Below are 144,179 nucleotides of genomic sequence, written 5' to 3' on the forward strand. Positions count from 1 at the left end.
TTATCAAAACTAGAATATTCGATCAAGTTAAACAATATTTGAATCGTTTATTAGACATCTCGTCAAATAGTTATTGTATAAATACTGTGTAAGTAATGTTTGTTTACAATTTTATCCTACTAAACATGTGAATTTAAGAGTGCTTCTAACGATTTTAAGATTGTCATCACATAATTTGTTTGTTGAAACAGGCCGATACCACTGTGTTAATAGGTCAAAAAGAAAATGCACTCTCTGCACTTTAAATTCAATAGAGGACAAATTTCATTTCATTATACAGTGTTATTGTTATATAGCTATCAGGAGACAGTACATTAAGCATAATATTATAGGTGTCCATCGTCATTTAAGCTTGTAGAGTTGTTGAGTTATGAAAATGTTAAAAAACATATGTCACCTTTGTAAATTTCTTTTCCATGCATTTAAATGTGGAACAGACTTGTCAGTATCAAATACTTAATATAGGTCATGATTCTTCTCGGATGATTCATTTATCAGTCATGTATTATATATTAATTTATCAGTTATTGTATTTGCATATATATTGTCCATGTCGTTATGCTGATGAGCGTTATTTGCTTTAAGTATTAATAGAATTGAATTAAAAGTTCTATTGTCATAAAAATCACGTTTCTTCACCAAGTGATTTACCTGTATACAAAAATTACAAATGTTCGAAAAACGCGAACGCATCATTACTTCACACACAAATGTACTGATTGTTTCACAATCAAAACTTACTTAAGTTACACGAAAAATAATCTCAGTAGCTCTCTGCTGGTTTTGTGCTGACAAACTATACTTTGCCATGTATCTAATAATAAAACAGGAAGTAAATACATTGGTATTTCCTTTTCAAAGGAAAATCAAGTGTTCAAATATTACTTCCCCTGCCATCTTTTCAATGGTTTATTCTGGCTATTCCTACATTATGAACTTTATAGGTAAAATAGTAAAATTTATGTTGGCGTTCCCAGAATTTTTATGTAAACAATATGGGATTATGTAGGATTATGTTGTAACAACACTAAACTAATGAATCAAGGTACATCCAGGTAAGCCTTTTGGAAAATAAAGAAAAAGAACAGTTTATATTACAATCTTTTATTTAATAATTTCATAGCACATTTTGTGTAAATAATATTCAAAAGCACAAAATGAATTTATAGGCAGAATGTTATTCACAAGCAATTGAAATTATTTAGGTGAAAACATTAATATACAAGTAAATAATATCAATTGAAATATAAATATATTAAAATTGTAGTAATTATTCTTTGAAACAAAGCACTAAATTTTAAGTTTCACTACATATTCATTGAAAAAAGGCACCGAAAAATACACTAAATTGACATTTAAACAGAGCAATAACACAGTAATACATTGCACTTAATTGAACACACAAGAGAATACAAAGTCCTAATCAATGTACAGGAGATGACAGCAGCATCTCCATACTTGACTGGCGCATGTTCATCATTATGCCACCTTGTTTTCAGTGTTTTAAGTCTGTCATCTATTTCCCTGTATTTTCTCTTTCTTGGAACACGTTTCCCACTGGCTCCGTATTGGATAAGTGTGAGAGCATGGAAGGCTTCTTCTTGTCTCAACAACTTGATCATGCTGAAGATGTTTAGGTGAGGTGCCTTGACTAACTTCTTCAGTTTACTATGTCAACCTTCTAAATTATTTGTTGTTCTAGGACCTTCTCTTGCGTAATGATTCCCTAGGCTTTGGTTTGTTTCTACCCAGTAGCTTGTTACATAGTCTGTGAAGTTAAGAATGGGTGTATCAGTATCTGCAGCAACGATGTCCTCCAGTGCGTTAAACCAAACATCTTCGATTGTATTGGGTGGTAAAAGTGGCAAAACTGCAGCTCTCCGAACAAGTTGGTGAATATCACTTTTTTTCACCGTATGCAGTCTGCAAACCATGATTCTGTGCATTTCTCCAGATACACTGAGTGAAGTGAAAAAAGCACACTTCAATTTTAATTCTTGGGAAGATTGAAGTGGCTGCGTTTCTGATGGCTATTTCGTAATCGAGGAACATCGTAGCTGGTTTTAGTAGTATGTTGAATTGGTAACATGAATCTTGAAGAATAGTGACTAGCCTTGTGTATATCTGCTGATCTTTACAGGTAGGAGACTGTAAACCAGTGGAAACATGAGAAGGTTAGTATGTGTTCAACTAGTTGGTGTGTGTCATCACTCCAATCCCGGTCACGGAGTTTTACCAAGTCTTCTTCATAGATAGTTGGAATTGCAGTAAGTTCATCTTAACAACGGGATTTCATACCTTCTAGTGCATTGTCTACTCTGAGTTGCATTCTGTCTGAGTGGTGATTGTGGTTAGCATCCACTTTGGTTGGTATGTTGTAGTGTGTGTTGATAGCGAAATGTTTTAACTACCTTTTCTTTTATGTATTTTTTTTTCCATACTTTTAAATGCTATTACTACTTTTTCTTTGAATAATTTTATTTTCAAGAAATTCAATATTAGAGACACTTAATTATAACACTCGATACATGTTTTCAAACAAAAAAATAAACCAGTTTTTTACATAAATTTCATATAAATAATTATTTTTATTTAATTTTCACAGGTAAATCAACCTGTGACCTAATTAGACACTAATGACTAAAACATATTTTGCAATAAAAACATCGATTGTTCGTCCAATAATCTCCCATGTAGGAACAGCCAGAATAATAAAATACAAAATGTAGGAATAGCCAGAAGACACCCTTTGAAATTCGTTTCGTTTAAGCAAGGACGCTAACACATTCTTATAAACATTCAAAAATAAAAATGAATTGAAATAAGAACAAAATTTCATTATAATAATGTTATCATTCCCCTCTTCAAATAGAAAACAACGTGTACAGAAGACTATAGGAACTGTATGTAAAATTTGTATAAGTTTCATCATAACCTTTTGGCTAATATGACCGTATTTGCACCATAAATGTAACTCCGTGTACAAACAAACTTGTGCACCTGGAAACGTTTTAAGGCATGGCAGGAACTAGATAATAAAGTTTTAAATGCCTTTCATGTTTTAGGAAATGGTAAACTATTCTTTATTTTGAGATTCCTTTGTTTTTGTTCCCGCAGAAGGTACCAAAATAAGTTTAGAAACATGTTGAGATGTTCCCCTATGTAAATAGTTTTAGCGAATTGAATCGATTAATCTTCATCACAACCTTTTAGCAAATATGGCCGCATTTACAACACAAATTTCACTCCGAGTATAGAACAACCTGTGCAACTGGACAAGTTTCAGAGCATGGCTGGACCTAAAAACATAAAATTCAAATGCATTTAAAGTTTCAAAATATTGAAAACTTAACTGAATTTTGCTATTCATTTTTTTTTTCAATCAGAAGGTGCCCAAATAAACTAAGTTTTAAAAGAGGTTTGAGAAGCTCCCTTTATATAATAAATGTTGTCAGTTGTATTTATTTACATGAACAATAGACATCTGAAAATTAAAAGGGGATTTAAACTGTGTAACTAAGTGGACCGTATCAAATAAAACTCAGGTGTTAGTTTATTTTGCTATCCTCTCCAGACTGGAAAAAATGCACATCAAAATACAGTTAAAGTTTAATTTTCTGAAATATAATTTACATATAACTTTTATATATCTAGGACCAGCCATTCCATAAAACTTTCCTGGATCAGTTTGTCTGTACTCAGAGTAGATTTTGTGGTGTAAACACGGCCATATATTTCAATTCCTTTAGATGAACCTTAACTGGACAAAAGATATCTGTACAACAATAGATGACTTAAACTGTGTACATGAGAGGACGATATCAAATAAAACTAAGGTGTTTGTTTATTTTATCAGCTTCTGCAGGCTTAAAAAATTTCGAAGAAATCGATTGATATGCAGCAAAGAATAATACTTTAGAAATTAACTTAATAAGCAAACTCAAACGAACCTTATCCTGATGTAAACATTGGATGTGAATAGATCGAGAAGACCTCAAATACATGTAACGAAATTTAAGGATGTCTTTTCGTTAAGTTGTACAAACAATAGCGCAAATCTTTCAACGGATAATCTGCTTTGTAAAATATATTTATCTTTAATTTTTGAGCTTACACAGACACACTTTTAAACTGTCATATTCACAAAAAGACTACATTCATATTTCTATTTATTTGACAAGAGCAGACCTGTGTACCCGAATACTTAGAAATGAAAAATATTTATATTTTTGAAAATTGTATCATTCTAAAGACTATGTGGTACACTACGAATATTGGCGACTGAAAGATGTTTAGATTTTTTGATTTACAGGATTTTTTTCATTTTGTTTTCATCAATATGCAGCAAAAACTAACATTCTTTAAATTTCAGATTCAAAAGCTTATAATGCAACTATCCCGATAAACACTGAACATATATTTATAATAACACAGTTTAACAAACACTTTCTTTAAAATATACTACTGTTGTTAAGAAATAACTTTTAATCAGTCACCGGCATTGCTTTACTATTGATTCTCTCGTCTTTTTTATAAGAAGAGTGACTTTTGTTTTGTGCTCGGATCATCGGTTTTGCTATTGTAACTTTACTTAGGAATAAAGAAAAAAAACTGAGAAAAACTTAATAAGAAATCTTATCAGATTGTTAATAAATAAGTAAACATATATATAAAAATTGCGGTTTTTATCCAACGCAATCATAGGATTGGACGTTGCTTTCAATTAAGACTTGTTTATATTTTCCCGTTTGGGCTTGTATTATATTTTCCTTCGGGTTTGTATGATCCGTTCATCCTAGTTCGACTCTTTAAAATTCAAGAGTCTATCCTAAATTGAGGTAAATTATATGGCCTTCCAAATACCGTTTCGATCCCTGACATCACTGAAGAGACATTAGTTGTCGAAATCCGGATATGGTGTATTTAATTTTTGCACCACATGTTTGTGGTAAACCATCTTTTCCACAAGTTTATTGTTTTCTGTTTGGTATTAAATTAATATTAAGATCCATTTTATACTGGTGATCAATTTATTTGGCAATCGCCAATGGCAGTCAGCAGGGTTTAAGAACATCCGTTGTTCGACCTGTTAGTCAAATGCGATTTGTTAAAATATACTTTTTCACTATTTTGGTCTTTTGGAAAATATTGTTTGTGCTGTATTTAGACCACTCTACCAAGAAATTTGTTTTACATGCACACGTATAAAAATTGCGGTTTTTATCCAACGCAATCATAGGTTTGGACGTTGTTTTCAAGTTAGACTTGTTTATATTTTTCCGTTTTGGCTTGTATTATACTTTCCTTCGGGTTTATATGGTCCGTTCATCCTATTTCTATAAGTGGTCAAATGACAATTTCGGTTATGTTGATCCTGACTTATTTGTAGATATTATTTTGCTGGTCACTTTTACAATTAACACTTTTCTTTATCTACTAGTTTCAGCAAAAATTTATCAACAATCATTATTCAAGGACAATAACTCGTATACGGGGATAATAGATGAATTTGGTCATGTTGGCTCGTTTGTAGATCTTTTTGTTCTGGTCATTTTTACTATTTAAAATTTCTTTCTAGATATTCATAACTAAAAACTGTGAATTTTGCTAAAAATTAACATTTATGTTGCAATTACTCCAAAATGAGGTTGTATTGACGATAAATATATCCAGACCTGCAGATTATTGTTAACTTATCAGTTTTGATCCAACTGCTCTATAGCTAGTTAGGAAATATGCCAAAAACTGCAGTTTTATCCCAATGTTGTTTTTTTAGAAGCGACTGACATACATCGATCGCATCCCCAGATAAAATTTTCAAACCAGTATTTGTAATGCAGTAATATTTTCATTGGCATTTCTCATTACAAACGAGGTTATTCGACCCTACACCATCATGTATGGTTCATTGACTTTGAATGTTTTGCACAGATAACATTCTAAAGTCTCGTCATTTTAATTTGCATAAGTCTATCAAAATTATATAAAGCCGAGAAATATGTGTCAACAGTCTATGTTTACTGTTAATTATGTGACAACATGTACCGATCTATTAAGCGACTGTCATACGAGTGAGAGGTTTAGCTAGCTATAAAACCAGTTTTAATCAACTATTTTCGACATAAGTTAATGCCTGTACCAAGTCGAAATATGACAGTTGTTTTGCATTCGTTTGATGTATTTGAGCTTTTGATATTGCCATTTTATAAGGGACTTTCCGATTTGATTTTTCCTTGCAGAACAGTATTTTTGTTATTTTACTTTTTACACTTTTCATTATTCGCAAAAACAAACTTAAAGTAAAACTCGTCATTAAGGGGTTATTACTCGCTTAGGATACAACTTATGATGTCAGTCATACTGGCAAATTTGTAGACCTTGAATTCCTAATAATTTTCGCCATCAAGTTTCTACCGCAATAGCGAAGGGCTAATATTTGTCTTCTGATAATTTTTGAGAAAAAATAGGAAGAAGGAAGATTTTGAAATTTTGAAAGTTCTGCCATGAACCTAACCTAATCAAACCTTTAGCATGTATCTGAGCATAGTAAATGGATCACGAATGACAAGGCTTGTCAAAATGTTCTCCATAAAAATTTAATTGTGCCAATGCCAAAACAACTTCACACCAAATAAGGCCATGGGAGAATAAAAGTGTTCTCTCCCCTTAAGACCAACAAATTCTCAACTGCATCATAAAACTATGCAAAAATTTTAGTCAATGGACTGAAAATGCAGAGCCATATACATTTCATCTTCAAGGAAAATAGGAAATAGGCATATCTTGACATTTTGAAAGATTTGCTTATTCAGATTTTCTATATTCTTATCATGGTGTTTTAAAGATATAAGACAATAAATGAATTTACCCTTAAGGTTATTTTCAGCCATAGTGGCCATGTTGGTTGACTGACAGGAATAAAAAAAACATGAACTTTATTTTAGATACATTAAAGGATGATTCAGCCCGTTTTCGATTAAAATTAGTCTTGCAGTTTCAGGCAGTAGACGATTTTTTTGAAATTTTTCATGATGGACAATAGACGACAGATTCTAAGTCATGGCAATAGATCACCAAACAATAGAAAACCAATGTTTGAATAGAGAAATGTTCCTAATACAGCAATTTTGCTGGACAATGGAATTGAAAATATTCTTGAAATATTGGTCATAGATTTTCCAGACTCTTTCAACAACTAGGTATAATCATATAAACAGAGAGAGAGAGAGAGAGAAATCTTAAGGCTTTACATGGTCATTTATGCAGACTACATTGGAAGATGATCTTAAGTCGGCAATTCCTAACTTTGACAAATTGTTGACAGCACCACTTTTCAACACTGTAGCAATGAAGACAGTGATAGAGGAATGTGGTATAGTTGACAATAAGACTACTAGCCACAAAAGACGAAATGAAATCAGTTATAGGTCATGGTACAGATTTCAAGAATGAACAAAACTCACACTGTTATGTTAATTAGGCAATTAAAGGTCCCAGGATGACAAAACGAGAAACAATTTAAAGGAGAAACCAACAGTTTGATTTACAAGAAAACAATAATTAAAAATCATTATGATTTCTGCATTTTTTCGTTAAAAAAAATCATAAATTATTCTATATTTACAAAATGAAATTGTAAAATGACAACATATTTATATTGTAATGAGATTCAGTTTATTCAATTCACTGTTAGAGTATATATATAGTTTTTACAGTGTCCAGCACTGACTATTTGAGCGTTTGACAAATAAATCGGACATTTGTCAGAACTTTATCATGTTTATGAGTGTTCATATTCTACCACCACATGGTAGGTGAATATTTTCATATCTTCTCCAATAAAAAAAAGCTGCTATGTTCAACATTCTCCATTTCTGTTGTTCAGAATGCCAGCACAATAGATGTCCTTTTTCTTTATCAATACATCTCATTATCAGTATCATTTAAGTCATTACTGACTGAGCTTGTGCTAATCTGAGGAAGGCATTGACCAAAACCTTTCGATCACCAGCCTTAAAAATATCAAACAAGTCTGAGTAGTGCAGCTTTCCTTTGTCCTCTTCCATCAATCTGTCTCCTATATGATTTAAATAATATGAACTGACTTCAAGACATGTCAGCATAATCTGTAATAAAAGAATAAAAAATTCGTAAGGGTTCCACGGAACCCAGTGTCTCGCCTACTTTTGCTGTTAATCGCAGGCTCAACAAAAATGAGGAAAAAAAATAATAAAAATATTCCTCTCTATACTATCTTTTGATTGTAAGTAGCTTCTGTCCAAGTTTGGTAAAAATCCAGGATAGTTTATCAATCTAATAAATGTTTTAAAAACTTAAAGTGCAGACTGTATGTAATGTTAACTGGAAGAAAAACTAAGTCCATTTACAAGTAAAATACGGAAAAAATGGAATTTATTTTTTACTTTTTTACAAAATTTACTTCTGGATACTATCTTTTGATCATAAACAAGGTTCTTTCCAAGTTTGGTAGAAATCCAGGATAGTTTAAGAAAGTTATTAAAATTTCAAAAACTTTAACCACAGAGTGAATGTAATGTTTCATGGCAGAAAAACTAAGTCCATTTATAAGTAAAATACAGAAAAAATGGAATTTTTTTTTTTACAAAATTTACTTCTGGATACTATCTTATGATCATAAACAAGCTTCTTTCCAAGTTTGGTAGAAATCAAGGATAGTTTAAGAAAGTTATTAAAATTTCAAAAACTTTAACCACAGAGTGAATGTAATGTTTCTTGGCAGAAAAACTAAGTCCATTTATAAGTAAAATACGGAAAAAATGGAATTTTTATTTAAAAAAAATTTACTTTTGAATATTATCTTATGATCATTAACAAGCTTCTGTCCAAGTTTGGTAGAAATCCAGGATAGTTTAAGAAAGTTATTAAAATTTCAAAAACTTTAACCACAGAGTGAATGTTATGTTTCTTGGCAGAAAAACTAAGTCCATTTATAAGTAAAATACGGAAAAATTGGAATTTTTTTTTTACAAAATTTACTTTTGAATATTATCTTATGATCATAAACAAGCTTCTGTCCAAGTTTGGTAGAAATCCAGGATAGTTTAAGAAAGTTATTAAAATTTCAAAAACTTTAACCACAGAGTGAATATTTGTGGACGCCGCCGACGACAACGACGACGACGACGACGAAGACGCCGACGGAATGTAGGATCGCTATGTCTCGCTTTTTCGACAAAAGTCGAAGGCTCGACAAAAACATCTTATAAGATACTTATCAATTTTAGTCAGAGAGAACAAGTATACAAAAACAACAGTGCACATACTGAAATGTCTCACCTGATTTACTGACCATTGTTTTTTTGGTGAAAGTCTTAAGGATAAAGGTTTTACTACAAGCATCACATAAAAGTAACATTCTTAAACATCAATGGCAATGAGATCAAGGTCAAATAAATACTGTCAGACAACAATTATTCGATATACCAAGAATAGGTAACCTATTGCTTATGGTAATTGAAAAACAAACCAAAACACAAAAACTTATCATTGACCAATGCACCATGACATTGAGTTCAAAGTCAGATTATACCTGCCAGACAAACATGTACATCTTACAATAATTTCATACACCAAATTTATTTGACCTACTGCTTATAGTATTTGAAAAACAGACCAAAAAATAAAAATACCATTGACCAATGAACCATGAAAATGAGGTCAAGATCGCATGCTACCTGCCAGACAGACATCAACACCTTAGAATCATTCCATACACCAAATACAGTTGACCAACTGCTTAAAATGTTTGAAAAACAGATCAAAACACAAAAACTTATCAATGATCAATGATAAAAATGAGGTCAAGGTGAAAGGATACCTGCCAGACAGACATGTACACTTTAAAATCATCCATACATCAAATATAGTTGACCTATTGTTTATAGTACTTGAAAATAGACCTAAACACAAAAACTTAACATTGAACAATGAATCATGAAAATGAGGTCAATAACTGTCCTAGATTTGGATACATCAAAAGGGACGATTTTTTGTTCCAAATGGTTAATTTTCTTTCTTTGGACGGTGATGTTCCTTTGCCACCATCTTACGGTGTTTATATATCACAACTCGTACGCTATGCCCGTGACTGTTGTGACATTTTGGATTTCAATGAACGTAATCTATGTATTACTGGTAAATTATTAAGTCAGGGATTTCATTACCACAGATTACTTTAAACCTTTACTAAATTTTTCCATAGATATGAAGATTTGGTTTGGAAGTTTGGTTGTACATGTAGAAAACTTATTTCAAACGGGATAGCACATCCTAATTTTTACAGAGATGTTGTTTACCAAGCCCGAAATTTAGAAACACTCAGAATAAACTTATCAATCCTTTAAATACACTTATTCTAAAAGGTTACCAATTCAACACTGTCATTAGATCTTTGAATATTGTTTTTATTGGTACTAATATTAATTTTGTTATCAGTAAATCAAAATCAAACTAATTATTGTTTTTTATGCATATGCACATTCAAGGCTCTCAAATCCTGTATCTTGGCATTACACAAGGTCATGTTTTCCCTAACTGTTAATGACATCTTTATTCTAAATACATTGGATGTTTGATACTGATCGATATTTTTGTCTTAGATGCATGATTTTTTTAATAGTTGTTATTGGCTATGAACTAGCTGTCAATAACTGCAAGTACTCTCAGATCTGTATTTAGTGTCTTTTTTTGTTGTAAGGGATGTATAAGTACCCTGCCACGTCCGGTCTTGTATTTCTACTTTGTATCGATCTGATGAGTAAAGCCCTTTTCAACTGATTTTTATAGTTTGTTCTTATACTGTACTGTTACGCCACTGTCCCAGGTTAGGAGAGGGTTGGTGCCTTCAAACTAGTTTAACCCTGCCACATTCTGTATGTGCCCTTCCCAAGTCAGGAGCCTGTAATTCAGTGGTTGTCGTTTGTTGCTGTTTATCATATTTGTTTTTTGTTCATTATTTTGTACATAAATAGTTTTCTCATTTGTATTGTTTTACATTTGTCATTAAAGCTGCCCATGGGTTTTGCTCATTGTTGAAGGCTGTACGGTGATCTATAGTTGATAATTTCTATGTCATTTGGTCTTTTGTGGAAAATTGGCAATCATACCACATCTTCTTATTTTATATCAAGGTCAGATGACACCTGCCAGATTGACAAATACCCCTAAACATCATTACATACACCACAAATAGATGACCTACTGCTTATAATGTCTGAGAAACTGACCTTATCATGTAAGTTTTACCTTGATCACTTATCCATGAAATGAGTTCGAGGTCAGGTGAACTCTGTCTGACAGACATGTAGACATTCCAAGGAACCCATATACCAAATATAGTTATCCTATTACTCATAATAAATAAGAAATTCACATGACAAAAAAAACATAATTTCTTTTTCAAGCAGTCACTGAACCATGAGAATGAGGTCAATGACAATGAATATATGAGAAGGACTTTGTAACATAAGGTGTGTATATATACAAGGTATGAAGCATCTAGGTCTTCTACTACAGAAAAGCGCTTCGGACGCATAAAATTATTAAACGTGTTTTCAATTTTTTACATCACTGGGTCGATACCTCTGCTGGTTGACTATCAGTCCCCGAGGGTATCATCAGCTCAGTAGTCAGTACTTCGGTACTGACATGATTTATAACAAACCTTTCTTAAATTGTCTGTTTATAAATTTTGAAATTATAAAGAAACTAAGGTTTCAACTCCCTCAGGCAAAGTTGACATTAGATGGATTTGGCTATTTGTTTTAGGTATTTTTGTCATATAGCTCTTCAACTGTTTCGGTACTTATACATCCCTTGGATTTCAAATGTTTGGCTTTGAGCGTTCCTGATGAAGGTAAATCCAGAAAAGCGCTTCGGACGCATAAAATTATTAAACGTGTTGTTTTCAATTTTTTTCTGAAGTACAAAGCTTTATACAAATAGTTTACCCCGCCCTCCAGCTGAATAGTGATCCCTTTGCTTGCAGTTGCAGGCGAGACAAAAATAGAATGAATTATGAAATTCTGTTTTTTAATTGTACTTTTAAATTTAAAAGTATAAGCAATTCTTGGTTAGGGTTCGTGGTGTCTGTTGTACTTACTGTCTAATACTTAATGGGGCTTCCCAATAATCTCTTTAAATAATTTATAACTTTTGTAAACAGATTTTATGTTTGTTTCATTAGTTTTGAAATGCTTTTAGACATTACTGTCATAAGGCATTTTGTTACATGTATTTCATAGTTTTTTTTAACTTAAAACTTTATTTTGTTTGATGAGTGTAGCAATAGTTTACTCAGCACAAAACTCTAATTCTTTGTACAATAATGGTTGAACTTTTGTCATATTTTTGATAATATTTTTTCTTGCATTGCATCTTTATAATCTAGTCTTTGAAATCTTTATAGTAGTCGTTTTTTCCTACACAAAATTACCTTTAAAAGGAATAACAATTTACACGCCTTAGGCCAAAAAAGAAAAGTTCTTATGTTGTGCTGTTACACTACTGTCCCAGATTATGGGGAGGGTTGAGCGCTCACAAACATGTTTAACCCCGCTACATTCTTTAAGTGCCTGTCCCAAGTCAGGAGCCTGTAGTTCAGTGCTTGTCGTTGGTTCATGTCCCTCATATTTGTTTTTGTTAATTGTTTTGTTATGAATTAGGCCGTTAGTTTTCTCAATTGAATTCATTCACATTTTTCATGTCGGGCTTTTTATAGCCGACTATACGGTAAGGGTTTTTCTCATTGTTGAAGGCTGTACGGTTGCCTATAAATGCTTAGATCCACTTTATTTGAACTTTGGTGGATAGTTGTCTCATTGGCAATCATACCTCATCTCCTTATTGTTATATATTTGTGTGCTTGCAGTAACCAGACTGATCTTGCAACAACCTGAAACTTTTATTTTCTAAAATAATTGACGAGACATTACTTTGTGACTTCTGTTAGAACCTGATGACACTAGAAATATAAAGAACATATACTGCAAGGGTCCATGATTGGTCAAATAAAGAATTTCTATTTCTATTTCTATTCTCATAAAATATGGCGTCATTCTTAATTGAAAAGAGTGAATGTAAAATCAAAAGCACACCTTTTTTTTAGTAAATAAATACAGTATTTTGATACCCCGAGTAACAAAGATGCATTGGGTATAATGTTTCTAACCCATCTGTCCGTCTGTCAGTCTGTCAGTCCTGTTCTTGTCATTACAACTCCTCTGAAACCACCTACAGAATTTCATAAGTTTTTGTAGATAATAAGGACATACTTTGTAGATGTGCATATCAACAGGAAATTATGATTCAATTCTTTTTCTAGGAATTTTGCCCCATGACCTTTGAATTTTTGCAAAAATACTACTACAACAGTTTGTCATTGCAACTCCTCTAAAACAAAACAACAGAATGTCATGAAACATTACATAGACATAATATCCACAAAAAATGTTCATCAGTTGCTTTTTATAAGAAATATGAGTCTTTGAAAGAAGGAATCTGGTGAGATTTGTTTGCCCAGTGATAATGTGGGGGCATGGGGTATGTGAGCGTGCTTACAAAGGTATGTAATTAATAAATGTATTTTTCTTACTTAATTACATTTCCATTTTTAAAGTGCATGAAGCATCACACTTTGTGAGTACTATGACTGTCTTCATGCATGAAATGCCAAATATTTTTTCCATGGATATTCTCACAAACACAATTTTTGTTTTGGCCTTTATAAGTGGTTTACTCCTTTTTTTTTCCTTCTTTTTTTTTTGGGGGGGGGGGGGGGGTGGGGCAATGGTCAAATGATCAAATGATCTAGTACTATTTAATATGATGTCATTACAAATCAATTAAATATAGTACCAACATGAACAATTTGACTGAAATAGATTAATTTTCATAAAATGTTGACAAAATATTTATTTTGGCCTGTTGACAAAAATATAAAAAATTCACACAATTTACCCTCAAGATCACCCCAAGTTTTTGGTCTTTAGTTTTCTATGTTGTGTTTTGAGTACTGTCTTTTGTTATTTTTCTTTTTCTTTTTTTGCTATAGCGTTGTCGGTTAATTTTCAACTAATAAGTTTAAATGTCCCTTTGGTATCTTTCGCCCTTTTCACAGGAATAATTTCTTACATAGCAGTTTGACAAGCACTAACTTTGATCATTGAGAATCTTGATTCTCTTTACTTATAGTATGTGATTAAAACGTTTAGCTGATTTTTTAAGAGTTAACTCCCTTATGTGTTCTGTGCCCCCTTAACTTCAAGTAATTATAAGAGTACTGCATCAATACATGCATACATGTTTATACCTTTGATCCAATAAACATAATTCCAAAACTGCATGGCTTAAAAGCAGATCTTTTAACTTCCAGCAACAGCTGACCAGCATGCTGAGCTGCTCCTTTTATATCCCAAGGAAGAAACTTACAGCCAACCGACTCTCTTTGTTCTGGGTTTAGTCTTGTGTTTTGTCTTGTGTGCACATCATCCCTTGAATAATCACATTCTTCCAACTATACAAAATATATGTAGCATCATATTAAGTTTAGATTTTATTTTTTTATATTTTGCACTATCTCTATCAAAAAAGAGCTTGTGTTAATTTCAATGACTTTCTTTTGAGAGGTGACAGAATTTGTCACAGAAATTGCCAAGTTAAATATTTTTCAACATGTTCAAACAACGATCATCACTAGAAAAAGTTTGACAGTGCCCATATGCATGAGTTATCAATCTTGATCAGGTAATGTACAGTACACACAGAGAGGATGTAATCTCATACTCCCAACACTGATTCTGGTGTAACACAGTGTCATACTGTGAAACACAGATTTCTCTCCCAAAAAACACCAAGTAATTACTCCCACCTGGGAGGGTTTTATGACCTGTTGATTGCAGGTAAGAGTAATAAAAATCAACAAAGCACGACTGCATGGTCTGACAGTGACATAATTACAGGTCAACTATTCTCTCACTTCTTCCTATTTCAATCATTTCCTATTTAGTTTTATTTCTGAAAGCACTAAAAAAAGGTTAACAAAATGATTTTTAAAATTTTTATACAAATATGTATTTTTAGATTGGAAAATTATTTACATTCTTTCATAATCTCATAATCAAGAATGGCAACTTGATATTTACAATAAGTTGTATTTATAGTCAGTTTAAACATATAGATATTAGTATATACATGGTTTAAAAAATAATAGTAATGATACAAAAAAAATAATGAATAAAATAAAATAATGTAGATAAATTACATATATATATTATATTTATATAATCTTCCTTTATTTCTTATCATTTAAATTTAGAAAAAACGATTGAATAAATTCAATTAAAATATATGTCTTTATTTTCTATTAATAATACTCCACTTACAGGTGATGTTTTGTTTGTTTTTGTATGTTTCTTAGGTATGAAAAACCAACACTGTCAGAACAAATGCTGAATATAATTTTAATAAATAAAGTTGTACAGGATTCTTTAATAAAATCAGATTATAATATGTCTCTGATTAAATTTAACGATTCTCACACTTTTCATCATTTTTGTGACTGTCATTTAATGACAGGAAACACAAGAAATGTTTATTGTAGTCATCAACTACTGGCACACTTCAAAGGTAATCATAGCAATAAAAATCATGTTGTTGGGAGAAACCACACCAAGGTAATAAACAATTAAGGAGTTTTAGGGAGGAATTACTCCAAGTTTCTCCCAATTTCCTCCCAAGATTTGGAGAGAGTTGCTGGAGTTTCTTGGTGTGACACCAAGTTTTTACACAGTGTAGGGAGTATGAGATTACATACTCTCTGTGTGTACTGTATACCAAACGATCTGAAAGTTGTTGGTTGCTATAGATCTGTCATATTTGTTTTTCATTTATTGTTTTGTCATAAAGCATGCCCTTGGTTTTTCCGTTTGAATTGATTCACATTTTGTCCTGTCTGGGCCTTTTATAGCTGACTATACAGTATAGGTTTTTCTTATTGTTGGACCCATACGGTGATCTATAGAATATTGTTGCTTAAATCTCCTTCATTATACCATATCTTTTTTATATATAAATGATCCGGTTCATATCATTTGGTTTATGGTTAACAGTTGTCTCATTGGCAATCAAACAACACTTCCTTATTTTTATACCTAGACAAATATCTGTAAATTGAGTATAGGCTTTGACCCCAAAAGAAACTGACTCATTACTGTAGATTTCTAAAAAAAAATGGGATTGACAAATTCTTGGGGAGAGGGGGGGCTTTTTTTTTTTATCTTTTTGATTAATGGGTGAGCAGTTGAGACATCCTGAATGATCCCTCATTTTTCATATATAATTTTGAATATATAAAAAAAATACCTCATCATAGATTTTTTTTTTACAAAAAAATACCTCTATATAGCTATCATGATTTATGATGATTATGCTATTTCATGGTGAGGTAAATAGATTTGACAAAATGTGATGCACTTACAAAAGTTATTTTAATTGATTCAACCAAAAAAAACAATAATTGGTATTTGATTAGTTTCAGATACTTATGGTGTAATCAAATGGTGTAATCAACAACCTTGACATACATTTCATCTTTAATTCCTTAAAAGACCTTATCATATATTATTTTTGCAAATAATCCCACTCAAGCCAGTGCTAGGTGCCGTCTTAAAGGAGACATGACACGATTTTCAATTTGTGTTTCAAAATGTTTATTTATACTTAACTTTCATCAAAAAATAAATGGATAGCAATATAAGTGTCAACTATTTGGTAAAATATGTATTTTAATGAGAATTTGATGCAACGATTTATCGACCTGTCAAATATGCATATTTCCATCCCAGAAGTCACTCAGAACGAGGCTACTACGTCAGTGGTTACATTCATTCATATTGACATATGGGTACAGCACAAATTTAATTTCGATTATTATCCAACAAAACGCATGACAGTGATAAACAATGATTATGTGTGACGCCGATGGATTCAACAATATAATTAAAAAGATTATTGACATGAAATTTTCTGTTTTTTCGAATGACACGCAGACTTAGAAGGTGTAAAGATGGGACTTTTTAACAAGCCCAAACTACACTTCTTTCCGCCCACTTTCATAAGGAATCCAGAGTTGGGGTCTCGGGTGCCATGCCATGAGTTCATCATAGGTCACATGGGGGATTGATAAGACATATAGTTATTACGCAATATATCTTCATAAGCTCTTTGTGTACATCCTGGATGTTGGTTTTGCCGAGGGCACAGGTGAGATTGGAATATATTATTGTTGTGTACAGTAAAACAGGTACAACTACCTGATCATATATGTTTAATGAATATCGGTAGTACGACCATACAATACCCTATGCACCACCAATTAAATACCCTAACCCGTGTTGATAACTAATAGACAACCTGTATATAGATCTTATTTTTATTGCTTTTAAGAATATGCAGATATAAAAAGGTTTATAACAGATGCATTTTTTAATTGACTTCTTGTGATGGAAAAATAATATTCTTGTATGCTTGCAAGTCTATAACTTCATAAGAAATTGGTAGACAAAAAGCATAAAAAGCAAACAAGGAAATGATACGAGAATGTGAATCATAAGTCTTTTACATTCTTTTTCTGACACATTCCCTAATTCCATTCTCAGTTTTATTATATTGAACATCGAATATAATTATTGACAACTATTTAGTTGGTAAAGATTCAGATGATGAAAAACATTTCTTTTTAAAATGGAAACTTTATAATAAATGAAGAAAGTGTCGTTTATCGTACGGCCTCCAATAATGAGAAAACCCCATACCATATATTCGGCTACAAAAGTTCTCAACGTGAAAATGTGAAACAATTTTAACGAGAAAACTAACTTATTTATAACAAAATAATTTCTGCAGAAAAAAATTGACAGACATGAATAAACGACAACCACTGATCTATATGCTCCTGATTTAAGACAGGCACATTCAAAATCAGTGGTATATGTTTGTGAGCGCCTACAATACCATCTCCCCCTCCCAACGTGTAACAGTGGTCTTACAGCAGTACATAAGAACTATAAAAACCAGTCTAACGCAAAAGTTCGGTATGAAGTAGAGAAACCCCTAACGTTAAAACAATAGAGGCAACGCACAAATACTGTTAGCCAGATCAAAGCCAAGTACAGCTATAATACATAACTCATGTTCTCGAAGACTGAAGTATGTTACATGTAAACATTTTCCTGCCCAGTCCGATTGAAAATCTAACATTTATTCAAATGACCCCTTTTAGAAGAAATATTTTGAAAAAGAACATTATGTGTTGCGAATATTTTCCTGGACTCAAGCGTTCGCTGGTAGCAATAAACAAATTGATTTTGCTAAATGATATTTGGAAGAGAGGGGTGGAAATAAGTGAATTTGAATTTTCTTTGTGTAATTCCTTAAATTTGATGTTAGATTTATAAGGGTCTGGATGGAATAGCATACTTTAGAAGTGTATAACTATATTAATTATTTCAACATAAGATAGTTTTTTCTTAGAAATGTATGATTTTAAAAGGTAAATAACATAACACATGACTAAATCACATTACAGGTGCCTTCTTACCCTTCACCTGGTCAAGTATGCTATAGGTGTCAACATTTAATCACTGAAACAGCAGCCTCCAATAAATGTTTTGTATTGTGTAATTTTATACATAAGGTGAGACGTAAATAAATATTGAAATGAATTGTTTACATAAAAGGGGAAAAGTAATAAAATTGTTAATTGAATATCCTAATGCAGAAATAGTGTGATAAAGGATTTTTCACTATACAAATCCTTTGTGTGATGTATGGTTTCCAACCAAAAAAATTATAAACATAACTTTTGGTGATAATTTATACCTATTAAAAGTCTCTATGTAATAAAAAAATATAAATAAATAAAAACAGACACTTTGCGAACGCCTTATTTGATTTTACTATCGTTTTTTCTGCTTCTGGCGCACACATAATTATAACATTACCGTAACAGAGAGAGAAAAAAGAACACTTTGATCATCAATAATTAGAAATTTATATTTTCAATCATGATTAAAAAGTAGTTTTATTTAAATGAAAAAAATGCAGAAAGCGGTCTATTAAATTTATTCATCAGACAAACCAAATATGTATGGTAACAATCCGATCGGTATTGTCTGAAAAATCGTCGTTTTTGGACTCTTCGCATGAAGAATTAATATCCTTTTCTTTGTTATTTTTCACACACAATGTCTTTATAGTTTATCAGTAATCAGGAAAAGTGCTGTCAATACCGTCCATAGTGTATCCACATCGTCCAGTTAGAGACATTTTCCCAGCTTGTAACCACTGACGTAAGCACGATCACGTGATCGTTATCTAATTAAAAATCATTCTTAATGACAAGCACTGGATTCTCTGACCAGAAAAATGCCGATTTGTCAGGTTTTGACCAGCAAAATTGTACAAAACATGTTTTAAGACTAATATTTATTAATTTAATAAAAAAAAAAAAAAAAAAAAAAATTGTGTCATGTCTCCTTTAAACTTGCAGTGAGGTGAGAGTTTTTTGCTACTTGTTAAAGGACTCACTGTGACTTTGAGATGAAGAACGGCAATAAAAGCGCTGTTTCTTTGCTTTTTGTGTGTTTTTTGCTGTGCGTATACTGATTTTGTGTTATGGATGGATACCCATATCCTTTGTTATTCTATTATCATATATTATGCAGTTGAAAATAGTGATTTATTCCAGCAGCTCATCCCTACCAAACACTACATATATAGTAAGTGCACCCCCCCAACCACCCCCACCCCGGGACATATTATAGACATTTACAGATGGAAAGGTGATCATGACCCAGTGAAGAAAATTAAATGTGACCCCAATATTTATAGTCTGAAATTCCAGTATTTACAGGAACATCAAGGTATAAAATATTAAATATAAAACCAACCTTTGCAGTAGAAACAGTGGCATAGCCCTGTAAAGAACCAAATGGAATTTTTACTGCTTGGAATTCCAAATCTGGAAAAGCAGCGACAGGACATCCCTCTATAATTAGTTCTTTTTTAATACCATCACTGAAATTTATTTTAGAAATTACAACAGAAATATATACATGATATATAATTTGTTAATCGTTGTTAATGCTTATGACTATTTTAACTTATAATTCTTCCTATACAATTTTAAATCCTGAAAAGGATGTTTTCTGCTCAGTTTCAAAATAGCAAGCTTTTTAAAAGATGGTTAAAAATTGATAGTATATAAATAACGGAACTAAAAATGCAGAAAAAATGAAAAGTCAGTGTCCTTGTTTTTGAGATACAAGTCAATGAAAAGTTGACAGCAAATGATTCTCTGTAGGTTTTTCATAAATTTAACATTGGTACCTTTTTCTTTCAAAAACAATGAAAAAATAACTAGGATTTTATAAGATTTTCAAAATGGTTTTTTTTTTATATGAAATAAAATTATGAAAAGAAAATTTGGGGCTAGCCCCTTAGCGAGTAAATTTTTCATTGCACTATTTCTAAATGGATAAAACCACGGCTGTCATTTTTTATATACCGAAAAAATATCGTGAAAGTTCTGGTAAGGGATCATGAGGGAAACCTTATCAAGAAGACACACGTGACGTCAATAGATAATCTAATTCATTGAATTTTAAGGACAAATTTTGAAAAAAAGTAAAACTGTCTGTCAATATGGTTCAACATCATGATCAGTATTAGTATCTTAGTAAAATTAAGGCAGATTACTCTTCAACGTTCAAATGACATAAAAAATGCAAACAAACGTAATTTTTTTCCTTATATCATGTTAACTAAATTACTATTCTCTATAACAATGTTGTTCTTAATTAATGTTTCAAGTGGCTCTCAAAATTATTTTAAAGTAACTTGATAAGAAAGTGTGTCAAAATTGAAATATTTGAATAAATTTGATATTTATGATTGTGCAAGATGGGTATCACTTTTTTGGAGATTGTGAAAAGGATCGTGAAAAGGATCGCTCATTTGTCATTGCACACATTTTTGAAAGTGTTCAAATCAATGTGTAATTACATCTCCATTTGTTTTATAATTGGTACATTGTACTGCAGGAGACCGAACTTCCATGACTTTTTCTGGTTCTCTTTTTGTGATGGAATAATGTGTTAGGCTATGATGGTTCAATGCCCTTTGGTCAGGGTTTTTTTTTTTTTAATAAGACCATTTTGACTAGTCCGTGGTGTCCTTAAGTAAATAATGTATGTCTGTTGGTCTGTCAACATGTTTATGTTGTTATCATACATGTTATAATAAAAAAAAAGGTAGAATTTAAATGGAAAATAATAATTGATTCAGCATGTTCAGGGAATTTCAAATTTCAAGCATGTGGAAATTGGGGGTATATCTGGTAAATACAACATTTTATGGATTGATTCCCAGAGTTCAATTTTCAATTAGAAAAAGTTTTGAAAAAAACATCTGACAGTCTGAAAAAGTGTTCTAGGAGTTGCATGAGTTGAGTGAAATAAAATTTATTGTATTCTGCCATTTGAAATTGATTATTTGTTGTCCCAGTTGTGGTAAAAGCTGAGCTTTTATAAAAAAAAAGATCACAAAATTTGTGAAACATCGTTTTGTGTTAGAATTTATATGCCATTCTGAACTATTTCTCGATGTCATAAAATAATTGTTGCCAGCTATTTTTGAAATGAAAGTCAAAGTGTATGAACAATTACATAGAAGAATATATAAAAAGAACATATCCTGAAATAATTCCTGGTTTGAATTTGCTGTGTTTAAAAGTTTCAATTCCACACAATGTCTAAATAGAGGCAGTGGAAACAATGAATAATAGGAATAAAAGAAAGTCCTGTCTTTGTTGTATTAGACACAAACATCTAAACTATTTGCATTCGAGCTGCAAAAAGTGTTAACAGTTGTGGGATCACTACATCCAGACATATGATTTTGAGTTAGAGTTGGAAGTGTAAGTTGTTATTTAATACTAGTGCTGCTTATGATTTGTATGATTGCCAATAAGACAATTATCCACCAGAGACCAAATAATGCATATATAGGTTACAGAAAGGCCTTCACCAATGAGCACACAGTTTTTTCACAATCAAAATAGCACATTGCCTGATCTTTCACGATCAATTTAGATTATAAAAATCAACAAAATACTTCTTTTAAAAAATAATCTTTGCCTTTTCAAACAAAAAAGTCTATCATGATTTATTGGAAAGTGACCATTGTAGATCCAAAACTTGTTTTTTCTTAAATGATTTGTATTAGGTTGTGTGTCGCCTTTTGAGTTTTCTTCAAAAGTACTGCAATTTTTGTTGACCTTAGTGCACAGTACTATTAAGTAAGTTGAACCATTTTGACAGACATACAAGTATTTCTTTTTCTGATTTTTTTTGCCTGTTGGTAATACAATGGATATTTTAAAAGATTTTGCAGTTGAATTGTATTCAATTGCTTTCACCATCCTATACCAGATATTTCACAATCCAATCACAATGCTTGACCACAGTTACTTATTCTTTCATAATCAATTTTCTCGATTTACCAAATGATAGCCAAGAAAGCCTGAGGAATCTGACAAAAAGTAAAAAAAAAAAGATCAGCGAACATCCTTAAGCTGTTTTTATACGACCGCAAAAAAATTTTGTGGTCGTATATTGGTATGACGTTGGCGTCGTCGTCGTCGTCCGAAGACACATTGGTTTTCGCACTCTAACTTTAGTTTAAGTGAATTGATCTCTATGAAATTTTACCATAAGGTTCAATACCACAAACGGAAGGTGGGGATTGATTTTGGGGGTTATGGTTCCAACAGTTAAGGAATTAGGGGCCAAAAAGGGGCCAAAAATAAGCATTTTGTAACTTCCAGACATAACTTGTGTGTTAGTGTATGGATCTCTCTGACATTGTACCACAAGGTTCCATATCACAAAGGGAATGCTGGGATTGATTTTGGGGGTAATTGCCTCCAAATTTTAGGAATTAGGGGCCAAAAAGGGGAAAAAAAACAAGCATTTTTTTAGTTTCATGACAATAACTTGTGTGTAAGTGTATGGCTCTCTGACATTGTACCATAAGGTTCCATATCACAAAGGGAATGCTGGGATTGATTTTGGGGGTAATTGCCTCCAAATTTTAGGAATTAATGGCCAAAAAGGGGCAAAAAACAAGCATTTTTCTAGTTTCCTGACAATAACTTGTGTGTAAGTGTGTGGATCTTTATGAAATTGTACTACAAGGTTCCATATCACAAAGGGAAAGCTAGAATTGATTTTGGGGGTAATTGCCCACAACGTTTAGGAATAAGGGGCCAAAAATAAGCATTTTTCTAGTTTCCAGACAATAACTTGTGTTCAAGTGTATGGATCTCTCTGAAATTGTACTGCAAGGTACCAAACCACAAAGGGAAGGCTGGGATTGATTTTTGGGGTAATTCCCTAGAAATTTGAGGAATTAGGGGCCATAAAGGGGCAAAAAAACAAGCATTTTTCTAGTTTCAGGACAATAACTTGTGTGTAAGTGTATGGATCTTTATGAAATTGTACTGCAAGGTTCCATATCACAAAGGGAAAGCTGGGTTTGAGTTTTGGGGTAATTGCCCTAAATGTTTAGGAATTTGGGGCCAAAAAACAAGCATTTTCTTGTTTCCAGACAATAACTTGTGTTCAAGTGTATGGATCTCTCTGAAATTGTACAGTTCATACATGTGAACCTCCCGACGGAAGTACAATAATCCCGTTTTCAGGGGTCTCCTCCCGACCTCCCGTTGAAGACAAAAAAATCCCGTGTATGAAATATTTCATGAATGAAAAATTTCAGCCCAACATATCCGGTGTAACTGACATTACTGAAGTTATATTTTACCTGTAAATCAATTAACATGCATAATTATATGGCTTCACTTGTCACCTTTGGTGTCAAACATACTGGTAATAAACGATTTTTACCTCAGCAGGCTAATTGCCGTTGTGTAATAAAACTTTGTTTATTTAAAATGAATGTTGGGTTACTTCCCTTGATTTATCCTGTTTTAAGTTACTTTCCTTTAAATAATGTAAATTTTTAAAAGAATATAAATAAAATATAAATTGAACAAATAATCATAAAAGGATGGTAATTAAATGATTTTAAATGTTTTAGGACAAATAAAAAAATAATAATTTGAAAATTATTTGAGGTTTCTATACTTCCTTTCAAGGCTTAAATTAAAATTTATATAATAACTATGACCCATGATAAAGTTAGAATGTGTTACTTATCATGCAATATAAATCAACTTGCATGAAGATAAAAGATCTACTTGCAGATAGATATGCAAATATTCTGATTGCAATGAATAATGGTAAAAAGATATGACCTAAAAAATTTAAAAAACATACTGAAAAAGAAAAATGTTAGATTGAACAAGTTGAAAGTTTAAGAAGATAGAGAAAATTTATAAGTACAAAGATACTATAAACATAATACATTCGGATGGAAAGTTGAAGAAAACACACTTTAACAGACAATTTCTACAGCACACGGTTACATTTACGACAGAATTTATGTCGATTAAAAACATCCTGATCTGAGTCCTAATCTCCAAAACTCCTGATCTTAGTTTCACAGTCCATCACATGTATGTGTACTGCAAGGTACCATACCACAAAGGGAAGGCTGGGATTGAGTTTGGGGGTGATGAATCATAAGGGGGTTCAAAAAATTTTGGGGGGGGGGGATTTTTTTCCCTTTTTTTCTTTAAAATTTTCCAATTTAAATTGGTTATTTCTGATTTATATATAAGCAAATAGTAATGATATGGTTTGAATAGATAAATTAAAATTTTTTAAGTTCTTAGACCACATTTATTCTGTGTCAGAAACCTATGCTGTGTCAAATATTTAATTACAATCCAAATTCAGTGCTGTATCAAGCTTGAATGTTGTGTCCATACTTGCCCCAACTGTTCAGGGTTCGACCTCTGCGGTCGTATTAAGCTGCGCCCCAGCGGAGCATTTTATTTTTTTTATTATTTCTGAAAATATTAAAGGGAGATAAATTTCATGTGAATATCTGTTACGGTAAAAGTTCCAATGCTGATCATGCTGGTGTTTGTTGCAATATATTCTACTATTTAAGTTGCTACATGTTTATATCTCATAGCAATTTACCGTATAATTATCTTAACCAAAATGCACTCCTAAACTTCTCAATTCACTGATAAAACTTAAATTATGTACATTGTATTCATGTCATTAATAAAACAAGAATGTGTCCATAGTATACGGATGCCCCACTCGCACTACAATTTTCTATGTTCAGTGGACCGTGAAATAGGGGTCAAAACTTTAATTTGGCATTAAGATTAGAAAGATCATATCATAGGGAACATGTGTACTAAGTATCAAGTTGATTGGACTTCAACATCATCAAAAACTACCTTGACCAAAAACTTAAACCTGAAGCGGGACAGACGAACGAACGGACGGACAGACAAGAAAACATAATGCCCCTAGGTGGGGCATAATAAGCATGATCATGATCATGATTAGTAGATTAACAAATTTTAATAACTCAAATCCTCAGTACATTAAACCGTTTGAAGTTTTAAATTAAGCTATTTATGTATATTATATATATAAACATTACATACCATCCTAAGAAACTGCAAGCTTTGCAAAATTCTCTCAACACTGGAACAAACAATGATTCATATGATGTTTCTTCTACACTTAGGAAATAGATAAGTTTCTTTACTGCTTCCACAAAACCTTGTCCATGAGTATGAACATTCATTTTTAACTGACTGAAAATATATTTAATTTTATTTCATTAATAAATTACTTGTTTTTGGGATAAAAGTAATGTATGTGATCAGATACAATGTAACAGGGCTATACATAAAATTGAGAATGGAAATGGGGAATATGTCAAAGAGACAACAACCCAACCAAAGAGCAGAAAACAGCCCAAGGCCACAATGGGTCTTCAACACAGCTAGAAAACCCACACCCGGAGGCGGGCTTCAGCTGGCCCCTAAATAAAAATGTGTACTAGTTCAGTGAAAATGGAAGTCATACTAAACTCCAAAACATATAAATGAACTAAAATTAAAAAAAACATACAAGACTAACAAAGGCCAGAGGCTCCTGACTTGGGACAGGCGCAAAAATGCGGCGGGGTTAAACATGTTAATATGCGGAATTGGCCCATATTGGATTTTGATATTTACTACATGTTTTGCAACATACATTTTGTACTCTTGTTACTTTTACTTCATCATGTTCATTTCATCAGGACAAGATTAAAACAAAATTAATTGTTTCCTTTTGGCGATACTACACTTATTGCTTTTGGGAGAGAGTAATCAACATAAGAAAATTCCTATTTCATTGTAAATTCTCATCTTTTTCTTTTTTTTCTATTTTTCATTGGTGATGACAATTTTATTGGATGAAGTTGAGAGCAATTTAAAGCAATTCCTATGTTCTTAATCATTTTTGTTTAAGTCTTTTCTAGTGTTTTAACATGTTTAAAGATTTTGTTTGATACCATTAAGACAAGTTAACACAAGTAAGTCCAATGAAAATGAAGACAAAGAATTTATCAGACATCTAAAGCATCACCATGATCACCATGATCATTGATAATTGTCTTAAAAGAGAGTCTCACTCTTTTTTTTCCATCTGTTAAATATAATGAATTGTCCCAGAGGGTAAAAAAAGACCTGACAGAGTTATTGGAAACCAACAATCTTCCTTGCATGGCCTTAAACCGGCTTTTTGGTTTTGTTTTCATAATAGAAATTGAATTCCAAGCCTACATGTACATGACCTATGGAAAGTGTTATGCCAAACTTTTGGTAGCCCTTTATATTTTACAAGAATATATCTAAACAGAGTTCTTTTAAAAAGGGCACTGGCTATGACTATCTGCAAAAAGTAACAATAAGAATTAATTATCGTTACTTCTGAAACTAATTCCACAAATGTATTTCTGGACAGGGACCTGCCTTCATACAGAAATTCCAGGTTTCAATAATATTCAATGTTACCTGCAGTTATTGTTACCTGCAAACTATATTCAAGCAGGCACTGATTTAATAATATATGATATGCCAAATTATGATATAAAAAACATTAACATAGTTAAACTTCCAGATGTATTGATTAATATGACGTTCACTTTTGCCATTATAAAGGGGTTGATAAAAACAACTCACAATAAATGACTTTTAAATTCCTACACTGACAGTAGGCACTCTTCCGTAAATTCCTACATGTATATCACAATGCCTTGTGCTATTACATGTACATCACAGTAAGAACCAATTGTTTTGATGACTTCGTTTACACAGATTGACCTCGGGTCAAGCGGTTTAACTCATTCATTAAAAACAACTTGAGGTTCAATCTGATTGGTATTTTCAGAATGGAACTGTTTAGTGTGTGTTAATAACTTGAATCCCCATTCTCTATTCTATATATATATATATGGATCTATACTAGTTTATGACGGGTGTCTTGAGTGGTACCAACTGAAATGTGTTGGCCTCAAAATGCCACTAAAGGCTAAATACTGCATGTACTGACTGTACAGAAAGCTAAAAAAATCTAAATATGTATAAACAATGTGCTTTCACATATATGTATATATTGGACAATGACATGAAGACAATACAAAGTATCCTGATGCGTCACACAAAAAAGACATAATTTGCAAATGTAAAATTTTGCAGGTTTCAAGAACTGCAGGTAATGATAACTAGAGGCTCTCAAGAGCCTGTGTCGCTCACCTGATTCTACATTGGTTTTGGAAATCATGTTAAAATAGATTAAAATCATAACAGATACCCTAATAATGAGTGAGGCCAAATTTGGTTTAATATTAGCCCTGTAATTTAATAAAAAATCCTGGTGGCCATCTTGAACAGTAAATCAGCAACAAAGTAGCAACACTTCATCAGCACCTCAAAAGGAACATTTATGCCATGTTTGGTTTCATTCCATTCAGTGCACCTCTAGAAGAAGCATTTGTATGTATTTCCAATAGGGTCTTATGTTAAAGGAAGTCCCCCCGCTGGCGGCCATTGTGGATGAAGGATCAGCTTCAAAGTAACAACACTTAGTCAGCACCTCATAAGGAACATTCATGCCATGTTTGCTTTCAATCCACTCAGTGTTTCTCTAAAAGAAGACATTTGTATGTATTGTCCATAGGGTCCTTTGTTAAACACTGTCCCCAGCTGGTGGCCATCTTGGATGATGGATCGGCTTCAAAGTAACAACACTTGGTCAGCACTTCATATGGAACATTCATGCCATGTTTGGTTTCATTCCATTCAGTGGTTCTCTAAAAGAAGACATTTGTATGTATTTCCCATAGGGTCCTATGTTTAACTAAGTCCCCCGCTGGCGGCCATCTTGGATGATTGATCGGCTTCAAAGTAACAACACTTGCCTTGGTCAGCACCTCATAAGGAACATTCATGCCATGTTTGGTTTCATTCCATTCAGTGGTTCTCTAAAAGAAGTTCAAAATGTAAAAAGTTAACGACGACGATGACGGACGACAACCACAACGGACAACGGACGCCAAGTGATGAGAAAAGCTCACTTGGCCCTTTGGGCCAGATGAGCTAAAAAATTATATTATTGTTACGTTTTTGTACCTGCAATTTCCCTGTCTGGAAACACATTTCAGCAATAAGTCTCGGAATTAACTGATAATTTCTTATTGGAACTTGTTGCAGGTAACTGGCACTGCATTATAGTTAATTTCAGCACCAAGTCAAATTGGGACCTGGTTAATTCAATCAGTTATGTGATTTTTCCTACGGGAGTCAAAATCTCCCGATAGAAAATTTCCAGTTTTGAGGCCCAAACTCCAGTCAAAAATTTTCAAATCTCCAGTTGTGACTTATCAACTCTGTCACATGTATGTTAAATTCGGCACCAGAGGTAGTTATTTTGGCACTCATGGTTAATTAACATGATGTTTTGTAAGTAAAATGCTGTTTTTTTCCAAATTTTTATTTAAAGATTTTCACTCTATTATGGTGCCAGCAAGTCAGTTTGGCATTTCAATACTTCTTATTTTCTCATGAACAAACCGCAGCAGGACTCAGTTAGCAAATATATATATATATATACAAAAAATTTGCAAAGCAAATTTACAGATCTAACATTGTTGGGCTGATGTTTAGACGAGTTGTATATACAGAATGTACACAGCCATGTATCACCATCATTGCTGGTGATCCGATGGATAAATCTGTTCATGCTGTTGTAGAGTTGTCACTGGTACATGTACTTATAAATATAATTATTTCTGTGACTGTATCTTGCATTAATTTGTAGGATCCTTTACAATAGATATTTCAGCTGATCTGTAACAATTCCATCTTCATGCCTTATATATCATGTACTGTATTACGACCCTAGATTAAAACTGACGAGGAAAGGTAACACCCGGCCACCAAAAGCTTTAATAATGTGAAGCTTAGGTGGTTTAGTGGTCTAGCGCGTCGGATACAGTGCAGGCGATTTTGTGTCACGATATCTCAGTAACATGAGTTCGAATCCCGGCGAGGGAAGAACAAAAAATTTGATATGCAAATTTACAGATCTAACATTGTTGGGCTGATGTTTAGACGAGTTATATACATGATATATATATATATATACACACACTTTAAGTCATATATTTTTGTATTTCTGCTATCTATTTGTATTAAATAATTTACGTTGGCACCAAGACTTTTATGTTTACCATTGTTTACTAGCAATATTCTTTAATTGGTATCTCTAAGTTCTTTCATTTTTAAATGAAAACCAATCAAAACATTATTAACAAAATATTTAGAAACAATTAATAGGTGCCGGAATGAGTGTAAATAGGTGCCGATTAGACCAGGTGCTGATTTGACTTTTTCTATAGGAGCCGATTTGACTAATGTACCCACTGGCACAGTGGACCAGATAATACAATGACTAAAAAAATATAAGGGAAAACAGTTATAGTTGAGCCAATGTACCTGGATTCAAAACTAATTGGATGGTCAATCACTAGTTGCAGAATGACAAAACACTTACGAATAGTTCCCTGCTGGGGCAAGTTCTTGAAGATGGCTTTTAATGTCAACTAGCTCCCGTCCAATAGAATCAAGATCTGCAAGTGACATTGCTTTTAACTGTTCAAAAGGGAAGTCAATGTTTATTTTTTCTGATATGTAATCAGCGACTTGTTTTAATTCTACATTGAGAGGAGGAATAGTTGCACAAATGTTCAGCAATTCTTCAGGATTTTTTGGCGCATCATCCCAACTTGTGCGAAGCCTGTCCAATATATGCGGTTCCCATGTTCTTGTGTCATGAGGAATTGTTGTCAACTCCAGGAATTTACTATTTGACCTGCTCGAATTAATTTCCCAGTCAGAGTCTTCATCAGATTCACTGTGACGCCGTTTTATTGTGTGTTTTTGACAGGATTGTGAAGTTTCCGATGCCATAAGGAGAGTATTAGTATAGGGGAGAGCAACTTGTAATTTGTAGACAATTTTGTGTCTATTAAGACACACCTCCTAGTGTAATGAGCACAACCGTTTACGTCAGCTATACCTTAAATTGCTTCAATCAATTCCATAAAATAAAATATCACATAAATTCTTTAATCTAAAGAACTATCATTAATGTTTCGACAGAACTACTAGGTCAGTGTGGGTGTTCAGCGCTAAACCTATTATCAATCCATGCCACGGTCTAGAATGTTGGGAAAATCTTTGAAATATTAAACAACAAAGTTAAACTATCAGGTCAGTGTGGTTGTTCAGCGCTAAACATGTTGATAGAAATAAGTGTACAGATCTACTTTTAGCTTTAATATCCAGTATCTGTAACTTGAATGTAACATATATATATATGGCTATACATAATTAAATCGCTTAGATAATATAAGCTTAAATGCATGGTTTTATAACTTATATCACCTGGTAGTGCTTATAGATAGATGTAATAGCATCGGCAGGCAGAATGTTATTTCTTACCTTTTATTACATGCTTTATTGAATGTAAAGATTTTTATTCTAATCATGGAAGTAATATTTAAATATTACTTCCATGTTCTAATTAAGTCATGCCCTGTAAATAGTATTTAAACTTTATCAAAAACTTTTTAAATAAGACCCAGATTTTAATGTACTTAGAAATTATTTTACAGGGATTTAAATGTATATAATGTTTTTTACTAGCATATTCATTTTAGGTTTAACCATCTCCTACATAGTAAGGTTGGTGTACTCCAACTATTGGAGGAAGATATAGAGGAAAGAAAAAGTCTCATAAAATTTTCCATAAGCTGCTTCTGCATGAATAAAAAATAAGTATTATTAATACCTTGATGGCTTATATATCAAATCTTTTAATCGAAAAGAGATAATAATTTTTATCCGGTTTTTTTTTTGTGGTTTTTTTTGTTTGTTTTGTTTTGTTTTTTTTTAATTATTTTTTTGGTTTTTTTTTTGGGGGGGGGGGGGGGGGGGGGGGGAGGGTGTTGTTGTAAAGTGTTCCTTAACTTTAAGGTTTGAAATGTAATTACCTTCTGCCAAGATCAAAGAAATACGATAAAGCTGTTGTGAAATCGTGCAATAATTGGTGACAAAAAAGCGCGGACAGCTTTCATGCAGACAGGTTACAAGTCTTCCGTTGATTTTTTTCCCTTACAACTTACTTTTAATCCGATCGATAGGTAGATAGGAAGAACATAAATAAAGGGCATCAAATTCGAGATAACCCAGTATATAGATAAAGTAACTTAATTACAACTCAGGGGACAAACAAAAATTTTGTCTGTCAAAAAAATATTAAAGGACGAGTGCAACTTTCTATTCTTGCAATGCAGAACAATTGATACTTTTCAGGAACTTTTTGACAGGATGCCGAGAATATGGAAAGCCATGTCTCTCAGTCGTACAATTTCAGAAAATTCAAAAATTGGAAAAGTCGATACCATGTAACAACATTGTTGGCAGCATTTAAATAATTTCATAATTATATCAGACTTGGGTTTCTGGGTTGTATGGTCTGTTGTTTGTCTGTTATGGTTGGACTTAACCAACAGCACACCTTACGGACTTAGGGGGATGAGTAAGGGCCTGAAAACAGTTATAACAAACACAGTGAAGTAGGTTTTAGAACTTGTATCTTCAAAAGCGCATGAGAAAGTCATATATAATTTATAACAATATTATAGTATATAATGCAAATAATAGAAACATCTAATTCATATGATTTTACAATATAATTGATCAATTAATATCTTTGGTATACAAACTTTACGTTAATGCATGAGCATATGCATTTTAACTGACGAACACGGATGCTTATAATATTTCTTATAAATAAAAGCTTATTTAGCATTCAAATATATAAGCAAGATGCGGACTAAATCTTAAATGTATGAGCATAATGCAAGACCTAATATTTGAACCTAACGGAGCATAAAGCATGTGCTGAACAGCATAAAGTATTGAATGCATAATATCTTAAACAATGGACATGAATAAACATGTTGAATTCTTTTATCTTTCGAATTATAATCATGGTAGATCATATATTGCGCTAGTAAAAACTTAAACTATATAAAAACCTATTAACCCAAAAATAATCAATTCCGACGATGAGCATTGGTTGAGAAATATTCGAAATCGAGACAAACTTAGCATTACGAAACTAATCGTGAATATTCAAATAATATAAATATTTAACAATATAATATGAAATGGGGAAACTAGCTTTAAAAATATATATGCTTGCTTTGTATTAAAAATTCATGACTCGTAATAATATAGGGCTAAACAACAAGAATAGTTTACGATAAATAATTTCTTATTAAATTAGCCTACACATGTGGAAATTACGCATAAAGCGTTAATTAAAATAATTGACATCTTACCCTTGCAGAACTGACCTTAATTCTTATTAAGTATAAACAAGCGATAAGTTAAAATTATCATTTCCAACATGCGAGCGTAAAACTAAATTCTATAATGCGTTTAAAAATACCCTTGAGTAAAGAAAGTTTGTGAAGAATAAACCAACCTTTTTTTGAACATATATACATCTATTTACACTGATCGAGAAACAACAATTTGGTCTTAACTTCTTTACTTGCAGAACTCATAGATATTTAACTTCAACTTTACTAAATGAAATGGAAACGAATCTTTACGAAGTTTCATGATTCAATTGAATAAAATAATGAAAGAAACATATTAACTTTGAATAATTTAAATACTTGACTCACCTGACTCAGTTATAACAAACACAGTGAAGTAGGTTTTAGAACTTGTATCTTCAAAAGCGCATGAGAAAGTGCCACTTTTTAGACCGAAATTCACTTGTTCGATTTTGCGTTACTGTTTCAGGTTCGACCAATCAGATTCGTTAAACACCCGAGCCACTTAGTTACCCTGATAATTTGGGGTAAAAAGGGGCGTGGAAAGATCTTTGCTGGACAGGACATAGAACCCTAATTGACTAGGTTACCTAGACATATGTTGTTTACACAACAACTTGTTTGTGTTTAAAGGACAAAAGACTTAGTAAAAAGACATGTCTAATTGTGTCCACTTAGCTTGTCGCTAAACATCTTAAATTGATAAAAATAATGCCTAACAAAGAGAAAATCTGAAGTGACAAATGCTAAAGTAAATATCTGTCAAATTTGAACTTTTTATCTTAAATATATCGAGAATATAAAAAATGATTTCCTTCAACAATAATGAACGAATATAAAACAAAAATACTTTTAATCAATACTGCAGCTTCGAAATGGACTTTAAATAAATAAAATATCTTAAACTTATTCCTTTTTGCTGAAAACTAAATTTTCTCAAAAATATAAAATGAGGTCTAAAATGACTCTATGACAACTATTTACGATTCTACAAACACTATTAAAAATTTAAAGCGTGCACTGTATGGTATATGTCTTTTAATTAATGAACAGGAAATTAAATTTTAAAATTCATTGAATAGTGTCTTCGACTGTTCAATCATATATTAAGAACAGATAATTTACAGTGGCGGATCCAGAACTTTTCATAAGCAGTCAGGGGCATTACTTAAACAGGTAACTTTTAAAATTACCTATACAAGTAATGTTGAAAACGAGGCTATTTAAAAAATTACTTATATAAGTAATTTTTCTAAATATTATTTTTATATGTGTCCAATTATACAGATTTTGCTAGTTTTAACAAATTTTAACAGTCATCTGGTTATTTTTCCCATGAAATATAAAATCTAATCCTTCTGAAACACTAATTGCCTTTCTGACGCTCTTATCTTTCATATCGACGCTTCTGGGTCAAAAATTGGTCTCTTGGGACTATTAAAATATCTTTTTCCTTGAAAATCTTTAAGGTAGACAGATATAAATAGATAGAAACTTGTAAATTAATCAAGACTTGAAGTTATTAATAATTTGTAACCCAAAACAATTACATATGTTCCTTAAATAAGTATTATTACTAATTCTTTCAAAGATGTATAAAATAACTTATTCAAGTAACATTTTTGTCATTTTTTTTTAAAGTAACCCTTTATATCTATACTCCTCTCAAATCAAATAAATTCTTAATTTTATGATATTAAATGATGTAAAAATTCATGAAAACTTCATTTAGTCCATGCTTCTATTGAAATTTAAAATAACCCCATTGAGTAATTTTATATTTTTTAAAAACAAAAATTACTTATATAAATAACTAAAAATAGTTACTTGTTTAAGTAACGCCCCTGACTGACAAAGGGGGGGTTGGGGGTTGGGGGTTGGGGGTTGGGGGGGGGGGGGCTGACTGACCTAAGGGGTGGGGCGCTCCAGTCATGCTTCAGTGATTCCCTATATAATCAACCAAATTTTTCCCACGAAAGGGGGGGCCCGGGCCCCCCAGGGCCCCCTGGATCCGCCTATGATTTAGCGGTTATATATGAATAAAAACATTTTAAGTACGTTTGAATCTTATGCAACTTTTGAGTTTATAGACATATCTGAAAACTGGCTGCTAGCGAAGTGGCTGCTAGCTTGAGCTTGGTTATAAATTAGTGACACACGTCAGTTTTGATTAATCATAGTGACAAAAGACTCTTTTTATCAAGGATAATTCATTTTTCTATTAAAACTGTTTAAACTTAACTGTCTTATGTGTATTTGTGTCACCAGACCTAATAATAAGAAGATGTGGTATTAGTGCCAATGAGACAACTATCCATCCAAGTCACAATGTAAAAAGTAAACAATTATAGGTCAAAGTACGGCCTTCAATACGGAGCCTTGGCTCACACCGAACAGCAAGTTATAAAGGGCCCCAAAAAGACAAGTGTAAAACAATTCAAACAGGAAAACCAACGGTCTAATCGATTTAAAAACGAGAAACAAGAAACACTTATGAACCACACCAACAAACGACAACCACTGAACAACAGGCTCCTGACTTTTTGGTTGTATAATTTAGTTATACCCCACAAAGGATTTGTATAGAAAGATGTCTATTTTAATGTAAAAATAATTTATTGAACATCATTTATCAAATTCCTTTACATGCCAGATTCATATAATATTCTGCGAACCTGCTTAAAGCCTATAACAGTACTCCTTGGTGGTGAGTGCATATTAATTATTCTCTTTCCTGCCATTGCCTTAATTAATCCAGTTTTTCATATATGTGTGATTAATGTCCATGGTATGATCGAAAATGAGACAACTATCCACCCAATACCCAATAAAGATTTTAGCAACCAGTAGTCTACATGTATGTCATCGTACACAATTATCCAAACCCATACAGCATAGCAAGTCAATAAAATTTCTCACATGAAACCAACAGCCCATACATAAAACATGTGCGAAAATCATTTTTTAGACCAACTTAAGTTAAGACATATAAGAATAAGGAGATGTGGTATGATTGCCAATGAGACAACTGTCCACCAAAGTTCAAATGAAGTGGATGTAAGCAATTATACAGTCTATCTTTATTTCATATCATGATAGACAAAAGTCAAAGTGTTTTACAGGTACATAAAATTAAGAATGGAAATGGGGAATGTGTCAAAGAGACAACAACCCGACCATAGAACAGACAACAGCAGAAGGTCACCAACAGGTCTTCAATGCAGCGAGAAATTCCCGCACCCGGAGGCGTCCTTCAGCTGGCCCCTAAACAAATATATATACTAGTTCAGTGATAATGAACGCCATACTAAACTCCAAATTGTACACAAGAAACTAAAATTAAAAATAATACAAGACTAACAAAGGCTAGAGGCTCCTGACTTGGGACAGGCGCAAAAATGCGGCGGGGTTAAACATGTTTATGAGATCTCAACCCTCCCCCTATACCTCTAGCCAATGTAGAAAAGTAAACGCATAACAATACGAACATTAAAATTCAGTTCAAGAGAAGTCCGAGTCTGATGTCAGGAGATGTAACCAAAGAAAATAAACAAAATGACAATAATACATAAATAACAACAGACTACTAGCAGTTAACTGACATGCCAGCTCCAGACTTCAATTAAACTGATTGAAAGATTATGTCTTCATCATATGAATATCAGGCACAATCCTTCCCGTTAGGGGTTTAGTATCATACTATCATAACATATATGAGAAGAACATAACCCGTGTCATGCCAACAACTGGTTTTTAAATAAATGTGTTTAGTGCCGATGCAAAGACCCTATAAGTGAATCAATATTAACGCCAAAATATGCAATCTTTAATGACCTGACAACAGTATCGTAACTATATCCCTTCTTAATAAGTCTATTTAAAGGTTTTGTTAGCTTCAGAGGTGAATACTGACATTTTTGTGCTTTATAAAGAATATTTCCATAAAAAATTGGATGAGAAATACCTGAACGTATAAGAAGTCTGCATGTTGAGCTATATTTACGAATGATGTCCTTATACCGATGATAAAATTTAGTAAATGTTTTGACTAGTTTGTGATATCGAAAACCCTGGTGTAATAATTTTTCAGTAATACATAAATTTCTCTCGTTAAAATCTAAAACATTGTTACATACACGAGCGAATCGTACAAGTTGAGATATATAAACACCGTAAGATGGTGACAAGGGAACGTCACCATCTAAAAATGGATAATCAACGATAGGAAATGAAAAATCATCTCTTTTATCATATATTTTAGTATTAAGCTTTCCATTAATGATATAGATATCAAGATCGAGGAAAGGGCAGTGGTCATTGTTAGTATTAGCTTTATTTAAAGTAAGTTCAACAGGATAAATTTCTTTAGTATACATACTGAAGTCGTCATTATTGAGAGCCAAAATATCATCCAAATATCTAAAAGTATTATTAAATTTGTGTATCAGATGTTGTTTCGATGGGTCTTTGCTGATTTTTGTCATAAATTGTAACTCATAGCAATACAAAAAAGGTCCGCAATAAGTGGTGCACAGTTAGTCCCCATTGGAATTCCGATAACCTGACGATATACGGAATCACCAAAGCGAACAAAAATGTTATCTAGTAAAAATTCAAGGGAAGATATAGTAACAAAGCATGTCCAATTGACATAGTTTTTTTGTTTATTGCTACTAAAAAATGACCTAAAAGAGTTTGAACATATATATTCACATTCTGACTTTTTAAATGCCCATTTATTAGGTGTGTGAATTTTTTCTTAATGAGAATGTGAGGCAATGTGGTATATAGGGTAGAAAAATCAAAACTTTGAACAGATTCAAAATCACCAATATATGCATGTAATATATCAAGTACTTCCAACGAGTTCTTGACACTCCAAAAGTAATTAATTCCACTATTTTCGAAGGCCTTATTTGAACAATTTATTATCAGGTTTTTGATTGTACCAAGTGTGCTGGTAAGAAGAATAGACAATTTAGTAGTGGAACAATGGCTTGAAGACGAAATGAATCTATATTTGTAAGGTGTTTTGTGTAGCTTCGGAAGCCAATACATAGTTGGGACTTTCATTGTATTTGGTTCTGCTTGTAAAGCGGTAGCTAAAAGTTCATGTTTGTTACAGATGTCGTTTTCTGAAAATGGAGTCAGTTGGAATGTTGGTGAATTGGTGATTTCTTTTTTCAGAACCTCAATGTAAAATTTACGTCAAACAATAATAATATTATAGCAGCTTTATCGGCCGGGACAAAAACAAATTCCTTGGCTAGTTCTTTTAGTTTATGTTTGATACGAGAAATAGGTTTATTGTGGTTATTGTTAAGAGTAAAATGTTCTTTAAAATGTTGAATACGTATATCAACTATGTTCATTACTGAATTAAAAAAAGAGTCCAAAGATTTTTTGTCAGCCTTTTCCCGTTTTATCCATTTCAAACAGTAAGTATGGAGTGAGTCGTGGATGATAAAACGACACTCATTCCAATTAATAATTGACGGGGGACGATATTTAGGTCCTTTACTGAGGAATGATTTTAACTCTCGGTCTTGAACGATGTTAAGATCTCTATGTATGCTATAAAGTCAATACAAGCCAAAAATGTTCAAAAATTATATACTGTTACATAATAAACATTTTAGTTATCATGTTTACCAAGACATTATTCCTATATAGCTATAGACCTAGCATACATTGTGTATGACAGTTACACAAAGAAGAGTCTAGCTATAGACCTAGCATACATTGTGCATGAAAGTTACACAAAGAAGAGTCTAGCTATAGACCTAGCATACATTGTGCATGAAAGTTACACAAAGAAGAGTCTAGCTATAGACCTAGCATACAGTGTGTATGAAAGTTACACAAAGAAGAGTCTAGCTATAGACCTAGCATACATTGTGTATGTAAGTTACACAGAGAAAAGTCTAGCTATAGACCTAGCATACATTGTGCATGAAAGTTACACAAAGAAGAGTCTAGCTATAGACCTAGCATACAGTGTGTATGAAAGTTACACAAAGAAGAGTCTAGCTATAGACCTAGCATACAGTGTGTATGAAAGTTACACAAAGAAGAGTCTAGCTATAGACCTAGCATACAGTGTGTATGAAAGTTACACAAAGAAGAGTCTAGCTATAGACCTAGCATACAGTGTGTATGAAAGTTACACAAAGAAGAGTCTAGCTATAGACCTAGCATACATTGTGTATGAAAGTTACACAAAGAAGAGTCTAGCTATAGACCTAGCATACAGTGTGTATGAAAGTTACACAAAGAAGAGTCTAGCTATAGACCTAGCATACATTGTGTATGACAGTTACACAAAGAAGAGTCTAGCTATAGACCTAGCATACATTGTGCATGAAAGTTACACAAAGAAGAGTCTAGCTATAGACCTAGCATACAGTGTGTATGAAAGTTACACAAAGAAGAGTCTAGCTATAGACCTAGCATACATTGTGCATGAAAGTTACACAAAGAAGAGTCTTGCTATAGACCTAGCATACAGTGTGTATGAAAGTTACACAAAGAAGAGTCTAGCTATAGACCTAGCATACATTGTGCATGAAAGTTACACAAAGAAGAGTCTAGCTATAGACCTAGCATACAGTGTGTATGAAAGTTACACAAAGAAGAGTCTAGCTATAGACCTAGCATACATTGTGTATGTAAGTTACACAGAGAAAAGTCTAGCTATAGAACTAGCATACATTGTGCATGAAAGTTACACAAAGAAGAGTCTAGCTATAGACCTAGCATACAGTGTGTATGAAAGTTACACAAAGAAGAGTCTAGCTATAGACCTAGCATACATTGTGCATGAAAGTTACACAAAGAAGAGTCTAGCTATAGACCTAGCATACAGTGTGTATGAAAGTTACACAAAGAAGAGTCTAGCTATAGACCTAGCATACAGTGTGTATGAAAGTTACACAAAGAAGAGTCTAGCTATAGACCTAGCATACAGTGTGTATGAAAGTTACACAAAGAAGAGTCTAGCTATAGACCTAGCATACAGTGTGTATGAAAGTTACACAAAGAAGAGTCTAGCTATAGACCTAGCATACAGTGTGTATGAAAGTTACACAAAGAAGAGTCTAGCTATAGACCTAGCATACAGTGTGTATGAAAGTTACACAAAGAAGAGTCTAGCTATAGACCTAGCATACATTGTGTATGAAAGTTACACAAAGAAGAGTCTAGCTATAGACCTAGCATACAGTGTGTATGAAAGTTACACAAAGAAGAGTCTAGCTATAGACCTAGCATACATTGTGTATGAAAGTTACACAAAGAAGAGTCTAGCTATAGACCTAGCATACATTGTGTATGAAAGTTACACAAAGAAGAGTCTAGCTATAGACCTAGCATACAGTGTGTATGAAAGTTACACAAAGAAGAGTCTAGCTATAGACCTAGCATACAGTGTGTATGAAAGTTACACAAAGAAAAGTCAAACTAATTAGAAACTTTTCCCTTAATACGTGACGTAAACCAGATGAAGCTTTGCTTCTTACCTTATTTCTTTCAAAACATGTGAAAGCGTACCAACGTACAGTCAGAAAAAGATGAACGAAGTCTTCCATTTAAGTACCAAGCCACAAGGAATTTTTTTGTCCCTTAGGATTTGTTATAACCTCCCATAGAATTTTTGTTCTCCCCTGAAATGTTTGCCCTCCCTTGAGATTTATTTGTTATCGCTTAGGATTTTATTTTTTCCTTAGGATTTTTTTCCCCTTAGGATTTTTTTTTTATCCTGCAGGATATTTTTCTGTAATGGATTTCTCCTAAGGGATTTTTTTTAGTCCTAAGGGAGAAAATATATCCTGTAGGATATTTGTAGTCTCCTAAGGGATTATAAATTCCATCGGGATTATGCCTTTATCCTATAGGATTTAAAAAAAAACTATGGGAGAAAATAAAATCCTACAGGTTTTTTGAACAGAATACCGATCAAGCCGGTGCTAGGGGCCATCTTAAAATGGCAGATAGGTGAGAGGATTCCCCCCCCCCCCCCCCCCCCCCCCCCGTGTTGAAGGCCTTACTGTGTCTATTAGATGAAGAACAGAAATAAAGCGCTGGTTTTTTTTTTGCTTTTTGTGTGTTATTTTTGTTATTTTGCTGTGCATGTACTGATGTTGTGTCATGAATGAATAACCCATATCCTTTGTTTTCCTATTAAAGAGGTGAAATGTCTTTATAAACGATTTAATCAAGTTCAAAGAAGAAATTAAATCACATGCGATAAATTCTACAGTTCAACTGAATGTTGGATAGTAGGGGCATACCTTTTTGTTTAAATGCATGTAGACGATTAACGGGCTATATATCTGACATGTAGTCAAATTCCTATGAAAAAAAACCACAAAGTACAGCTAAAGGCAATAAGCTCTTGAATAAAAAAAACAAAATTCAAAAATAAAAACTATACTGTATATCAAAGATTGTTCACAGTTACTAACTCACAGTACTTAACCTGCTGATCAGAAATCATTCCATCCTTCAGTAAATACAAGCTGCTGTACGTCATAAAATATTTTATTCTGCAATGTCATCAACAGTACCGGATGCTTAACGTCCAGCGGCAAATTAATATGCATATTCAGGACGAGAACATGTTAATGTAATGTGAATATCAACCCTGCTATGTACTAGATCAACACGCTGAGCCGGATTTTTAACATGCTAGTTCACAAGGAAACAGTCCGCAGGAAGACATGTCACTTTAAATTTACCCGGACACATTATTCTGACTCCGAGCTGACCAGCCTTTGCTCTTACTCCTTAATGCCACGTGCTTAGCGGAGAAGCAGCAAATACCATTTTAAAAATCTTTGGTTTGACCCGGCCGGGGTTCGAAGCAACGACATTCCGCACTCGAGGCGAACACGCTACCACGAGACCACCGAGGCGGTAACAGCAGGTAAACGATGATCTTCGTTAATGCCCAAAACAAACTTTACAGACAAAACAAAGGATACATTTTAATATTGCTTCAAACTATAGATTAGCCCTTTGATATTTATAGCAAACAGTACGACAAGCAAAGATTGAACAAGAACAGTATATTTATAACCGTTATCAATAGGTATAGTCAGCCAAAGAGACAGATTTTCTAAATTGTTAGCTTTATAAACAATATGATCGTCAAAAGCTGCATGGATGTGAAATACCACTTTTTGTCATTCAAATATATCACAATCAAGGAAAGGAAAAGTAACAATTGGACAGGCAAAGTCGCCCCATTATCATAGATTTTGATATGAATAGGACCAAGTGAAATTCTAATATCATGGTCCAAAATGGACATCGGTCGCAATGAATGATTGAAACCATTTTATTAAATTTTATATAATAGTGTTGCTGAAATTGCTGATGTTTTGGTCGGTCTGTTCTGTTGATGGACAATAATAGATAACTAAATTCAAAATTTTGTCTAACTAAAAGTATATTTCTTTGTTTAAGACGATATACAATTCACAATACACATTGCACAATGAAATCAATCTTTATTCCCCCGTTTACATAGTTTTTTTTTTACACAGACATCGTGCTCACAAGCAATTTGATATACTTTATAGTATAATATACACTTGGTATTAATACTGTTTGGCAACTGTTTTTTGTTGTTGTTATGGTATATATGATTGCTTTGTTTAGATTAAGTTAAATCAATATGCAGTACACCTTATTATTTTCAATTTAGAATATAGCAAAGTGCTCTCGACCAATGAAATTGTAGGATTTGGTGTTTCTTAATTGTGAAGAATGAATGAATCATGTTCTTAGTAAGGGCTTATCCTATTGTTAAGGCCTATTTACAGTTTAAAACAAAAAGTTTCTATAAACGAGTTACAAATGCCCCGAAGCACACGTACCAGCTTGAAAGAATCTGTGATTAAAACTGACTAAAAGTTGAATATTGAAACTAACAAAAAAAAAATCAAAATAAGATGAAGTTTACTGGTGCAGTAACATTGGTATCGTTAACGGTATAACATAAGTTTACTGGTGCAGTAACATTGGTACCGTTAACAGTATAACATAAGTTTACTGGTGCAGTAATATTGGTACCGTTAACAGTATAACATAAGTTTACTGGTGCAGTAATATTGGTACCGTTAACGGTATAACATAAGTTTACTGGTGCAGTAACATTGGTACCGTTAACGGTATAACATAAGTTTACTGGTGCAGTAATATTGGTACCGTTAACGGTATAACATAAGTTTACTGGTGCAGTAACATTGGTACCGTTAACGGTATAACATAAGTTTACTGGTGCAGTAACATTGGTACCGTTAACGGTATAACATAAGTTTACTGGTGCAGTAACATTGGTACCGTTAACGGTATAACATAAGTTTACTGTTGCAGTAACATTGGTACCGTTAACGGTATAACATAAGTTTACTGGTGCAGTAACATTGGTACCGTTAACGGTATAACATAAGTTTACTGGTGCAGTAACATTGGTATCGTTAACAGTATAACATAAGTTTACTGGTGCAGTAACATTGGTACCGTTAACGGTATAACATAAGTTTACTGGTGCAGTAACATTGGTACCGTTAACGGTATAACATAAGTTTACTGGTGCAGTAATATTGGTACCGTTAACGGTATAACATAAGTTTACTGGTGCAGTAACATTGGTACCGTTAACAGTAACATTGGTATCGTTAACGGTATAACATATTAAGTTTACTTATTGCATTAACATTGGTACCGTTAACGGTATTATGAGAATATTAATAACTTCAAATTAAAAAAAAAAAAAAACAATATCAAAGCAATTACATTATTGGTGATTCATTTTGGAGCTTGTGGAAAAACCATAGCTTCACGTCCGATAGTATTTTGGTTTTGCATGGTTATAAATGTCCTTCTCGCTCAGTTTTGAAAAAAAAACATTCCTTGAAATTTGCAAAAATCTTTCAAAATTGCAGTTTTGAGGAATCAGACTTATATCACCGGTTTGTACTTAAATGAGCAATAAGACGGGTGCCACATGTGGAACAGGACCTGCTTACCTTCCGGAGCACCTGAGATTATCCCCATGTTTTGCTGGGGTCTTCATTGTTCTATATATATATTTATTTTTTTGTTTTGTGTACTGTTGTTTGTCTTTTCGTCGTTTTGGGGGTTTTTTTTGCCATGGCATTGGACTTTTTATAACATATTTTTGTAAAAATTTGCATTGAATCAAACCAAATCAACTTATATCTAGAAGATAACGTATAGTTTTACTTTTAGTGATTTTTAAAAAAAATTCCTTCTTATAATTCATTATTCCAACTTAAAGTTGATATATCAAGATTGCAGTTCCGAGACGTTGCATGTATATTATACGGAAAAAAACCACCACGAAAATGGTATTTAAATCCTTATAAATACACAGCAAGAGTCGTTTGAAACTGTGGATTTTAAAAAGGGTCCTCGTGTGAAATAATTTCAAAGACAATTGGCCATACTTCTTTAGAAATTCAAGAGCTCTGCTCATCGGTGGCGAATATATATAGTGAGAAGAAGGCTTCGTTCAAAACATATTTTTTCGTAAAATCTTTAAAAATATACTAGTATCTTGTAGAATCAGTAAAATAAAACTGGGCCCTTTTTCCAAAATATGTCTACCAACTTCTGATTGACTATGATATATGCGGAAAATGCGCCTCGTTTAACTTGAAGACTTAGTGCGCTTTCCTTCCGTTCGTGCACTATGTTGCAAATACTATGTCTTCGAACGAAACTACCATTTCGCATAATGAATGTAAACTCCAATCTCATTAAAATAAGATTTTTCACTTTGTCCCTTTGGACGTCGCGACATACAAATCTAACTGAGCGTCGCGACATACAAATCTAACGGAGCGTCGAGACATACAAATCTAACGGAGCGTCGAGACATACAAATCTAACGGAGCGTCGCGACATACAAATCTAACTGAGCGTCGCGACATACAAATCTAACTGAGCGTCGCGACATACAAATCTAACGGGGCGTCGCGACATACAAATCTAACTGAGCGTCGCGACATACAAATCTAACGGAGCGTCGCGACATACAAATCTAACGGAGCGTCGCGACATACAAATCTTACTGAGCGTCGCGACATACAAATCTAACGGAGCGTCGCGACATACAAATCTAACGGAGAAAAGTGCAAGATTTAATTCAGATTGAGAACATCAATAAAGAATTATGATATAATATAATATAATCAATAATCTTTAAACAACTCTTTATTTTCATCAATCTATGCATTACCCATAATTAATATGAAAATACTTAGATGTGACATGATTGCCAATAAGACAACTTTCTTTTAGAGATCAAAATACGTGGATGCATGTACATGTAAGCAACATGTGTAACCATACGGCCTTCAACAACATTGAGCTTATCACATACAGTAAAGTAACGTACAAAAGGACCCGTCATGGCCATATGTGAAACAATTCAAACGAGAAAAACCATCTATGCTTAAACAGTTTATACGAAAAACAAATATTACAGACAACAACAAAAGGCAACCACTTATTTACAGGCTCCTAACATGCCACATAAATGAAGCGGCGACGTTAACATGTTTAAGAGAACTTAATCCTTCCCTAACCTTGGACAGTGCCGTAACAGTATGACTAAAAACAAACTGTAAAACTCAGTTCGAAAGGGTTTGACTCGTGTATCAGTTGCGCAAGAAGCGCCAACAAAAACCAACTTTTTTAGGAGGAGGGTTGAGATCTCACAAAACATGTTTAACCCCGCCGCATTTTTCAGGAGCCTCTCGACTTTGTTCGTCTTGTATATTTTTTTTTAATTTAGTTCATTTATATGTTTCGGAGTTTAGTGTGACGTCCATTTTCACTGAACTAGTATACATTTTTGTTTAAGGGCCAGCTGAAGCCAGCCACCGAGTGATATATTTTCTCGCTGTGTTGAAGACCCATTGGTTGGCCTTGGGCTATTTTCTACTCTTTGGTCGAGTTGTTGTCTCTTTGACACATTCCCCATTTCCATTCTCAATTTTGTTACAGAATGAAAAAAGGCAACAAGTCTAAGTCTAAGAGGAAAGCATGACCTTGTGCAAAATAGAAATATTGACAGTATATATATATATATATATATATATATATAGAATAGTACCGCACCATAAGTACTTATAACTGTATAATTATAGGTAGTCAGTTATGTTTTTATTTATGAATAACAATATCATGCAACGTTAGTACCGGTGAAGACAGTTAATATTCAAAGATATATCTACAGTGTAAGTGATTGTAAATATATGCAAAACAGATTTCGAATGTTATGTTGGAGGAAGTAACAGCACTGTACATAAAGAGAGCACCCCTTCTGAACGAAAATATGGTTAGATGTAAAATGGTGAAGGGAGTACCAGCACTGTGTATATAAAAAGTGCAACTGTTTCACATATGGAAATATGATTCCTTTACAAAGGGGGTGGTTTAAAGATAAGCTAGATTGAATTAGTTTAGTTAAGGATGTTCGCTACTCTGTTTCAAAATAACAAGCTTTTTAAAAGACTGTTATAAATTGATAGTATATAAATAAAGGAACTAAAAAAGCAGAAAAAAATAAAGGGTCCTGGTGCTTGTTTTCGAGATATAAGCCATTGAAAATTTGGCGGGAAATAATTCTCTCTAGCCTTTTCATACATTTAACATTGGCAATTTTAACCTTTTTCTTTAAAAAAAATGAAAAAATAACAAGGGTTTTATAGCATTTTCGAATATGGCTTTTTTTACTATATTTAATAAAATTATGAAAAGAAAAGTAGGGGTTAGCGGGGAAATTTTTTTAATGGCAGTACATGGATAAAAACAGAGGATTCCGAATATCTGGCAAAAATTCAAAAGCAAGAGGTGCGAACATCCTTAAATTGACAACCTCGGAGAATAAGTTCATTCGTAAGATCAATAAATAAACACGGGTCGTATCTAAATTAACGGGTTCTATAAACAACATTAAGTTAAAAAATAAGGATGCCCATTTTTGATAATGTTAATGCAGACACAGTTAAATTTTGAAACCAAAGCTTTGCACATGTGTCTATCATAATAGTTAGTAAAGGTTTCCAAGTAATCTTTGGAACTTGATAATCTAATTACCAGTCATACAGTAGATTATGTGCATTGAAATTTAAACCATGTAAACGGCACAAGTCACAACCAGGGCGAACGATACACAACGCAGGAACGGCCCAAAAGAACTTGCCTGACAGAAAATGAAAATCAACAATATGGAACGAAAAGCCGTCTTTTTTATTGTAATTTTTGTAATCCTATTATTACAAATAGCCCATACCGTATAGTAAGGTAAGGTATAATGGTCAATTTCAAAATCCGTCCATATTCTTGTACGGCTGACCTGTGAGGAAAATACGGCTTTATCATCATTTGAATTTTGGTTTCCTGCATAGTGCAACGTACGTTCTACTACTTGCAGAAGAAAAATAAGGAATAGGTCCGTGGGTTTTCTTGGAAATCGTGCTTAATAATGGTTTACTTTTATAAATTTTGACTTGGATGGAGAGTTGTCTCATTGGCACTCATACCACATCTTCTTATATCCAATTAAAGCTCTAAAATGACCCTAAACTGCATGTCCCAACTCCAAAAATACCAAATATCGTATCAAAATAGACATCTTTATAATTACCCAAATCTTACAATTTTCTGTTTTAACATAGAAAATACAATGCAGATTGATATTATAAAGGCTTTAACTAGTAGTTGGCTATTTTTTATTTATCTTAATGTTTTATAGCGTACTTGATATTTTTTCAACTACATAACAAAAACGTTTTTGCTTGCTATGATATAAATTCTGACACCCCCCTTTTTTTTTTTATCTAGAATGTGCCTCAGTACTAACTCTACATATCATTATAATAATGGAAGCATAAATCAAAAGATAACTCTGTAAATGGTATCAACATTTTTAGAGGTAGCCCGTATTTTTTAACTTGTCCACTTGGTAACGGAATTTTTTTGCAAGATAACAATGGAACATCACGTCCGTATCTATATCATTATAATCAATGTTCTGTGTTTTATAGAATCAGTGGTATAAAAAAACGCCCTAAAGTGTGAATATGTCCACTACATAACGGTCAACTACATAACAATTGACCTAATTTTGTTATGTGGTGGACATTTTTGTTATGTAGTTGACAATTATATCTTATGTAGGTGACAAAAAGCAAAAGTCAAAATCGTACGTTGAACACTGTATTAACCGAAGTAATTAGAAAAAAGTAAATTTAACTTATAATGTTTATTGAAAAGGTCATCATTTATTAGTACTAAACATTGTGATATCAACATAAATGCTATCGTTATGTAGTTGACAAATTCCGTAATTTCTGTTATCTCATTGTGCATTTAAAATGATCTTCCCAGTTTCATTAAGACTGCATATTTTAGATTTTGTTCATATAAATTATTAAGTCAGAATTCATTAGAATATTTAAAATTGAATTGATTTGATAAAAATATTTTCCAAATCTCTATCTAAAATATGAACGGATTTTGAAAACGACCCATAAACAGGGGCGGATCCAGGATTTTAGGTTGGAGGGGCGCAAACTTTAATTTTCGCCGAGCGGAGCGAGGGGATTTTTTTTTTTTTTAGATAAAATTATCGAAATATTCTTTATTAACCTGAGGACAATCCATGCTTTGCAAATTTTAGGGGGCGCGCGCCCGCCACGCCCCCGCCTGAATCCGCCCCTGTTGGTATATGACCCAGTTTGCATAATACTTGAAGTCTACCATTATTTTTTACTATAGATAACAGATCAGCAAGTGTATAATTTATACCATGTTTAATACGTTGATTACGGTTTTTTGCGTTTACCATGATACCTATGTTCAGATTTCGTTTTAGGAAGCCGATTTGTTACATACGTTGCCGGTTAACATGGTCATTCCATTTCAGTTCGGATGTAAATGTGCAGCCCATTTATTTGGCGCTTTTGACAGGTTCTAGAGTGTGACCATGTAGCTTGTAGGATGTTGCAATGATATTGTTTTCCCGGCTGTTCTATTTTAAATGAAATTCATTTTATTGGCACAATAATTATTATCTTCTATAACCGAAGATCAATTTTAGTTATACAAACATTGTCGAACTTATATAAGCCTTTCAAGGTTTAAATTTGAAGAGATTGTTCATTAATTCTGTGTTGAATACTTCACGTTTTAATCCTCAATATATACATACACATAGAAATATATAGAAATATATTGCAATATGTCTCTGATACATATATAATATTATTATTAATGGACCGAGTTTGTAATATGCCAAGATTGCACTATGCCGAGTTGACATGTGCCGAGTTTGTAATGTGCCTAGATTTCTTGCTTCGCTTCTCAGCATATTATCATTGCTTTCCCTCCCCTTACTTATATTGACCTGATGCACAGCGATCAACAATTAAGTGTCGACTATCGCTAACATAAGTCATATGTTGTAATACTAACATTACAGTATATATACGTAGTGACAATACATTGACATCCATTTACTTCGTTTTATTAATAAGATATTTCTCCGCTAATTGTCAATATGGCTGCGTGGCAGCTTCTACACACTGTTAAGAAAACAAAAGTATTTTTTTATGGTTTATTAAATGAAATTTCTAAGCTCCGTTCGATGAAGCATGTTTCTTCAAGATATTTTTCTTCTAAACGCAGATCACAGACGGATATTTTAAAATCGGCTTTGAACAATTATAAGGATTTACAACTGGCACCACTTATGATAAAAAACTGTAAGATTGGGGTAAGCTTTTCGGAGGCTCACCTCGAACATGAAGTGTATAGCTGTAAAGGAAATGATGTTGTTTTATGTGAGAATTTTTCTAATGTTTTCGAAGAAGGCTTCAATGTATTACATCAATCCATTGATAAAGTTGGTGTTGGATTCTTCGATGCACCCACTGAAGGCAATGGGACTGAAGACTACATGTACTACTATGCACTCTCAGCACTTCGAGATTTTTTGACTGAGATGGGTAAGTGTTGTAATATTTATATGCGATCTATAGCTCGCTCTTTACTGTATCACATGTCGAAAAAAGAATGAGAATATCACATTCTGAAAAATTGTTTCACCAGTCATGCCAGTAGTCCAAAAATGACTTTTGGGGATGATCCCTTACATTTGTATTTATTATGTAACAGAAGGGCATAACTTTACTTCCAAAATTACCTGCTGCACCACCAGGAAAGGAACCAGGGACCCTTAGTACAGCAGCACAAAGTTCTAATAACTGAGGGGTAACACGAATGACCGAATAACACTTGAAATTTTAATATTAGCACATATTGGTGACATTTAAACATTGATTATCAAATACTGTATATACAGAGTATTGTCCAATAATATTTTTTCAGTAAGGTTTTGAAAAGTTAACAAGTACATCACAGCCATGCAATTACTCCAATCACCTACGTATTAGTTTTCTTAACGATTTACTCAATATTGAATGAAACGTAATTAAGAATTTTCACATATTTAATTTAAATTGATCTTTCTGTAAATCATTTTTAAGTTATATAATACACTTATAATATAATATTATTTAATAATTAATGTTTAAATGTCACCAATATGTGCTAATATTAAAATTTCAAGTGTTATTCAGTCATTACAAGTGTTATTTGGATAATAACAGTGTTATTCGGTCATTCGAGGTACCGATAACTGAGCTAAAGGAGATCTCCACTAATGCAGCTAGTAGAGGGTGTTATAAATCTGCTATGTACAGTTCTATACATGTAACTTCAATCGTAAACATGACAGTCAGGGGTACTACTTGTACAAGTATTTTATTTACTTGAAGAAGTAAATATTTATATACTTATATAAGTAAATTTGTAGGATACACATGTACTTATACAAGTGTATTTTATTTACTTGTATAGGTAAATTATTTTTTGGCCTAATTATGTCCCTTAGACATTCAGATTTTTTTACTTATACAAGTAAAAAAGTCATCCTATCTTCTTTTCTTGAATTCTTAGAACTTCTTTGCTCTAACAGAATTTTGAATTGTCTGTCCTTTGCAGATGTCTTTACTAATCATTTAAGAGTAATTTCATGGACAATGAAAATCTCATTTGTCTGTTATCTTCAGAACACTGCTCATTTACAAGCCCCCAAGGAGCAATTTTTGAAGGCCTTGCACAAATACTTAAGATCTTTGCGCAATCAGTTTCTTTGTTGAATTAATGAGATGAAACATTGAACTCTTTATCAAAAATTATGAGCTAACCTGAGAATAATTGTTAAAGGCATGATTTTACATCTGAAAACTTGAGAATTTTTGTGGGATTGTAAAAAAATTTACTTATACAAGTTAATTTTTGAGAAAATTAAGGGGAGATTATTCAAACATTATAATTTACTTATATCAGTATATTTTATTTACTTCTTCAAGTAAATAAAGATTACTTGTACAAGTAGTAGTCCCCTGACTGCATGAAAAGTCTCGCTACACTTCCCCCACCTCAGGAGTCATCATACCATAATAATGAGGATACATGTATATAACCAACTCTTTACAGTTTACCTTAGCCAACCTTGCCATTTCACATCCATGAGTTTTTTTAGTTGGGCGCCAATGTACTGTAACCATGGTAACAGTAGAGCATAATTTTACTTCCAAAATTGCATGCTGTACCACCAGGAATCGAATCTGTGGTCCACAGTTCTTAGGCAGTTACTAGAGGGTGTTTTAAACCTGTTACCATGGTTACAGTTCTACAACTTCAATCGTAAACTTGGGAAGTCCTGCTGTAATTATTTGGATCCTTAATTTTCATACAAAATGTACCAACAGTCAGGGGTACTACTTGTACAAGTTGTTTTTATATACTTGAAGAAGTAAGTATTAACTTAATATACTTATATAACTGTATAAGTTAATTCATTTTTTTATACGACCGCAAAAAATTTTTGCGGTCGTATATTGGTATGACGTTGGCGTCGGCGTCGTCCGAAGACACATTGGTTTTCGCACTCTAACTTTAGTTTAAGTGAATGGATCTCTATGAAATTTTACCATAAGGTTCAATACCACAAAAGGAAGGTTGGGATTGATTTTGGGGGTTATGGTACCAACAGTTAGGAATTAGGGGCCAAAAATAAGCATTTTTGTAACTTCCAGACATAACTTGTGTGTTAGTGTATGAATCTCTCTGACATTGTACCACAAGGTTCCATATCACACAGGGAATGCTGGGATTAATTTTGGGGGTAATTGCCTTAAAATATTAGGAATTAGGGGCCAAAAAAGGGGCAAAAAACAAGCATTTTTTTAGTTTCATGACAATAACTTGTGTGTAAGTGTATGGATCTTTCTGAAATTGTACTACAAGGTTCCATATCACAAAGGGAAAGCTGGAATTGAGTTTGGGCGTAATTGCCCAAAACGTTTAGGAATAAGGGGCCAAAAAGGGGCCAAAAATAAGCATTTTTCTAGTTTCCAGACAATAACTTGTGTTCAAGTGTATGGATCTCTCTGAAATTGTACCACAAGGTTCCATATCACACACAGAATGCTGGGATTGATTTTGGGGGTAATTGCCTCAAAATATTAGGAATTAGGGGCCCAAAAAGGGGCAAAAAACAAGCATTTTTCTAGTTTCAAGATAATAACTTGTGTGTAAGTGTATGGATCTTTCTGATATTGTACTACAAGGTTCCATATCACAAAGGGAAAGCTGGAATTGAGTTTGGGGGTAATTACCCAAAACGTTTAGGAATAAGGGGCAAAAAAGGGGAAAAAAATAAGCATTTTTCTAGTTTCCAGACAATAACTTGTGTTCAAGTGTATGGATCTCTCTGAAATTGTACTGCAAGGTACCATACCACAAAGGGAAGGCTGGGATCGAGTTTGGGGGTGATGAATCATAAGGGGGTTCAAAAAATTTTGGGGGGGTGATTTTTTTTTTTTTCCTTTTTTTTTTCTTTTAAAATTTTCCATTTTAAGTTGGTTATTTCTGTTTTATATTTAAAAGCAAATAATAATAATATGGTAGGAGATACACACCAAACAGGATGTGTAAATTATTATAAAATAAGTATTGTGCAATAGCAAGAAATTTTCAATTGCACAGTATTGCACAATAGCAAGAAATCTTCAATTGCACAGTATTGCGCAATAGCAAAAAATCTTCAATTGCACAGTATTGTGCAATAGCAAGAAATATCCAATAGCACAATATTGCGCAATAGCAAGAAATTGTCAATTGTACAGTATTGCGCAATAGCAAGAAATATTCAATTGCACAGTATTGTGCAAAAGAAGATACTTCGTATAAATTGCTTATTTCTTGACCAATTTCAATGGGGTTTTATTCTTGAATTCTTGGGGTTCTTTAATATGCTGATTCTAACCGTGTATTAAGTTTTTGGATTTTGGGCCCCGTTTTTAAATTGGTCCACATTGAGGTCCAAAGGGTCCCAAATTAAACTTTGTTTGATTTCATCAAAAATTGAATTATTGGGGTTCTTTGATATGCCGAATCTAACCGTGTATTTAGATTCTTAATTTTTGGTTCTGTTTTCAAATTGGTCTACCTTAAGGTCCAAAGGGTCCAAAATTAAACTTAGTTTGATTTTAACAAAAATTTAATTCTTAGGGTTCTTTGATATGCTGAATCTAAACATGTATTTAGATTTTTGATTATGGGCCCAGTTTTCAAGTTGGTCCAAATCGGGGTCCAAAATTAAACTTTGTTTGATTTCAACAAAAATTGAATATATGGGGTTCTTTGATATGCTGAATCTAACCATGTATTTAGATTTTTGATTTTTGGGCCCCATTATCAACTTTGTCCACATTGAGGTCAAAAGGGTCCAAAATTAAACTTTGTTTGATTTCATCAAAAAATTGAATTCTTGGGGTTCTTTGATATGCTGAATCTAACCATGTATTTAGATTTTGGATATTGGACCATAATAGTTGAATGTCCAATTTAAAATTTTTAAGTTCTTAGACCACATTCATTCTGTGTCAGAAACCTATGCTGTGTCAAATATTTAATCACAATCCAAATTCAGAGCTGTATCAAGCTTGAATGTTGTGTCCATACTTGACCCAACTGTTCAGGGTTCGACCTCTGCGGTCGTATCAAGCTGCGCCCTGCGGAGCATTTTATTTTAATTTGTAAGATACTTATACAAGTGTAATTTATTTACATGTATAGCTAAATTATTTTAATGGCTTTAAGTTATGTCCCTTAGACATTCAGATTTTTTTACTTATACAAGTAACAAGTTGCTTTCTTTAAAAAAAGAAAAGCAATACGTGAACACGAGACTGCTGACTGGTAACCAAAAAATGTTGATGAATTTTTTTTTGGCTTTAGATTTGAAATAATTGACTGAATATAATAATATACCGATGATGTTAAAACACCTTTATTGAAAATATGTAATTGTGTGTAGATTCTAACACAAGTCAATTAAAAGCAATGTTGTACTTTAGTTGGAAATAGAGAAATGTATACACCTACTATATGAAAAAAAGTAAAATCACAAAAATACTGAACTCTGAGGAAAATTCAATCGGAAAGTCCCTAATCACATGGCAAAATCAAATGACAAAACACATCAAACAAATGGACAACAACTGTCATATTCCTGAATTTACCTTTTAAGGCTTGACTATTTTATTTATTACTTGGGAGTGTACATCAGTTTTTCTTCATGTTTAATATACATACAAAGTCCCAATCCTATTGCGATTCTTAGTTTCTTCAAACCAAATGTCTACAGCAAATTGCACAGACCAATCGCAATATAAATTTAAGCACTCAGTTTGCTAAAATTATCTGGATGCATTTATTTCGTCTGTCTGCAGTCATACATGTATCTTCATATTTTGTTTCCTTGATGGCTTCAAATATTTCTTATACTCATAATTGAAGCTGTCGTCTGTACTCACGGTAGATGTTGTATAGAGAAATTGAAAGTCCAATTTCCATGTGAAGTGTAACTCTGTGGCATGCAACTTATAACAATGTTTTGTATTTTAGTTTTTAGAGTAACACACCAGCTAAATTGGGACTTCTTATAAACTGACAATTATTTCGGTCTATAAAAACATCTCAAATTTTAAGAATTTCCTGAAGTTACTTTAATCAACATGATCAATCCAAATATTGGAAAAACTTAGTTCTAAAGAAGATTTATAAATACCTGAATATGCTCTCAAAAGAACCAATTAATATAAAAAAAAAGATATGTATCCTACATGTATGTAGATATATAAAAAATTATAGATACCAGGATTAAAATGTTGTACCCTAGACGCGTATTTTGTCTACAAAGACTCATCAGAGACGCCTTAATAAAAAAAATGTTAAAAAGGCCGAATAAAGTACAAAGTTGAAGAGCATTGAAGACCCAAAATTTCGAAACAAAGGTTTTGCCAAATACATCTAAGGTAATCTATTTATTCCTTGGGAAGAAAATCCTTAGTATTTTGAAAATTTCAAAGTTTATAATAGGACAGTCACTCAAACAAAGAGAAACAGCTAGAGGTCAGAATACCTTAACTTATGATGACCATGACTCAACGTCACATGTCCAGCTCTAACTGTCCTGTCCTGAATTTAGACAAGAAATGTGAAAATTCACAGTCTGCGAGTGAAATTAATATCTACAATGTATGCATGCATGTGGTTTTCTTGTGCAGCGCAAGAAATAGTAAGTGGAAAGCATACGCACTGATACTCTGGATTACAATACGCATTTGCGTCATCATGTATATTCATTCTAGGCTCAAATCTAATGCAAGTTGAATTCGAATGTCAAACTACCTACCTCAAGTGTTTTGACTCCGGATTCATGGCCATTTAATCCGAAATTTGTGTAGACGCAAACCGATGTTGTGTCGTGTGAACAGGGTGTAATATAATGAAAATAAATCAAGACAGGTGTATGATAGTTGGTCAACACAATGAATACTAGGGGCGGATCCAGCCATTTTTAAAAGCATTGATCGTCAAAAAAAAAGGGGGGTCCAACCCCCGGAACTCCCCAGGATCCACTGAATACACAATTTTCGAAATCGCACCATATTGAAAAGATTAAGATGTTATGAGGTTAAACTATTAAAAACAAAACAAAAAGAATTGAAATTTAATCAACATACATTCCTGTTAATGAATCATTTCCGAAAATTTAAAGATATAATATCAATAAAAACAAACATCAAGTATTTACTGATGGACAATTTATTTATTAAATCAATCTCTTCTTCAAGTCCGACTTTCCGTTATATGAATATATATTGCTATACAAAATATAAGCAGAGACTTATAAAACTATATATACTAAAACGAAATTAATTAATTAACGTAAAATATTAAATACGTTTTTTGTGAGATGCAAGGATTTAAAATGGTTGTGAAGTATTTTTTTCATTCACTACAGTTTAAATTTAACTAACTTATGTGTACGCATCCCTGATAGTTGGTGCTAATATGTTGCATATAATTTTCATAAATGTATTAACTGTTCAGACATGTCGGACATAATGTAAGCATTTAATACATTATATTCTATTAATGACAAATAATTTAGTTTCAGTTTAAACTTAATAATGTTAATGAATATTTTCTTGGTCTGTTAGTGTATTTTAATGAAATTAAATATTTTGACAGAAATATTGTTTTGTTTAATTATAATTATGCTTTCCGACCTAAGATACATATTTATAACAGATATATCGTTTTGTTAATTTTCTTCTTGCTTTCCGATATTTGCCCAGGCTGTGATTGAAGTAAATAATATCACATGGTAAATGTTAGAAATAATCAGTTTATCATGAAACATAATATATTAGTATACTATTCCCAGATTTATTGTCACAATGCACAATAGCACGTTGTATTAAATACTTCACACACAGAACGCACACAGGGGCCGTCTCAATGCATGAATTATATAATTGCGTTATCTATTGATGATTATAATTGATATTTAATAAACATTCTGATTATGTCGCATTATTAAAACGCATATATATATGTTCTACCACAAGGCAAGTAGGTGGCAATATATAAATGATTTTTTATTGCAATCGAGTCTTTATTTTTTTAAAATTTTCCGATCTATAAATAAATTTCGACTGTTGAACTACACAATGTCACATGGTAGCTTATCCATAGAGGGACCGTATCAAAGACATAAACAACTTCATGTATAAATGATCGAAAGTTTTGCGACGTTAAGAGAATCTTGTTTCCGAGAATATCGAATGGCCCATAGAAGCTTCCAAAACTCGCCAATATATAAGCCTATAATTGCATATAATAGCAAAAAAGTCATACTATCTTCTTTTCTTGAATTTCTCAGGACTTCTTTACTCTCATAGAATTATTAATTGTCTGTCCTTTGCAGATGTCTATACTAATCATTTAAGTGTAATTTTATGGACATTGAAAATCTCATTTGTCTGTTATCTTCAAAACACTGCTCATTTACAAGCCTCCCAAATTTTTTAAGGCCTTGCACAATTACTTAAGATCTTAATTTGCGCAATTAGTTTCTTTAATTTGTTGAGTTTATATCAGTGAGATGAAACATTGAAATCTAATAAAAAATTATGAGCTAACCATGCTAACCAGAGAAAAATTGTTTAAGGCATGTTTTTACATCCCAAAACTTGAGAATTTTAGGGATTTAAAAAAAAAAATCTTATAATACAAATAAATGTTTTGAGAAAATTAAGGGGAGGTTATTCAAACTTTATAAAAAAATATGAATACATGTATAACTTATATAAGCATATTATTATTTACTTCTTCAAGTAAATAAAAATAACTTACAAGTACAAGTAGTACCCCTGACTATTATTTTGTTGCAGACACTAATGATTTCAGGGGCGGTTCCAGGAGTTTAGGTTAGAGGGGGGTGCAAATGAAAATTTGTTTGAGGTAAAATTATTGAAATATTCTTTATAAACAGATTAAGGTGAGGACAACCCATGCTTTTCAAAATTTTAGGTGGTGGGGGATGGGTGGGGGGGTGGGGGGGGGGGGGGGGGGAAGCCCGCCACGCCCCCGCCTGAATCCTCCCTTGGATTTTATAAACATGATAAATGTGTAGTGAAAATCTGGAAAAACAGTTCATATCTGGAAAAACATCCATCATAATCCAGTTTAGCACATACTTAAAACTTCTCGTCCAATCAAATTGCTAGAATTTGCCTTCTAATTTTCATAGTACACACTTTTTCCGTGTACTAAGTACACAACAGCCCGTGTGGATTTTGCTTTTTCCACCGGCCCACCGTGGGCAGTCCACCCGTGCCCACTCTAGCTATAATCTCTTTTTTGTAAAAATATTGATTACAAATGCTTATCTGCTTTTTTCAAGTGATTGTACTTGCAAGTCTTTAGATGAAATGCCCACTCCTACAGGTGGGCAGAGTGGACAAGGTACAAATTTTGCCCACCCGGTGCCCACTCCCATGGTGGGCCGGTGGACAAAGCAAAATCCACCCGAGCTGTAGTGTAGCTACGCATGAATGACCACAAGGGTTAGATTTCATTGTATTGTAATCAAGATATTAAAACAAAAATTGCCACTGGCTATTTTGAAATAAAATGCTGTGTCCCAAATTAAATTAAATAGTTTAGTAATATAATTTTCACATTGATTTTTAAATATCCTGCTATTAAAATCTTTGGATCTAAAAAATGTTTTTGACGATTGCAAGTTTCTTTCATTTAAATAAAGAGTAACAAATATGGTTCTTTATACCTTGATTAGAGTACAACGCCATCTTAAAATTGTGATAATTTATCATCCATGCAATTACTTTGTACACAAAAAAGTGTGTACTATGAAACCTTGTGAAGGGAAATTAAGGCAACTTGATCTATTTCATCATGAATTGATTGATTGATTTATTAATGGTTGCTTAATGTCCAGTGGCAAATATTTCATGCCTTTTCAGGACGATGTCATGAATTGAAAAACCGTAATAATGTCTGAAGAGAATGTGCCACCTATATATATATATGTATATACATGTTCTGATACATCTTTTAGTTTTTACTTTGAAATAAAAAAAAATAACAAACCCTAGTATCTTTGATCTATTGGTGGTTACTTTTTAATGACTATCCGCTAGACTACAATGTATCTATGGGGACATATCAGGGGCGGATCCAGCTATTTTTAAAAGGGGGTTCCAACCCAAGATAAGGGGGGGGGGGGGGGGGGGGGGGGCTGTTTCAACCATATGTCCCCATTCAAAAGCATTGATCGTCCAAAAATGTTTTCATGGGCTTTTTTTTTTCATTTTCTCTGGATAGAACTTTTTTATTATGTTAGAATTACAATTTATTTTTATTTCATTATGAACTAGAGAAAATTCTGATTCCAGTGATATCTAGTTTTATGGTGTAACACCACTAATTCGGCCCGGCCAGAAAGCACATACCAGAAAGTAGTACATATTTAACACAAAATAGTTCCTACGCATGAGTGTAGCTTTCAAAATATGTAGAATATTTAGGTATTGTTGGTATCAAATGAAAGCTGAATGACTGGTGATCATTGTAGAACACTTTTTGACTTATAATTTTGAATATTAAAAAAACTGCACCAAATTTTATAAAGAGGGTACTTTTTGCCTGTATGTCAGATCTGAAGTACCTGTTTTGGTACACCCGAAGTTCTGGGAACCAGTTCTTTCTTATATGCCATTAAAGGTATGTTGATTTTTCCAGTACAAGACACCATAAAGTGTTGCTTTGACATGCAATGATTGTCACTTTATTTGAACTTGAAACAAAAGAGCTGTGTCTGCTTGAAATTGAGGAATTTAACATAGAAAGCAATGGGGCCATGAATTAGTGGTGTACTTCCTATTACAGAGAATCATCAGAAATTCAATTTTTAGAAGTTGTACCTATTCCAATGAAAATAAGTCATATTTGATGTAAGTAAACATGTTTAATCATCTTTTTTTGAAGAACAATTCTGTTTATGGGAAATTTCAGCTCTTAAATTGACATAATCAGGTATTTTAGCCTTTTATGGTCACACAACATGCATGCAGTTAAGACTTGACTCCAAATTCTTATTTTTGCATTATTTGGGATTGCAATCAATAAAACATGTATATAATGACTTGTTTATGGTAAAAAAATAGCTCTTGGTCAAATAATCCTATGATTTTTCAAGTTTTATTGGTTTTCTTATGATAGCCTTTTACAATCTAGGCAATTGGTATATACTCATATAAGAATTCCAAAATCTCACTGTACATGCAATTTTGAACCAGTTTAGCAAGTTATCCAGCTGAAAAATATATAAATTGCTCTTTATAATCTATTTTGTACCACAGAAGTATGGTTTATACCAAAAATGTCCCTTTTTCAATTTGAAGAAAAAAGGGGGGACAATTTTCTCAATTATGTCTTAGGTTTGGTCTAATATATTTTTATTAAATGAACAAACTCTGGTAAATTATGACTATTGGTAAGCACATTGTTTTCCTAACAGAAATTATTAAATACAACAATGATATTGAGAATAAAATAAGTATATTGGCCATTTATAATATCCATATGCAGTTTTCTTTGAATAACCTATATGTTACTACCAGTCCAATTTGAGCTTAAAATTAGTAAAATAGTATTTGGACATAAGCTTTATGTGTTTTTTATTGCTTGAAATAGATCATAGAATGAAATAAAGTGATGCTGAAGTCAGTATAGCAAGTTTGGTTCTGTTATAGGTGTAACACCACTAATTCGGCCCGGCCAGAAAGCACATACCAGAAAGTAGTACATATTTAACACAAAATAGTTCCTACGCATGAGTGTAGCTTTCAAAATATGTAGAATATTTAGGTATTGTTGGTATCAAATGAAAGCTGAATGACTGGTGATCATTGTAGAACACTTTTTGACTTATAATTTTGAATATTAAAAAAACTGCACCAAATTTTATAAAGAGGGTACTTTTTGCCTGTATGTCAGATCTGAAGTACCTGTTTTGGTACACCCGAAGTTCTGGGAACCAGTTCTTTCTTATATGCCATTAAAGGTATGTTGATTTTTCCAGTACAAGACACCATAAAGTGTTGCTTTGACATGCAATGATTGTCACTTTATTTGAACTTGAAACAAAAGAGCTGTGTCTGCTTGAAATTGAGGAATTTAACATAGAAAGCAATGGGGCCATGAATTAGTGGTGTACTTCCTTATACAACTATCTTTATTAATTACAAAACCACCACTAAGGGTCACTTATGCATGGTCCCTCAAAATATGACGTCATAGAAAAAAACTGTTGATCGCACCCTCATAGTTTCACTTGTTTAACATATAATATGGTTTACCAAAAAAATTGATACTTTTGCTGATTTTGCAGAATATATATATATATATATATATATATGCAAATTAGGCTTATTTTGACAAAAATTCAATGTAAAATCATCTCTGAAACCTCTGGGCCAATTGAAACCAAACTTGATTTGGGTGGTCCATGGGTGGACACCTTTCAAAATTGTATCCAGTAGCCCAGTCCTCCATCCAAAATTGCCACTGTCACTAAGACTAGAAATTTCTTTAAATGGCCAAAAGGACCAGTTGAGCTATTGCCATCACTTTGTGTCCTTCGTTGTTTTCCTCTGTCCACATTTTACATTTTAATCTTTTCCTCTGAAACCTCTAGACCAATTGGAACCAAACTTTAGTGGAATGGTCCTTGGATGGTCCCTTTTCAGATGTGTGTCCCATGACCCAGACCGCCAACCAAGATGGCCACCGTTACTCGAATAGAATATATGCCAAAAGATCATTTAAAAATCTTCTTCTCTGAAACTAGGTCAATTTGAACCAAACTTAGGTGGAATGGTCCTTGGGTTGTCCTCTTTCAGATTTTTGTCCGATGACCCGACCACAAACAAAGATGGCCGCTGTTACTTAAAATATAAAATATGGCAAACAATCATTTTAAAAATCTTCTCCTCTGAAACTGCATCGCCAATTGGAACCAAACTTTGGTGCAATGGTCCTTGGGTGGTCCTTTTTCAGAATTATGTCTGATGACCCTGAACATTCTGAATGCCAACCAAGATGGCTATAATTACTAAAAATAGAATATTTGGCAAAAAATCATTTAAAAATCTTCTCCTCTGAAACTGCTAGGTCAGTTCGAACGAAACTAAGGTGGAATGGTCCTTGGGTGGTTCTCTTCCAGAATTATGTCTGATGACCCTGAACACCAACCAAGATGACCACCATTACTAAAAATAGAATATATGGTGAAAATTCATTTAAAAATCTTTTCCTTTGAAACAGTGCTGGGTCTATTGGAACCAAATTTAGGTGGAATGGTCCTTGGGTGGTCCTCTTTCAGAATTATGTCCGATGACCAAAACCACCAACCAAGATGGCAACCGTTACTAAAAGTAGAACTGATACAAACTTGGGGTTGTGACACTTCATTAGACTTGAAATGGCAAGTATTATTGAGGCGTGTTGTCATTTGGTAATTTTGGCATTCCAGTAATGATATTTTTCTCAAAAATGGCCACTGTTACTAATAATTGAAAATTCAGCAAAAAATCACTTAAAAATCTTAATAATTGAAACTACTGGACCATTATTAGGACCAAACTTTGCTGGGAGAGTCTTGGGATGGTCCTCCTGGGAGCTTCTGGTTCAGAAAAATGGGCTCAAATTTGAACTGTAGCTTCATGTATAGCTAGTTTTTCGGAATTTTTTTTACTTTTGCTGATTATGCAAATTAGGCTTAATTTGACAAAAAATTAATTAAGAATCTTCTTCTCTAAATTAATGGCATGGGCCAATTGGAACCAAACTTGACATGGATGGGCCTTAGATGGTCCCTTTCAAAATTAGATCTGGTAGCACTGTCTTCTATCATGAATGACAACCATTACTAAAAATAGAAATTTCTAATGGCAAAAACAAATTCAGTTTGCAGCAAAATGGGCTCAAATTTTATATAAAAGCCCCGAAAGAGTTCAATATTTAATACAGTTTTTTTTTGTATGTGAAAACACAATTTTCTTAAAGTTAAACATTCTGGTCACAGGTAATTCAGCTGGTGAGCGATTACATTTTTGTACCATAACTCTTTTGACCACATATATGTTTTGTTTCATATTACAAGTTTAGAACAGTTACCACATATTTTCCATCTCTGTATGTGCTCAGTGTTCGAGGGATTCCGAAACCCGATGTGAGGTTAATATTAGTGCTGTTAAATTCGTTAAAAATTGTAATCGTTGATGGTTATAATCAATCAAGTATAATTGATCATTTATTGATTATAACATAAGATAAGATACTTTTATTACCAATTATGGGCCTACATGTGGCATAATAAACATGAAATAAAATACATGATTACATATAAAGTATACAGCAAGAAAAAAATAGACATAGCAACATTCATAATAGTACAAATGTAGTACATACATGATACAGTAATTTGCTACATTTTACTGCAAGGGTCATCAAGGGACGATGCTCAAGAACATATTTGGTCTCCTCGTGTCCAGTGCAGTAGAACAAAATAAGATTTACATGATATGTTGATGATTGAATTTATGTTCTCAGGTGCACCCCACAACAAAGAGGGGAGATATAAATAAATAAAAATTATAAAGGAACATATAAGCACAGTTGCCTCGATGCAACAAGTACCAAGGGACGCTGCTAAGAGATGGCTGTTTCAAAGTTTACACAAAATTAAATACAAAATTTATGTAGATTTATTGTATCATAAGCAGCAAGCTTAAGTCTCCCCATACCTGATATAATCGGTGATTTTTGTTCACATAAAAACATACTTCCGTCAAAGTAAACTGTTTTTGATGATGTAAATCATTAAGGTGGTACCAAACACCTTGACTAAAATTAATTTAGCTCGTTTAATTTTCATAAAATTTTGACAAAATATTTACTTTGACCCTTTGACAAAAATATCAAAATTTCAAAAAACTTGAACCACACACTTCATCGAAAAAATTTCATTGGATATAGCAATTTGACAAACACTAATTTTGATCATTGATCATGAGAAGCTTAATATATCCTTAACAATAGAACGTGATTAAAACATTCAGCTATTTTTTACAGAGTTATCTCCCTGTAGTGATATGTACCACCTTAAAGATAAACCTTGAGGTTTGTTTTACAAATTTTTGAAGAACCAATTATGAAACTTTACAATCCATTAGTCTAGTTGGTTTGCATAACCAACTGATTATTGATTATATTCGATCATCAGAACAACACTAGTTAATATGGATGACCAGATTATACAGATGACTTATCTCAACATTGTACAAATATTTTTCACGATTATCACTTGATTTAGATTTCACTTAAAATTCGAAGTTTAACTATTACCGACAATTAGGAAATCAACCAAAAATAGACAACAAAAGAATCCAATCTGGAGTGATGCAGTGCGGTTTTTGAGAAAAATGTGACAGAAATTATTTTGTGACATCGACAAGGTTTCAAGACGACGGATAGTGATCGATCCCTATATGTCGCCTCTGCGTAACTCAGGCAACACAATGAACAAGTCTCACAAATGAATTTCAATTTCAACTTGTCTATTTATCTGGAGTAAAACCAAAGGAGCCTGTAATTGCTCATCTGAGTTTACCAGAATGATGCAATTTGATATGTATTCCCATAGTTTGTCACTAAATAATTTCTGTCACATTTTTCTCAGGAACCACATAGGCCAGCTTCCTGATAGTTGGCATAGAGCATCAGTATGGAGAACTGTATCCTGTAAGACATTTTCTAATCTGCTGCCTGTCCACTTCTTTTTGTCGAGCTTTCGACTTTAGTCGAAAAAGCGAGACATAGCGATCCTACATTCCGTCGGCGTCCACAAATATTCACTCTGTGGTTAAAGTTTTTGAAATTTTAATAACTTTCTTAAACTATCCTGGATTTCTACCAAACTTGGACAGAAGCTTGTTTATGATCATAAGATAGTATCCAGAAGTAAATTTTGTAAAAATAAAATTCCATTTTTTCTGTATTTTACTTATAAATGGACTTAGTTTTTCTGCCGGTAAATATTTCATTCACTCTGTGGTTAAAGTTTTTAAAATTTTAATAACTTTCTTAAACTATCCTGGGTTTGTACCAAACTTGGACAGAAGCTTGTTTATGATCATAAGATAGTATCTAGAAGTAAATTTTATAAAAAAATAAATCCATTTTTTCCTTATTTTACTTTTAAATGGACTTAGATTTTCTGCCAGGAAACAACACATTCACTCTGTGGTTAAAGTTTTTAAAATTTTAATAACTTTCTTATACTATTTTGGATTTGTACCAAACTTGGACAGAAGCTTGTTTATGATCAAAAGCTAGTATCTAGAAGGAAATTTTGTAAAAAAATTAATCCACTTTTTCCGTATTTTACTTTTAAATGGACTTAGATTTTCTGCCAGGAAACAACATATTCACTCTGTGGTTAAAGTTTTTAAAATTTTAATAACTTTCTTATACTATTTTGGATTTGTACCAAACTTGGACAGAAGCTTGTTTATGATCAAATGCTAGTATCTAGAAGGAAATTTTGTTTTCTTTCAGTTAACATTACATTCAGTCTGCAGTTAAAGTTTTTAAACATTTATTAGATTCATAAACTATCCTGGAATTTTACCAAACTTGGACAGAAGCTTCTTACAATCAAAAGATAGTATCAAGAGGAATATTTTTATTGATTTACTTCCTCATTTTTGTTGAGCCTGCGATTAACAGAAAAAGTAGGCGAGACACTGGGTTCCGCGGAACCCTTAAGAATTTTTTATATAGAAAAATTTGTCACAAAATAATTTTTGTCACATTTTTCTCAGGAACTGCACAGGCCAGCTTCCTGATATTTGGCATGTTTGGAACAGAGCATCAAAAAATTTAGAATTATATTCTTTTTCATAATGATGATATATTTAAGATGAATTAATTTTTCAAAGGAAAACAACTTTGCAGGCGACACATGTCCTCCCTGGAAGACTTACAACTAAGTTTAAGGTTTGATATTGCTCACATTTGTTTGGGAGACTTCCATAATTGGTTTATTATAATCTTAAATTTTTATACTGCTTTATATTTTTCAATTCAGATTATCATGAAAAGTGTTTGAAGCATAAGGAACCATTTGGAGATGCATTTGACAAACAAAAAGAAGCTTATGTGGCAGCACTCTTGACAAACCACTTGCTGTCTCGTCTAGTGTATGGCAACAGATACCTTATAAGCAATGATTACGCAGTACAACCTCCCAAATGTCCGTGCTTAAAGCCACTGGAATGTGCTTCCCTGATAAACTATGGACAAACAGGCTTAGGTATAACTATCAAACTATCAAACATTTTGTGTCACCTGCTTATAGAACAGGAAGACATATAGAGATCACTATATAAGCATTGTCCGGCGTTGGCATCGTCGGCCGTGTCAGCAACATCACATTTGTTTCGGGATGATAACCCTAGTTCTATTAGGCATGTACATGTCCCTTTGAAATTTTAACACAATGGTCCTTGGCTCAAAGTTAAGATTTGGATTAATGATATTTAAGTTTTGTGATTTCTACCACAATTTCCACATTAAAACAATGTCTGTGTCTTCCCTACACGACAGGTGCTACATGTACATGTACAGCAGGATATACTACCATTTAAAAGCACCTAGTCTCACTCACAGAAATGTTGGAAGTAAGAGTTGTCTTTCTTTAATAACCTATTTAAGTAGTACAAATAAATCAGGAGACTAAGTGATTTAATTTTATTAAGAATGTAGCTTTAAATATATAATACTAATGATCCAGGGACTAATTATGTTGCTAAAATTATCAGAACCAACATATTTGTTTATAGGACTACTCAAGTGATGACCTTGTACTGAATCTGGGATAATGACATGAAAATCACTTGTTTAAATATCATACTGCTATTTTCTTGCAAAAATATCACTTCTTTAAGTATAATTATTTTAATTACCCCTGAAACTACAAGTGCAAATGATTTGTTACTTTTGTACAAATGATATTTGAGGTCCTCTGTAGACAAAGATTCCTCATTTCTTTTTGATCAGGCAAAAATCATTGCTGCCATGAGTAATTCTTGTATCTGATTGGCTGAAACTTTAAAAATCATCCCTTCTTAAATTTCAAGTGCAAATGATTTATAACTTGGTACAAATAATGTTTGTGAGGTCCAAATACTCCTCTTTTTGTTTTTGATTGGGCAAAAAACATTGCTGCCATTGCTGCAATTCTTATTTCTGATTGGCTGAACTTTTATAATCATCTGCTCTTAAACTAAAAGTGCAAATGATTTGTAACTTGGTAACAAATGATGTTCATCAGGTCTTCTAGAGATAACTCATTTTATGATGATTAGACAAATGCCTTTTTGGAGCTATTTGTAAACCAGGTGTAATATATATATAGAATCCTCTAAACTGTCCAATAGATGCACATAAGTGCGAAGGTTAGCACCCAGACAAAATTATATTTAATACTTTATTTGCTTTGGTTAAAGTGTACATCATCAGCATGATCAGAGCCTATATCCCTGGTACTGTAAGATATATCTAGATCATATAAGATTGTGCAGTTGTGCCTTAATTAGTAGGTTGGCATCCAGGCAAACTTAGGTCACATAGGATCTTTTTAAAGAGTCAATGTTGAGACGAGGAAAACTCTGTAATCGTAGATTACCATAACTCATGTTTAAAGATCATCTCCTCTGAAACCACTGGGCCAACTTAAACCAAAGTTGAGCTGAATCCTCATTTCCAAATTGTGACTGATGAATGACCAACTGAGCAACATGGCCAATGTTACTATAAATAGAAAATTGGAAAAGGGGGGGGGGGTTAAATCAACAAAAAATTCAATTAAAAATCTAAATGGTCAATTGCGGCTAAGTTTGTGAAAATGATACGTATGTGATATTCTTTCAAATTATGGTTGATAACCTTCACCAAACATGGCCATGAGCATTACTAAAAATTAAAAAAATAATAAAAAAGAAATCAATAAAAAAATCCCGTAAACATCCTTTCTAGAAATGATACATTTATGATCTTCTTTCAGAATTATGGTTGATGACATCAACCACCCTCAAACATGGCTGTCACCATTACTAAAAATAGAAAGTAATGCAAAAATTCTTTAAAATTCTTAAAAAATCTTACCTCGCCTTATGTTTCGATCAATCTGAAAATATAATCTGCAGATGAATAAAGTTCATTGAATTTCAGATTAAATGAATATAGGCTGATTGAAATAATGATAAAAGTATGCAGGATTATCTTATAAACAATTTAAGAAAGAAATATATGACAAAATTACAGATAAAAAAATATGTTGATACTATTTTGACTGAAATAATTTTTTTCTTTATTTATTAGTCACTGTCAATGATATAATCAAGTCATGAATTTAACTTTAAAATCTCTTAAATCTTCTCAACTGATTTGTTACCACTGTTGCTTAGAAAATTAATAAGTCAAGCTGTGTTTTGTCAGAGCCACTTCAGAAGAGGTTCTATTTCTGGTGAATGATTCAGGCTCCTAGGACATGTGTAGGAACCCCTAAAATGTATGCATCTAATTTTAACTTGAGGTATGAAAAAAGTTAAGGAGCCAGTGTTTCTTCTAGTTCCATTCTATTATGCTGTCTTTTTCAGGCTGCGAAGACATTTGGTATGGACATCCTGACATTGTGTTGGTACCACCAAATTTTTCAAATATACCACTCTGGTTTTTTGAAGATGATGTTGAAGCTCAGATGCAAGAAGATGATGATTTGTTAACAAAAGACCTATTGCAGCAGAATAACAAATCAATAGATATTAGTGAAATAAAACTCAATATGGTATTTGAAAAATGTGCTGAACAAATATTAAGCCAAGCTATTACATTTTCATTTTGTGAAGCAAACACAGATTCCTCAGGAGAGAGAGAACGTCATACATTAATTCCATCCATAGTGTTAACACCTCATCATTACCTTGTGGTTATGTATGATTATGAAAATGATATTTTGTTAAGCAGTGATCATCAGATATCTCCTTTATGGGATGAAACTGGTGTAAAATTCAACTTATCAGCTGTTTTGCAGATTTGGCTGGTTCTGAATCATAGCTATTTTAAGCCAAAGCTCAGTACTGAGTTTCAAAAAGATTTTGCCTTTAAATGTGAGATTCACAGAATTCTGAAGGAGTTACAAGTGTTTGATAAAACAAAGCAAATTACTTACAGGCCATCATTTAGACAAGAAAATAAACGCCTAAAAGCTAAAAAGCCTTTTATGCTTTACTCCGACTTTAAAAAAAGTTTTAAAAAAGTCATGATTTAAAGTAGTCTGGTGAAATTTGAGGTAATTACAGTTGTGGAAAAAAGTGTTAAAAGACTCCAAAATTGTTATGTACATAACATTATAGTTGTAGAAAAAAAGTTTTAAAAAGACTCCAAAATTTATTATGTACAAAACACTTTTGTTTGGAGCCATCAGTTAAAACAAATATGATTTGTAACAAATTTGTGTCCTTCTTTAATTAGGCTGTAACTACAAGCATTTGACATTATCAGTTTTCAACCATATCTATAGATAATTTGAGAGAATGGTTCAAAGATTGTTAAGATATCTAATAAATGTTTTGACAGAATTGTTTTTGTCAGACAATTTCAGTATTTTTTCATTATAATGCAGATCTATAAAAAAAAAATAAATATTGCATTGACTACTGTTGATTGATTTGTAGAAAGCGGGTGAGACACAGGGTTCCAAGGAACCCCTTACGATTTTTTATCATTGACAGATTTTTTTTGCAAATTACCCCATGACACAGAAAACTCATTATTTTATTGTATATAAAAATATACATGCAGGTTCTTATTGTGAAATGAGTAGCAACAATCTAAAATTGATGATTATGATTAATATATTGATAATAGTTACTAAGTCATTGCAAGGCAAAAATGTGTTGTGGATTTTCGCCAGTTGTCCAGACACTTATCATGACAAGTACTGTAAATTTTGATTTGTAATGTGAAAAATGAATTTGGATAGCTTTAACTATTTGTTGAGCAATCTGTAAAAAAATACAATCAATTATCAGTTTATAATTGTTAATGTGACAGATAATATTGGGCCGATGATTGATTATAATCGAAAGTTGATTGGTTAAGGGTAACTGATTCTGATAATAGAGAGTAAAGTTCTATAATCGATTAATCGATAAAGAGGAAAACTTCTTGTATTACAATTGAGAATAGTTTATCACCCATTTTAATGAGACTTGTAATTTACTTGTTAGAATTTCAATTTCCTTGTGTTTAATTTCCATTTTACTAAGCACCGCTTATAAATTATATGGCTGATTGACATTTATTTTGTATATAATCAATCATTGGCCAAACACTACGTGTCGCATCAATGTGAATACACATTTTGATTTCTCCAACTAATTTTTGCATATAAGCAGAACTTTTAAAATCATGTTTATGTCAACACACTGATGGTTTTATTGTGTCACCTGCATAGCAGAGTCACCACATAGGGATCACTATCCCTAGTCTTGCGTCTGCATCATTGTCACAATTTCTGTTTATCTACAATTCCTCCTCAACTACTGGGAGGAATTAAACCAAACTTGCTCAGATACATTATTATGATTAATATTAATATTATTAATGTTATTATGAACTGTTGAGCTGCACCAAATATTTTTTCCTGTGAAAGATTAAAAAAAAAAAAAGAAGTCATTTTCACTTTGTGATAATGAAATGAAAAGGTGGTGGCATCTCTTATCTGCAACTCCTCTTAACCTATTCAAAGGAATCACACCAAACTTTCTCAAATACATTATTATGAGCTGTTGATATGCACCTGCTATTTTATTTTGTTGTGAAAGTGTTTTTATTGCCAAAAAAGCCTATTTTCACTTTGTGATATTGAACTTTAAAAAAGGGAAAGGCATCTCTTACCCATAACTCACCAATCATACTTACAATGTATCAACAGGCCTACAAAAGTCTCCTTTGGTTGGAAGTTGTATAGTAACTCATTTTAGGAGTTATTGCCCTTGAAAGACAAAATTCAACAATTTTTGCAGATTTTGCTTTCTATCTTGAAAACCATAACAGATAGAAAGAAACTTTCAATGAATGATATGATCCTCATCACCAGACCTACACAAGTCTCTATTGGATTGGAAGTTGTGCGACAACTCCTTCAATTAGCTAATGACTTTGAATGCTCAGGAGTTTCTCCACATTAGCCTTGATATGGTAAAAAAGTCTATCTATAGGAACTAGAATAAGCCCTAGTTCAGAACTCCTAGAAGTGACCACCCCTCCCTTATTTGTTAGATACTTGGTCCAATGTTGAGACCCTACTCAGTTTACCTTCGGGAGTTTCTCCACATATGCCTTGATATGGTAAAAAGATTTAACTATAGGGACTAGAATAAGCCCTAGTCCAATACAATTTGACCCTAGGAACACATTGCAAAGTGACCACCCCTCCCTTATTTGTTGCACACATTGTTTTAGGTATTTTTGTCATATAGCTCTTCAACTGTTTCGGTATTATACATCCTCGGATTTCAAATGTTTGGCTTTGAGCGTTCCTGATGAAGGTAAATCCAGAAAAGCGCTTCGGATGCATGAAATTATTAAACGTGTTGTTTTCAATTTTTTTGTCCAATTTTGGGAACCTGCTCAGTCAACCACTGGACCAGTAGTTTCCCCAAATAGGCATTTTCATGGCGAAAAGTTTGTTAAAGTGACCATACCTTCCCTTATTGGAGGGGATAGACAGGGAGTCCCTGATTCCCACTTCCCTCCCCCAACTCTAACTCCCTTCTTACTCCCAAAAGAAAATCGGTCAAAAAAATATCCCAGAATATCCCTATCTTTCTCTCCCTCTTCTCCTTGTTCCCGCTCCCCTGTCCACCTCCTCTTATTGGTTACATATTTGGTCCATTTGTTTAGAACCTACTCGTCTATCCAATGAGTTTCCTAACATAAGCCTTTATATGGTAAAAGGGTCTACCTATAGAGACTAGAATAAGCCATAATCCAAAACCGTTAGACCCTAGGAAAACATTGCGAATAGTCTCAAAGTTACCTTCACTCCCTTATTTTTAGCTCACCGGGGCCCGAAGGCCCCATGTGAGCTTATGTCATCACTTGGCGTCCGTCGTCGTCTGTCGTCGTCGTCGTCTGTTGTCGTCTGTCGTCGTCTGTCGTCGTAAACTATTTCAAAAATCTTCTCCTCTGAAACTACTGGGCCAAATACCTTCAAACTTTAACTAAATGTTCCTTAGGGTATCTAGTTTATAAATTGTATCCGAAGTTTTGATCCATCGACAAACATGGCCGCCATGGCTAAAAATAGAACATAGGGGTCAAATGCAGTTTTTGGCTTATATCTCAAAAACTAAAACTTTTAGAGCAAATCTGAAATGGGGTAAAATTGTTCAATTGGTCAAGATCTATCAGCTCTGAAATTTTAAGACGAATCGAACAACCCATTGTTGGGTTGCTGCCACCTAATTGGTAGTTTTAACAAAATTTTGCAGTTTTTTTGTTATTATTTTGAATATTATTATAGATATATATATAAACTGTAAGCAGCAATAATGTTCAGCAAAGTAAGATCTACAAAAAAGTTAATATGACCATAATTGTCAATTGACCCCTTAAGGAGTTATTGCCCTTTAAAGACAATTTTACACAATTTGTTCATCAAGTTTGCTAACATTTAAAAATCTTCTCCTCTGAAACTACTGGGCCAAATACTTTCAAACTTTAACTAAATGTTCCTTAGGGTATCTAGTTTATAAATTGTATCCGAACTTTGTATCCATCGACAAACATGGCCGCCATGGCTAAAAATAGAACATAAGGGTCAAATGCAGTTTTTTGCTTATATCTCAAAAACTAAAGCTTTTAGAGCAAATGTGACATGGGGTAAAATTGTTTAATTGGTCAAGATCTATTGGCCCTGAAATTATCAGTCGAATCGAACAACCCATTGTTGAGTTGCTGCCACCGAATTGGTAGTTTTATCAAAATTTTGCAGTTTTTATACGACCGCAAAAACTAAAAATTTTTTGGTCGTATATTGGTATCACGTCGTCGTCGTCGTCGTCCGGCGTCGTCTGCGTCGTCCGAAGACAGATGGTTTCCGGATAATAACTTTAGTATAAGTAAATAGAAATCAATAAAATTTTAACACAAGGTTTATAACCACTAAAGGAAGGTTGAGATTGATTTTGGGGGTTATGGCCCCAACTGTTTAGGAATTAGGGGCCAAAAAAGGGGCCCAAATAAGCATTTTTGTAGTTTCCAGACAATAACTTGTGTTAAAGTGTATGAATCTCTCTGAAATTATACCACAAACTTCCATACAACAAAGGGATGGTTAGGATTGACTTTGGGGGGTTATGGCTCAAACCATTTAGTAATTAGGGGCAAAAAAGGGGAAAAACAAGGGTTTTCTGGTTAAAGGACAATTGAGACAATTTAAAAGCAGTGTAAGGGAGGTATTCCAATTCAAATTAAAGAACACTGTTTGATTACCTCCCTTACACTGCTTGTAAATTATGTATTAAGAAATTATGATTGTCTTGGGGTGAGTAGCTGTCAATTTATTTTTAGCAGTTACTATTAATTAATATTAATTTTAGCCATGACTATGTATGTCATTTTATATTTTAAAACTTTTATGAAGTATTTAAATGGGTAATTTTGGTTGCAAACTGCATTAGAGATTTGAATTGAGATACTGACCATATCTTGAGGGAAAGATTTTTTTTGGGGAATAAGGGAAAGGGGGGAGGTGAAAAAAATTGGAGGGGGGATAATTTTTCTCATTTCAGATTTCAGAAATTAAAAGAAAATTTCTTCAAATATTTTTTTTGGGGGGTTAATATTCAACAGCATAGTGTATTGCACAAAAGCAAAAAACCCGTGTAAAATAAAAAAAAATTGGTAAAAGGGGGGGGGGGGGGGGGTTCAATTCGCAACAGCATAGTGTATTGCACAAAAGCAATAAATTGAATATAAATTCAAATCATATAACCAATTTGAAGTTCTTTGACTACAGTTATTCTGTTTCAGAAACCTATTATGTGTCAAGAATTTAGTTACAATCCAAATTCAGACCTGTATCAAGCGTGAATATTGTGTCCATTTTGGCCCAACTTTTCAGGGTTGGACATCTGCGGTCGTATCCAGCTGCGCTCAGTGAAGCAATTTATTTGTTATTATTTTGAATATTATTATAGATATATATAAACTGTAAGCAGCAATAATGTTCAGCAAAGTAAGATCTACAAAAAAGTTAATATGACCAAAATTGTCAATTAACCCCTTAAGGAGTTATTGCCCTTTAAAGACAATTTTACACAATTTGTTCATCAAGTTTCCTAACATTTAAAAATCTTCTCCTCTGAAATACAGGTGAGCGATTCAGGCTCTTGAGAGCCTCTTGTTTACATGCCTGGTCTACCCCAGGAGTACCCCACATAGGCCTTTATATGATGAAAAGGTATATCTATATTGATTAGAATAAGCACTTGGCCAGAACTAGACCCTAGAAACACATTGCAAAAAGTCTAAAAGTGCCCCCCCCCTTCCATTATTGTCCGTCGTCTGGTATTAATAATTTTTGTGCCCCCGTCGTAACTAAGGGTCATTAAGTCTTACCCTTATGCGTCTGTACGTCCATCCGTACGTCCCAAAATTGGTTTCAGTTTGCCTGAACTAAATGTTATGAAACTTATACTAGTACACAATGCTTATTACCACAAAACACATATCAAGTTGGAATTGGGTGGCGTCACTTTTAACGTTCTAGAGTTATTCCCCTTTACAAATGGAAAAAATGCTGAATTTTTCGTTCCCGTTCTCTAACTTTAGTTTGCTTCAACCAAATGTTATGAAACCTATGCACAATGCTTAGTACCACAAAACACAGATCAAGTTTGAATTTTGGAGACGTCATTTTTACCGTTCTAGAGTTATGCTCCTTTACAAATAGAAAAAATGCTGAATTTTTCGTTTCCGTTCTCTTACGTAAGTTTGCCTCAACCAAATGTTATGAAACTTATACACAATGCTTATTACCACAAAACTCAGATCAAGTACAACTTTGGATAGCGTCACTTTAACCGTTCTTGAGTTATGTCCCTTTATTAATGTTATATGCAAGCGGGGCGTCATCTGTGTCCCATGCACATATTCCCCATTCATTTAAAGATCATCTCCTCTGAAACCACGGCAGATTTTAACCAATCTTATCAGGAATGGTGTATGGAAAGACGTCTAAAAACGAACCACTTTTGATTCTACATGGTTGATCAAGATGGTACAGTTGATGTGTACGTCAAGTAGACAAAACGAAAGATTTGAAGGTAATACAGATTTATATTCATAAGGTTTGAATTGGGTGTATGTAGGTTGAATTGGTCTGTACTTGAGGTACAGTTGTTGTGTACGTTGAAAGGTTTGATGTTAATAACCATTACTATTCATTAGGTTTTGGTGTATGCAGATTGAATTGGTGTGTACTTCAGGTAGAGTTGATCTGCACGTCAAGTAAACAAAGCCTCTCGCAAGTTTCGATAGTAATACCAATTAATGTTCATTAGGTTTGGATGTATGTAGATTGAATTGGTCTGTACTTTAGGTACAGTTGTTGTGTACGTCAGGTAGACAAAACCTGTCGAAAGTTTCTATAGTAATACACTATTATCATACTTCAAATTGGCTTAAAAATGCTAAACAAGTCTTTAACATATGAATGCCAAATTCTGTATATGTAATGCATGTTGTTATTATTGTTTTCATGTTATGTATATATTTTTATATTCGATCAGAAGCTCTCTCAAGCTTGTGTTGTAAAGTTTTATATATGCCGAATCATAATACAATTGTCTTATCTTATCTTATCTTGGTCAATCTTCTTACTAAAAATAGTTGTTTCAACTTTCAACATTTCCCGCTTTATAAATTTTATGGAGTTATCTCAATTATATATGTAAAGTCCAGAGAGAGTCTGAATGGCATTCATAGAATGGAAAAATGTGATCATAATGCTGTATAGAGTTTGATTAGAAATGCATCAAATAACACTTGTTAGATTTTTTATCACAGTATCTTTTACAAATTTACTATATGGATGGTAAGTTCTGATGAGAGAAAAACTAACAGTTATTTGGGAAATACTTTGTATAATTAATCATTCACTGCCATTTTGCACAGGCACAAAGCTATGTATATAAATATCAGTCGACCGGAAAATATCTCAAATGCTGTTTGTCAGTAACGTTGACATATATTCCAAATGAAAATAATTCAAATAAATGTTTTTAATAAAAAATAAATCAAAAATAAACTACATGGGGGTCATTCGGGGTACTCCCACTCAGGGGCACACAATGGGTATCCCGTCCACAAGAACCTGTGCCATTTCGCTGTGAAAAGACGAAATAAGCACAGCAGCAGCTTCTTCTTTTTCTTCGTTAATCATCAAAGGAAAATTCCATCACGCTGATGCTGTGTCATCAAGTGCAGGTGCTATACAAAGTGTGATCAACGAAAAATTGAAAAAATCTATGTACAAGTTAAAATGTGGCTGATGCAGGTTAAAAACATAGACATGATATATGATCTTTTACAGCATCACTGTGTCCCTGGTCTCCTGATGGAAGTGTGACAAGAGGTTTTCCTTAAAAGTGTCCGAGTCGATGTCTGTTACGATGTTTCCTGGAAGTTGGTTCCAGTCTCGGATTGATCGTGGATAGAAGCTATGTTCATATTCAGAGGTGTTGCACTGTGGTTGCATGATATTGACTGAGTGACTTTTTCGCGTTTTTCGGTTGTTAACAAGATAGTATTGTGGAATTTCGGTGGCTACTTGGCGGTATAGTATCTTCTGAAATTGGATTAAGCGGTTTACTGTTCTTCTGGTTTCATATGTTGGCCAATTCAAAGAGTGTAAGATTGTTGTCATTGAGCCAGGTAAGTAATTGTTACAAATCTTGCCGCTGTGTGTTGAATCATTTCTATCTTTTTGATGTCCTTTCAATGAGGGTCACATACTGAACTGATGTATTCTAGATGTGGTCCAACCAGTGAAATATAAGCATGTTGTTTGATATATGGTGGGCATCGATACACATTTTTTCTTACAAAATTAAGTTGTGACGCTTTATTTATATTGGATGTAATGTGGTGGTTCCAATTGAGCTTGCTGTCCGGATTCACTCCTAAGTATATGTTATGTTCTTTAACTGCAAGATTTGTTCTATGTAAAAAGTATGGTCTTTCAATTATGTTTCGGATTCTATGGAGTACGAAGACTAGGGTACATGTATTTTATTGTGACATGTGTGATGTACATGTAAGTTTACATAGACAGGGAGAAGATATTTTTGATGTATGTTTTAATTGGTATTAATAAAGCGTATTGTTTAATATTCTGTATTTTTTTTATGAAAGTCTTATTATGTAGGAAACAGTAACTGTGTGAAATAACTTGTACTATATTACTTGTAATGATTGTAGTCTGAAACATATTCATAATTGAAGCAAATAAGTTTTAATTAACATTTAATTAAGTAAAGTTAGAACAATTACAATATTATGATTTTCTAGAAATATTGAATTACTGTCATTTGAATATTTGATAAACTATTTGAAGTTCATGTTATAATTTACCAGTTCATAGTAATAATCCACTGAATATTCCAACTGAATGTCTTGTATTTTTGTGATGATCCAATTGTAGCAACTGTAGTAGATCGTAGTAAATCTCGTAGTAAATCCACGTACCTTGCTTGAATTTTATGAATGAAATGTACTGACATGCGCAGTGGAACCCATGTGTCACTTGGGACGATTTTTCAATAAAACACTATTTTTACGTTTCTGCAACTGTTTTCAAATACTCTTTGTAATTCCTTTTAGTATTTGTAGTCAGCGTCTTCAATGTTTTGCAGATGTTAATGCTCACTATCCTTGATATTTGTCATTTGTCGCAGGTGACACACATAACTTTTGGCAATGTTGTTTACGTATTGTGACTTCCGGTGAAGTTTTATTGGTGTATTTTTAGCTACTATAGAATTTTTTTTAGTACCATGCAAAATTTGTTTATTATATGACTGTTACTAAAATTGTATATCATTATGATTTTTGTAATTTATTTGAGAATTCAAATATTTCGTTGGACAGCAAGCGCGCGATCCAACAATTTCCAACTTTGCCAACAATCCAACATTGACGTAATTTCGACGCTTGTTCGTCAGTTCTGCTTAAACTTTTGGTTAATACAGTTAGTATTTTATTTTGCTCGTAATTTATTTTATTCAAATGGTTAATTTTCTTACAAACTTCATTTTTTTAAAGGTTAAACTGTAAAGGAAAATAGTAAATTTAGCGTTTTCAAAGTTAAAAGGAATATTTCATTTTAGCTGACTCTTTGGAGCCGGACTCCTATAATTTTGATCATTTGCTTAAAGTAGTTTATTCTTTTGGTAAATTTAGGAAAGTTCTTAAAACTGTTTTAGAATATCTTTTGGGTTAATTATCGTATTATTGCTGGCAAAGCTTTATTTCTAGTTTATCTTTTAAAGTTAGGATTATTGAAATTGTTCATTGTATTTCATGTTACTGTTAACGTTTGTCTTTTTCTAATAAATAAAAATTAAATAGGAAAACATTAGGCAATTAAGGGATAATTTCCTAAAGGTCTGGAAATTATAATAAACAAAACAGTTTATTTAAGGTATAAATTGTATTTTATTGTTAGTTTTTCAGGAAAGGTTCTGAATATAACTAATGATAATAAACATTTTTTTTATATAACTGGTGAGGTATCAGTTATTACTTTTTACAAAACTGTCAGAAAGAGGTATTCTGACTAAATTCACTTGAAATTAGTATTTTCTGTAAGGGTAATTTATTTTCTTAGTAATATAGCAGGACTCAGCCTTTTAAGTATTTTTCTGACACACCAACATACAACTATATTGGTAATAGCAAGTTTTATTTTTTATTAGAAATGCACGGCCAAAGTTATCCTGCAATCTTTAAAATTATAATAAGTATCTCTTGAGTGTAGAGATAAATTAATAAGTATCTCTAGAGTGTAGAGATAAAATATTACATGTATACTGAATAGATTCTTGTCATATATAATCTAAAAGTCTGTAATTTAAGTATCTTACTACTTAAAATTGTTGTTGTTTATCTTGAATATCAATGAAAATATCTGAGTCTTGAAATGAATAAAATATAGAAACTTATTAATGTGACTTTTAGCAAATGCCTATATTATACTGACCAGATCATATCTTGTCATACTGACTTAGCAATTTACAAACTACTCATAATTTTGAGTAAAACTTTTGGGTCAAGCATTTCAAGCCCCTGCCCGCTACAATATCATTTCTTTGGATTGAATGACATTTTCCAATTAATAGACAACCTTTCTAAGCCAGTTAGGTCTTTCTGTAGAATTTCTGTGTCGTTTTGGGATTTGATGCTACGGTATATAAACAGCAATTGCGAAGAGTCTTATGCTGTTACCAGTTGTTAATTCATCTCCTATGTCATTAATGTACAAGAGAAATAGTAGCAGACCTAAAACAGTGCCTTGAGGAACTCTTGATCGTACTGCTGCGGGTTGTGATATGCACTAATCTAGAAGGACAGTTTGTGTTCTGTTTTGGAGCTAGTTTCTATCCAATTGACTATTAACTTGTCAATACTATTATGTGTTGGTTTGTGTTCTAGGTGGCGGTGAGGCACGGTGTCAAATGCCTTAATGAAATCCAATATTAGTATATCTGCTTGTCTTTTCTGATCTCTTATTTTCACTAGGTCTTCAACAGTGTTTATAAGTTGTTGTTCACACAAGTGGTTCTTTCTGAATCCATACTGGTATGATGACAGGAGTATATATCCATCTAGATTGTCCATGATTCTACTAAAGATGACGTATTCGATAATTTTGAATGGGACAGACGTAAGAGAAACAGGTCGGTAGTTTGCTGAGTCTGTTATATCTCCCTTTTTAAAAATCGGGATAAGCCAATCAGATGGTACAGTTCCTGTTTTTATTGGTTTGTTGTATAGTATCTCTAAGTATGGAGCAGTATGTGCTGCTGCTTCTATCAGGATTCTGCATGGTATCAATTCAAGCCCTGTAGCTTTGTTTAGGTTAATGTTTTTCAGCTGTTTGACAATTCCTGGTTTTGTCATATTTATATGGGCTTCAAGTTTTGTTTCAGTTGGTTTAGATATCTTTGGTAGCCTAAATTCTATGTCTATGTAGTACTTTATAGCTATGTACTGGTTAAAATCAATATCTGGGAATTGCTGATTCGTACTGCTAATTCAAGATGTTAGCTTTTCTTCCACATGTATGATTTCTTTACCATCCTTTTTAAGCATACTGATGTTGCTACTGTCTTTTTGCATACATTTTATATAAGACCAAAATGTCTTTGTTGTTGTAAATACTTATTCTCTGCAACTGTCTGTATGGGATTTTGGCGGTTCTTCTTGTGTTATGATATCTTTAACATATTTGTCATGATCGTTCTGAAGTTGTTCTCTCACTTTTTGTCTGTAAAGATTAAAATCTATCTAGTGTAACTGTTGTTTTTTGTTTTTTGTTTTTTGTTTTTTTGCTTTGTTGTAAAGTCTATGTTTCTTTCTTATCATCTGCTTAATTGTTATTGTCATCCAGAGAAGGTTCCATCTCGTTGTAGTCTGTTTCGAGGGTATGATTCTCTCAATTGTTTCCGTTACTAAATGTCTAAAATTTGTCTATGATGTTTCAACGTCTTCTTTAAACTGGTCGAACTTTGATTCTAGGTCTGATCTTATTCCTTCCGTGTTCCCTTTGTTATACAAATATATTTTCCTTGGTGGTTTTTATGAATTTTTGCCTTTGTATTTACGGTTATCTTAACAATGGTATAGCCTCTTATTCCTGGTTCCTCTTCTATTTTCTGTATTAGATTTGGGTTGTTGGTAAAACATAAATCTAGAATATTCTTTTCTCTTGTGGGTTCTGTTACAACTTGTTCAATGTTGTGGTCGCTCATTATGTCAAGCATCTTTTGGTTTATATTTGTACCATATTTAGGTGATGATATGATTGTTCCGTTTTCCCCAGTTGATCCTAGGGAGATTGAAGTCGCCCATCAATATAATATTGTTGCTGTTAGTATCGATCTTACTGAGTGATTCCTCAAGACTTTCAATTTCTTCTAGGGTGTCTTTTGAATTTCTGTAGAATGATCCAATGTAGAGGTTCTTAATTCCTTCGATCTGTACTTTAGTCCATATAATCTCACATTCTGTTCTGAGATTTGTTTGTCCGATGCCTATGAGTGTAGTCTTGCTGGCAATTATATAAAGTTTTCAAATCTTATTAATGTTTAAGGGTAACAATGAATTGTTTGGTTATATATTTGGTTGCTTTTATGTCGCACTGTCACGCATGTGGACTGTGATCAGATGTGTTTAGCCTACACTGTTAATAAGCGAAGCATATACAGAACAGTCATGACAGTTTAACACCGGAATTTCGATTCAAAAGAATTCTTGAAATTTAATAGCATCTTTTGCTTTGATTGAAAACGTACAACATGTTCATGAGAGGCATTCAACGAAAAATACCAGCCGAAGGAAGGTAACATTTCATTCGCCTAGATGTTCCCAAACTCAATATGATACATCAGATTATTTATAGTGAACATTTAAAGGGATGGGTATGCGAATCTTCAATTCCATTATTCTTTTGCCATTAAGATATAATTTATCACAGCCGCATTAAATAAATCGAACAAATGGATAAGCTTTACAAAAAGAATATATCATATGTATCTACAATTTGGTAAATACCATAACAGAGAACGTACAAACATATATCTACAATTTGATAAATAATAATTTAGAGAATGTACAAAAATATATATACAATTTTGTAAACAACATTACAGAAAAAGTACAAACATATATCTACAATTTGATAGAGAGCATTATGGCAAACATACACACATACATCTACAATTTGATAAATAACATTATAGAGAATGTACAAACATATATCTATATATTGATAAATAACATTATAGAGAATGTAAAAACATTTATTTCTTACGCAGCAAAAATACTGCAATCTGATTGGTTAATTACCCCGGTGTAAATAACACCCCACTCTTGTTCACCCTGGGATAAATAAAATTTGGCCAATATAAAGAAGAAAAAAAAAAAAAAAAATATGACAAAAAAAAAAATAAAATAAAAAAATAAAAAAATAAAAAATAAATAAATTTGAAGACAAAAATTGAAAAAAAAAAAAAAAAAAATGAAAATGTTTTTTCCCCTGAAAATTCAAAAGAACTCAAAAATTTTCCGAATTTTCCCAAAAATAAAGAAAAAAAGTATTTGACAATGCGCAGCAACATCGACGTTGAAATGATGTTACACTGGAAATTTTTTATTACCATTTTTCAATTTTACATCCTGGTTTAAAAATGAGTAAAGGATTTGTTCATAAGAAATAAATTCGTTATCTTGGTGAAAATTTTCAACAACAGTGTAAAATTCTGTACACCCCTTATTACACCAAGATAACTAATAGTATCTACAATTTTGCAAATAACATAAAACATGTTACAAACATATATCTATATATTGGTAATTAACATTGCAGAGAACGTACACACATATATCTTCATAGTGGTAAATAGTGTTATAGAGAATTTATCAACATATATCTACAATTTGGCAAATAATATAACAGAGAACGTACACACATACATGTATATCTACGTATTGGTAAATAACATTATAGAGAATGTACAAACAAATATCTGCATATTGGTAAATAACACTTCAGAGAACGTACAAACATATATCTACGATTTGGTAAAAAACATTACAGAGAACATACAAACATATATCTACGTATTGGTAAATAACATTACAGAGAACGTACAAACATATATCTACAATTTGGTAAACACAATTGCAGAGAGCGAACAAACCTATTATAGGATTAAACGCCTTTCTAAAGGAACTTATTGGTGTATAAACTGGATGAATTCACTCCAAAGGACTTTTATGATATGTTTGTGAGTGACTTGGTCCAGTTTATACACCAATAAATTCCTTTAAAAAGGCGTTTAATCCTTACAATACTTTAAAATTGGAGATACTTAATTTAATTTCCCCACCAGTAACCGCTATCACGCGTAAATTGTATATTCGTGTCATTGAATTGGCCTGGAACATGAATATATTTTTGGTTAACGCAAACAAAATGTATTCCATGAAATTGTCTTTCTGATAAAAAGAAACTACTAAAATATCTTATTATCATTTAAATGAATGTTTTATGTTTATTATGTAATTTAATGACGAACGCAAAGTGAAAATATATATTTTTAACGTCGAGCTGGTTTGTGTAATCATCGGCGCCATCTTGTTTACATTGGTTACAAAAAGTAGTTCTGTCCTCGTCGTCTATCGAACGAAAAATAAATACCTTCAAGAGCAAATACGGGAAGCTCTCTCGACCAATCATATAAACGTATTCCCTGAAATGCAAGTCCTGGATCTTGATATCTATATCTTTAACGGAAAGCTTCATACCAAAATCTACATATTGGTAAATAATATTACAGAGAAGAAACACACATATATCTACAATTTGGTAAAAAACATTACAGAGAACATACAAACATATATCTACATATTGATAAATAACATTACAGAGAACGTGCAAACATATATCTACAATTCGGTAAATAACATTACAAAGAACATACAAACATATATCTACAATTTGGTAAAAAGTAAAATCACAAAAATACTGAACTCTGAGGAAAATTCAAAAAGAAAAGTCCCTTATCAAATAGCAAAATCAAAAGCTCAAACACATCAAACGAATGGATAACAACTGCCATATGTACAAAACATTATAGAGAACATACAAATATATATCTACATATTGGTAAAAAAACATTACAGAGAACGAACAAACATATATCTAAAATTTTGTAAAAAACATTACAGAGAACATACAAACATATATCTACATATTGGTAAATAGCACTACAGAGAACGTGCAAAGATATATCTACGTATTGGTAAATAACATTACAGAGAACGTAGAAACATATATCTACAATTTGGTAAAAAACATTACAAAGAACATACAAACATATATCTACAATTTGGAAAAAAACATTATAGAGAACATACAAACATACATCTACGTTTTGGTAAATAACATTACAGAGAACGTACAAACATATATTTACAATTTGGTAAACACGATTGCAGAGAGCGAACAAACCTTTTATAGGATTAAACGCCTTTCTAAAGGAACTTATTGATGAATTCACTCACAAACAAATAAAAGTCCAAAGGACTTTTATGATATATTTGTGAGTGACTTGGTCCAGTTTATACACCAATAAATTCCTTTAAAAAGACGGTTAATCCTTACAATACTTTAAAATTGGAGATGCTTAATTTAATTTCCCCACCAGTAACCGCTATCACGCGTAAATTGTATATTCGTGTCATTGAATTGGCCTGGAACATGAATATATTTTTGGTTAACGCAAACAAAATGTATTCCATGAAATTGTCTTTCTGATAAAAAATAAACTACTAAAATATCTAATTATCATTTAAATGAATGTTTTATGTTTATTATGTAATTTAATGACGAACGCAAAGTGAAAAAAATATATGTTTAACGTCGAGCTGGTTTGTGTAATCATCGACGCCATCTTGTTTACATTGATTACAAAAAGTAGTTCCGTCAACGTCGTCTATCGAAAAATAAATAACTTCAAGAGCAACTACAGGAAGCTCTCTCGACCAATCATATAAAAGTATTCCCTGATATGCAAGTCCTGGATCTTGATATCTATATCTTTAACGGAAAGCTTCATACCAAAATTTACGATAAAAGATATGATTTTTTATTTCCTATTGTTAATAATCCATTTTTAAATGGTGACGTTCCCTTGTCACCATCTTATAGTGTTTATATATCTCAATTTGTTCGATTCGCTCGTGTATGTAACAACGTAATTGGTTTTAACGAAAGAACTCTATGTATGACTGAAAAATTATTACACCAGAGTTTTGATATCACAAACTAGTCAAAATATTTACTTAATTTTATCATCAGTACAAGGACATCATTTGTAAACAAAAATCTACATGTAGACATCTAATTCGTTCAGGTATTTCACATCCAATCTTTTATGGTAATATTCTATACAACACACAAAAATGTCGTCATTCACCTCAAAAGCTAACCAAACCTTTAAACAGACTTATTCAGAAGGGATATAGTTACGATACTGTTATCAGCTCATTAAAGATGGCATATTTTGGAATTAATATTGATTCACTCATAGCGTCTTTGCATCGGAAATAAACACATTTATTCTAAAACCAGTTGTTGGCATGATACGGGTTATGTTCTTCTCATATATTCTATGATGGTATGATATTACCCATAACGGGAGGAATGGTGCTTGATTTTCCACCGGGTGAAGGATTTTCACGCTGTGTTGAAGACCCATTGGTGGCCTTGGGCTGTTATTTGCTCTTTGGTCGGGTTGTTGTCTCTTTGACACATACCCCATTCCCATTCTCAATTTTAAATCATATGAGAATTATATCTACATAATGGTAAATAACATTGCAGAGAACGTATAAACATATATCTACAATTTTGTGAATGATATGACAACGAAGGTAAACAAATATATATCATTGTGCATACATCCTAACAGTGATGAAATATGAACGAAATCCATCTGGAAACTGGAAATTTATGAAAATATTATCCTTCTAACCAATATGTAACATCCATTATACTTCTTCATAGAATTTTTAAACTTAAATGAATATGCCACTAAAGATGAGATGCGGTTAGATCACACACGTGCTGATAAGACAACTGCTAATTTTGTACCATAAATCAGGTAGATTAAATGAAGTTGATTCCCTTTGTACATTAACTTTTTTTAATTAGAAATATTATCGTGTTTGTTTTATTATCTAAACTAAGATTACAGGTAGAAACTATACGAATAACTATTTGAGATCATAGGCATTTACAAGTAGTATTTCAAAACTCATTCATATATAAATGCACTATTTAAAAAAAATGTTTTTTTTGTGTATTTCACTATGATATTACACCAATTACTCTGGAAAGCCATAATGTATTAGTATAATCCAAAGTAAAATCATGTAATTCAGCTTGAAAACATTTTTCTTATAGTGAGAAGTTGATTTATTTGTTTTTTTTTAATAAATTAAGACAGTTGTATTTCGTTTTTTTATATAAAATAATATAATTCACATAATGCAAAATAAACATTTAAATAATTAAGGAAGGGTGGAGTCTTTTTACAATTTAACCTTCTTCCTTTTTGTTTTGGTAAATCATAATAAATGTAAGATATCCTATTACATTTTATGGCATCATGGATTCAATATGCTTATAATTTGCATCAATTTATGCGATTGTTACTTATTTCCATTAGATACAATCAGATCATGGAGACATATTTTCCTAATTGATGCAGGAGGAATTTAAAAAAAAAGTTTGATATACATCATGTCAGTACCTTAGCAATGAATACTAAGCTGATAAAACACTCGGGGACTAGCAGTTTACCAACAGATGTATCAACCAAGTCCTATTAATAAAAATGTATGTAACGCATTGTGTCATTAAATAAGGCAAGGTTTGTTTGATGAGCAAAATTACCTCGTTGCTGTAAATTTTTGATCTAATTTGGTGCAATATCGAAGTAAAATACTTTTATCGATTATCTTCTTCATGAAAATGTACTACACAAAGATAAGTCGCCCCTTTAATTTCTGTCAAACATTCTTCACGGTACACTTTTATTTTTGGATGTTGAAAATGCAACATTCGAAATATTTCAATATGGAGTTGTCTATTACAATAAATGCCTTCGATTTATTTATTCAAAAAATGTCTAGTATGTCTTTACCCGGAACAACGTTATAGAATATTCTTTGGGTGTTTAACATAACGTTCTCACATATGTTGTAACATCGAGTTATACAATAGTTGACATACAAATCTTTACAATAGGGATAACAGACAAAGAGGGGCGAACAATACCAGAGGGACATTCAAACTCATATGTCGAAAATAAACAGACAACGTCATGGCTAAAAAAGAAAAAGACCAATAGACAAATAATATTACACAAAACACAACATAGAAAACTAAAAACTGAGCAACACAAAACCCACCAAAAACTGGGGGTGATCTCATGTGATTCGGAAGGGTATGCAGATCCTGCTCCACATGTGGCACCCGTCGTGTTGCTCATGTTATTACAAACCCGGTAATAAGTCTTATTCGGTAGGTCACATTCGGGAAAAGGGTACGGGATTGTGGTTACGACATTAGGAACATATCCGTTGTCATCTGTGAAACGGATATTCCATAACGGTAAACCAACTCGTGATGGCGTCTTTGAAACTTACGAAGGGATGACTTCATCTTTTGGAACTCTTGATTTAATAGCTTCATTGTGAGCAGCAACCCTCTATGAAGGAAATCATGATAGGAAATACAAGCCCTGGAATATCGTATCAACTGGGAGATATATACTCCGTATTCAGGCGCTGCTGGAATGTTGCTACATAGAAATGGAAAGTTCACAGTTGGGAAGCTGAAATCATCTCTTTTGTCGTAAAGTTTTGTTTTTCAACATACTGATCACAATGATATAATGTTAACAATATTAATGGTTTCAAACAGCTATTGTCACAGCGTGTCGATTTATAATGGCTATCTTTAACATAATGAAAAAATATATTTGTTTTTATACTGAAGCAACTCTAGCGAGGTAAAGTACTGTCTGTGATTGTGAGTACGGATTCCATACACATAGAAGACCATGCAATCATACTATAATGTTCTCAAACTTCATCGGGAAAAAAGAGTGAAAATTAGTTAAATAGAGGGCCTTTCGTGTGACAGAAGACGATCGACCTCAAAATGTTTAGGTACTAGGTTCACGATGTTTAGTATAACACACTTTATCTTTGTTTGGCAAACATACAAAAAACCATAAAGCAGCATAAATAAAAAAAAAAAAAAAAACAAAAACAATTCATCATTTAATTTATTTCATACAAATTTAAAACTACATTTGAATATTTGTGCGTAATATTTTCCATAACTGAATACAAATAACTTTAGGAAATCTAGAAAGCAACATTCAGTCTCAAACAAAAGACAGGTGTCTGTTCAATCTGTAAAGTTCACATTACACCGAGTAATGTAAGTTGTTAATATAGTTGTCATACGTGTTCACCGTCGTAGCAATATACGAATCAAACAATGAGAAACAAATTGTGAGAAATTTCAGCTGGCGCTGACATAATTGTATTTGATCTCTGTCCTTTCACAGTGTCACACCAATTGTAGAAAATACTTAACATTTGATAGTTGTTTGATGTAGCCAGACAGACAATCCATTGAAATAACATGAAAGCACTTACAGACGGAAATGATTTAAGTATTCATCCTAATGAATGACAAAATCGAATTTAATATGATGCATAAAAGTAAAGTACTGAGTTCATATATTTTAATTTAAAGTTTTAACAATATAGAAACCAAAGATTGTATTTGGTATCTGAAATATTGAAGAGCTTGGTAGTATTGTAATATTACAATGTATACCCGACTACGATAGAGTCTTCAACAATATCGAATAGTCAATTAAATACGCCCAACTCTACATCGAACCCAGTTAGGCAAGTTGTAAAATGTTTAACATACACTACAATGGATCTGTCATCAATACCAAATACTTATTATTTAATTTGACAAATGAAATTGTTTTGCAAGATACATTGTATACACGTACGTATTTCTAATTTACTAAAAACAAGGTATTAAATAAAACTGGAAATCAACATCAAGTTTAGAAAACCTCCATTTCTTCTTACCGCTTAATCCTATGATGTTAGTAAGATTATTTTTTAATTTGATGTTACTATCATTTTTGCTTTTTAGTTGATTTTTTCATATTCAACCTATTTATTATGATTTAAAGACATATTGTGCATTATAACTTACATTAAGAAATAAATTGCAAACACTTGATAGAATGGTTAAACCTTTTCCTGTTATGTAAACATGAAAACTTGGGAACTAAGCTTATTCCATGCATGCATGGACGAAGGCAATTTATGTTAACTTAGTCCATGCTTGCATGGACTAACACAACAGACTTAGTCCATGCATGCATGAGCTAAACTAACTTTACATAGACATTTGAAATTATTCAATGATTCAAGTAGACTTAATCCATGCAAGCATGGACTAAGTTAACATTAGTTGCTTTCGTCCATGCATGCATGGAGTAAAATGTTCTCAAGTTTTCATGTTTACATAACAGGAAAAGGTTTAGTCATACTATCGAGTGTTTTCAATTTATTTCTTAAGGTACAATATGTCTTTAAAGCATAATAAATAGGTTGAATATGAAAAAAATCAACAAAGAAGAAAAAAATGATAGCAACATCAAATTAAAAAATCATCTTACTAACATCATGAAATAAAGCGGTAAGAAGTAATGCAGGTTTTCTAAACTATATGCTGATTTCCAGTTTTATTTAATACCTTGTTTAAAACGATTACAAGAATTTCATGACAGCGATAGTAGGAATGAATTACGTTTTCTGTTTTTTGTCTCCGTCCATTTATTCAATCCCGTATCAGGTTAAAGTTTAGGTTGGTAGTTACTTATTATATAGCTGTGGAAACAAAAAAACTTACAATGTAGGACAACTGTTTACATTTTTGTACTTTATATATTGTTGGGCAGTTATCGATTCTGGTCATATTTACACTGTTCACTGAACATCGAAATGTCGTAGTTTGCAATTAGTACATTCTCAAGTTGAGGTTGGTGGTTTCAAAGGTTTACCATGAATTTGGGGTCACAAAATTTTGAAACTTACTATGTTGTGTTTTGTATACTTTTATATGTCGTTTGGTCGCTTTTTGTTTTTGCCATCCCTTTGTCAATTTGTTTTCGACTTTTGAATATCTCTTTGATATCGTTTGCTTCTCTTTCAGTACATATGGTCATTGTTAGTATCACTTTTAAATATTTGACAAATTATAATGTTGACGTTTGCTTCGATGTTTACTGGACATTTACTTATGATAGTGATATGGAGAGAGGACATATCCCTGGAGTTCTACACAAATCTGAATGTTCATGTAGATTTATCTTCCTTGTTTAATCTCTGCTCCTTCAATATATTCATTAATTTAAAAACAAACTGAAAGCTGAAAGTAACAGACAACAGACACTTACAGATCAATTATTTCAGTGTGTTACCTTACCTTACGTCAAAATCAAAGCAATGCATGACAAACTTCTGTCGAATTAAATAGCAGCATAAACAAATTTGTATAATAGTGTTAAAAAGCTGTAAGAAAATTGACTGGCAGTTTCTTGTCTTTCAAACTAGTAATGACAGTTAACAGTTTCAGAAATTATTGACTGGTGAATGGATTAAAGAATGAAATAGCACAAATATGTCATTGTTGTTATAGGGTCAAAATATACTTAGGTATACTATTATACGTGTATTCTCTACTCATCTTATGTTTGTAGTGCCTTATATAACATTATCACGCGAGGTGAAGCTGAGTGCAATAGTCGGTATCGAAGGGAAAACACACTTGATGTTATCTTCATACCAGTAATTAAGTTTTTTAGTATAAAAAGAAATTTAAATGCAGTATCTGGAAAACACAATAGTCCCATTTAGAGGCCAAGGTGGATCTTAAAGAAGTAATGCTTGTCCTTGTGTTATTCGTAAGTATCTTATTTACAGTACACCAAAAGCAGAGATCATTATATTAACATTTTCATACATGTAACATGTGTAATTACCTGCAACTAAAAATATTTTACAGTCACGCCAAAGTATTTTCACACGAGAAAGACGACAACAGACTAGAACTATTCATTTGTTATGCATTAACCTTTACATAATAAAATATTGTTCTGCCATCAACTGATCAATTTGTATAAGTTTATCTCTAATCCACCTTCCATAAATAGTCCCAATAATTTGTTTATTATAGCTTTTCCTTGAAACTACTATCATATCCCTGCAGATTAATAAAACATTGATGCATAATGTAGACATATTACACAAGTTGCTTTCTTAAAAAAAAGAAAGATATCCTGTTTGGTTTGAGAGATCAGATGATTGATAAATAAAGATGGATGATTTAACCAAGTTTTGTATATAAGATGAACATCACGGAAATAGATTAGAAATGAAACTGCTATTTCATCTTGGGCATACTCTTGTAAAAGTTAAACTATACTTCTTTATTATGAAAATCTCTTAAATTCTCGACATGCTCATGAATCTTACACTTCCCTTATATGAACTGAATACAACAGATACGCAGAAGGTAACTCTATACAATATACCAGACTTTTTAGTCTGATACCGACTATTTGAATCATAAACTAACAAATTAATACGTGTACATCCACCAAACAACGCACATGACTAGAAGACATCTACAGTGCAACATACAGTCTTCACCAGTAGCATGTCGTCTATGCAATATAACAAGCTCTACATCCAAACAAGTCGAACAAGTTTTGAACAGATTTAACAGGATTAATCAATGAGTGTCATCAATACCAAATACTTATTGTAAAGTGGTTTTACCGGATACATTGTAATCACTGAGTCACTACGAAAGCTACAAGGATACAATGAAAGTGTGATATATTGTAAATATCGGCCATATCAGGTCCTACGGGAATGTGCTTTGTTTAACTATGAAATTAGTATATTTTTTTCCAACATCGTGGATATAAACGCAGAGAAACAGATAACAGGAAATTACATCTGATGCGGAAATAATTGTTTACATTTGATTTTAATAAAATGCACTTCAACAATTTCAATGGTCGTATGACTTTTGACGTGACTGGTATTTATGTATCCCGCCATAAGGTTTTTGACTTTTTGACTTTGGACATGTATGGTGCAAATGGGTCCTGATGTGCGATTCGGACACAGAGGGTTGATACCATTTTGTTTCTTTTTTGTTTACCCTCGTATTTATATTTGCATAATTTTTTATCTATCGTGAACGTATATTCTATATACAGTATGTAATATCAACGTCAAAAAACTGTTTTTACATCATTGTCAAATGTATTATCTACACCTTTTTGTTGGCGTCTTTGTTTAATTAATGTATATAGAAATAAGAAGATGTAATATTAGTGCCAGTGAGATAACTCTCCATCCAAGTCACAATGTGTAAAAAGTAAACAATTATAGGTCAAAGTACGGCCTTCAACACGGAGCCTTGGCTCACACCAAACAGCAAGCTTTAAAAGGCCCCAAAATGTTTGTTTGAATTTTAAGTTAGTTGTGTTGTATGGCTGTTATGTATGTTGGCTGCTAGATCTTAATTATGGTCACATTACCTTATTTGTTTAACGGCTTCTTTGTCAATATACTATCAACTACAAACCCTTTTTCGTTGCCGTATTTGTTAGATTTATTTGTATATTAAAATAAGAAGATGCGGTGTAATTGCCAATGAGACAACTCTCCAAAAAAGACCAAATGACATAGATGATAACAACTATAGGTCACCGTACGGTCTTCAAGAATGAGTAAAACTCATGTTTGCTTGAATTGTTTTAGTCAGTTGTGATGTATGTTTACATAATGTTGGCTGCTGGATCCCAATTATTGTCACATTTACCTAGTATGTCTGTTTGGGTTGCTCACCCAATTTTGTCAATATAAAGGAACTATAAACAATTGTCATACAATTGGGAGGGTTAGCTAGCTATAAAACAAGTTTTAATTCACAATTTTTTTTCGGATAATGCCTGTCTCTAGTCAAGAATATGGCAGTTATTTTTCACTTGTTCTGTTAGTTAACAGTGTTTGATCTTGTCAGTTTTTATGGACTTCAACTTTATGAGTTTACCTTGGAGTTCGGTGTTTTCTTATACCTTTTTCACAACAATTGTAGAAAATACTAGCACTTTAATAGTTGTGAGGTCCAGATATAAAAGAAAACGACTTGACAAACACTCGATTAGAACAACGAGATATTACTTATAGACGGAAACGTTATTTGTATATCTACTAATGATTTATCAAAATATAATTCAATGATGATACATAAAGCTATAGTATTGAGTTCAGATAAACAAACTGATTCTTTAACAAAGCTGAAACTAAAGATTATATTTGCTATCTGAAATAATGAAGACCTTGATATCGTTGTGAAATTCGTGTGTATGCCCGACTACGATAGCAGTGGAGTGTTATGCTTTATGTTATGTGACTCCGTCCGTCGGATTTTGTTGGAGGTAGTTTCTCACATCAACTTAAATGAAAGAGCCATTGTTTATTTAATTGCGAACTGTATATGTTATATGGCATTTTAGTTCCACTAGTGCATAATTCACTAAACATGGACATGTGATTGTTTGCAATTAGTACATTCTCATGTTAGATTTTTGGTTAAGATAGATCGTCATGGAGTGTTTAGACACAAACTGGAAATTGAATGCATATGTTCTTTGTGAGATGAACTTTCAAAATTTTATGACAAATCAAAAGATTGACGTTGTTTTCACGGGTAAGTATAGCCGGATATAGGATAGTGCTATGAAACAATGTACTATGCAGAGCTGTTCATTCATTTCTTTTAGAATGTCAATGTTCCCGTAGATTTGTCTTTCTTTTTTAAACATTACTCCTGCTAAGTTATCTATTAATTAAATAATACTTAAAATTGACGACAACAGACATTTTATCAATTATTTCAATGTCTTACCCTAATATGTGGAAAAGTCCAACAACACGAAGAGTGAATGACGTATGCTTCAGATTATTAACAAATAGTATTAAAAAGTTCGGAATATATGGCTTCACCACAATTTATCGGGTTAATTGTCTTTGAAATAGTAATAGTTTAAACGGCAAATAGTCTGTTAACGGATTATGGAATGTAATAGCACAAATGATTCATTCTTTTCTACATAAAAAAACAAACAGATATAGGTATACTTTTAAGTTGCTATCGTAAAAAAAAAAAACAAAAAGAAATGCAATCGTGAACCTGATTGTCTGTTTGGTTTGAAAGATCAGATAATTGATATTAAAGTTGCATGATCTTAACTCATGTTTGTCTAAAAGACACACCTGAGATGGATGCTTAATGTAGCTGCTGTTTAATGTGGGACATGTTTTTCAGGTGTTTATGTTTTTTTATGTTTATTTTGTAGTATGCACATTATGTAACACATCTTTAATGGTTTATAGGACAATAAAGTATTTGAATTAAAATGTAAAACAAATTCTGGAGTGGACAGTGAATTAAGTACATTTGGACGGAGAATCAAATTCTTCTAATGCAAATAAGGATTGCCTTTGTTGTTATATTTGTGTATTCCTTTCAAAGAAAAAAAAAGCAGATATAATTACTCTTTTCTGTATGTTTTTATGTGAAGATTTAGCAAATGCTGTAATTGTTACCGCAAATGCAATATTTTTTTATCGCACATACACCAAATACTTTTTAAGAATGACTTTATGTCAGCCGATTTGATTTGTTACGACATACTGCAAAAAGCGAAACACATTCGATTAAACTTCATTTCAATATTGAAATTAAAACGTAATGTTAAAAATATAATTTGAAATACTGAATATTGCATTTGCAGTTTTAGATAATACATTAGTTTGCAATATTTGTGTGCTTTTGCTTGATAAAAATTCTGTTTATACATAATACACATTATAAGCTTGAAACGTTGTACACATGTTTATTTTCAAATAATATGTTTGAAATATACGATTTTGATCAATATGTCATGGTTCAATGAACACGGAATGTTCTTACGGACACACATTCATCTTTAATTGTTAAATCAGTGTTATAATCATTATATTATATATTGCATCAATAATTTAGGTGAACATTATAAGTGAACCGATCAGCAAAATTTTACACCTCAAACATGAGAAAACTTGAATAAAAATGTATGTGTATGTATGTTTGGTAATATAAGGTACTTGTTGAATGCTTACAAGAAATGTATTGGCCCCAGGTTTTAAACAGGTACTACAATGATAATATTTTTATAGAAATAACTACTTGATAATTGATTCTTTTTGAATTTATGTACATTATAAAAGTTCAATTGTGAATATAGAAATAAGAAGATGTGGTTTGATTGCCAATGGGACACCTCTCCACAAGAGACCAAAATGCCATAAAATTAACAAACTACAGATCACCGACCGGTTTTCAACAATGAGCAAAATCCATACCACATAGTCAGCTTTAAAAGGCCCCGAAATGAAAGTGAGCATGATTTTATAAAAATATTTAAATGCTATTTACATGAAAAAAAAAATTATATGTAAAATTCAGTAAAAAAACAAAAACGACAGGAAGATGATTTTTATCTTATTTATACAGCAGATTCCTTATTCTCTGAAGATGCCTTTTGGCAAATATCCGTTATCCTTGACTACAGTGTTATGGATTCATCGCCTTATTACCAAACGATTGTTAGGAGTTGTGTTTGCTTTGTCAAGTGGTTTTCTTCACCAGTGTGAAGCCATCTGGTGAAAGCATCCGGAAATAGAAGCAAGCCGGTTTTGAAAGTCATTAGCCTAGTCAGTAATAATAGTCATGAGTTCTACGGGTAGCGGGTTGCTGTTGTAAAATTTCGAAATCATTGTAAAATTATTAATGTATATTCCTCATGAATAGCTTTTATTCCTTGTCTAAATTTTAATCGATGGCTGTTCAAGTTAATCTATGCCGAAAAGTCTAAGCTATTACGAAAATTGCAACAGAAAGTTTGTGTGTCAAGGTTGACATCATATTTGATATAATAAAAGTCTACAGACTTAAATGTGGTGGGAACATGATAATTTTGGGTTAAAATCATTGTTTTTCAATAAAAAAGTAATCAATGAAATCTTGGAAATTCTATTTTTATGTTATTCGTGAGAAACATGTTTATCACAATTAAACTCTATTTTAATCATCATAAACAAAAATTTATAAGGAAACTGACAAATGTTCACGACCAGAAAATGTATTTTTAGACAGTACTTATTTTTATCATTAAATCTCAGAAAATAGGAAACCGGATTTTTTTTCAATTGTAACTCTATTTGAAACAAACCCAACATAACTGTGTTAGGAAACTAACAAAGTTTGTGACCAGAAATTACTACTCTGAGTTTAAAACTAAGATTTGAATCATGAAATTTAGAAAAAATAGAACCAACAAATAATTGTCAATTGTAAAACACAAATGACAAACAATATTTATAATATATACTGAAAAAGTAAACATATATTAAATCACATATTTATCTTAGTCAAATGTTTCCTTTAAAAAAAATCATCTAAAACTGAAAAAAATAAATTAATTGCATATCATGATTTTGTTGAAACCTTTGATTAAGGTATGAACAGTACTTACATTTATTATAAGTATGTTTACATTGTTCCCGAGCGTATTGAGTAGTAAGGACAGATAGAATTGGCTTTTTAGAGACAAAGGGTGGTAAAATATGATTAAAATAGTCGGGCCACTGATTGATGATGTGCATATACTAGTATATGAAAATAAGGAGATTTGGTATGATTACCAGCTAGACAACTATCCACCAGAGTCCAAAATGATGCAGATCTAAGCAAAAATATATCATTGTATACGGGCCTACATCAATAACAGTGAACAAACCCCATACCGTATAGTCAGCTTTTAAAATCCCCCTAACACAATATGAAACAAAACAAACCATACATTCAATGACCTGATTTATGACAAAGCAATAAACGAAAAACCACTTTGACAAAAAAAAAAAAACCAAAAAAAACCCGATATATTCATATTGCTTTACAAATGTCCTTAGTAAGTTTCCATACTATTTATTTTAACAGAATTTCTGTATTTATAATAAATATTTAGATAATTAAAACTACGCCTTTGCGTTAATCCAATTTGATGCCAACGTTGTTAACTTTCTAATCCAAAATCTCTCCCGAGTAATTCTCTCCTCCCTAGCAGTGTTGTGGTCTCTGATGGTAATAATCAGTCGATGGAGATTTGCCTTGGTTTGGCTCGGGGGTCCCAAATGACGACCGAGGAAGGTCTGTCTTGCAGTCACTACGATGGCCGTTCATACGATTATGAAAAAGCTGTTCTGACTGACCAACGTACGTACTGGTTACCACATTATTTTGTTATACATTACGCCGTTAGTTTTCTCAATTGAATTCTTTCATATTTTTCACGTCGGTTCCTTTTTACAGCCGACTCTACGGTATGGTATTTTTCTCATTGTTGAAGGCCGTACGGTTGTCTATAATTGCTTACATCCACTTCATTTAATTTTTGGTGGATATGTAACACAATGTGGGTTAGAACATTATTTAATTACATAACGACAAATGTGTAATGCATTAACAGACTATACAAATGATGTAACAATTATTTTGACAATCGTAATAAAATAACATTTGGACAATTTGTAACAGTATTTCATTACATACAGACCAGTGTGTATTTCATTAATATACTGTACATTATATATTATACTATCCGTTTTGACTTCAATTACGCTGATACAGGTATCCTGCAGCAAATGAATAACCTTACACAGACTGACCAGGAAGATTGGCCGTATATAAATACTAGGACGGAGAACTTAAGAGGAGATTTTTTCAAGTCACCCCCTCGTGAGTAGGCTGGAATTCACTTACCATCCGAATTCAATCTAGTCAGGATCAAACATCTAAAATATACGATTACGTGTCCGTGTGACGATTTGTGAACTTTCGAACATTTTAACTTTATAGACAATTTGGTAACAATTGATTATTTGAACTTTAGAAATATTCTGATCATTGTAATTACATAATACATTTTATTTATTCACTGACTTCGTTATAGATAGTTGTGTCGTTGGCAATCATACCACATATCCTTATTTTTATATTTTAAGCAAATAAAAAATTGAACTTCTGATGACATAAACATTTAATTCAAATAAATCAAGAAGACACTTGCGCAACATTTTTTGAGACCACATTAGCCATAATTTATCATAATAGCATTTGTTTAAAACACCAATTCTGTTAAGGAGTATTCGTTTTTAATCAAATATTTTTGCTGTTGTGTTTATCCCTAGACTTTTTTTGAGATCGATAGCTTGTGGCTTTAAGTCCAGTTAATCTAAGCAGAAAAGGTTAAGACATAACTTAAATTTCCACAGAAAGTATGTTTGTCACGGATGACATCATATTTGATATAATAAAAGTCTACAGAGTTTACTATAGTGGAAAACGATGATTTAGTGTTAAAATCATTGTTTTTAATAAACAGAAATCGATGAAGGTTTGTGAATTTTAATATTTATGCTATTATTGGAATAACAAGTTAATTACAATACAACTTTATTTTAAACATCACAAACATGAGTGTATAAGGAAACTGGCAAATGTTAATGACCGGGAAAATTATTTTTAGACAAAACTAAGATTTTATCGTTAAATCTTAGAAAATAGGAAACGTGAACATTTTTATTTATTTGAAACAACACAAAACGTAATTGTATTAGGAAACTTACACATTTCGTGACAAGAAATTACCAATTTGAGTTTAAAACTAAGTTTTGTATCATGAAATCTACGAAAACTAGTAGCCGAAAAATTGATTATTTTGTTTTTAATTTCAAAACAGTTTGCATATTAATAAATTCACGTAAAAATTGCCCTTTCCTTCAATTTAAACATCTTTGTAAAAACTTTTATCTGAAATTACGAAGAAGACAAAGTTTTAACAAATAAAGATAAAACCGAAGCAAATGTTCATTAAAAAGCATCTACTTTGATAACGAAAGCGGTAGCATAAACACTTACTATATATGAAAGTATTGTTGACATAAGCTAGGATCTTTTTAAAATCATCAGTTTTTTCCAAATTGCATCTAATTGTAAGCTTTCAGTTTCTTTTAATTTCCGTTCAAACTACTTGATTACTTAGGTTTGATAATTATAAATATTTAGTTAACTTTATAAATTATTTCGTTTCATATTGTCTTATCTACTTGCTTTTACATTTTCTAATTTTTCATTTCTTGAATAGCTTTCAAAATGTAAAAAGTGTCATTGTAATAAAATAACAAGGATTATTTGAAGTTATACTTTGTATTGTATTTTTTTCCAATAAAAACAGACAGGCTATTTATTGTTATAATGCAGTTTCATTTATTGTTAGTCTATATTATAAAAATCCATGATGATATATTGAAATAAAAAGGTCAGTATCGATTAAGAAATAAGATAAACGTGAATGAAGAAAAATAGATTAAACTTCAGTGAGGAAACAACCCACAAATATGTTTTACTTGAAGCTATGACCATGATGACAAATTAAAAGGCGCGGAAGACACCAAAGGAAAATTCAAACTCATCAGTCGAAGAACAAACTGCTGCGACATGACAGAAAACAAAACACGACGAAAAGACAAACATCATTTTACAAAACACAATGTTGAAAACTAAAGACTGGGCGTGATCAACCTAACTAAACATCGTGGTGATCCCATGTGATATAGAAAGGTAAAATAATGCTTGTAGCAATTAAAAGACTTTTCAAATGTTACATAACCAATGATGTTGATTTGTTCACAATTAGAACAAGTCTTATCTGTTCTAAAATCACTAGATTAATTTTCCTTTCCTGACAATATTTATCAAATCAGGAGTAAAAGTGCCTTTTAAAATAACTTAAAAAATTATATTACTGTAGATTTAGAAATTATTGCGATGTTTTATTAATGCTAAATATGCGGCTTGGTGAGTATCGCAACAACAAGAACTCGCATTTTGATATCTAAGCAGATTTTCCCGATATTGCAATAATTTTTCTCGCATTTATGTCAATTCTTTACAAATCGCGATAATAAATGCACGCAATGATCTCTGAATTAACAGTACTTTACATGCAATGCATTTGTTTTTTTGTTTTAATACTATAGCAAATAATTGTGATCACTATCATTTTTATCTGACATAAATTAGTTGAATATACTGAAAAATATAGTATGTATGAATGGGAAGATTTTTCCATAAGTTCGACATTTGATTAACAATGGATATAGCGTCACAGTTGATGTCAAGTTCTCTTGATTTTTTTCCCTATGCAATAACAATAGTTTTATCAAGGACTTTCCATCTATTGTTTTCAAAACATTTTCTTTAACGGAAAGATATTATTAGAAATATGTGAGTCATCTTTTGAGATAAGTTTCAGACTGTTTATTCTATTTCGTTTTTGTTTACACTTTCAACAAGTGGATTACACTCTTGATCTGTAACCAACATGGGTATTTACATCATGCAACATCTTTATACATTACATGTAGGTGAATATCAGTAAAAGGGGGATTTTTTATTGACAAACACTTACATTTACCGCACGTTGTGTTTCCATTTTGTAAATCATATAAAGTCACTATAATCTTCTGCGCTGTAAAATGCATTTGTACGTCTGTCTTTTTATATTTACATCTAAAAGAAAGCATACTTACCCATATTAAAATTCCAATTTTAGGAACAATTTGGAAGCATTTCAATTTGTGTTAAATCATTTGTACACATTTGAAAGTTGTTTTTAAATAATATAAATTAAAAAACTAAGAGCCCTGGTTGTAATACATCAGAGGCAAAATTGCCATATTTAAATGAAAATGCCTTATAAAACATGCCTGTATTTGACACACAAATGTTTAATAATCGCGGTCAGTTTCGATTGAATAACCATATGATAATTGAAATAAATACTTAGTCATAAACATATTCATTACCAATTTGAATTAAGCAAGCACTTTTACAGAGAACTTACAAAGAACTTCAGTCGTGCCATTAGATCTTCTTTGAAATGAAGTTCTCGGTGTGGCCACGATTGCTACATGTACAGCAAACTTTATACATATAACACTCTACCCCCAATAGTTTTCCAACATTGCAGCATTGACATGCCTACATGGTTGATAGGTGATCCGTATTACACTCTCAGATGATTTGAATTAAGTTCTTGTTAGAAAAAGTCATACATGTAGTTGCAAGTGTAAGAACACTACATTGCATTCAATTATTCAGTAAATTATTTATTTTTTAAAACGAAAATTGAGAATAAAGTCTGTATAAATTTAAGAATGTAAGTAAGGTCTATTTAATTTGTAGCATCAGTGCTATATTTATCTGCAAATAATCAATAATTGGGTCAGAATTTACTTACGAAAATAAAAAAAAAACATTGTATTTCTTTAATTTGTTTATGGAATAAAAAATATATACAAATGATTTCTATGTTAAATTCTGCAATTTCAATCATTCCCAGCTATGTTCTCTGATGCTCAAATAAAGTAACAGTCATTTTATGTCAAAACTATCCTCTATTTTGCTGAAAATTCAACATACCTTTAATAGCATATTAGAGCGTTATGGTTCCAAGAAGCCTGGTAGGACAAACACAGGTACTTCTTATCTGTACAACTGGTCAAAAATACCCTCCTATATAATTGCATATGTCTTCTTTGTTATCGAAGCAATACTTTCAACAAGGGGTCCATGGACACATTTATAGGTCCTTTGATTTTCTTTGCATAAAAATATAAGATATTAAGTAGGGGGATGGAATTACATTTGGATTATGAATTGTTAGGTAAGGTAGTGATTTGGTCTAGTTAGAAAGATAAAAAAATAGTCAAACTGAATTATAGACCCCCTTAACACAGAATCGTCCATATTTTGAGTTAGAGCTGGTAGACTTTTCTATAATTTTGATATGATTTGTCCCAAAAGTAGTACATTACATTCTAATTCTTTTTTTTTGGGGAATATCGCAGGTGCAAGTTTTCTAATTAGAATGTATTGTGTAAAAGAAATGCACTACGAAATAACTTTGTTCTCGGGCCAAGGTATATACGTTGATACCACATACATAAGGTTTAATTTGATACCTATATTTCTCAAATATTTTACTTTTTGATCCATTGACAACAATGCGTGGGACCTATTTTATTTCAAATGTGTACGACTTTCTTGTATGTTCTTTCTGACCTGGCCGAATTAGTCGTTCAATATCTAATTACCTGGTCTAAGCCCATTCACATTTGATAGCATGTATATATCTTTATTCTCTTTGTAACAGTTTGTAACACATTCTATTTTTTTCAAAGACTCAGTAGCTTAAATTGGTTGAACAAATTCATTCGTTAATGCTTATTTATCTCGGAAACTTAAAAAAAAAATCCAATAAAAAAGTATACCTCATAACCTTAAAAAAACCTTCTTCTGTTTGACCACATTCAAAGTAGGGATGTCAACTTTGTTAATAATTACTAAAAGAGTACTCGTTTGTTTTACCAATAGAGATAGTCGGTTTTGTAATTTTGTAGTTAACAGTTTCCCATATTTTTTTTAAGGGTGAGATGAAACTTTTCTGTTGATAACAAAATGAAGCAAACAAATACAAAGAAGGTGTAGGGTTCACGTTTAATACATGTGGCTTTAATTTTAATGGCGAGTACAAAATGATATTCATGCACATTAAAAGTCGTTGAACTGTTAATTGAACACAACAATAGAACTTCGCCGTCTTGAATACCATTCTTTATGTTGGCATGATGATAATGATTCTTTGCTTATAAACGTTTGGTAAGGAACAAAATGTAAATACAATACGTGAATTGAAGTAACTGTACACATATTATATATATAAATCTGACCAATCTTCAAAATTGTTTTTGTTTATTTGAAAATAATTGGTATATATGTAGTATATTTTGGTAGTTACCACCGCCGGTGGACTATGATCCCCCGAGGGTACCACCAGCTCATTAGTCATTGTTTTGGTACTGACATGACTTAAACCATACCTTTCTTCAATTATCCTGCGATAAATTTTAAAATGATGAAGCAATGAAGATCTGAACTCGCTTAAACAAAGTTAAACAAAAATGGATTTGGCTATTATTTTGAAGTCCATTATGGTCATATACCTCTTAATGTGTGTCGTTACCGTGTCATCTTCGGCTTTCCATATTTTGGCTTCAGGAATTAATGACTACGGTAATCCGGAAAGGCGGGGCATAACATGTATCAAGTGTTCTTTTTATTTAATTGATTAAAACATCCCCCTACTGAAGTTTTCCTTTTTTATCATGTTTGTCAAATTTGTCAAGGAAATTAATTTAAGTGAATCATACAAATACATGTACAGATAAAAATAGAGGCGAAAGTACATTAAGGGAATCTTAATTCTTACAAGAAGAGTGGTGACAAAATCAATCACTTCATAGAAAACAGCGTTGGTGAATACTGTGTACTTATAGAAGTGTCAGTTTATTTCTTTATAGACCTAATTGTAAGTTAATTTTATCTATTCATTGTATTGTTTATACATGATTTTTAAGCTTTGAATATCAGAGACATATAGAGAACATTGTCAATGATTTAGTCTTTAATGTTTTGTTTTACATCTCTCATTTTAGCATTTCTTGTACAGCTTTACATATGAAACAATTTTCTTTCTTCCGAAAACTCCTCGAAATTTTACTTTGTGTTATGCTTAATATTATTAAGACAGTATTATTTTCATGGTTGATTCTGATCAAGCCTATTGGGCAGTTTCAAATCTATATTACATGTTTTAATAGGACTTCGAAGGACTTATTTTACATTTCGGTCACTTTCAAAACATATTGAATAATTGTGTGTAATTGCATCCTTAATAACTATGTAAATCAGTTGTTAACCTTGTGGTTTAAAGTGTCATAGACGTGCATCGTTTGAAATTTTTAAACCCCACAATGACTACAAATAGGCAATGAAACATGCGGTTTTTTTTTAAATGTTTAACTCGACCGTGCGTTTTTTAATTTATAAATTTTAATAATCGATTAAAAACTAAAAGAAACTTAAGACTATCACATAAACTTGCGACTTTTGTTTGGTTATTCTAATAATAAATGGTATTACAAATATGTAATATTTTAGTGACAGGTTATTGATATGTCACATTTACACTGAATTCCAGTCTTTAACTATTCATGCTGCAATATCAATTGATTGATTGATTAATTGGTGTTTTTACATTTTTGTGTGCGTGCTATTTCATGGGGGTCAGTTTTTATTGGTGGAGGAAGCTGGAGTGCCCGGAGAAGACCACTGACCTTCGGTAGGGAAGCTGACAATCCTAGTCAATTAAGATTGGAGTCGAGCGCACATGCCACATGCGGGTGTCGAACTCACAACCTCAGTGTTGACTGGCCAATGATACAGTAGTTTGACCACTTAGACCACTCGGCCCCTGCTCAAATATCATTTATCATATTATGTAGCCATTATAAGCCTTTGAAATTATGCATACCTAATGATTATCCTGACCGTGTGAGAGTTTTATATCAAGGCAAGGCCGTTAAAAAACTCCCGTAGTAGTAGTATCTAATGATTTTGTTGTTGTTATGCAGAGAGAGCAATTGTCCTCCTTTCAAAAAAGTTAGTTCTAACTAGTATTTCTGCTCCTGACAACCGTTATAACAAGAGTGTACATGTAATTTGTTTCTTTATTCTAATACTAGCTATTGTGGAGAATTTAATCACTTCCAAGAGTGTCTTATATGGATTGACTAACGTGAAACATTCGCTTCACCGGTTTAAGGGTATAAGAGTCAGACATGAATTGACTGACGTGAAAAAGTCTAATAACAGGTATAAGTATCTAACATTAATTGAAAAAGAGAGGCGAAAGATACCAAAGGTAAATTCAAACTCATAAGTCGAAAACAAACTGACAACGCCATGGCTAAAAAATAAAAAGACCATCATACAAACAGACACACAGACAAACAGACAAACAATAGTTCACAAAACACAACATAGGAAACTAAAGAAAGAGCAACACGAAGCCCACAAAAAACTGGGGGTGATCTCAGGTTCTCCGGAAGGGTAAGCAGATCCTGCTCCACATGTGGCACCCGTCGTGTTGCTCATATTAGTACAAACCGGGTAATAAGTCTAATTCTGTAGGTCACATTCTGGAAAAGGGGATGGGATTGTAGTTACGACATTAGGAACATATCGTAAGTTATATATAATTGACTGAAGTGAAAAGTTCTGACCACATGTATAAGAATCGGAAATAAATAGACTGAAGTGGATAATTACAATTACTGGTATAAATATCTGATATTAATTGACCAAAGAAATAAATATAGTAAGCATTAGTGAGAAGACAGGAACATTTTCCCATAAGTTACTAATCTGATTAACAATAGAGATATTGTCACAGTTGATGTACAAATCTTTTGAGTTTCTACCCTATGTACTTGAAAAATAATTTTATCAGTTATTATTCATCTATTGTTTTTCATGTAGTAAACTTCATAAATCTGATAACATTTTAGTCAGCTTCAGATACTAGTTTTGAGATTGGTGTTTTTTTTTCTTCCGTGTATACCCAGTAAGTTGTGTCCCAAATCTAATAAAAAACAAATTTTCAAACTTCATTTTCCTTTAATATTGCTATTCAATCATGTCCTAAAGTGATAACACTTAAATTTCAATACAACATGAATAAATGTACAGATGTACAGTATGTAAAACGTAGGCAACATAGTCATGCCTGCATGATCGATAATAGATCCTTATTACAAACAAAAATCTGAATTATGTCCTTGTCAAAAAAAGGCGTAGAAATAAGGATAAAAGCTGAGTTTTAAATGAATTTATAAGTACAATTCTTTCCCGTGCTCCATAAAAAATGTTCCTTAGTTGAAAACACTTACATAAATGAAGCGTTCAGTTCTGAAGTAATTTTCGATCTACGCTACATAAAACTATTCAGTAAGTTGTATATTAGTAAACAAAAAGATACAGTCCTTGGATGGTGTAAACTTCCCACTAACACCATACACCATTACACCATTCACCATACACCATTACACCATACACCCTGTGCCATTACACCATACACGTTACACCTTTGCACCATACACATTACACCATAATTCAATTTAATTTCAAAGAAAGCGTGCGACTACAAAATTATTTATTTATTTTAAAAAACTAATTTTGATCACAATATTACAAATTAATGTATAAAATTAAAAATCAGTTCTTATCAATATTTTGCATAGTTTTAAATGTCGTACACCATTCATTCACACCATTCCCGATCGCACGTTACACCATTACACCATTCCCCTTACACCATACACCATAGCACCATACACCTTCTACCATTGCACCATATGCCATACACCATTACACCATACACGTTTTTTTGGGAAGTTTACACAATCCAAGGGCTGTAGGGAACAGGCATTTGTGTAAAATATTCCGGAGGACAGCATTTGCCATACATTATAATATATAATTCCACTAGAAACTAAGTATTACCGCCACTGTTCTATCAATTGATTTTTTGAAAAGTCATTCGGATTACATGTAGTTATCGATAGTAATCAAGAGAATTTGATTAGTCGAAGCATATAAACATTCCTTCCATAGCATAATAGAACATATATAAAATATATTACATATATACATCTGATTGACAATTTACAATACACAAGAAAGGGCAGATTAGTTTGTTGGATTTCAAATTGTTATGCAAGTCGACGGTTTTATTTATTAAAAATGTTAAAATTTATCCTTCATCTAGTGTAAATTATTTTAACAAAAATGAAGCTAACTTCTATACATAAAAATGTTTCCTAATGTTTTTAACTCACATTTGTGTATATATCAACCGATGTAAATGCGAGGAATACATTTTTGTTAGGTTTTGTTAAGACTTTATAATAATAATTAAAATGAAAAAATAACATCATTGATGCACAAAGACAGTCATTATCCCTAAAAAAAAAAAGAGCATCGCTAAGGTACATGTCGTTTAAGGGGAAAACAATATTTAAAAAAATGTATTATTCTGCTATACTCAAAGGATGTAGGTGTATGCATATGTTTTGTCATTTTCAAATATCGATGCTAAAAAAAAATCTGCCATTGTTTCTGGTAAATTCACAACGTGTATATAGGGACTCGACCTATATTAGAGATTGACAAATATACTCTCTGTATAAAACGTCTCCTACTGCACTCTTGGTAATTCATAATAAATGATCAAAGGAATCACAAATGCCTTTGTTTCGGCTAATGTTGTCATTAGGGCGCTGTTTCATTGTGGTACTAATTTTTCTAGTAATATTCTCTATTTGATTATTACTAACTGGTCGATCAAATATATAACTCATATGCAATACATTTGAGGCAAGTTTTATTTTATACAACTAGCACTAGTTTTGTTAGAAGCAAAATATAGTGTTTCCATTTGGAAAGGAATGCTAAAAATATTACACATACAGTGAAACAAAACATTCACAGATTCCCTTATCTTCTAATTAATTATTACAATGATTAGTTAAATCTTTTGTTCGTGGATTACATTTAGATTCAGAAATAAAAAAAAACGCTTATAATTAAATCTAGGTATTTAAGCACTATACGTGTATAGCATTATAAATGATTTGATCAATCCCTTTAAAAATAAAGGAAACACGACATCAAGGGATTCTTTCATTTCAAAATGAAAATAACATTTTATGAATGTTGTGAAACCAATCGGGTTTTGGACTGACCTTTCCCAGAATCCTCCACACCCCCCAAAAAAAGGCTACATTGTGTTTGTTTATTCCACATTAGCTAGAGGTATAGGGGGTGGGTTGAGATCTCACAAAACATGTTTAACCCCGCCGCATTTTTGCGCCTGTCCCAAGTCAGGAGCCTCTGGCCTTTGTTAATCTTGTATGTTTTTTAATTTAAGTTCATTTATTTTTTTTGGAGTTTTGTGTGACGTCCATTTTCACTGAACTAGTTCACATATTTGTTTAAGGGCCAGCTGAGGCCCGGCTCCGGGTGCGGGATTTTCTCCCTGTGTTGAAAACCTATCGGTGGCCTTCGGCTGTTTTCTGCTTTAGTCGATTTGTTGTCTCTTTGACACATTCCCTATTTCCATTCTCAATTTTAAAGTCAATAATGTATAACTACTCTGATACTCCATGACCTATCTGGCAAAGAAGTAACCTAAACAAATAGCCCAAACCACCTTCAAATGGATCACTCCAACCATAAGGTCATTGCAATTTCTGAATCTTAATTTTGATTTTTCTTAAATGGCATTCCTCATTAAGTTGATGTCATCGCATCAAACTTTTTTCTGGGATCATCATTATCGTATTTCCTGTATAGAATAGGTATGCTGACGATGAACCGTGACTTGTTTTATGTGTCGTAGCTACAAAGCTTCCGCCTGACCTCTGTTGAATGCATTCCAATATTAAAACTCGATTATATTTTGATATGCAACTGATTTTTGTTGAATGTTGTATGAACAAATAATAAAGGAAAAGAAAACGTCATAAATGTCATGCGTCCGACGCGTGTTTTTTCTTTTTGTTTAAGATTTACCTTCCCTAGCGCAATCGTGTATGTTCTTATTGCGATACGTTGTGGGTTGCTTCGCAAAGTCACATGATATGAGTTAGTCTATGACCATATGTGTTCTTATTAAGGAAAAAAAAAAGAATAGAAATTCAAGATGAATTACTTAAATTGACATTCTTTATTAATTTTGTTATTCTATATTCATTATGCAGGTGGGATATCCTCTACTTAAATAATTCAGTAGAGATCATGATGCTTAATTCATTTCTGTTCTCAAATGTACTTTTTTTATATGTAAATTTGCATTTTACACATCTGTATGTCAGCATTATACTATAATAATAGAAGAAAAATATGCAATGCATGTTCTTGAGTCTATGCCTGCATACAAACTGGTTTATGCTGACCGCCTATTTTGCGAAATATTTCCAACTTGTGCAAAAAAACAAAATTATGTACACACCTTCTTCTAAGCATAAATTAGCAAAATTGAAATGATTTGTTTAAAATGTGGATAAAAATTCCAAAATTGCTAATTAATATAACGTTATTTAGAATGATTTTTTTTTATAAAGAAGGAATATATGATTTTATTGACACAATGATAATGTTATGTACATATGATGTTTATGATTAAATTATCCCCTACTTGACTGTTTTTAGGATACAGCAAAATAGTCGTTTTTTTTAATTTCTGTTGATAATTACTAAGATCTTGAATGCAATGATCATATTTTAGCATTTTAAACAATATTCACTATTTATATTGCATACATCAGAAGTACTTTTACACTATTATGGATATTTTTCAGGCGTATTATGGAGAAATTATACATTATAATTTTCATAATAATATGCAATGTATTTGTGAGCACCGTCAATGGTTGCCCTATCTCATGTACCTGCCTGGACACGAATGTTTTTTGCGCCTTTAAATCTCTAACGACAGTTCCATCTAACATACCGAACTCAACAACTACATTGTGAGTATTTCTTTTCAAAAGTGTTTCTTTAACTAAAACAAAACATATGATACGTATCTTAGTGCTCATGAAAAATTTGGTATTTCGATGTCCAGACCAAACGTCAGGAAGTTTGTTCAATCAAATATTGTTGTGAGTCAACTTTTTTAATACTATTTAGAATACCAGTCGAAGTATAACTGAAGGATATGTATTACCACACTATGCTATTATCAGTAGTATTTTCGACATTTAAAGGTCAATATTTGCAGTCTTAACGTTAACAAAAATCATGCAAACACTGAATCGCTTGCAACATATGCATATGTTACCTTCGGCGTACAGACTGACTAACAACAGTACCGAGATTAGTTTACAGAATAATGATTCTTATAAGACAAACCACTCTTTCAAATGAAATCAGAACACGTTAACATTTAATATTCACTAATGCAAAGTACCTTGTCTGTACAGAGACAACTACAGCAAACAAATGAGCCAATGAAATAATGAATAATATATTATGGAAACAAAAAATAAAAAAATAAAATAAATTTCGGTATAAGACGAAGTAAACGTAAAAGAGATTTAAGAAATTGGTTTTTTATGTATATTTTTTTAAACCGCGTTATATTGATTATGATGTTATTGCATTTGAACCTTCATTATATGAATCTAAATGATACAGTAATTCTAAAACGATTTGTGATGTTTTTTGGTTCTTTGTCTCATTGAGTTGATATTGCAATAATGTTTACCCTGTATCTACTTGTATTCATACACAAGTAAAGCATATGTAACTGGCGTTATTAAGTTCACTTGCGAGACTTATATATTTTAAGTTTCATTAAAACCTCCCTAAAAGAACAAGTTATGTATCCGTTATTGAAAAGATTGAGCGCGGGGATGTGACTTACTAATAATGCTAGTTTGTTGTCTTAGTTTTCAGTTTTTTGTACAGATAAAAACATAGCGCATGTTATTGTAAATACGGGATATTTCATGTGCAATCCATTTCTAAATTGTTAAGAAAGAATTTTACTATTTTTATAATCATCATCTAATTCATGTTAATCATGGTATCTTATATGTAATAAAGGAGACAATGGAACAGGGAATTAAGTTAATCTTCAACTAATTTCTTTGATATTCTTTTTCTGCTTTAATATTTTACTAGTTTGGTGACTATGTTGAACTCATCTATAATAAACAAATCGAAAAAGGATATTACAGATAAAGTTAAGTCTGTCTCATTTCTTGACTTATATCTAGAAATTGACAAAGAGGGTCGATTGAGAACAAGACTTTTCGACAAAAGAGATGATTTCAGCTTTCCAATTATGAAATTTCCATTTCTATATAGCTACATTCCAGCAGCGCCTGCATAAGGAGTATATATCTTCCAGTTGATACACTATTACAAAGCTTGCGTTTTTTATCATGATTTGCTTGATAGACGGAGCTATTAAACCAAGAGTTCTAAGTGGTGAAGTTGAAATAATTTAATTTTATCAAATCTATCAAATCTATCAAAATAAAAAAAAAAATGTCTGGCTCACCGGTTATCGTTTATCGGCATTCAGTTCTTCCGACGGTAAACCGGTTAACCTTTCACAACATTAGTTGCAATACAATGATGATTGTGATTATAACATAGAAATATTAATAAACTAAATTAAAATTGTTACTAAAAAACTGTACCCATTTGAAAAAGTTGTCACTGAACGAGAAAGGAACAATATTTTAAACCAATATTACTAGCCTAAAAAGTTGATTCTTGACATGAGGGAAATCTTTGTGCAAAGTACATTGTATGTGTTCATAATTAGGGGGTTAATACGGACAATCTACATAACTGAAATGAACATTTTGAATATATATTCGTTGCCATCATTCATTAGGGACTCGAACTTCCCGTTTTTTGGTTGAGTTCACGTTGCTCAGTCTTAAGTTTTCTATACTGTGTCTGGCTTTTGGTGTTTTTTTTTGCCATGGAGTTATCAGATTAGTTTCGACTTATGAGTTTGAATCTCCCTTTGGTGTCTTTTTTTCTCTCTTTTACTATCTTCGGGATTCAGTTTTGAGTTATTTTGTAGAAGTTGTTTGAAATCTATTCATAATGTTTCTTTCTGTTCTGTAATCGTCTTAAAGATAATTTTCAAATAACAACAAAAAAGTTCTGTCCTTAAACATTCTTGACTCAAATGTTGATGTTAAGAGCACACCTTAAAAAGAATGGCGAACGTAGATACAAGTATCTTGTCTTGGGGAGTGATAAATCCTACTTTGTAAAGAATCACTCTGATTCAAACAAAAAATTCTCTGAAACTGACATCATCAAGATGCTTGAATTCTTGATTGACAACATATTTGTTACGTTTGGAGGACGCGTTTTCAACAGACTGTCGGAATTCCTATGGGAACCAATTGTGCCCCTCTTCTTGCCGACTTGTTTCTTTATTATTATGAGGCTGACTTCATACAGGAACTTCTTAGGAAGAAAGATAAGAAGTTAGCAGTATCGTTTAACTTTACGTTTCGCTATATAGATGATGTTCTCTCACTAAATAATACAACATTTGGTGACTATGTTGAACGAATTTATCCCATCAAACTAGAGATAAAGGATACTATAGATACAGTTAAGTCTGCCTCATATCTTGACTTACATCTAGAAATTGACAATGAGGGTCGGTTGAAAACAAAACTTTACGACAAAAGAGATGATTTCAGCTTTCCAATTGTGAACTTTCCGTTTCTATGTAGCAACATAATATTTCAGCAGCGCCTGCATACGGAGTATATATCTCCCAACTGATACGATATTCCCGGTCTTGTATTTCCTATCATGATTTCCTTGATAGAGGATTGCTGCTCACAAGGAAGCTATTAAACTAAGAGTTCCAAATGGTGAAGTTGAAATCATCCCTTCGTAAATTTTACGGACGCCATCACGAGTTGGTTGACCGTTATGGAATAACCGTTTCACAGATGATATCGGATATGTTCCTTATGTTGTAACTACAATTCCCTTCCCTTTTCACGAATGTGACCTACAGAATTAGACTTTTTACCGGATTTGTAATAACATAAGCAGCACGACGGGTGCCACTTGTGGAGAAGGATCTGCTTACCCTTCCAGAGCACCTGAGATCACCCCCAGTTTTTGGTGGGGTTCGTGTTGCTTAGTCTTTAGTTTTCTATGTTGTGTCATCTGTACTATTATTTGTCTGTTTGTCTTTTTATTTTTGGCCATGGCGTTGTCAGTTTGTTTTCGATCTATGAGTTTGACTGTCCCTCTGGTACCTTTCGTCCCTCTTTTAAAGTAACTAACATTTTAAAATAAAAAAAGATGATGTACACCTAATCAATGACCATATTATTAGTTTATAAACATCTGTCCTTACCATTAATATGGTACTATTTTACCTAACGGGCCGGTTCTTAAGAGTTAGGGGCCAATTAAGATTCTGTGTAAGGTTAGGGCTTGTGTAATGTAAGTTTTGGGTTTTTCCGCTAGCGAAAGTTTAAGGACTAGGTATTGGTTTAGCTAAGTTTTTAGTATAGTTTAAGGTTAGTTGTAGGTATTGGTTAGGGTTAGCTTTTAGGTATTGGTTAGGGTTGTTTGTTTTAGGAATTAATGACGATTAGTTTTAAGTACCAGTGAGGACGAGTTTAAGGTATTGGTTAGGGTTAGTTTTAGGTATTGGTTAATGTTAGTTTTAGGGTACGGAATACTTTAGTGTAGCTCAATATTGGTACAATCTGCTATTATTAAAAGGCCAATGTAATTGTTTTTACCATAATTCTTTCGTGAATTTCTACTGATTGTGCACATTCCATATAACGTTTCCCTGTTGCCACTAGTTATTGACATGATTTAATAAGGGTATCAATGTCAGTAGATCCCACTTAAAATGTGCCAACACTGGTATCGACCTAGCTGTTATAAAATATGGTCACTAAGATAACAAAAAAGTTCAAAATCATTATTTAAGGTTAGTTTTGGGTATTGGTTAGGGTTAGCTTTTGGGTACTGGTTAGGGTTGTTTGTTTTAGGTATAAATGGGGATTAGTTTTTAGTTCCAGTGAGGACGAGTTTGAGGTATTGGTTAGGGTTAGTTTTAGGTATAGGTAAATATTAGTTTTAGGGAAAGGAATAATTTAGTTTAGCTCAATATGGGTACAATTTGCTATTATAAAAAAAGGCCAATGTAATTGTTTTTACCATAATCCTTTTTTGAATTTCTACTGATGTGCAAATTCCATATAACGTTTCCCTGTTGTCACTCGTGCTATTGACGTGATTGAAAAAGGGTATCAATGTCAGTAGATTCTTCTTAAAATGTGCCAACACTGGTATCGACCTAACTGTTATAAAATATTGTCACTAAGATAACAAAAAAAAGTTCAAAATCATTATTCAAAGAGCGATAAATGTGTCTAAGAACAAAACTTATAAGTTTTAGAGTTTAGAGCAAGCATTGAAGATGTTTTCATTTTACGTTAATCATTTTAGCTTTTAATGTATAATAACTATTTATTTAATCGTAAATATCTTGCAGAGTGTTTACAATGTATTAACCAGTTTTCAATTATCTCTGCCTCATTTCCTGCGGTCTACTTCATGTTGTTCACATTGCTAGATGCGAATATATTACAAGGCTAGATGGCTTTCTGAAAAAGCAAGTTACTTAATTCCGCAAACAAAATTTGTCACCATGTGCTGATGGTTTATTGCTGCATTACTTAACACTTCTCCTTTTATTAGAATTTCATGTTTTATATTTTTGCGAAAGTAGATCTTTAGTTATTTGTCCTATGTTAAAGATTATCGCTTGGAATCCAAGTTAATATAAAACAAGAATCAATAAATATCGAAATAGTACGATAGCATTTTTATTTTGGTGTAGTCTGGAATGTTTTATTCAACTTAAATGAACACTTTTCAATTATATCTGTTTGTATTTGAGCAACTTCACAATTGTTTTGTTTGTAAATACTGCAGAAGTTGGTCGAACCATTTCAAACCAATATTTATGTTGTAAAAAACTCAACAAAAACTGTTGCGTAAATTATTATATACACATACATGTTTTGATAGACTTTACATTTACAACTTAGGTAACTAAATCAAAATTTGATAATTGAAAATATTAATGTCTGCCAACACTTGTAATTACCTAGCTACTGTGCAATATGCAGTAAAACGGTTCGAGAATAAAAGTGATTAGGTGTAAGAGCAGATCTTTAAAAAAATGTTATTCTTCAACTTAAATTTTCAAGATTAACTTTAAAAATGACAATTTTTTGTAATGAAACCATTTGTCAGTATACAATGTACATAATGTATGCATGCTTTAGTTAGACTAGTTTTCAATCAGTTTTACGTACCCAACTGCCAGTTGCCTATGATTTCAACAGATTTGTAAGTATATAAATACATGTCACCAACAAAAAATTCGCCATGTGCTGCTGGTTTGCTTTTGCATTATATCACATATTCCTGTTATTAATGTGTGCATGTGAATGTAAATTTTGTCATGGTAATTGTGTATAGCCATTTCCGTATCTTTTTGAAAAGTTAATTTCAATTTCTCTACAAATTACAAAATATCTTGTATTCATAAAAATGTAAAATCTGATAATGCAGTCAATCATGTATTTTTTATGTACATTTTGCACACTAGATGCATATGTATTTTAAGCTGTTCACAAAAAAGCACGAACAGAGTTAAAAGGAAGAACGGCTGCAATCGACACTGATAAGTTTCACGGTCACCATCACACATTGATTACTTACACGATGCATTTGGTTTCATTTTACTAGTGACATGTTATTCGAATCTCAGATATTGATATACTAGAATTATCTGTGTTTTATTCGAGTGTGCTTTATTACCAACCGTGAAAAAGCATGACTGCATAACATGATACAAGTAACAACTACAACATTTTTCTTGTGGCGTCTTTGCCATAATGTTTGTGTATGTTTGTTTTAAATTTATGAAGTCAGTTGAATATCTTTGATGCATAGTTACCCCATTTTTTATGCTTAATCCCAATTATGATCACACTAAACGATTTCTATGAAAATAAGAAAATGTGGTATGATTGCCAATGCGACAACTCTCATATGTCAGTTTGGGTTGCTCATACACTTTTATCTATAGAATAGAACTATTAACAGCGATCATAAAAGTGAGAGGTTTACGTAGTTATAAAACAAGTTTAAATTCACAATTTCTCTTTCTTCGGAAATGTCTGTATCAGATCAGGGACATAACACTAGTTTTCCATTCGTTCCATTGGTTGATATAATCGAGCGTTTGACTTTTTGTTTTAGATTTTATGGACTTAACCCTTTATGAATTGATCTTGGAGTTCTGTATAATTGTTATAAAACCTGTTTTTTATTGTAATGTTTAATTTTAAGAAGGTATGAAACATGAGGACGTTAGATTTATGTAATGGAAGTGATAAGATAACTTAAGCAATTCGGATTTTGTCCATTGAGAGGTTACATTGTATTTGGTTTGACAATTTCAGTGAACTGGAGCAAGCATCAATATATCTTTAAAAATCTTGAGACCTATATCCCTAGCATGCCTAGAGAGGAATACATTTCATTGTAATGCGCTTAACATCTTTGACTGATAGTTTTAGTATAGTTTAAGGTTAGTTGTAGGTATAGGTTAGGTTTAGCGTTTGGGTATTTGTTAGGGTTGTTTATTTTAGTTATTAACTAGATCACACCCACGACATTGCGGGTCCGTGACTGAATTAAAGTATCTTTAGTTATTATGTATAAGCCTTATTTTTAGCCTGAATTTTTAGTATTGGTAGTGTCATCTGATAAAGTCAGACTGATTATAAGATTCATTGTTTTCTCTGCTTTCAAAATCTTTCTGTTTGAACCCGTCGACCTGGAACTTATTAATTATTTGTAAAATTAGTTAGTTGGAAAACAAAAGAGCCTGGGATGGTGTAAATTTTAATCAACACCATTGTCCTATATTAGTTATAAAGTGGATTGCTTTGATTCGCCGTTTTTACGTCATATCGGCTAACAAATTGGAAACTGTACCTACGCCTTATTTTAAATCTGGATTTTTAGTATTCGTATTGTCATCTTATAAAGTAATGCTGTTTAAAAAACTAAAACCGGAAACAATGTAAAAATGATTGCACTAAGTAGTGTCAACCCTGTATAATGACGAAGTTTAGGTGTAATTATGACCTGTGTATATAGCAAAAATCCTAAATACACCGTTTAGTGGTCCACCTGACAGATGCGCTCAACGTACAGATTAGGTAATTGGTAACAGGTAACATATACTATTGGGATCGGGGTCGGATTTGACCCGGAACTTGTTAATTATTGGTAATATTATTTATGTGGAAAACAAAACGGCCTTGAATGGTGTAATTTTTAATCAATATCATTGTCTTATATTAGTTATGTATAACTTTGAATTCTTTGATTCGTCGTTTTTTCCTCATGCCGGCTAACAAATTGGGCTTCGTTGTTTTAGTATTATAGATGAGGATTAGTTTTTAGTATCAGTATGGACTAGTGTAAGGTATTGGTTAGGGTAAGTTTTAGGTATTGGTAAGGATTAGTTTTTAGTATCATTGAGGGTTAGTTTAAGGTATTTGTTAAGGTTAGCTTTTGGGTATTGGTTAGAGTTTTTTTTTTAGGTATTGCCGGATTATTTTTAATACCAGTGAAAGATAGTTCAAGGTATTGGTTAGGGTTAGTTTTAGGTATTGTTTAATGTTAGTTTTAGTGTAAGGAATAATTTAGTTTGGCTCAATAATGGTACAATCTGCTTTGGTAAAAGAAGGCCAATAAAATTGTTAAGTTTAACAAGTTGTTCTTATCTTCAGTGCATTGTTGTTATTTTTCTAATACAGAACTATTAAGAAATAAATTGAGAGTCTTCAAAGGTTTGATGTCGATTTTTATAAATTGAATGTATTGTCAACATATATGTAATATTTAGTAATCCATATTTATGACTGTGACAGGGTACGAAAGTAATATAAAACTCAGATTAAATTGTTAAATTATAACTTTAAAACGGTTTCCATTTGGTATAAGGTTCTCGTTGGTTTCTTCTGAACGAGGAAGGAAAAGTATTGAAATTAATATTACTAGCCCACAAAATTTGATAAGGGACTTAAATAAACAGACGTGCAAAAAAAAAAAAAAAAAAAAAAAAAAAACAGTATATGCGTTGATGAGTATAGGGTTCTTACGAACAACTTATATGACTGAATTGAAATTTTTTATGAATATTTTTGCCATTATCATTTCGTGAATTTATACTGATTGCACACATTCCATATAATGTTTCCCTGTTGTCACTCGTTATTGACATGATTTAATAAGGGTATCAATGTCAGTAGATCCCACTTAAAATCTTCCAACACTGGTATCGACCTAGCTGTTATAAAATATGGTCAGTAAGATAAAAACAAAATTCATATTTATTATTTTAAGAGCGATAAATGTGTCTGAGAACAAAACATTGTTTGTAAGTTTAAGAGTTTAGAGCAAGCAATGAAGATGTTTTCATTTTATATTAATCATTTAAGCTTTTAATGAATAGTTACTATTTATTAATGTTAAACATCTCGCACAGTGTTTATAATGTACAAACCAGTTTTCATTTATATCTGCCTCACTTCCTGTGTTCTAATTCATGCTATTCATATTGCTAGATGCGAATATGTTACAAGGCTTGACGGTTTTCGGAAACATGCAAGTAACTTGATTCCACAAACAATATTTGCCATCATCTGCTGGTGGTTTATTGCTGCATTACTTAAAACATTTTTTTTAATTAAAATTTCATGTTTTATATTTTTGTGAATGTAAATCTTTTTTTATTTGTCCTATGTTAAACATGTTAAAGGTTATCTCTTGTTATCCAAATTAATGTTAAACAAGACTTAATAAATATCGAATTAGTACTATTACATTTTTATTTTGGTGTAGTCTGAAATGTTTTATTCAATTTGAACGAACATCTTTTAATTATATCTGTTTGTATGTGTATTTTATTCAAATACTATTTTCAATTCACATCATAATTAAACGATGTTGTCTAATAACGTAATAAATACAATATCAAGCAAAGACCAAAAAACAATTAACAGATAATAAATCGACTAAAAATTATCAACACCGACACAGTTGTATATATTTTAAAAGGTTTCTGACCCACTTGAAATTCTTTAATATACTTTTTGTGAGTCTTCTCATCGAAATTAAAAGGAGATGTTTTACATATCATACACATTTGTTTTAACTGTGATACGTTCAATTTGTCTGTTCCAAGTCGAGAACTCAGCTGTTTATGTCGTATCGTTTTAATCTTTAAAAGAATTTAATGTAAATGGCAGATCATTGATAGGTTTTATAAGAGTCGATTTAGAGCTCAAAATATTGTTTAAACACATCTTAATCCTTCAAAGTTGTACGTTTCCTATATATGTCTTTTTGTTTTTTGTCTCATTGAGTTGGTGTCTTATTAATTATTTATCTCGAAACATTCTGGTAAATGCCATACAAATCACAGTAATATTCAATACATTATTGTCCTTACTTAGCACTAAAGTATAATTAATCATAAATGAGAAATGTAGGCAGTATTTATAAATAAAATTATTTTACCTGTTTTGTCCATCGGTTAGTTTGGTAGATTTGTTGTGTATACTTTTTTTTTCGAATTATTGGTTTTTGTAAATACAAAAACACTGCCTGTTATAGTAAATGTAGAATGATTTTATGCAATCCTTTTCTAAATTATTTGATAGAAACCATTTTATCAAATTTTTATATTTATTCTTGAAATTATTTTAATGATGGTATCTTTTGTTTAATGTAGATGACAGTGCAACAGGAAATTGAGTTTATCTTCAACTGCTGTTTTACAAAAGATATTCCTTTTATGCTCTTCGTGTTTCAGGTGTGACAGTTGTTTGGAATTTAGTTATGAATTATTTCTCTGTTATATATAAAAGAGATTCGACCGATATCAAAGGAAATCGACAGTATGAAAGATTATATTAAATTATCAACAAAACAGTTCTCACATTGTTTGTTTTTTCCTTAAACTGTTGTTGAAGTTTCAAGGTATACCTCAAAGTAAATGACACTTTGAAATAAACCAGTTGAGGCATGCCTAAACAGTGACTATTTTATTGGTTCATCTGTCAGTACCATTAAAATGGAATTATTTAACTTAAGGGGACAATGAACGTTTATGTTAGTATTAGGTTTTAGGGCTAGTGATGGTGAATTTTTTATGTATTGCTTGGGGTTAATTTTAGGATAAGGGTTAGTTTTAGGAATAGGGTTTGTTTAAGAATCAGGGTTAGTTTTAGGATTAGGGATAGTTTTAGGATTAGGGATAGTTTAAGTGTCTCAGTATTGGTTTCATCATCTGAGGTAAAAGAAGGGCAATGTAATTTGTTCGACAAGTTGTTCTTATCTGCATTGCATTAATGTTATACTTTCAATAAAGGGTTGTTAAACAATAGCTTTTAAGTTTTCTAAGCTTTGATTTTTTTTTGAAAGTTGAATTGAATTGGCAACAAATACTTGATCCTAGGAGGATATATTTGTAGTTAAACGGTATGGCTTGTCATCAGTCGATTTGTCACTTGTAAGAATTATAAAACCAGGGTATTGGAATATTATAAGTGAACCGAAAATATAGCTTATGATCATTTGAAATTTGGCATTATACATCTTCGATTAGTAATGCCTATTTTTGATTGGGATAGACTACAGAAGTATTATCTAACAAAAAATGAAATTGTTAAATTTAACTACAAAACGGTTATTATTTGATAAGGTTTTCGTTGGTTTCTTCTATACGAGGAAACACAAGTATGTAAAGAAATAATACTAACCCTAAAATTATATAAAAGAAATTAAAGTGAAAAGCACAGAACAGTGTATGCGTTGAGAAGTATTTCCGAACAACTAAGAAAAATGAATTGCATATGTTTTATTAATATTTTTACCATAATTCTGTCTTGACTTTATACTGCATGAACATATTTTCATCTAACGGTACCCTGTTGCCATTTGCTATTGACATGATTGAATCAGGGTATCAATCTTTGATGACAGTTGATCCAACTTAAAGTCTTCCAACACTGATATCGACCTAATTGTTATAAGTTATGGTCACTCAGAAATTGTTTTGTCAAAATCTTTATTCAAATAGCAATACATGTGTCTAAGAATACACTTATTTTTTGTAGGTTTAAGAGCAAGCATTGAAGATTTTTTCATTTTGCATTAATCATTTAACATGTTTAAGCTATTAAGGATGTTGGCTCCTCTCTTTCAAATTAACAAACTTCTAAAAAGACCGTAATAAATTGAAAGTGTATAAATAAAGAAACTTAAAAACCAGAAAAAAATGAAAGGTCTGTGTCCTTGTTTTTGTTATATAATAAATTGAAAATTTGGGGGGAAATTATTTTCCCCAGATTTCCCATACCATTCTTCTTTCAAAAACTATGAAAAAATTACCAAGATTTTCAAAAATGACTTTTAAACTATATTTAATAAAATCATGACAAGTCTAGTAGGGGTTAGCGGGCTAAAGTTTTAGCAATAGTAAAAACTCAATGATAAGTTAATATTGATATTAAAAAACCTCCGAACAAAAAGGGATGTTGAGATCCCCGAGCCCGAAGGGCGAGGGGATTTGAACAGCGCTTTTTGTGAGGAGGTCTTTTAATGTCAATATTAACTTAATCATTGATCTTTTACTAACTTACAAACCGTCAAAAACATTAGAAAAGTATACTAAAACACTTACAGAAACCTAATTCCCCTAAATTGGTCGAGTCTAAATATATTCAACACAAATGATAGTTAAACAGTACTCGGACTGATATAGACAAATAACAGTTACCTAATTGCATTCAAAACGGACCGATTAAATGGCATTACATCATTTAATAATTTATTTATTATAATTTTTTAGCATTGAGATAGGACCATAAGACAGTTTTATGAAATTAAGGGGTACATTTATATTTTTGAATTCCAAATTTTCAATATTATTTTTTTTTATTTTATAAATGAGGAAATCAAAAACCCTATACATACCTCATTTACAACTGACCAATGAATGTTCTGCACCAAAACTTCTTGTTATATATGTAGGACTCAAATCTATGGTGGGTTCCAGATCTATGGCAAATTCCTAATCTATGGTAAAAATGATGTCACAAACGCCAAATAAATCACAAATCTATGGCAGGTTTTTGTTTTCTCCAAATCTATGGCAGATTTGGATAGCACGTAATTTTCCGTCACAATTAAATAACGTCATGTAATGTTGAAGCTGCCGCTGACAGCGACGGTTTTGTTATACAAAAGGAAAAGGAAAAGATCAAAAAGTAAGTTTGCAAGGATCTAAATCAACCTTAATTCAGAATTGTTGTTGTTTCTATCCTTGATGCCTTCTTCTCGTGTTGCTGGGCCCTCACCCTTAATTGTACGAGCTTTTATTGTGCATTTTGGTTTGCTTTTTGCTGTTTTATGTAATGTTTTGTATCCCTATGATCTCTTAAATTTTCTATTAGAAGTAACAAAACGTAAATTATTTTGACATCTATATAACAGTGACTACCTGGACTGTTGTAGCAAATAATCTTTCTTGAGATTCAGTGGAGAGAAAAAAATATGTCATAGATTTCTTATAGATATTAATAATATTAATGTTTTCCCCGCTATAAATATGCGAATAACTGTACTGTTGGAGAAATAAGGATTTTATTTTATAATGTCAGGGGTTGGAGGCGAGTCAATGTTCATGACAGGACTTACATCGTCATCAGTCAAACAAAATTTAAATTATCTAACGCTCAAAGTCAAATAGATATTTGTTAAAAATTCAAACTACATTTTGTGTTGGTTAAATAATGGGTCAAGCTTGCAGGTACCATGCACAGAGTAGAAAATACTTATCCTTCCGGGGCACATGATTTCAACCCTAAAGTCTGTGTTCATTTTACAAACGGTTATGGATATGCTTCCTAGTAATAGTCATATTTTGTTTTTCTTTTACAATGTACTGGTTTTTACTTCAAAGCAGCTCTTTCGCTACCTTTGGACATTTCGACCTCGAAATCATTGATCATTGGTCAGATATATACTGACTGGTCCGACCTTTGCAGAAAATCTGTCATTGATTTGAAATCTAGAAATCCGCAATAGATTAGGATACTGAAAAAAAGTTGCCTTAGGTTAGGAAAATAAAAAAACACTGCCATAGATTAGGGTTCTAAAAAATCAGCCATAGATTGGGAATGGCATGACGTCATATTTACCATAGATTAGGAATCTGCCATAGATCTGGAACCTACCATAGATTTGAGTCCTACATATATATCCGATGTTTTTGATCTGTCAGTAATCATGAAATATATTCATAAAGACACCAAATGAAAACAGTAAGTAAACTCTTCCAACAATAAGCTATTTAAACAGCATGTTTCACAACTTCTAATCTAACAGACCTAGATGCATAAGGTCCTTCACAATATTCAGGTAAATGTTAATTTTGGTTTTGATTCTATAATTTTCCTACACTACATTTCATGCAAATGCAAAAATATTAGTGTTGTCTGTTCAGCCCAATTAATTAATTATTCGTATTTTTAGGTTTGATTTTGCGATATTGGCTTTTTTCATTGTTGAAGGACGTACGGTGACCTATAGCTGTTAATTTCCGTGACATTTGGTCTTTTGTGGAGTGTTGTCTAAGTAGCAATCATACCTGGCTCGATCAAAACGTGTATAGATGGAATATTTTTGCAAGGTTGATAATCATTCTTAAATTGAAATACAATAAATTATATGAAAAAAAAAACCACTTTTATTTTAGTCGTCCGTTATTCCCTTTTCACATCTAAATGTACAGTAGTATAAACAAACAACTTGAAACTAGCCTTTTACCTTAAAGTTTCTAAGTTTTATAATCGCCTGACAAAACCTTTTATCATAAATCGCAATTAAATCGTAGATAAGAACTATAGTAAACACATTAAAAAAGTATAGGTGTTTAGTTATGTAGTAAATTGCAAAACCATAAAAAAAAGTTTGCACTATCATTGAGTAATCTAAATGGAAATTTTACATAATAAAATTTTACAAAATCTTGTCTTCGTGTACTATGTACATTGAATAATTTATGGAGTTGGTTGATTGTTGTTTGCTTTACCTCTAGTGGCAAATATTTCATGCATGTTCATGACGAGAACACATGGATTTTAAATACAATAGGTAGATCTTGCAATAGGATGTAGACATTGAGGTAGGACGTGCAAAATGGAATATCATTGGAAACTGAGGATATATTGAATAAAGACAGAAATTAGCCTAGCAACAGCTGGTCACATCCGAACCCCTTAAATAATTGGTGCAAAAATGGTGAATTTGCAGAGAGCGTTGATCCATGAAATATATTCAGAAGTCGGCCATCCATATTTACGTGTAGTTTCTAAAATAATTTAACATTTCTAATTTCGGTTTGATACTTTTAGCACCACTTTAGTAACTATGAAATTTTTGTGAAACTGTATTTTATTTTATCTCTGTACATTAGTTTTTGGTATGATATTCTGTACTATACTTCTCTTTGTTTGTTTCGTGTGTGTGTTCTCCTCGAGATCGGGAGGTCGTGGTTTCGGTAAATATGTGGTTTTATTGACTTTTGAAAAACTTATTGATATTCACTCCGGCCGTTGGCCTCAGTGAATATCAGTTTTTCAAAAGTCAATAAAACTACATATTTACCTCATCAAAAGACAGTAATTATATAATATTCCACTTGACGTCATTCATTATCATCATTTATTTTACCGTTATTCTATACAGTGAAGTGTTTTTCTTCTACTGGTTTATATTACACCTCCTTTAATTTCCAGCGATCGAAATTAAAAAAGAAAAAAAAAAATGGCAGGTGATGTCTTTCAACCAAACACTTGTGCTTGTCAGGATATCTTTAACGGTAAATAATATTAAATCAAATGTCCCTGTTGTGATAGATATTGTTAAATTAACTCCGTAATTTTTAGTCATGGGACACTTTTGAGCTTATTCTGTATACGCATCGTTCTATAACAATAGACTAAGTTGATTCTTAGTATTTTGATTTTTCTGTGTCTTTGGGTAGCTGCCACATTAATGTATACCTTTATCACAATTTATTCAAATCCAAAGGCTTGACTTGGGTATAGAAATATTGACATCTCTGGATCTCTCCAGTCCGACAGCTAAAGGGGTGTGTCAGTTTGGATGTTCGGCTGCTTTTATAACAACTATTATACCAGATATAATTATAAAAAAACTTGAAACAGCAAATTTTGTCCCTTAGACCCCGTTCACACTAGGACATTTAGATCGATTAAAACTAGATCGCTTCACTTTAGTGACTGCTGTCGTTGTACTCTTATGATTTATTGCCACTCAATGCAGATTTTTTTTTCTGTTCTTCTCCCCTCCTCCTAGTATGGTTGGATAGGATATAATGTAACCCCTAATGTGGACAACGTTATTTTATGTTCAAAAAGATTAAATGCAAAGAGAAAAATAAGGAAAGAAATGCTGAAATTAACGCTTGAAAATTAAATCTATAAATAGTGGTAAACTGCCTGAGATAACTATCAACCGAAGACTAATGATTGTACATCACTTAATGGTGCTAATTAATAAATTGCTCCCTTGATGTCCAGTGGCAAATATGTCATGCATATTTACGACGAGATGTAAAGTGTATCAAACTTAAGCAAATCATAACAATTTAAGAGCATCACTTCAATAAGATGGAGCGTTGACTAGAGGTAAAATGTATGCCGTAATAGAATAAAGTTGAACCACGATCAAAATCGTAAGTTAAGTTATGAGCCCCTTCCCCCTTTTTTTCTCCGGTAGACAAATGCCAAAAACGAAACGATATGAATTCACAATCAATAACGGCCATCGTAAGTAAATGAGATATGGACTTATTTTGAAAATAAATTCCTTTTGCAGCCTGCATTTCCCGGTTTCGGACATTTTGTATTTCCACTCAAATACCGTTTGATTATTGACCGGAGATATTAAATCAACCAAAAGCTCTTTATTTCTCCGAAATTGTACATAATGGTATTTCATTTTTTTACCCGATCCTATGTTGGACCCCCCAATTTTAAGAAGACGTGTCTTATTAGTCATGCCCGATTGACTTTTAGTAAAAAAAACCTGCAACTTAAAGACCTACACCGGGTTAATAAGTTCGAGGTACAATAAGTAAACAAAAGAGATCTTTTGTGTAGTGAGATCGTCCCAGGTATCTTAGATAATTATTTTGCTTTGAATAACAATGAAAAATGCACGAACAGGTTTGTAATTGGCTTTACATGATTAAACTAGAGATATCTGAATATCTGACAAAAAGTCAAAAAGAAGAGTAGCAAACATCCTTTATGTATAATTGCTATTCATTAATGGTACACATCTTGCAAAGTGTATACAACTTATTAACCATTTTTTAATAATCCCAGCCTAACTTCCAGTTATCTCCTGTGTAGTTTATGTTGTTCGTATTGCTAGATGCGAATACATTACATGGCCTGACGTATTTAATAAAATTGCAAATGACTTGACTCCGCAAACAATATTTACAGCCATCTGCTGATGGTTCATTACACAACACTTTTCGTTTTATTAAATTGTTAATATTTTATAATTTTGTAGATGTAAATCTGTAATATTTAAATAGATCATTTTAAAAACAGTTATCTGTTTACTTCTCGTGTATCTAATTTAGTTTTGTATATATAATGTGTATTGATTAGTATTCTAAAGAAATGAAAAAGGGACTTTAAGTGTATGGTGTTGAAGAGATAAACGAATCAAAGCGATTTGAATTGTGTCCAGTGAGTTGTTACCCTGAATCTGTCTATGAAAACATACATACCTGGATCTGAATGATAATATTACTTTTGAAATTGAGACATATGTCCCTAGAGAGGAATACCCTCAACAGTAAGCGCTATACATCTTTCGTTGGTTATCATCATTTCAAAAACAACCAAACCATTGTGCTGTGGACTATTTAAATGTCACTCTTTTATGATTTGTTCTATGTTAAGGGTAATTGATTGGATTTCATGTTAATATAAAATAAGAATCAATAAATTTCGATAATGTATGATCAAATTTAGATTAGTATGTACTCTAGAATTTTTTTTGCAACTCAAATGGACAACTTTTAATTATATCTAATTATACGTTATTAATTAGCCAATTGTTTTCTTTGTAAATACTGCATGTGGAAGGCAAACTATTCAAGATCAATATTTATGTTGTAAAAAAATCAAAGAAAACTGTTTATAAATTATTATATACACATAATCGTTTTGATAGCCTTTACATTTACAACTAAGGTAACTAAATTCAAAATTGATGATTGGAACCTTAATGTCGGCAAGCTGTTGTAACATATGGTCACAAAGACGTTTTTGCACTTAATTTAAGCGACTAAACAGCGATAAAACAACCTGAGAACAGAAGTTTTTAGGTTTAAGAGCAGGCCATCGTTTCACAAAAAATCGTACGACAATCTTCACTACAAAAGTCTAAAAGTCTGAAAAGACCAGTTTTTGTCTTAATTTGCATGAACTTTTACTCGACATTCTCCAAAAGTATGACTTGTGTCTTAATTTTTCTTGACAAATTCTCATTTATATTAAATTTGTATGAAATTTACTCGACATATTCTCGACATTCTGAATATGGTCTTAAAATTTCTTGACAAATTCTTGACATTTGAATACTGTCTTGAAATTTCTCGACATTCTTAACATTTTCAATCGTGTCTTAAATTTACTTGACAGGTCTGAGTTTTACAAATCATGACCAATATTCATGATATAACTTTAATCTTTATTTCTCTTTATATGATATACTGTTGTTTCAAGTTACACTTCTTTACAACAAAAATAAAAGTTGGGCATGTAAAATAATTGAAAATTGGGTACATAAATATTTTCAGAGACATATATAAATATGTGTATATATGTCTCTGATATTTTTACAAATGCAAATATGGCTATGAAATCTAAAGTATAAAATAATTCAAATGTGGGTGTGTTGATATAAAACAATTTCAATGTGGGTTTTTAAATAATTACAAATTTTGATTCCTAAATCTTATAAATTAAATGATTCAAACCAATCATACTGTAGACATATTTCATTCTACATTCATAATATTCAATGTTGATATGGTAAATAATTATTATACCAAAATGTGGTTTATATAAATAGCAAATTATGATGATATACAAATCATTCATTTAACAGAAGAAAAATTTGTGTAATGTCATCTGTTTGAATATATTAAGTATTACACATGGACAGGATGTTCCCCATAAAACTAAGGTATTCCACACCCCAGAGTACACGCAACTGTCAAATAGAAGTTATTGCTTTACCTGTAATCAGCCATACAACTTATCAGTTGACCGACCATGCCACTACAATTTAAAAAGTTTGTTGATAGATGAAAATGAAAATCATAATTCTGATGAAAAAAAATTGAATTGAAATGGATTTTCTTCATCAAAATTATGAAGTTAATTATTTCAACATAAAAACAAATTGAATAAATCCCAAAGATTAAAAGAAAATTATTATCTACTCCAGGAATAATAAAAAAAATGTATTTATAATGGGTCCCATCAATGATTTCTATAGAAATCATCGGTCTTATGAAATGGTTCTCAAACAGACATGCATAATATAGATCTAAACATTTTTTTTTTCAGGAAGGAGTTATCACAAATATTTATTGTTGGTAAAAAATTATAAAATTCAACACTCAAATTTGAATAAAAAATGTTTTTGGGTTGTTCTAAAAAATAAATAAGGTTTTTGAATCAAGATGGGAACAAATTCTTTGACCTAAACGAAAGCCCCCCCCCTCTTTTTTTAGCCACACACACCCAAAAGATGAATTGTGGGGTCCAAAAGAGATACAAGACACCTATTTTAGTAAAGCAAATTTGACTGGCAGTTTTGCGAACGGCAAAAATCTAAATGCTGTTTGTCAATACCTTCGACTTATATTCCAAGTGAAAACAATTACTTAAATGTTTTATAAAAATAAATCAAAATTAAACTACATGGGGGATTATTCGGGGTATTCCAACTTAGTTGCACCAAAAGGGTATCTTACTATACCAAATTAATCCTTGATTCTTCAAAGTTTAGTTTAGCCATAATAAAAAGGAGTATATAACAGCAATAGAATGTCATAAACAGTGCTGAATAAGTCTGTTCACATTTCAGGCGAATTTTATACTGTTGAGATAGTGTCAAGACATATTTAACACTGTCAAGAATGTGTCGAGACATATTAAGACATTATTTAGAATGTCAAGAATATGTCGAGACATATTCAGACATTATTAAGAATGTCAAGAATATGTCAAGACAGATCGAGACAAATTTAAGACAGTCAAGAATTGGTCGAGACTAATCCAGACTCTTATCAGATGATACAGGAAGTGTCGAGAAATTTTAAGACAATGTTCATACTGTCAAGACACTTGTCAAGAAAAATTAAGAACCTTATTAGACAAATTCATACTATGTCAAGAATTTTTAAAAATTATTCAGACAAATTAAGAATGTCGAGTAAAAATTCATGCAAATTCAGACAAAAACTGGTCTTTTCAGATTTTTTGACTTTTGTAGTGCTTAGATCTTACGTCTGTCGTAAGTCAAATCGTAACTTTTTGACCGTTTCATAAACAATCGTAAGTAGAATTTCATCGTAAGTTTGATCGTTATCTTACGAGTGGTAACAGGCAGTCGTAAATCAAATCGTAGTTGTTTAATTTGTTGATATTTCGTTAAAATCAACAACATTACATTATCTTACAGACAAATTAAGTTCCATGGGATGAACAGAAGACATGTATCCATGTTATTTTGTCCCAATCATAAATAATTAAAATTTAAATTCCTGAAATAATTTACCAACCCTAAATTTGAGTATGTTTATTGAACTAAAACGAGTGCCTTGCTTCGTGTGTTTCACATCTTTGACCATAAAAACTTAGAAGAGACACAGCACTAGGCACATCTGCTTTTAATCAAGGGGTACATTCCGTGTAACTTGGCACTAAATATTCTCCAAAAAGAAAATTTTAAACGTTTATTTACTAGTTCTTTAATCGTATGTCATATAAACAGCATTATATACACCCCACTTGTGCCAAGTTGTGGCGTTCTATAAGGTGGCTATAAAGTTAACAATAGATATAAATATGTCAAGCTAAAAAAATGCAATAATCCCATAGAATGCTAGTCCAAATAAGACGTAGGAAGGCGTCACAGCAGAAAAAAATAAAATAGCCTTTCAAGACGTCATAATTATTTGGACTACTAGAATGCATGTCCTGTGGTTATACACTACTGCAGAGGACGGTGCTCATTATTTAATAGACTTTTTTTAAAATACAAATTACGATTATTTGCAAACATATACCAGTCCAGAAATTGCGAAAAACAATAATTTATATAAGTTACATGCATGTCATTAATGTAGTGGTAGAGTTGAATGTTATGAATCCGTAGTTTCAATGTAATTACACCATGCGCTCTATCGGGTTCGCGTTTTCTTTTGAGGTTTAAATTGAATGCTTCAATCCCGTACTCAATACCTGCTTTGTTCTTTTTTAATTAAAAACATTTCTATAATTCTGGGTTTATTTGAAAACTATGATATTTCACTTTGCCATTGTGTGATTGTGTGTTTTAATACTTATGCAAATTTATTTTCAAATTCAGAATGTTTTTAGGTATAAAAAATGTAACTGAAATTTTCAAATCCTGAATATAATTTCAAATTCTTGTTAAGGTGACGTTAAATTTGCTTTTACAATCATGTATCGTACATATTTGGCACAATTCATATTTTTAAGCATTCCAGTGGAAAATAAAATTGATTAAATGCAGCAATTCATCCAAAAATGTAAGTAGAAAATAGCTATAAAAAGTACTAACCAAAGTACAACTGATAATTTACCAAGGCAGCCCCTATTTTCTCCCTCTATGTTATTGTAGTCTCATTATCAGCTCGAACTAATATTCATTTTGCTATTGCTCGTGTATGTTTTCCGTTATCAAAACTGCTGTAATGAAAATATTTTTTTGAGAAGTTTTGTTAACTTTTAGTAGAATGAATGGGAAAAGCACTGTTTGTTTGCTTTTTGTGCGTTTTTTTTGTTATTTTGTTTTGCTTTTTTGCTGTGCACAACAATAAAAGCGCTGTTGCTGTGCGTTCTGTATGTTTTTTTTTTTGCTGATGCGTAGCTAGCTTCCCTTGAGGCAATAAAACAACTGCCTCACTGAATATTTGACAAAGAAACACATTTGAAAGATAAAATGCACAATTTGTATTTCGTAGTAATGGATGCATGGTTATAAACATTTGACTTCTCTAATGTTACACAACTATTTGAATTCTAAACGTAAGACAGACTGAAAGACTTAGTTCAATTTTGTTTTTTACAACAAATATATTCTTTATTCTTTAGATTGTCTGCTACATTTATACTTCACTGTCCAAGCGCCAATGCAGTATTCCTGTGAAATACTTCTGAGTTGCCGCGAACATACTCAGAATACCATTTAAAAAACATTACATAAACAATGACAATATATATGAATTATTCTATTAAATCAATTTCATCAAATTTATGAAAAATACATTTTTGAGAAATCATTTTGCTTTCATTCATAACCCTTCTTAATTCCTTTATAAACAATTCATACACATCTGAGCATTTCAATTTTTTCTCTAAAACATAGTATGACTTGAAAATGCAAAAACCTAAAACTGTCAAAAAATAGTTAAAACCATAATAACCCTGATCTGATATTTTGTATCCAAATACTATATGTTTTACCGATATCTTATTTTTAAAATTGAGTTGTGTAAGAAGATGTTCCACTTTATCCCAAAAATCTTTTAAAAAAGAACATGTAATAAAGAAATGTAAGTACTCTTTCTCTTCTGTTTTACAAAAATTACATCTACTATTATTAGAAATTTTCCATTTAAATAGCAACTGCTTTGTGGGAATAATATGATTAAGCAGTTTCCATCTAAATATTTTCATCTTGTTCTCTCTTGATAATTTGAATAAAAATCGTTTTTAAATATCTTGTCCAAATATTGATACCAATTGGCTGTGTATATTTTTGATCTACTAAACTATTGTATAACATTTTATTATAGATATCTTTTGTTTGTATTTGTTTATTTCTTAATCTCAATTTTTCCTTACTAATACTGATTTTACTCTTTAAAGAGTTTTCTTTAATCCGATCTTGCTGCCATTTCTGCGGGATGGAGGATTTTAATATCTTAAACTCTGCTATCAAATTTGACTTAATGCTTAATTTTTCTAAAATAAAAACCTCTGATAACTTTCATTCACGATCCAGTATGTCGTTAATATATATCAATCCACTTGCTACCCAGTTTTGAAAGAACAAACATTTGTTGCAATGTTTAGTATATCTATTTCCCCAAATAATCTGTTTTCTGATATTTGAAAAATGATCTTTAAATTTGGTTAAACCTCCCCCTGTTTTCACCCAACTTGAAATTACTTCAACATTTTTAATAAAACATTCAAAGTCGGTACAAATATCATGTTAGCAAGCGACACATACCTAATACAGACCACTAAAACAAGAAGTTCTTAAAATTGAAATCATAAAGATGCTGCTTTTTCATTGAAACAAATTTGTTATGTTTGGCCGACGTGTTGTATGTTTCGGGAAATACTGTATGATTGATTGATGTTCTGTGTTGAACATACAGTAGCAATTTTTATACAAACGAAAACAAACAATGTCGATTCTCCAAGGTAGGTTGGCTAGTATAAACTTGTATATACAAGTCTAAATTGAAAACAACGTCCAAACTATGATTGCGTCGGATAAAAACCGCAATTTTTATACGTGTGCATGCAAAACATTTTTCTTGGTAGAGGAGTCTAAATACAGCACAAACAACATTTCCAAAAGATCAAAAAAGTGAAAAAGTATATTTTAACAAAACGCATTTGACTAGCAGATCGAACGACGGATGTTCTTAAACCCTGCTGACTGCCATTGGCGATTGCCAAATAAACGGATCACCAGATGTAACAAAATGGATCTTAAATACTAATATAATACCAAACAGAAAACAATAAACTTGCGGAAAAGATGGTATACCGCAAACAAAAGGTGCAAACATTAGTACACCATATCCGGATTTCGACAATTAATGTCTCTTCAGTGATGTTAGGAATCGAAACGGTTATTGGAAGGCCACATAATTTACCTCAATTTAGGATAGACTCTTGAATTTTGAGGAGTCAAAATAGGATGAACGGATCATATAAACCCGAAGGCAAATATAATACAAGCCCAAGCGAAAAAATATAAACAAGTCTAAATTGAAAACAACGTTCAAACCTATGAGCGTTGGATAAAAACCGCAATTTTTATACGTGTGCATGCAAAACAAATTTCTTGTTAGAGGGGTCTAAATACAGCACAAACAACATTTTCCAAAAGATCAAAAAAGTGAAAAAAGTATATTTTAACAAAACGCATTTGACTAACAGGTCGAACAACAAATGTTCTTAAACCGTGCTGACTGCCATTGGCGATTGCCAAATAAACGGATCACAAGGTGTAATAAATGGATCTTAACTACAAATTTAATACCAAACAGAAAACAATAAACTTGCGACAAAGATGGTATTCCGCAAACAAAGGTGCAAAGAATTTTTGTACACCATATCCGGATTTCGACAATTAATGGATATATATATATATAGCTAATTGAAGTTGAAGTACCGATTCTTGTAAATGCATCGATTTATTTTCTTTACATTAATGTTTTACCACAAATTGGTGAATTGTTCTGTAATAAAAAAAAAAGAATAGGTATATGAGGGTCTGAATGGGGTTTACAAAAAAGAGAATAAAGGGCTAATATTACAGAAAAGGGGTAAACAAAACAGAACAGAGAAAAATAATAAAGAAAAGAGAATAATGTGCAAAATCTATTAAGCATAGAGAAAATGGTTAATACAATTTAAAAAAAAATGCAGATTTGAAGGAAACCACGCCCAGACCCTCTTATATTATTGATATCTCAATCTATAGTAACATTGAATTTACGGTCATAGCGCACTCCTAAAACAATTGAGGCAAAGGGGGTCTTGGGATGTGCACCAGCGGGATTTTAGATACACCCTATATATAGATACACTATTCAATAATTTTCGTCATTCATCTGTATGAATAAAAAATCATGGGAAACGACAACCTCCAGATACAAAATAAATAAAATACGTAGACATTTATGCATTTAAAAATCTTTAAAATCTCTTGATTACCATTATATTTTTGGATAAACAGTAGCAAATGCATAGTATTATACAATATGCAATGAACATGTGGTTTTTTACCGGGAGCTTAGAATATAGCTTAAGACGTTTATAGCGAAATATCATTTAGTATAATTTCATGTAAACAAGTAAGAAATTCATTTTGATTTAGATCCAATAAATGCCGAAGTCCTTATGTATTTCTCTGTATTTTTATGATTTCGTCATCCTTCAACAATATTAAAAACAGAGCCAGCTTGCAAAAAACCCACCTAGAGCCAATTTTTCTAATAAAATAAAAAACAAAATCTTAATAAAGAGCTGCGTATAAAAACTTGTCAGGACACTTACCTTACAAAACCTATTCATCATACAAAAAAAAAAAAAACCCAAAAAACCCAAAACTTATGAACCTTTCAAAATACGATTTTGAAAGCTGAGTGAAAATAATCTGTGATATGAATTTTCTTCCGGGTTTTAAAAGAAAGATTCCTTTTTAGACTTTAACGCGGCTGTCAAAGAGAGCACACTTTTTTTCTTTGTAATCGTAAGTTTACGTTACGTTTACGATCACCTTTGTGAAACACTCGTAGCTAAAATCTTACGCTTAACGTAAGTTTAATCGTAAACGTAAATCGTACGAGTTTTTGTGAAACGCTAGCCAGATCTTCAAAATCTTATTCTCCAACTTAGATTATTTAGCTTAACGTTACAGATGACTATTTTGTGTATCGCAACTGTAAGTCAGTAAACATTTTATGTATGCAATGTCTAAACCATTTTTTAAACAGCTTTACATACACACCTGCTAGTTTTCTATGATCTCTGCATAATAAATATAATGCAAAATATACATTTTTGAAATACAATTTACATGTTTTTGATGATCAATAACTTTACCCGGATTGATGTTAACTCATTTGACGGATTGGTGGCTCCTATATTTCAAAGTATATATAAATGAATGTCATAAAAAATGTAGCCCTGTGCTGTTTGTTGGCGCTTGCATTACATCGTACATCTCCTGTTAATATGATTGTTCATGTTAATGTATTGTATTTGAAGGTAACACACCTGTTCTTTGTTCATTAAACTAATGAGCAATACATTTAGCACATTAGATGCATATTTATAGACAAGCGTTTTACAAAATCTGTTCCAGAACAATTGCAATCCACACTCAGGGGTTTAACAGTCAACATCAAGAATAAGTGGACTGACTTGATATATATATATATACTGTAGCAGCATGTCATTAGTACATAGTATAATCGGCTTACATGAATCTGTAGTTTTGCCCAGTGTGCCCCGATTGTTAAATACTGACTGAGTAAGAATAACCAGGATGAATCAATAGCAAGTTGCGCTTTTTTCAGAGTATTTCTACTATTTGTGTTTTTTTTCAGCTTTTGCGTTTTATCACACTCTACCGTTTACTCCTATTCTATGTAGAATTACATTGTGCTACTGTTAGTTCTGAAGTGTAATTACTTGTGATTATGAAGCCAATTTCACAATTTTCTTGAATAGTATCAGTAAAGTTAAAATACAACTTTTTGATACTGTAATTATGTATCGATAAATTTTAATAAGTAAGCAAAAAAATGTACAAATGATATTGTCAGTTAATTTAAACAGCAAAATTATTGAAAGTTGAAATCATTCTGGTACCTACGTTACTAAAGGGGTACATCTAGAAATTCAGTTCATCAACATTCAGTTATCTAAAGTTCTGGTTGAATCTCCTTCTGGGAATATTACTTGTTTTAACATTAATGGTAGTTCTTTTAAAGTTCCAATCCTTCCTATCTACTTCACTACAACACTGTTGGTATCAAGTGGACCTCAAGAGATCTGAAAGTGCAGAAAATCATGTTAATAACCAGATTGGTTAGCAAGCTATGTATATAAAGATAAAACTGTTCAAAGGTAATTCAATCGCCAGGGCAATGACAGACTACCTTAGTAATTAAGTACTTATATCAAGGAGAAACAGTTCATTTACGAAAGTATTGACCCCCTTCTTAGTAAAAATAGTTACTATTGTACTACATGTAAAAAGATCTCGGCTAATCATGTCAGTGCAGTATTATTTGAGTACGGTACAACATGGTAATTATTATAATTAGGTTCGATAAAAGACCTGTATTTCGTTCAGTCAAATTGATAACACTTTTAAACCGATCTGTAGTTTACGTAGTTTTTTGATAAGTCTATTGCCTTGGTTTCAACAAACAAAATTAAAGCTTCTGAAAGAAGAGCTTTGCAAGGCTTTGGTCTTATATTTCTTAGACAAAATAGTAAACAGAGAAAATTAAAGACCTGGTCTATACAATACTAATGAAACCTGACCTACTTGAACATAACAACCGATTATATCATGTAAACATATCACATCCTTGTACTCAATCAAAAGTGGAAATATCTCCAGCACTAAGACAACTAATCTGTTATACAATAACATACCCATATACAGTTACTTTCAAATCTTCTTCATGAAAAGATAACTTATGTTTGACGTTATTTATAATTCTTTTATTTTCCAATCTTTCCTCTGTATTTCACTTTAAATATTTATATGTTCTATGTTAAAGGTTATCGCTTGGTATCAAAGTTAATATAAAACATGAATCAATAAATATCGAAATAGTACGATGAAAATTTTAGTTTGGTGTAATATGGAATGTTTTATTCAACTTAAATGAACACTTGTCAATTATATCTGTTTGTACGTGAGCAATTTCACAATTGTTTGGCTTGTAAATACTGCATAAGGTGGTCAAACCATTTCAAACCAATATATATGTTGTAAAAAACTCTACTAAAACTGTTGCGTTAATTATCACATACGCATACATGTTTTGATAGCCTCTACAGTTACAACTTAGATAACTAAACCAAAATTTGATAATTGCTTATCTTAATGACTGTCAGCACTTGTATTGACCTAGCTGCTATGAAATATGGTCACAACAATAACTGTCGTATTCACATTAAGTGATTAAAATGCAGTAAAACGGTCTGAGAAAAAAAAAAGGTTTTAGAGCTGTTCTTGAAAAAAATGTTATTCGTCAACTTAGATTTCTAAGCTTAACTTTCAAAATTACAAATTTGTGTACTGAAACCATATGTTATGATAAATAGTTTGGTCTCAAGTGGACCTCAGAATTTCTGAGAGAGTCTTCCGTACAGACATTAGTATCATTCAATTATAATATAGATACGTCTCACCGATATTCTCAATGTCTGCAAACCATAGAAATGACCTAAATGCCGTAATATATGTGAACTATTTTCAAATAAGATGTAGTTGAATCAATCAACATGACAAATGTAATGCAGAAATATTTAAAAAATAATACCATTGTTTTAAAGACCTTCAATACGATCAAATAACATCACTATATCCGAATTTTTTTCGAGGTTTGGCGAATCTTTCACACATAAAACTAAACTAGATCCGTGAACAATAATAAGTTACAATTTGTTGATAGTTTGCTCTCGCATTATTAAAAGAGCTCTGCATGTATTTAAAAATTTTGTTCATGTTATATTCGATTAGGTAAAGGTAATATCTCTAGTCAATTTTTTTATAATTTTTTGTAAAATTAACATTTTCACTAGAAATGTATCTATATCGTTTTAATCTATTTTATTAGTTTAAATGTCCATTTGGCATATTTCGCCTCCCTTTTACACTACGTTTAAAGTGCACAATATCTACCAAAAAATACAAAGAAATTTAAATTTATAGCGTTTGATTAATCAGATAACTAAGAATGTTTTGAATTTTGTCAATTGTTATGGCAAGATAGTAAATAAGATCAGCGATGACAAAACAATTTTCAAATTTAGGCCCAGCCTATTAGTTCTCATTTTCAGAACAAAAAGATCATTGTACTGTGGACTATTTCCATGTGACTTTCGTGTATTATGTCATATTGTATGGTAATCTACTCGATGTCAACTTAAAATGAAATGTGAATGAATACATATCGATACATTGTGATACAAGTTCTGGTTACAATCGAGAGCGGAAGTCGTTTTATAAGAAATATCAAAATCGTTCCATTGTAGGTCTAAAACGGTAACCCATTTGGCGAAGTTGTCGTCAGTTGAATGAGAAAGCAAAACATTTACGATTAATATTATTTCCCAAATTCTCTTTCATAAAACAATACAGTGGAGACCGTTGTGCGTATATTCAGGATTGTATAAGTTCATATGCACATCGAAGGTGATTAAATTGAAAAGGTTTGACTGCTTTCCTTTTCCAGTATCCTTTTGAGACTTCGCTTGCACACGACGTCATCCTGAACAACTCCATCATTTAGAAGATCCCAAACAAAGTCTACCGAAACTTAACCTCAACCTAAATGTTGAAAAATAGGTCACTAAGATACTTGTTGCTTCATTCGAATTCATCATCAATAATGTGATAAACGGTGTTGCTCTAGTCATTAAATGATTAAGTAAAATTACTAGCAATTGTATTTATAATATATATATAGAGAGAGATATATATTTCATTTAATACATGTACTTCACTTTTTTATAAATTGATTGTTGAAAACTGTATGATGCAAAACATCAACGATTTTGATATCAATCTGGACATCTATCGCCACGGCTGAATTTGACATATTTTTGGAACCTTTTATTTTTAGTTAGGGTTAGGGTTAGGGTTAGCGTTACTGACGAGACGTTTGTAGACGAAGCACGCGTCCTTCGTAGCAATTGATAAGATTTATAGAATCTAAAAGTTTGTGTTTTGCTGGGATTTTTTTTTATACACATTCACCTTACGTTTAAAGTGTGCCATTCTAAAAAAAAAAACAAAAAGAAAAAACAAGGATTCTTAAAATCGTCGAGTTAACTGATGAGACATTTTATCACCATTTAACTATGATTAATTTGTTTACCTTAATACGAAAAATTAGTTATAAGAAGCCGGCATACCTAGTTGAAATTGAGACCAAACATTACGAAAAAGGAATTAAGACGACAGAGTAAACTTATCTTATCTTGTCTCATTTTGTCATTTGAAGAAAAGTAATGCATACCGTTGTCACTGGTTTGCCACCATATAGCGTTTTATGACTCCTTTCAAACAAATGTCATGTAGAATACAATTTTCGATGTTAATGGCTGAATTGATTTTTTTCTGATTAAAAGGCAGTTCATAATCAACCTGAACTGTTTCATCTTATATTAGATATAGTAGTGTGATACTTATCAAGCTATTTTAATAAATAGGCATAGAAGCTGCTAAGAATATTATAAGTAAATCAAAACAGCAAAACTAGTGAAAGTAGTGATCGTTTCAGCACTTACATAACTAGACTGGTATATCTAGGTGTTCAGTTAATACGTAATGTAATTAAATAAACTTTAGGTTGATTATCCATCTGGTAAAATTAACCTGTTTTAACGTTATGAATAGTTCTCTAAAAGTTCTGTATCCGCTGATGTCTTTCGATAAGATAACTTACATGTACCGATGGTTTAGTATTTTGTCATGTCTTACGTTTAGAGAAATATCATGCACTGATTGTTTTTTTTTTTATCTGGGACTGTCTTAGAGTTATGAAATCAACATGCACTAATGGGTTCATATTTGATGATGTCTTGGGGTTAGAAATTAAATATGTACCGATTGTTTTGTATCTGGTCATATCTTACGGTTAGAAAATTAACATGCACCAATAGGTTTGTGTTTGGTTTTGTCTGAGGGAAAGATAATTACAATGTACCGATGCTTTCGTTTTTTCTTACGTCGTACGGTTGGTGAATTGACAAGTATCGATTGTTTTGTATTTGATAAAGTCCTAGAGTTGGATAATTAACATGTTCTGATGGTGTTGTATGTGCAATAGTTTAAAGGTTAGAGAATTAGTGAACCTATTGTTTTGTATTTGATGATATCTTTGGGTTGTAGACTCCACTTTAACCGATCTTTTGGTGATACGTAATGTCCTAGGGTTAAAGTATTGACATGCACAAACAGTTTTGTGTTTGTTGATGTGCTAGGCTTAGAGACATAACATGTAGAAACGGTTTTGTAATTGTTAATGTCTCAGGGTTTGATAATTAATGTGTTTTGTACATTCGTACATTGTTTTGTATTTTGTAATATCCTTGCGTCCAAGATTGAACGCTTAACGATGGTTTTGTATTTAAAAATGTCTTGAAATTAGAGAACTAACATGTATTGATGATTTTGTCCTGCTCCTATTTTAGCATGTCTCATGGCCAGATATTTAACGCGTTGTGGTGATTTTGTAATTAGTGATATTCTAGGGTTAGAAAATTAACATATAACGATGGTTTAGTAATTGTTGATGTCTTAATGTGAAAGAATTAACATGTACCAATGGTTTTGTATTTGGTGAAATCTTAGGATTTGAAAATAATAAGTACCTATGGTTTTGTGTTTGTTCATGTTTCAGGGTTAGAAAAATGTTTGATGATTTAACTAAACGTAGTTTTAACGCACAACTAAAATATGATTTCTTTTAATATGAATAATGTACCATATTCTCTTAATATTGTTTTACTACTTATTGTTGTACTACTTTTTGTGACGTTGATCCATTCATGTGACGTGCACTTGATATTTCGATTTTGATGTCCTGGTGTACTGTCGTAAATTCATGGGAGGTGTCCGTCGTTATTCTGCAGTTTACATGTTGTAATGTACTATTACATTATTTATTTATGTATTTCTCTGTGATGAGTGTACTTACGGTTGTTTGTACTGTATTCCTGTCACGTAGTGGTGTTATTTTAGATGTATTTTCAATCCTGGTATATATGATGAGTTATTTACAACCACTGGGTCGATACCACTGCTGGTGGAGTTTTTATTCCCCGAGGATGTCACCAGCCCAGTAGCCAGCACTTTTGTGTTGACATGAATTATCATTGATATGGTCATAATTATAAATTAACTGTTTACAAAACTTTGAAGTTTTTAAATACTAAGGCTTTTCTACCTCAGGAATAGATTACCTCAGCTGTATTTGGCAAAACTTTTAGGAATTGTTGGTCATCAATGCTCTTCAACTTCGTACTTTATTTGGCCTTTTAAACTTTTTTTGATTCGAGCGTCACTGATGAGTCTTTTGTAGACGGAACGCGCGTCTGGCGCAAATACAAAATTTTAATCCTGGTATCTATGATGAGTTTATATATAAGGGGGAGTTTTGGCTAGCCATAAAACCAGGTTCAATCCACCATTTGTTCCTTAAAATGTCATGTACCAATTCAGGAAAATAGCATTTAGTATCATACAGTCCGTTTCTATGTATGTTGGCTTTTGCTTTTGTTGCAGTTCAGTGTTTCTGTTGTTCAGTTGTTTTCTTCTGATAGTTAATGTGTTCCCCTCGGTTTTATTTTGTTACCCGGATTTGTTTTCACTTAATCGAATTATGACTTTTGAACAGCGGTATGCTACTGTTGCATTTATTTTTAAACATATGTCAGTGATTATTCAACAACTTAACAAACAGCTCTATCGCATCATCTGTAAATATTTTCGACCGTAATCTGTTTGTATTGATGAAGATGGTAATTTGATTAAGTACATTTAAAAAAAGCATTTCTTTAGAAAACACGACATTAATCAGATTACCAAACTAAATGCATATTTACTGAAAGGCAACTCAATATTTTAGAATTAATTTGATTCCACAAACAACTGTTTTGCAATTCTGTATTGTCAGCTTGCTGTCACATTATATCTTACCTTTCCGTTTATTCATTTTTCCAACGTAATTACATTTCCAGAAGGTTTTTTATTTGATAAAACAAAAGAGGAGATTTCAAAAAATAAAAAAATCAGTCGTTCTCTCCTTCTTTATAAATATAATAAAAAAAAGATGAACTCTCACGTCTTTGTAGTTGATACAAGTATCTAAAATTTTCAAAAACTCCCTTTAAAGAACGATATGCAGCCGGATGGTCACAATTTTCGACTAAAACATCTTTCGAAATTGGTAGATTGATATTTCAAGAGGCAGTTGGTTTTCCAATGGATATTAATTTCACAACCCTACTTGCCGATTATTTTGTGTTCTCATATGTAGCAACATTCCTGCAAAATTTTCTGAAAGAAAAGAAAAAAACCGACTAAATATTGATAGGCGCATGTATTTTCCCTCTTTTTGAAAGCCATCTGCAATGTTCCTTACCATATACATATTTCGTTTTTATATAATTTGGTACCATGCTCCCGTTTTCCGTTTTCAATTGATTTAACAAATTAAGGTCATCTAAATGTTGGAATTCTTGTATTTTGTAGCAACTTCGGGTACTCAACCAAATTTCATATTGATATGAAATATGGATCAATAAAAAAAAATAAAAACAACACGTTCTAAATTGCATACGTCCGAAGCGTTTTTCTTGATTCACCTTCATCAAGAAAGCTCAAGGCCGAATATTTGAAAGCCAACGACGTATAAGACCCGAAACTGTTGAAAAAATAAATATTATGATATAATTATTATTATGATGAAGGTGAAAAGTAATCATAAACTAAAATGAAAACTGATTTTCAGCTATAAAATGATATAATGAAGTGCAGACTTTTCATTTATTTTCCCTGAATAAAAAAGGCAGACCTTTTAAGACCAATATCACTTCCTCAAATATTTTTTGGTAAAACACAATACATATTCAACTGCCGGATAAAATGTAATATAACCGTAAAGTGTTTATTGGGTTCACACGGAAAACTAAGTTAAACGCTCTATTCTGTCAGCATCATTTGTATTCCTGCAACCTAATCAGTAAATTGTTTGAAATTGTGGTTGATCCGACACACAACAAAGTTTTTTTAATCCTGTCAGCGCTTGATCGTGCACACCACTCAATTAAATTTAACTATATTACCGCTTGATACTGCACACAACTCAGTATAATTTAGCCTTATCACCGCTTGATACGGACAGACAAAATGAATGATACTTTGATATTTGACGTCCAAAGATCTCAGGTAAAATCTGCCAGCACTAGTAACAATCAAGTTGTTGTAACATTTCGTCATAATAATGCAGTAACACTGAGAACAGGATGGATTTTTAATAGATTTCCTCAAATTGTAATTGTTCAAGACAAGCCAATTTTTGAAAAATGACTTATTGCTACATAATTCATATCTGTTGGTATATATGCAATATTTCACCGTTTTCGAAAGAACATATACTACACTTCCAGCTGCCGACTATTTTCAACGTTATTCTCTGTGTATTAATTAATATGACAAATGAGTTTAGAAGGGCAATGTTTCATGTACTTGAACAGAAATCAAATTACCTCCCTGGATGTCAACCTATTTCAAGGTTTGACAGCTCCCAGAGAATTGTAAGTCATTTTATTCATTCAAAATAATATACAACCATGTGATGCTAGTTTACTGTCAAGATAGTAAACTGCTACATGAAAGACCAAACTCAAAGATCAAATTAAGATAAAACATGCTTAGAGGAGAATACAATTTACAAGACGCTGTACACGTTTGATAACTAGTTTACATTGTCTGACCGACATTAATATCGTACGTTATACTATTTCCATGTGATGTATCTTTTGGAAATGTTTTGTCTACTTGCACAGAAATCTGGCACCCAAGATATTGCTATATACACTGGTACATCTTTGATGAAGTAATTCATATTTTCAGAAATCAACCCAGTTTTTGGTGGGGTTCGTGTTGCTCAGTGATTAATTTTCTTTTTTGTGTTTGGTGTACTGTTGTTTGTCTGTTTGTCTTTTTCTTTTTTAGCCTTGGCGTTGTTCAGATTATTTTCGACTTATGAGTTGGAATTTGTCTTTAGAACCTTTCACCTCTCATTCAGAGCACTACATTTTTAAAAACCAACTGCAATATTCCTAACCATGCACAACATTCGTTTTAATTTAATCTGTTACCATTTCTAAGAAGAAGAAAAAAGAAACAAGTT

At 32.0% G+C, this 144,179-nt stretch overlaps 2 protein-coding genes across 2 annotated transcripts; one reads left to right on the plus strand and one right to left on the minus strand.

Moving 5' to 3' along the window:
* Positions 1-7,560: 7,560 nt before the first annotated feature.
* On the minus strand, positions 7,561-30,552 carry LOC127726727 (uncharacterized). The gene is made up of 5 exons (XM_052234201.1): positions 30,129-30,552; positions 25,688-25,840; positions 19,989-20,115; positions 14,351-14,554; positions 7,561-8,126 (listed from the first exon to the last, which is right to left on the minus strand). The coding sequence occupies exons 1-5, from the start codon at positions 30,542-30,544 to the stop codon at positions 7,944-7,946; spliced, it is 1,083 nt and encodes a 360-aa protein (XP_052090161.1). The 5' UTR covers positions 30,545-30,552; the 3' UTR covers positions 7,561-7,943.
* Positions 30,553-49,431: 18,879 nt separating this feature from the next.
* Positions 49,432-70,115, plus strand: LOC127726722 (uncharacterized). The gene is made up of 3 exons (XM_052234196.1): positions 49,432-50,033; positions 66,188-66,412; positions 68,760-70,115. Exons 1-3 carry the CDS (start codon positions 49,586-49,588, stop codon positions 69,428-69,430), a joined length of 1,344 nt encoding a protein of 447 aa, XP_052090156.1. The 5' UTR covers positions 49,432-49,585; the 3' UTR covers positions 69,431-70,115.
* The last annotated feature ends 74,064 nt before the right edge of the window (positions 70,116-144,179 follow it).

Source organism: Mytilus californianus, unplaced genomic scaffold, assembly GCF_021869535.1.
Source record: "Mytilus californianus isolate M0D057914Y unplaced genomic scaffold, xbMytCali1.0.p SCAF_18, whole genome shotgun sequence".
Lineage (NCBI taxonomy): Eukaryota > Metazoa > Mollusca > Bivalvia > Mytilida > Mytilidae > Mytilus > Mytilus californianus.

Bases quoted from the DNA above. Each gene is read 5' to 3' on its own strand.
- LOC127726722 (XM_052234196.1), top strand. From the start codon at position 49,586: ATGGCTGCGTGGCAGCTTCTACACACTGTTAAGAAAACAAAAGTATTT. The intron at 50,034-66,187 runs GTAAGTGTTGTA...TTTTCAATTCAG, and splicing joins AGATTTTTTGACTGAGATGG to ATTATCATGAAAAGTGTTTG. The intron at 66,413-68,759 runs GTATAACTATCA...TGTCTTTTTCAG, and splicing joins CTATGGACAAACAGGCTTAG to GCTGCGAAGACATTTGGTAT.
- LOC127726727 (XM_052234201.1), bottom strand. From the start codon at position 30,544: ATGGCATCGGAAACTTCACAATCCTGTCAAAAACACACAATAAAACGG. The intron at 25,841-30,128 runs GTAAGTGTTTTG...ATATATTTTCAG, and splicing joins GCCCCAGCAGGGAACTATTC to TCAGTTAAAAATGAATGTTC. The intron at 14,555-19,988 runs GTTGGTTTTATA...TATTTTGTATAG, and splicing joins CCACTGTTTCTACTGCAAAG to TTGGAAGAATGTGATTATTC.